The following is a 142,983-nucleotide window of genomic DNA, read 5'->3' as shown; positions in this document are numbered from 1 at the left end:
ATGAGAAACAGTTCTATGCAAAGTAATCTTAATGTCTATCTTCCAGAGAAGTTCTCTCTTCTTATGACTTTTTTTTTTTCCGAGCAGCTACAGGCTTCAGCTGCCTTTGAAAAAGTCTAACCTGGTTCCTGTCTGTGCCAAGTGAGGACACTTTTATAGGCTTGCAGCTCTATTATGTAATCCTTCCCTCTTCTGGGTAAATAATGTCAAAAACCTCACACATAATCTAACCACAAACACTGGGGGAAAGCCAGGGGGATTTTTGGCATTTTCTAAACTATTAAAATATCCCTGCACTGCCAGTTATCTTGATGACAATCCTATCCATTTAAGGGAGTTGATTAGTAGCAACTTTTATGAATCACACATCCTTTTCCACCCACCCTGCATGCCCAGGCTGCAGCCGAGCTTTCCTTTGGCACAGAGATCACATCTGGGTTTGGAGCCAAGTTTTCCCTGACCTCCCAGCAAGCCTAGTGCTAGCCACCAGGGATGTAAAGGCCCAGAGAATGGGTGTTGGTTTCCATGTTCTAATAACACCCTTCAGAGGAGATAAGAACAATCTCAGCCTTCTGGAATGTGCAATATTCCAGCAACTATGTATACTATTATCTATTATTTTAAATTTATATACACACAAACAGGGATATAAACAGCATTACATTGCAGCAATCCACTATATATATATATGTGTGTGTCTGTGTGTCTGTGTGTTTGTCCATACATGTATGCACATATATGATCAGTTCACCAGGCACACAAACAGGGATATAAACAGCATTACATTGCAGCAATCCACCATATATATATGTGTGTGTCTGTGTGTGTCTGTGTGTCTGTGTGTGTGTGTGTCCATACATGTATGCACACGTATGGATCAGTTCACCAGCCAATATCCACAAGTGAAGAAAAAGAAGGTGTGTGTCTGCTCAGCACGAGGTCCATATTGGACTGCTAAAGATTTGACCATAAACCACAGAAAAAATTCCTCCACAGAAATCCTTTAAATCCAGGAGCTTGCATTTAAAATAGATAATTTTTAAGTCCATACACTGCTTGAGAACTTGGAGAGGAGTTGAAATGCTGTCCTTACCATGCCCCTCTTGCAAGACAATTACAAACTGGGTTTAATTCTCTATTCCATTATTATAAAGATTAAATCAAAAACTTGAGGATTTTCATCAGCTGAGGACAGTTTCTATTAATCATCACAAGCTGTATTTATTCAAAACCATGCACTATGCAACAATGATTTTAGGGGTATGAATTTAAGGGGTGATTTTTCCACACATCATCTAGACTGTTTCAAGTATGTTAATTCATATTTCTGGGTTTAATGCCTGCAGTTTCTTCCAAAATTTTCTACATTTTTATGATAGTAAAATTCCACTAGTTTCCTTCTTGGAAACCACATAAATGTTAGGTTGTTCTGGCTCTTTTATCAGTGCTTCATTCCACAAGCATGTTATCACAAAGCCGTTTGATTCATTAGTAACAATAGGGAGGAGGAAATAAATACATTTCATTTGGAAAGAGAAACAGAAATTCCAGTGGTCACACATTTGATCTGCAGCCAGTAGGAAATACTGAGGTTGCAAAATACAGTGTTTTCCCAGCTTGTGAATAAAGTTAAACATTGAGAGGCTTTATACACGTTCTATTTTAACCTTAATTTTTAATTGGCTGAAGTTAAAACGTTTCATTTGGAATGTTATAGCTGCACAGTATATGAATACAAAATGGAGTAAGAGGGTCAGTAGTGAGAGAAGCATTCCAGGCATGCTGAAACCCTTCAGCAATATTTTCCCATGAAAATTCTAACACAATATGTTTATGTTTCACTTCATCAGCATTTTTCCAACAAGCCTGTCTCTAACAAAAACCATTTCCCTAGACTTCTCTCTGGAAGGAAATTAGATGTCAAAGTGCCAGTCCTGAAGGCAAGACTCTCTGCAGTACACAGATTTTGAACACACTTACAATTGCAGATCGTGCCCTAAACTGTGGCAGCATGATGTGTGGGAATTGCTGTGTTTTCCCAGAAAGCCTCTTTCATGGGAATACAATACAAGCCTGTGGAAAGCAGGGAGTGACAGCAGAGATGGACTGACATCCTGAGGCTAGGACCAACTCTTATTCCATGGACCACTTGATCCATCAATCAAGGGAATGTCAGGCACTCCCCAAGAAGAGAGTGCCCTCAGGGCACAGCCCACCAAGCACTGCAGCACCAACAGCCCACATGGCTGCTGTGTCCTGCCTTCCCTCCTCACAAACCAGGGCAAGCAGAGGCAGAGCCATGCCTCCAGCAGCAGGCAGCCAGGAGCCCCCTGTGAAGGGACAGCAGGACAGGGATGGTCAGTCTGACCAAGGTGCTGAGCCCAGCAGCAGCAGGAAATGATGCCCCAGCAATCCCTTGTCACCCCTCTGCAACCCTGCCCACCACAGTGGCTTTGGGTTGAAGGATGTTGTCTCCGAGGGGATGCACTCTTGCAGGAGGGGACATGGCACCAGGGAGCTGCCCAGAGGCCAGCAGCAGCCTGCTTTTCTGGGCCTGTGTGCCTTAACAGCACACACAGGGTGTGCAGGCCTCTCCCCTCTGTCTCCAATGCTGAGATTCTGCAGTTAAAACATGGGGATGATTTCAGTCTCTAGGAACATCATCCAGCACAGGGCTCCCATGGGTGCTGTTATGCCGAGACAGGCAAAGCTCACAGGGAAGCTACACCTTTACATAAAAGTGTTGATGTCAAACTAGAACAGAGGTTTTTCACAAAGAGTTTACATAATGCTGTTCAAAACCATTGGTTTGGGCAAAGGAGCTGGTGCACAGCCACGTTTTATCTGGTCCTTCCATGGGCTCCTGAGCTGCTCACCCAAGGGGAGCCATTCCAAGGAAAGAAGGGCAATAGGAAACCAGAAGGACACAGGACCAAAAACAAGGAGAGCTCAGCTTCTGAACAAACTCCTTTGTCAGGTGTACAAAATGACTTTCTTCTTCCTCCAAAGCCATTTCTTGGAAGGCAGCCCTCTCCTTCTTCCTGGTGTTTCAATGCCTCCATTTATCCACAGTGGGATTTTCCTAGCAGGGTCATTTTCCCTGCCATGACCCTCACTATGCTTACTGTGAAAGAGAAGCAATTTGTCTCCTAGGAACATCCCCAGCATTCAGGAGTTTCTCTCATTTCCTGGAGCTCCTAGAAAAGTCCACAGCCTCCCCACATCACTGAGACTCTGTCTTCCTATCTCAGAAAAACTGTAACTCCTTTGTCTTTGGGATTTTCCATTAAACAAGCGAATATCTTTGAGAAATTTTTATATTGTTTCCATGTTGACTTAACTCTTTATCTTGCTATTTCCTAATTCTTCTGCCTATATAGATAAAATCTCTTCATAACAAGTGGATTGTGTGCCTGGCTTGAACAATAGGTGTTTGGTCTTCATGCTAATGAAGTCAGACTATTAGCACTACAAATTAAATTACTTTGCAAGAGTCCAATTACATTAATATTCCAATTCCAGCGATGCAGTGATGCCCCTGCTTGCTTTGCAGGGATATTACATGAACAGAGTCAGGCACAGACAATGGAAACTTTGTGTTCAGCAGCATCTGTTATATGAAATAGTCTTGGTCCTAAGAGGCAGGCAGATTGCAGTATCTGGAGAGGATTTTCACCTCCCTCTTTTGTTTCCAGAACATGCTGGTACTTTCCACTGCTTTGAACCAAAGGCATGAAACATGGCAGACAGGAATATTAATTATGATGATGAAATGTTCGGAGTATGGCACAAAAAGATGTTGGACTCCTAGGATGTAAAACCACTCTGTGAAGCTATATTGCAGTCAGACAATGTGTTCTCCACTCACACACAGCACCTTTGATTTCATCAGCAATCAAAGAAGATTGATTCCTGCAGAATCAATAGAAGAAGCCTCTATTCCAAGCAAGGTAGGGTTTTTTGGAGAGATACAAAACAAACAAACCAACAAAGAAACAAAAGTACTTTCCCCTCACATTTGACACTGCAGCTGGTGCTGCCATCATGGTTGTATGCAAGAGGTGACTTTGCCCATTGTGCACAGTCAGATGTTTATCGTCCTGTGAGAAGCATACATTAATTCTTATTTCCTAAAGATAATTCCACTTCCTAATGAAATAAGACAACACAGCCAGAGGTTGCATGTATCTCTGTATTCATGTGAACCCCTGGCCTAATGCACAAGAGTGGATTTTAAGTCAGTTTTAAAGCCAGTTTTAACCAAAGTGAGAGAAGATGGCTCACACAAAATAGTACATCCTTACACACTTCATAAACATGCACATCTGAGGAGAGGATAGACCTTCAGTGCCCCAGCTAAGGAAGAGAACACAGCATGAACTCAGCCTTTATTTCATATCAGAGGCTCCACCCGGCAGCGCAGTCTGAAGGTACACAAACACGGTTTCCTTGCCTCTGGTGCTCACCAAATCCCCTGTACTCTCCAGATAATCTGTGTGCATGGGCAAATAAAGCAGCACAAATATTTAATACAGGCAGCCTCTCCTATAGCAACAGATGAAAGAGAGTTGCTTCCCTAGAATGATTCCCAGCCCCAGGCTGCAAACTCTCACTGCCTGAGATCTGTGCTACCCCGAACATGGCACCGATTTTGGAGCAAAAGGGAAAGAAGAAAGCTTCTTCCTTTCTCTTCCTGAGTGTGTTTGCTTGAGTAGCCTTTCTCTGCTCTGGCACTGATTTTTATCCCATTTTGGAAGAGTTAATCTGAAACTTCTGTCCTTCTCTGGATTTGTCTGAAACTGGAGGAATTTGGTTTACGAGGAGAGGACAGGCAGATGGATTGACAGAGACGCTGCATGGTCCCAGCACTCTCAGCAACCACACTAAAGCCCAAAGAATAAGTTCCCCAAAGAATTGGATACTGCTCCTTCCCTGCCCTGAACACTGAAACATAACATTCATTGGATGTGATATAAAAATTTTGCACTGCCTCTTTTTTTCCTCTTATTGTAAGAACCCCATTTCGAACTGACCTCAATTTTCACTTAATTAGTAACCTACTTTGCTGTTCCTTTAGAACATTTTTAGCTAATTCCTGGGGATTTTGCCTAATTATGTTTTTACTTTTCAGAATGAAACAAGCATTGCTTTGAGGAAGATGCTTCCTCTTTCGAAAAAATGGCAATAGCAGTAATAATAAATAAAACACAAAATCCCCAATATTGCGAAAATGAACTGTAGAGAGTCAGGCAATAGAATTGTTTGATGTGGCCCTAAAAATCCTTGCATTGAGAATACCTGAATCCACATAGCAAAAGAAGACTGAAACAATACTTTTCAGAGTAGCAACTTAGTGTTCAGCACAGTTTTCTGCCACATAAAACACCGCAGCACTGCAGGCTGCCAGTCTGGTCACCTCGAAGAGCTGTCACCCAACAGCTTGGCTTCTAATCTTATGAGTTATCTGAAGTTATCCAAGGAAAGCTCCAAGGGCAGCTTTGCCAGAGGAAATCTACAACTTAAATGCTTCTTTGTCTCCTAGGAATGGAAAAAGCTTTTTAAAAAAGTTAATCATGGATATTATTTGCTGGTGGGGTGAAGAATGCACTACCTCAACCACTACCATATCTCATTTCAAGATGATCCATGATTTTTTCCAGAGGGCTTTCTTGGGAAAGTTTGTATTATAAATATTCCATCTACATTTGGACAGACAAGCCTAAAATTTTGAATTTCTTCATTTGCCTTAGATCAATAAGATTCCTCTGTGCATTTTTACATCATTTCTTTGCAGCAGTAAAAACTTTACGTTCAACTTCAGAGGAAACTTCCTACACACATCTGTACCCACAGTCCTACACAGAACAGCATATGCAGAGATTTGGGACTGAAAATCCACATTACATTATTTACATGCTTCTTCTGCTGTCACAAGAGGCCAGTGATTGTGTAAATTCCAGTCTTCAGTGCTTCACCCCCAGTGCACTGACATGGCTCCACAGGCACATCTGCCAGACACCATCTGGAAGCTAAAAATCATATCTACAGATCAGCTGCCAGGACACCCCAAGACCTCTGACAGGAGCTAGGCACCTGTCAATATTGACAAAATATCAAAACTCAGCTGTTTCTCCCCTCAACATTCACTGCAAGTGTGTCTGGCTACAAACTAAGGCAGGAATTCCCCATGCACTTGCACTGACACAGGAGCTATTGTATGGGGCATATTGATATATTAATATATTTAAATAAATATGTATTTTTATTACTACATTGACATATAAATATGTAATGTAGTAATATATCAATATATTAATACATGTATTAGTATGGGGTGGGGTATTTTAACAACACTACTCAGGGCCCTCATCCTCATGGCTGAACAGGTTATTTAGAAGAGGAGTAAGAAGAAAAGAGATCAGCTCTTGTATAGACACTTAATCTTCAGAAATGTTCAACACAAAGTGTCTGCTGTTGTCACTTCTGGATAATCTGAGCAAACACTCCATTCCCACCCCATAGTGAGCAGCAACCTGGTTTAGCCACTAGCCCTGGTAAAGCTCAGCATATCCAAGATGCCAAACCACACTGTTAAAAGGTCTGTTTTGAAAGACTTTTACAATCTTAGCATGGGAGCTTGCTAGCTACAGTGAGGGATTTGCTGCAGCAAGAGGCACCCAAAAAGGTCCTAGGAGAGAGCCAATCATCCTCTGAAACTATTTCAGAAAAATACCCTGGGGAGGAACTCTTCATGAGCACAAAGAGAAGCGTTAATTTTTTATTAGCATCAGTTCAGGCTGAATAAAGCAGGCTTCCCAAATACATGGTGATAAAACATTTACGCTACATCACCGGGTTTTCTTCCAAAACCAGAAAAGCATTTAGAAGAGAAATGGCACTAGAAAATTCAGCACTGTTTCACGATGTGGAAGCTGCCTCAGGGTCTTCAACATTTTCAGACCCATTCCTGTCTTACAGAAATGAAAGAAATATCAAGAAAACAAGAGGTGGGCAAAACCTGGAAGCATCAGGAACAGGCAAGTTAAAGGAAAGGGAAGAGTATTTGTAATGTGTGCATCTGCTGTCAGTATCAGGATGTATCTCATCTTTCCAATGCCTCCCACATCTCAGCAGAGCAGAGGCAGTGCTATATAAAGATCCAGAGACACTCCCCAGCTCCCGAGAGCTGCACAGCACCAACTGCCAGCACTCTGGCACTGCTCCCCTGCCGCCTCCTTCACAGCCACTCTGCCGCCTTCATGGCTCACAGAAAGATTCTCCCTGCAGAGCAGGAAGATGTGGTCCTCGAGGAACCTAAATTAGGTGACTTGGAAGGATGTTTATAAATTATTGAACAAATTTGGCTCAAAAAAATGGCTATTTTTTTCCCATCATACTCGAGGAACCTAAATTAGGTGACTTGGAAGGATGTTTCTAAGTTATTGAGCAAATTTAAAAAGGAATGGCTCTTTTTTTCCCATCATGGACAAGCACGTTATCTGCGCTGTTAGGACCTTAGATCTCCTGCACCTGTTATTTACTGGTTGTCAAGAGCCATTCTTGAAAATGAATTTTTAAAAGAGCATTAAGGCCACATAGCAACAAAGAATTTAAGTAACTGACAAATTCCTTTTGTTTCAAATTCAGCCTCTTAGCTGTACACATCTGTTTAGTGAGCAGGAAGTAGTGGTGCAGCATGGTGTTTGTACACTCCATGACTACATGACAACAAATGCCTTGGAGTCAATAACCTTTGAAAATCACACAAACTGCAAACCAAGTTAACACAGCTGATCTTGACACAGCACAGAATCACTGGATTTTCAGGCAGCTGCCTTGGAGCTTCTCTGTTTGAATAAATGGGTCAATAATGGTATTTTCTGCACAAGGTTTTAATGTGGAGCTTCCAAGCCCAATAAAGGTTTATGTTCACTGAGGTCTCTTTGGCTGCTACTCCACTCTTCACAGTTCAGTATACCTTACACCTGTGGGCAAAACATGTAAAATGGCAGCAAAAATATAAGCTGTCATGCTCAAAACCTGTTTTGCATCAGGAAAAAGATGACTGCACTGATTTTGTTGATGAGGACAAGAAGATGAACTGGGCACTCCCTACCCCTGGTTCCTGTTAATCTGACCATGGGTAACAATTTAGTCTATACAAAAGCAAGGCCAAATAGCTGCTAAATATCTTCTGGATAAAAATATCTATGGATCAGACTTCATACTAATGGGACTTAAGTCTTTCATGTCTGCAACTGCCTTCCCTCACCTTCTGCATATGTAAATAAAATGGAGAAAAAGATATATTAACATTTTCTTTCCTCTTTCTTCCCAGTTTCAAGGAGCCATCACAGCCAGATAAATCAGGAACTCCTAGATGGACTGCAATTTTATGTAAAATATATAATATAACAGATCTTCTGCAACTAGTTTCAAGAAGAAGCAGATGCACCTTGTGATTATTAATTTATTCTAACATTTTTGAAAGGAAGAGATGGGGAGAGATATTGAGATATATGGCAGGTACTGACTAATATTTAAAACCTTTGGCATTACCATGTGTTCCTGGAAATAACTGCCAGTGCTATTAGTTGCTGTCATTGATGACAGCATGTAAATGACTTTCTAATCTGCATATACAATTAAATAATTAGATGCCATATGTAAGAGCAGTTATTTATAGGTGCAAAATCAGAGAAAAAGCTCAAACTCCATTTTTATTATATATGTTTTTATAAAACAGATCCTCTTGACCATAGATATAGATCTTCATTACTGAGGACCTTATCTTATGTAAAAAAAAAATAAAAATTGCAATTAATACCTCATAGTATTAATTTTCCCCTGTGATGCACTGATTCAGTAATGCTTGCATTGAGCCTGCTGGCAGGATGCTATAGCTGCTGTCCACAAAATGCCTGTCAACTTCTGGAGCTCACTATGAATAAAACAAGCCAGGGAAAAACCCATCCAACTGAAGGTCTGTCCACTGCATTCAGTGAAGGCTTGATCTATTCTTATGAGCAGCTGACCTAGATTCTCTGCTTGAATGAGAGCATTTCCCAGCACCAGGGCTGCTCAGAGTCAGAAATTCATGAATCACTTATCATGAGAAATGGGAAAAGTAAGGAAGAGGATATGATTTAAGGGACAGTGATGGCATCCATTTGCTATAAAAACTTTATCCATATCCCCACAGAGCACTCCCTGACACACTTCTGCTCTCATTTCAGAGTCTGGAAAGGGCTACAGCCCTCCTTGCAGCACACGAGACAGGCCAGGCAGCCAGGCTCGTGGAGAGGCTGCCATGTGCCAAGGCTGTGGAGGGCAGGAGCTCACACAGGGCAGCCAGCTTGCTGCTTCCGAGCCGCCTGCAGCTTCCAGCAGCTTGGAGCAGATCCTGCTGGTTCACCAGTGGGCCAGAGAGGCTGCTGAGCCTGCACTGCCAGGTGGTGCTGGGATGCAGCTGCAGGCTCAGCACATCCATCACACCTGGGATCATAGGGAGGCCTCAATAAGGCAATGCCGTGTCCTGCTGGTGAGCCATGCAGGACACTTGTCCTTCTGCCAGCTCTCCAACACAGGGGAAGCATGTCCTGTGGCACTCCATAATGTAAAGATAATGGTAGGCTCAAGGGGTCAGCCCTGGGGAAAGGCCCTTTTCATCCAGCCTTTGCTGCTGATCCACTTTGCCCTCATCTCCCTGAGATCCTATCAGGCCTCTGCACATGCTCATCTCAGTAATCTTGCATAATAACCAATAATACTCAAAAGACCAGTGACCTCCTAGGGTGATTTCCAGGAAATCCAAGGGTGTCCATCACTGTGAGGGATGTTACCTTAATACCAGCCCTTGATGGCAGCTGTCACTGTTGTCACTGATGCTGAGCTGCCCACAGAGAGCAGTTCCAGGTCCCAGCCAAGACTTGAACAATATCCACTCAGAAGGGACAAGAAGGAGCTGGCAGACAGGGGTGACTCTCTCATATGCCCCAGGGTACAGCTCCTGCCCTAGGACCATGCTGCAGTCCTGGCAACAGGGACAAGGACAGGGGCACAGACTGAGTCTGTGGGGTGGGCAGGAGCTGGGCAGTCAAGAGTCATTTCCTTCAGCACCAAAATGTTTCAATCTGTGCCACAGACAAAGACAGAAAGTTAAACTCACACACACAAATCAGGTCCACAGATCACAGAGATATCCTGCCCGTTCTCCAGACATGAACATCCCAGACTGAGGCTGCAGAAGAGGATTTCTGCTTGTGTGGACCCTCACTGACTGTACCACACGGGTGCAACTTACACATCCAGCCCACACAGAAGGCAAGTGACTGCTGTGGGCCATGCTGCCAGTGAGTGTTTCCTGAGCCCCTCTCCTCTGAAGCCTCCAGAGAGGCCACCAAGAATCACAGAATCATGGAATTTTGGAAGGGCCTCACAAGGGTCATACTCCAAGGAGTCCAGCTTCTGGCCCTGCACAGGAAATCCTCAAGAGTCACACCTTGTGCCCGAGAGTATTGCCCAAAGAAGAGACTACAAGAGCTGTTTGAACACCTCTTAATTCAAATCTGGTTCAGCAAATGCAAATACTCTGTCAGGCAACGGGTTTTCCTCACCAACTTTTTTTTTTTTTTTTGCACGTGGGCAACCTGCAAACTAGGTCAGTATTATTCCTACCAAAACACTTGCTAAGGGTGTTATTTTTAGAAAAGCATGTGATTGTCTGACTTTTATTTATGAGCACACAAAAAGATCCACTGTATATTTTCCTGTCTGTCTTGTTTGGGGTGGTTTGGGTTTTTTTTTTAGTTCTTTGGGTAGGTTGCTGAGATCTTGGGCCTCTTTTTTAAAGGCAAATTCAGACTTCTGAGAGACCTTGCAGGCTGCATGCCTTGGCGGCCAGTGAAACAAAGCACAGGCAGCAATGAGCAAATGAAAACAGACAAGAGCACAGACAGAATATGAAAAATCAAGATAGTGACACAGGCATGAGGATATGGAGCAGAAAAAATGCTGAGGGTTATGGGAGATGGGGAATCAGGCAGAGTTGGATGGATAATAGGAAATGTATGTCTTCATAACTCCTGAAAGGGTATACCCAGGATCTCAGCAAACAGACAAAAGTCAGCAGGAGAGCCCAGTTCACTGAAAAAAAACCTGTCTAGAGATTCAAGTTTATTTTCTGAGAGCTCTTCTTATCTCCTTGGCACAAACAAAACAAGTCAAAAGCAAAATCCTGCACCAGCTTTTCATTTAGCAGGTTAGTGGTCACAACCCTGACAGATATCCATCAGACAAACAAGCCAGGGGACAGGGCCCCTACAACCAGAGCTTTCTGTGTCCAGAACTCTACTTGCCTGGCTTTCACCTGGCTTGTCTGGGGAATCCAGAGTTTTTGCCCAGTGCTTAAGTCATCAGACTATTCAAGTTCTGAGGAGGTGAGTCCTTCCACTAACTGCACGACCAGTGTGAAGACGTGTACATCTCTGTGGATAATCCAAATTGCTTATATAAGCAGAAAAAGTACACAGGAATAGGTAGTGTCCTTCCTCTCAAATGAATGCAGATATCTAAAACAGGCCAGTCAAGCAGCACACCAGCACTGCCTCATTCTCTTCAGCAGCAGCAGAAGGAATTCAGAATGAGTAGCTCAGGCACTGACACGCATACGTCAGAACAGATGAACCACAGCCTGAATTTCCAGAAATTAACCACAACAAAGAATGTCAGGAACCCATCTCCAGGCCCAAGGGTCTTCTGACTTTCCACTCACATGAAAAAACTAGATGTATGTGATCTGTGAGGTATGGGGTCAGCTGTATGGCTGATGGCTCATGGCCATGATGGGTTGCAGATTGTGCAGTGGAACCAGCAAAGGTTGCTTGCTAGGGTGAGTCACCTCAGCAGGAAGAAAGTTCCACATAGAATCCTCATTGCCAACCTCCCCAGAACACCACCACCAGCCCAGAGCTTCTGCACAGCTGGGAAACACCTCTGCTTCTTGGTTTCAAAGCTGCACAAGGAACATCAGAATGTGCTGCTGAGAGGAAGAAAGCATGGGGACAATCTTCTCCTGCCACAGAAAAAGGGAAGAGGTTGAGCTGGCTGGGAGAGTCTGGTGTTTACTGACACCTTTTCTGTCTGTCTCTTCCCCAGACCTGCTACCCCAGAATAAAGGGGTCTCAAGTGCCTCTTTGGCAATCCACCAACATATTGAAGACACTAAAATTCATTACAGTTACTTTCATCTGTCCTTTGAAATTGATCTCAAGCCTGAAGCTCCCATCCCAAGCATCCTGCCTCCCTCAGGATAACAGCTGGTACCATCCAGGTACCTACAAAAGGAAACAACAACTTCAAAAGAATCAACATGGGCAAAGACAACTGGAACAAATCCAACTCACCTTCCAAACCCTAAATAACATTTATTTTTCCAGCAAGACCATGCTGCCACAGAGCATTAGGTACAGCCTTCAGATGGAGTTACACAAACTACATATTCCATGCATGGCAGATAACAGCAGGTTCTCCTGCAAACAGAAGCAGCACAAATGAACAGGGAAAGGACAGGCCCTGTTACACACGGCATAGCATGGGAACTCAACTCTGACTCTGAGACACAGAGAGGAATAATGACGCTCAGGGATGCTCAGGGGTGTTTTAAGAACATGGGGCATATTCTGAAAGCTGGAATGGCCTGGTTAATACAAGCTGGCTGGAGGCTTAGCCATGCTTCACTACCCCATCATCTAACATTGATATGCCACGTGTTTCTAATATTACTCCCAGGGAAACCACTGGTTTGGGACAAACATTATGAAGACAACTTCTTACACCCCAGATTTTCCAATTTTTTTTTTCCCATCCCTCATGTAACACTCACATACAGGTGACTTCAGCTACCCATAACCTGCAATAGCTCACATGAGAGGTTGCACTGAATTTTCTGTAAGTGTATTTGGGGGGGGATCAGTTAATTCTCATATACTTAATCAGTCACTGACACATGCATTCTCTATCTTATTATCTTGCCTTGAAAAAGAACTGAAAGCAGCAATTATTCACTGTACTCATTAGCAGCAAAAAGAGATTTCCAGCCATTTCAGTCACACTCCTGAAATTACGCAGTTGGTGGTTGGTGCCAAAGTCCCATTTAGCTCAAGAGCCCTTTGTAACAACAACAAACAATAGCTTCTTCTTCATTTATCTGGCTTCCCTTAAGAGGAAGAACTCATGTTACAAAGGAAGGGCTACATAATCATGTTTTACTAGCTCAAGGTACACAGCACTTTCACGAGTATCTTAGAAATTTCAGTATTCACAACACCCATGGAAGTTATGAGTAGCCCAAAGGAAAACAGTCTGTTCTTGGTAACAGAAGAAGTACTAATGTGTGCAGGACAATAGTCACAGGCCAACAAAAAGCAGAAGAAAAGGTGCAGTGGGAGCTGGGTTATGAGCTGTGCTGAAACAGGAGAGCTGGTGCAGGCCTGCTCTGTATCCCACCAGCACTGTGCATGATGTCTCTGAAGATCACATCCCAGATCATGTCTCTGAAGATCACAGAGCCATCCCAGAAGCTGAAGGTGTTGCAGAGGTGAGAAATGCAACTCCTCTATTCCTGCTAGACAGAAAACACCAGTTGTCTCCTCCTCTCACCAAAGTAATATTCCCCTCACTCTACCTTTCCTCATGGGAATGTTCATGTGTCATTCCAGTACAAAGCTGCTGGAAGAGCAAGTTCAAAATCACATCAGACTCATTCTTTAAATATCCCTTTTCCCTTCTGGTTTTTTTTTTTTTTTTTTACAAGCATGAAATGAAGATGTGTGTTCTTCAGAGAGAATAATTATTTATTAAGAATGGCCTGCCAGCACCATGAATTTTATATGACAGAAGCTCCATCCCACAACATATTTAAACCTCTTCTCATTAGTCATCAGAAGTCTGATCCTTCAGCCAGAAGATGTGGCACATCCCACCAGGAGTCCTGGCACGGGGTCTGACTAATGTTGTTCACAGGCCTGCTCCTTCTCCCTGCTGACCACCCCTGAAACACAGCCTGCCCTGAAGCATTGCCTTGGAGGAGACAGATCTGCTGCATCAGCTCCTGCCTGCAGTGTGTGCCACTGAAATGCCCCCCCAGGCAGGCTGTTTGGAATACACAGATGTGAGCAGAGATTTGGCAGGTCTGGCAGAGCATCCTATCTGCTGCAAGGCCTCTGGAGGTCACAGATAAGCAAACCCAGGCAGGAGTAATGCTGGGGGAATAGATATACCAGCAAAACAAGACAGGCAGCAGATCAGACATGTCTTCCCTTCATTCTGCAGTAGATGATTTTGCTTCTAGTGCAGAACTCAGCTGATGACTGTGGAGTTATACTTGGTAATGAGTGTCCAGAAAGCCCAGAATTTACAATAAAGGAAATGTATTCAATTCTCAATTAGGTATGGAAGATTAGCTGGGTTGGGGATTAACAAGACACTCCCTCCCCATAGCAACCACAGCTACAGCACCATGGCACCACACATGGAACACGAGCTCCTGGGCTGTGCCCCACTTTCACCCCAACAGGTTAAAGCTGTCCCCACTCAGGACAGAAACTGCCAGGTTTCCTACAATCCTTTCACCTGCAGAAGAGCTGAATAAGTTCTTATCTCCTAAATACCATACAGCCTGTAAGGCCAGGATCTGTTTTATCTAGGTTACCCCATCCCACATTTTCTTCAATGGCTGAAAGCTGATGACATTTACATGAACCAGCCAACATTAAAACAAGAACACACGACGTAGCCTGTAAAAGCTGTCCCAAGAATTAGGCAGCTGGTGTGCTGACACTGTTGCCTATGTGCTGAGTAATGGTATCTCACTATATCTTTGTGCTCCCTTACCCATCTCTTTCCATCTGTTTTTCCTTGGCATCCACTTGGATCATATGCTGCTCAAAGCAGGGCTTTCTATTAGCACCTAGGAGATAATCTGTGACAGGGCACTGCCAAAGTCAGTCTGATTGATTCATGTGAGTAATTAGAGAACTGGAGCTGGTGCTGTACAAGGACATGTGTATGAATGGGTTAAGCATGGTGTGTCTGGGTGGAAAACGTGACTCATAAGTGTTACTAACATTATTCTTTCTCGTGTCCATAAACCTAAGTAAGAAATGGAGGAAATGGAGTGGGTAGAAAAAGACAGCAGGCTGGCGGGCAAGTATCTCTGAAATACAACTGCACTGAGTTACGGGCACATAGATCAGATGCTGAGAAGAGCAGAGCATTTGCTACTCCTACACACAGCCCCATTTGTTCTCTCACAGCTATTAACTTCTCATGCTTCTCCGTTTTGTTTTGCTTCGTCTTTCATACACACAGCCCAGGACTTGGATCTTATCTTCACGTGTCCCAGTGACTTCCTGGCATGTCATGTGCATGCACAGCTACACCCACACATTGAGGCATCTCTTTCTCTGCCTTCTGTACATGATGATAGTGCAACTACACCGGTCACCAGGACAACAGTCACAGCCTGTCAAACTGATAAGAAGTTGGTTGGTTGGGTTCATGCTCTGAAAGAGAGCAAGACAGGAGCAATAAATGTAATACACAGCAGTGAACTGCAAATGACATTTAGTTTTCCCCTTAGGGAGCTGAAATGGGAATGAACACGAGAGTAACAAAGAAAGAAGCGAGTCTAAAGAGGCTTGGTGTTTAACTTACAAAGCTTCTCAGTTAATGGGAAATGGGAATTTTCCTATGTAAGACACAGGATTGGAGCTCACATGTAGGGTTTATCTCAACCTTCTCATGAAAGGTTTTGAGCCCACACAGTCCCAAATTTCCAAAAGTGACCAAATCTACTGTCATGCCAACAGGCTCAGAGGTTGTCACTACCAGACACAAAAGTAGGGTGCAACTAAAAGAAATAAGCATTTACTTTGCTAGAGTTGCCTTTCACTAACAGCAGCCAGGATTGCTATCTCACCCAACATGTCTCTTGGCTGGATCTGAACCCACTGCAGGAGTAGGAAGCTATTTGTTCCCACAAAACAGCCCCACCAAACAGTGTCAAGCAGCATACAGATATGGGATGTGCCATTCAAGAAAAGTATTTTACCAAACAGGCATTTGGTAGTTATGGAAGTCAAGATGGATTCAAACTTTTGAATGTTATCAAAGCTCAGGGAAGCACAGAACTGGTATCTCACATTCACTCTTACAACTTCAAGGTCTGACCATTTTGTCAGCACAGAAATAGATACAGTCTGAAAAGAAAACCAGTTGTAACTTGAAGTGAAGTCTATTTTATCTTGTTATCTATAGCCTATGGCAGGAGTAATTTATCAAAGTGATAAAACCTTGTCACAACAAAAAGGAACTGCACATATCCAGGTGAAGTACAAGAACTTTGGTAAGACAATCTCTCTACAACTGATAAGAAACACTCTCCTGTCAGTTTGAGAGATACTCATGGACACAGCAAAGCTGCAACCAAAGCAAGAGTTGTGTTAGCTGTGTTTAAAATAAGGTCTGAAAATCCTGGTCACACTGGTCAAACTGTAATCTAAATGGGAAGAGGGAAGCAATACAAATACTGGCAGACAACAGCTGGTGACAAGGGGGTAGGTGATGGTTAAAGGTCTCCTCCCCACCTTTGCTCCTCACTCTTTCCTAAACACAGATGAAGAACTTGAGTATCTGTATCCTGTCTCTCACCTGGTGGCCCAGCATTCAAACACCCTCTCCACCCCCTAGACTGTATATAAGGGAGAGAGGAACTTCAATCCAGCTGCACAAATATCTCTGTTTTGCCTGGGGATGAGATACACACATTCAAGGCCTTTCTAAGCACAACAAACCCATGCCAAGAAACAGAAGAATGTCATCAAGGCCATACAGTTTGGTTTCTTGCATTTGTTTTGCATCTCACTCAAAATGGGCAGGCTTAATGCAGGGAGACAAAGAGGCCTTTCTCAGCAAGCAGCGTGGTGTGCACTCCTGGGTCACCTCAGGCGGCTGTCTGTCTGCCGGGTGCCCTTTCCCCTGTTTAGATTGTAGCTGCATCCTTTTAGTATCAAGATGTGGATACTTAATGCATGCTCACCTTTGCCCCTAGCCACACACTGTTTCTGCTTAGCTAATGCTTTTCTTGGCAGGCTCAGCCAGGCAAGTCAGAGTTCAGCTTGCACCCCAATCAGCTGAAGCACAGATGACTGGCTCTGGGAAATGCTGCAGAGGCACGGCCAAAATGAACTGAAGTCGCTTACAAGGAGCTGCAAATTACTCTGTGTTGGTACTCAGCCAGTTTGATTCGGGCCCATGACTGGGCATCCAGCCACAGCCAAAGGACAAATCAAAATAAACAAACCAGAAATTTCTTCTAGGGACGTATTATGAAGAGATTTTCAAAGCAGGATTTAAGAACAGAATACTATCTGTCCATGCCTTAGCAGCATGGACAGCACAATGACAGACCCTCTAAAAAGATTTAAATGCAGAAGATGCCAGTGGGAAATGCACAAGATGAAAGACACAGAACACAAGTTAAGACATATACAGCTTTTCTCAGCTCTGGCACAGCTCTCCCATGCAAGCAATCCATGAGCTTTCAAAAGTGGTCAGAGCAAATGGCTGAAGCTTAACTAGTCCTGAGTAGAGGCTTAAGACTCTTTCTTTTATCTAATATTTTTATATACTTGTTGAGAAGCAGTCATCAGTTATCAGTTATGAAAGAGACCACCATGGGAAACCCATGACTACTAACTCTCCTTTGATGCACATGTTCTCATCAGCAGGTCTTTGGAAGAATATATTGCACAGCCTTTTGTGCAACAGCCCTGTGCAGAGTCCACAGATGTAGACAGACAGACCTCCCCAATACTCATAATGTCTCCCAAAGATCTCTCAGGAGGTATACTGAGAGAGGTTAGAATCAGTATGGCAAACACAGCAGTGTTTGCAGATCTGGAGCATGATAGGTAAACAGGCAAAAATCAGGTGAATTTGCCACAACCCAAAGTTAGATACAGAGCTGTCTTTAAGACCTTTGCTAGGGTAAAAGAAGTCCTGAGTGGCTCGCTCTTTAGCAGGTTTGTGCTGACTTTCAAGCAACCCGGCCAGCAGGCTGAGACTTGGCAGCCCACCACTACTTTTCCTGATTCCCTGCTGCTCCAGGATGTGAGGGAGCTGTGAGCAATCTGCCTGCACACATCCCAGCATATGCCTCCTGAGCACCAGAGTTAGCACAGAGCTGGACGAGGTGCAGGGGACAGGCTGTTCACCCTCCTGCCCACCCAAATGTTTTGCAGGGTGCAGAACTCACTAGCTCAGGGCTCTCTGCAAAGGAACTCAGTGGGACTCCATCACATCTGTGAGAGAAGAAATTTCAGGCTTCATCTGTATGACTCAGCTGTTTACTGCAAATCTTCGTGGGAGCAGCAGTGGCACTGAGATTCACAATTCATTATCTATAAAATAAAAAGAAGTTTTATCAACTGTGTACTAGTAAACATCCTTCAGAGCACATAGACCCACACCGAGACTGACGGTCACAGCAGATAGACTAAACTATCAAAACCCCTTGTACCAGAACTTCTTGTCTCAGTGCACCAGGGGAAAAAAAACACAAACAAGCAGGGAAAGTAAAGGATTTCTTTAGCCACATTAGGTTCAACCAATCAAAAGGACTGGATATCTGATTACAAAAATTAACCTTTTATAAGCAATATGTCTTTGAAGACAGAAGTATTATATCCATAGTCAGGGGTAAGTGCTCAAAGCACGTACCAGGAAAAAATGCCTCAGAAGTCTCTGAGTTAAACCAGCACATTATACACTGGTATAAAGTGCTGCATCCCCACAGACTTGAATGAGCTCACATGTATTTACACATGACCTTCAAAATCCCACCTGCACCCACCCACCCCTCCTAACTTCTAGAAGAGACTATTCATCCATCATCTGGTCATGCATTAATCTGTCAAACATCTCTGCTACTTTCACCTGGGGTAGAGTTAATTTTCTTCACAAGGGCTAGTACAAGGATATGTTTTGGCTGTACAAACAATCCAAAATGAGAGGAGCTGTGTATTTATTACACATTTGTGAATAAGTCATGCCAAATATCTAGGACAAACAATACATTAAGCCCTAAAGAACCCTTTGAAAGCTTTTTTCTGCTGGAGGCAACAATGAAAAAGTAACATGATAGAAAGGGAACAGTAAATCATTCATGAAAATGATTAAAAACTAACTGTGGGTGAGATGCAGCAAACAACACTGGAAACAGCCAGAGTATTTTTTGAGTATCTCATCTTCTAGAGGTTGGAGTGGTTGTGAGGAACTTTAGGAAGTCCTACTTTGTGTTCTTTATTGCAAAGAAGACATAGCAGAGACAAAACCTATGGAGAACTGTACAACTACAAGTTGCAGCTTATTCAGATGTTCATGGCTACATCAGGCACTGAAGCAAAAGTGCTACTGGACTTGAAATTACTTGTGCAAATAAGGCTTAAGAAAAAGGCATCTCAAAGATGCTGGAGAAATAAGTATAAATTAGGCTAAGTGTCAAATCACACTTTATACACATGATCTCACGTGCACACAATCATTTTGGAATCCTAAAATCAAGTTCTGAAAGAATTACAGTGCCAAAATGTTGACAGCTACCACATAATGTAATCCAGTTGTGTGTGCCACAGTTTCCCAAATGAGTGTGCTAGCCACAAATCATGTTATCATTAGCATTTATTTTGTATCCCTTCAACTCTATGAAAAGGCCTGTTTCAGGAAAGCTTGTATCCTAAGACTATCCAAGTAAAAAGCTCAAAAACAATCACTAAGATTGCTTAAGGTTTTTTTCTTCAAATAACACCCTTGAACTTCAAGGGAAAATTCACCCTACATTATGCCTTTGAGCCACTGGCCCAACTCTGCATCTTGACACTTTTGAAAAACAGATTTTGGAAACAACTGAATGCAGTAAAATTCTTGTAAAAATGTTTTCTCTTCAGTGTCCCCTGGGTCATTCTCAAAAACAGAAGTCTACATTAGGTCAATAAAATCATGCTAGACTTTACAGTCAGCACCATGTTTGACCCAGATTCATATTCAGGGATATTTTTAGCCTCATTTCTTAAACAACCAAGATTTATGGTGGTGAGCATGTTTGTGTGTGAGTATGCACCTACCTATGTCCTTAGCACCATTTTTCTGTTCCTGAACCCCCTGCATAATTCCAAACACAACAACATTCACAGGTAGAGACATTATTAGAGCTTCAAGTCAGAGCTTTTATTAGGTGTCAAAGAATCCCCACTGGCCAAAACCAGACTTAATTTATTACAGCACTCTTGGAAACCATGTGTGTTATTAGCTGTTTAAATATTGCTACTAGTCTGTGTAATACCCCAAGCATACGTAACACTTGGTATATGCAAACCATAGGACAAAGATTTTGCCTCTATTTTCCTATTTAAGTACCACTCCCCCTGCTTTGTTTTGTAGTTTGGCAAACAATTTATTTTAGTAATGTAAATATTTGAGCTGCAAACCACCAAAGCATTCAAAGCCTTTAGCACAGTATGGCAGTCATGTATTATTTGCTTCATTACTAAAGGTAATCCCTGTGTTTTTATTAAGAAGCTGGCACCAGCTGTAATCAAGCTGCTGGTTAAACATACCAAACAAGCAGCAAATTCTCAACCATGATGTACAAATTTAACATTATCCTCTAGGACCTGTAGTTTCCTGAAAAATACCTTCAACATTGCAAGAGAGTCAACTCTTGGGAATTTAAAGTCAGATTTAGGAGAAAAAATGTTTTCTGTGATGTGTCTGTCTGTTTCCAAATGCACAGAACCAGCCAGGCAACACCTTCAAAGGTTTTGTTTCGGAGAACACAAAATTTTCCTTTGCCTTCAAACCTGGCTTTTCCTTTCTATTCAGCCCAAGCATCTGGGATGCCTTATCCTCTTCCTAGAGCTGCCAGCAGAAGCACAAACTTAATTCCTACATGGGCCTCAGTACTGCCTCCAAAGCTCGGCTCTCCCAGCAATGCCCTTGTATTGTTCTACAGCAAAGAAACTGCTCCGAGCTCAGATGGACAGAAGAAATGAGCAAAACTTAGTGCACCCAGCAGTGCAGACCCCTAGAAACAGCAGCCACATTTTGGCTCACAAGAGGAGGGCTGTGAGAGCACTTGTCCAGGGTGTCCCCAGACTGGGAGGAGGTTTGGAGATAGGTTCTCAGTACCGGGGCTACCATACATTTCCCTTAGGAAAAGCAGAAAGTAAAAAGGTAACTCTAAGTAATCATTACCCTTTTTTACTACTTAGAATTAAACCTGCTGGAAAATCTATAGTGATAATGACAGTACTGGTTGCCAGGTCATCAGAAGCCAAAGAGAAAGGATGAAGGGAGATTAATCTGTGGAGGTGTTGGCAAAGCACAACAGCTGCAGAGGGCCTGAGCAATTCCTTTAAGGAAATAGAAGTGCAGGTTGCTAAAATGGTACTAGAAGAGAGATTTAACTTAACACACAGGCAGATCTTGATGTCTGAAGCTTGGCAATGACAAGAAGCAGGGAAATGTAAATGCAGTGGTTACTAATGGGCATTGTGAACAGGCAGGTAGCTTTGATAGCATGTTCTCAGCTGGAAGCTGTATTCCCAGAGACTCCTTATCTTCCACATCCACTTCTTTCAGCAACCATACAAATGTAGCAGGCAGATTTGCCCACCACAGGCATGCAACTGCAGGATAATGGTAGTGGTTGCCAGTTAGGCCCATAGCCAAAGCTGCTACCTGGACAAACTGAGAAAGCCTGGCTTCCCTGATTCCTATCACCAGCATTTCCACTTACTGCTGAGACACACAGAGAAAAGATAGCTTTTCAAGGCAGGGGCTTCACTGCTATCAAACACTAGTTTGTATTGTGCAGAGAAGCTGTTTGCCTCTCCTTGCTGTGGTGACTCCCTTGTACAGGCAGATATACACTGGAAGAGAAAGAGGGAGGGTACAGGGAACCTCACTGGGGACCAGACCAGATCTGAGGCAGAGCTCATGCTGTCAGCTGACACTGAGCCCTTTCAGAGCGCTCAGACCCAAACACTAGCTGGGAGATTTTAGCATTTCTGCATAGTAATAGAAACAACAAAAGTAACTGCCATAAATAATGGCTATATGTGTGTCTAACATCACACGCTTGCTCTCATGTTTTTCTCTGTTTACGAATTCCTGAGCTACTAAAAATAGCTAACAGGAATGATGGTGCTACAGAGCATGGAAAGAAAAGCATTTCACAAAGTGAACCTCCCCAAGATGACCAGTGAGGTGCCAGGCAGAAATGACTCTGAAGCTCCTGAACAGTAAAAAAACCAGAATTTACCTCTGCCCTTGTGACTGATCAATGTCTAGTGTCAATCCCGATGGATTTCGGACCCACACTTCCCTAAAGGTTACCTATTCCAACCTGACAGGTAAATAATTAAACTTTCTCTACACATTGCCAAGATAGGAGGAAGAAAGGCTATTGCTATTCCACGTAACTATAGATAAGCTTGGCCCTCCTTCCATCTCCTGAAATTACAGCCAAAGCCGTGAAGATGGCACGAGGAGGAATCCCTTACTCAGGTGCTAATGTTCCTGCCTGCACTGGAGGAAAGAGGAGCTCTGACCCAGCCACTGGGAGAAAACACAGCAGAGACAAAACATTCTTCAAGGCCAAGGTTACCAGGAGGGCGCTGAATTAGGGTTGTGTTTGCAGCCAGCCGCACCACTGAGGGAGGACAAACTCTCTGAATAAACCACGGAAGGACATCAAGTTGGCAATCAGGGATTAAAAGGACACATTGTAACTGTTCAGATTACAAACCTAATTCTGAAGATTTGAAATATGTTAAGAATTTCAACAGAGCTTTGATTTTGCTGCGTTGTCACAGTCATTGACTCTTGGTTATTTCTAATGAAAACCAGCTAAGGCAACATGGAACAAACTTGGTTTGTTCAAGGCTGAACTCAGCAATAATAATACATTTCTGTGATAAGGAATTGCACTCTAAATTCAACTGTGGAAAATTTTCTATTCTTAGACATTAAGCCATTTGCAAAACCTGACTTACTAATGTAGTTTAAAATGTCGGATCTACAAAATTATGTATAAAACCTGCACAGTTTCTGTCAATAAAATGCAAAGTACACAAGCAGTGTGTATTTTGAAGGTCGCACAAGCAATGTGAACTGTGAACTTCAGGATTCATGAAACTGTGACATTTTAAAGGGGGAGAAGAGAAAATATTTTTCTGTCTTGTCCATACCATGAAATATTAAAATGAACAAACTGTAAATATTCAGATTCAGTAAAAAATATTCAGAATCCAACATTTAATGTTTAGGAATTTTCTACTGAGGAAAAAAAATCAACAACTAGGCACCATGAAGTCAATAATCCACAATTTTCCTCTGATTTGCATAATCCAGGAGAATGTCGTGTGACTTCACCTGGATGAGACCTGCTTTTTGCAGAACAAACACCATCTTAAAAGGTACCTCTTTAGCTTTTGTCCATTTATAGACTATATTTAAAAACTATCTTTCTTTATGCTATTAATTGTAAGAGTTCAGATTTATTCATAATGTCAAACTACCAAAGCCAGGGTCTCTTTCCCAGCAGCTCACTAAGTAGTTGGCAACAGTATACTTTAACACTTGTAATTTATTAACCCCCTAGGTGTTGTAATCCCAAGCCAAAGCCACAGGCAGGAGGCATTTAGCAAGTTATATGTGCCACATAGTTTCACAGCAAAGGATTTTCTGCTGCGCTTTTCTTGCCTCACATTTTTTATGACTTTTTTCCCCTCATGGTAACTGCCAAGCCTCACATACTTTGGAGATGCTTCCTTATTTTGCCCTGACATACTCTCTCATTTCAGAAAGTGTTGCCGTGCATTTATCAAGGAGACATTTAACATATCCTGAAGAATTTTTACCTTTTTCAAATGCTGATAGTGAAGTCCAAGACAAACTTACATGATGGACCCTCCATCCCTGGGAGTGTCCAAGGCCAGGCTGGATGTGGCTGATCTGGTGGAAGGTGTCCCTGCCCATGGTGAGGGGTTAGAACTAGATGATCCTTAAGGTTCCTTCCAACCCAAACCATTCCATGATGTTTTACAGGACATTGTCCTGGCTGGAATGACCAGCTATTCCACATACTGCAAGGAGACATGTAGCAAGGGCAGCTGCCACAATGAGGGCTTTGATGGAAAGATGTGCACATTTTTCCCTGGTTGCTCCAGCTGAGGAAACAAGCTTTTTTATTGTCACTGTGTGCTGCTGGAGTGGCAGTAGTCCTGCTTCCCTGACTTCTAAGAAAACATCATTTATTAGCCACCTTCCTGTGTGCAGTTCTTCTGCATATCAGACCAAAAATGTTCAACATGTACTTCAAGGTTCAACAGGAGGGATGTCTCCTTTGACCACACCAATGTGCTATCAAAGCCAGGAAGAAAAACTACACATCAAAACTTACTTCAGGCAGGAAGAGATTTAGAGTATGTAACATCATTTAATGTCACTACTAGTTTTATTGTCGCTCACTCTCTTTTCCTCTGTACTCCCACGGAGCCTTCAAGAAGCTTTACAACATTACTCAGTAAGACAGTGACGAGCTGAGGAGCTTTGCTCTGCTGCAGAGTTTATAGGGGTAACAGAGCTGGGTGCCCACTCAATTCACAGAGTCAGGAAAAAATTCTTTGCCACTCGAATATTATTGACACTCTAAAATATCCAAAGCATATAACTCCTCTGATACTGGAGGAGTGCAGATGGAATATGGGAAAGAACAAGAAACAGGGAAGAAAGGAGGCAAGTTTCCTGCTTTTTACGTGAAAATAAATATAGACATGCATTTCATTCAGGGTCCCAATTCAGCTGCATAGGGCTGGCAACATTTTCCACTAAGAACAGAGTGCATGCATATGACACTTGTGTCATCCTTTGTAAGGCAGCCCGGGCACCCAGAGCCACCCAACGCCGAGCCTTTGTGACACCGGAGTTAAATAACAGGCTCTTCCCCACACCCCGAAAGCCGGCTGCGCAGGAAAAACATAACTTATTCAGCAACTTAATTGCTTTAAATTCTTTGTATTATTACTTGTAACATAGTTGCTGAGACGTCAAGCACTGGGTCACTGCCCTCCAGGGAGTAGCTCGCCCCCACCCCCGGGGCAGAGTCTGGGCACACCGGGCAGGACGGAGGGGCGGGGGGAAGCTGGGAGCCCCCTCAGCTCCCTCAGCCCCGGGAGCCCCCTCAGCCCCCTCAGCCCCGGCCCCGCCGCACACGGCCCGGCCTCGGCCCCCCCGCACGCGCTCTCTCGCGAGACTCGGTCGCTGTAGACGCGATGTCCTTTGGGGCACTGGCGAGGGGGAGGGCACGGGGGGAGGGAGGCAAAGCTTTGATTGATAGCAGCTCTGACCAATAGGCGAGGGGAGCGGCGAGGTTTTAGCCAATAGCTTCGCTGCGAGGCGAGCGGTGAGCCAATGGCGATGGTGGGGGGCGGGGCGCACCGCTGGCTGATTGATCCCAGCTCTGGCGTTGTTCAGTCGGAGCGAGAACATTCTAGAGGTGAGTACGGGGCAGCCATTGCCGGGTCCCGTCCGCCGGCCCCTCCTGAGCGCCTCTCGCCGCCTCTCCCTCCCCCCTTCCCTCTTCTTCCCCCCTCCTCTTCCCTCTCCCTCACAGGTGCCGCCGCTAACGATGCTCCTGATTGTGTCTTGCCCGCAGATAGCCCGGCACCGCTCTCCCTGGTGATACCGCCCGCCCCAGGACGCCGGGACCCGGAGGCTGCGGCGTCCGCCTCCGCCTCCCTCTCCGTCTGGATATAAGCGCCCCCTCGGCCCTGTTCTCCTCTCACAATCGGCTTCGTCGCAGCCCGGGGCGAGCAGCGTTGGGTTTATGTCTTTATTGGACGAAAACGGTGAGTGCTATTAGTGAGCTAGGGCGGGTGAGGGAGGTGGGGGGGACGGACGGGCGGGCGGTTTGTGCTGGGCCGGGGCCTCAGGCCGTCGGTGAACGGTGGATATTTGCAGAGGTTTTGTGTAACGAATCGTCCGGGACTTTGACGGGAGGGCGAAGAGAAGCAATGCGGGGCGGGGGAGGGGGCCGGGGGAACGAACAACGTAAAAACGCACTACAAAATTCAACTCTAAAAGCAGAAGACCTTCAGCTGTGGGGTTATTATTTGCTTTATTTTGGGGGGGTGAGGCTTTATCTTTTTTTAAATTATTTATTTATTTGCATTTCGCCGCCGCCATGCGAGGAGACAAGATGGCGGCGGCGGGGCCGCGCCTCCCGCGCTCCAGCGGAGCGGGCAGCGGCGCAGTTCCCCCCGGCCGCGGCGGGGGGCGCTCGGCCCCGCTCCCGAGGGGCGGCCCCGGGGGACCCTCGGGGGCCGGCCCGGGCTGGGGGGGGGCGGCGGAGCTCCCCCGTGCCGCGGCGCGGCGCATGCGCGGCCGGGGGTGACTCCCCCGTGGCTCCCGGCGCTGACTCAGTGCTTAATTGCTGCATTTATGACTCACCGCGAGCGGGGCGGGACGCGGCGCTGTGCGGCAGGGAGTCGGTGTGCCTTCCCGCTCTTTCCTCCGTGTGCGGCGTGTGGGGGGGGTGGTGCTTGGGATGAGGTGTCGTAGGGACCAGGAGAGGGAGCTTCAGCCCGCAGCAGACAAATGCTGCGCTCTGGAAGGAGGGAAAAACGGTACGCTCCTTCTGGGAACGAGGTCACCGAGGGAGCTGCTTCTTCAGCATTTGTTCGAACACGTGGTCAGGTTACGCGGTGGATCTTTTTAGACATCCTGGGGATGGAAATGGTGTGTTTTAAACGGAGTCCGCGGTGTGCTTTTTGCTGAGGAAGGGTAAAATTGTATCAGGGCTAATGTAGAACACAAGGCACGTAGAGATTTATGTTCTTATTGTGTAAAGAAGTTCTAAACCTGACCGGAGGGACTCGGATCGTGTTGCACCATAGGCACGCTCTTCCACATAAATGCTAAGAAGGCTTTTTTAATGTGTCAACGCTTCTGTCATTAACGATAACAACATGATGACGCGTCAGAATAGCCATGCTCTGTAGTCAGGGTTGCCTGTTTAGTCATCCAATTGTGGCTTAAGTACTCCTAGATCTGATTATAGGGGCACGTGTTAATTTAAATATATAAATACTGCTCAAGGCAACTTTAATAATAGGATTCATCCTCCTTCCCCTTCCTCCCCCTCCTCCCTTTCCCCCAAGAAAAAATCAACTGGAAAAGCTGCTGCACTGCTCTGTACCTCTGCATTGCTAGGCTTTCTACAGTGAAGCAACTTCTGTCAGACTTTATCAGGCTTATTGTTAAGTCAGAACTCAACAGAAGCTGCTATGAGAATCCATAAGTGAGAGGGAGAATTACGTAATTTTCAACTCTTTTTCCACTCCGATCCAAAAACTGGTAAGCCATGTAGAAACTGTGGTGGGCTACAGATTGCTGCTGCTTCATCTTGTATTTTGCAACATTTTGGCAGACTTCAGTTTGTGATAGGTTCATGCTATGATGTGGAATTTGAAATGGATTTCTAAATCTTTCTCCTGATTTCCTGTGCCCTTCAGCCTGAAACCATGCCACGTGACCCTTATGGTGCAAGTCACTGGTGTGCACAATAAATAGAGTGTGCCCTTCCTTAGTGATCCCAGAACTGCTGGAGTTAATTGTATAAAAAAAGTACTTGTAAGCTGTTCAGTGGTTTTAGGGTGGTAAGAGAGGGTGGAAAGCTTTGTGGTGCAGTTAAAGAAAAGTTCCTTAGCAGTACAAGTCAAGGATGGATTTTAGTTCCATAGGTTGAAGAAAGCCATAGCCTAACAAATGTACTTTTCCCTTTTTCTCACCCTAGATGTCATCCCTTATGTAGCCTTATAGCAAGAGTGGATTGATGTACGTTAAGCTAAATTTAATTTTTTTGTGTGTTAACACTTGCAGAGCTGTTGCGCAGCCACTGGTACCTGTATTGGGGAAACATAGCGTACAAGCAAGAACCTTACAGCCTCAGTGGCGAAAATTTTTTCATGTCAGAGACCGAGAACTCTTGCAGTCGTTTATGTCATCCCGTCTTCTCCAGACAGAAGATACCAAAAAACTGCAATCAAAGATCTCTTCATCTTATTGATAAAGCTACTAATAAGGCAAAATGTCTGTCAACGTCAACCGCAGTGTTTCAGATCAGTTCTATCGCTACAAAATGCCCCGTCTGATTGCCAAGGTAACTTCCTCAGCAGCAGCTGGAAGCAGGGAGTGTTCTCCCAGGAGGGGAGAGAGAGGTCATGGTAACTCTTGGCCACTCAGGGCAGGGAGGGGGTCTGCTCCTTCAGTCCACACTAAGTGCACATTAGGTCTTGGGAGGAGATGCACTTCAAAACAGAATTTTGGTGTAGTTAAATGGGAAATGCACACTGGGTTTCTCTGTTGCAAGCATTTAACCTTAAAATATTACTTGTCTTCTTTAGGTGGAGGGCAAAGGAAATGGAATCAAGACAGTTATAGTCAACATGGTTGACGTTGCAAAGGCGCTTAATCGGCCTCCAACGTGTAAGTAGCATTGTGGAATGACACAGCATTTTTTACTGCTTTTCTGTTTGAAGTGGTAGTGTAAATTAGCTAGTAAAGCATTAGTACTCTTAAAGATTTGTAAGAAAGAAATGTGATTATCTCAGGGTTAAATAATAGACAGAATCAGTAGCCTATTTATTTGCTGTTTAAGTATTGCAAAGATATGTATGTGGTAATGGCTATAATTCTTCCTTTACAGATCCTACCAAATTTTTTGGTTGTGAGCTGGGAGCACAGACCCAGTTTGATGTTAAGAATGACCGTTACATTGTCAATGGATCTCATGAGGCGAATAAGCTGCAAGACATGTTGGATGGATTCATTAAAAAATTTGTTCTCTGTCCTGAGTGTGAGAATCCTGAAACTGATCTGGTGAGTGCTCTGTCTGCATTAACAATGACAGGATGGAAACACTGTGTCAGACATTGGTGAAAGCAGTGCAGAGTTAACAGACTTCAGTATCTCTGAACAGAAAATCAAGTACACATTCTTGTGTGCTTCGGGAAGGTTTTACATCTCTAACAGTTGGTAACTTCTGGGATAAATTGCTACTTCTAAACTTTGTCTTTAGAGGCTGATACAAAGTATTTAAACCTCTGGCTTAAAACATAGACAATGGGCTTTAATGCAGTTGTTCTGTAAGTAGTAAATTAACTTGTGGTTGTTCTCTTTACAGCATGTCAATCCTAAGAAACAAACTATAGGTAACTCTTGCAAAGCCTGTGGCTATCGAGGCATGCTTGACACAAACCATAAACTCTGCACGTTCATTCTCAAAAACCCACCTGGTAAGTGCCTTTCCTTACTTCTTGGGATAAAGAGAACTTCTGTATTAGTGGTATTACGGAAGTAGAAAAATCAATAGCTCACATCTAATTGAAATGTAAAAAGGCACCAGCATACTCCTAGAGTGTGTTTGGGGATCAAGATGAAGGAGCTGTGCTGGTAATGTCTTTCCTCCTTAGAATGTGTCCTTCCCAAGTAGAGCTATTCTGTAAAAGCTGGATTTGCCTGTGCAGGACAAAACTTAACAAGGAAGGAAGGTAGATAGCAGTAGCTCATGGCAGTTATTCCTTTAGGTCAGCATGAAATGTCAGAGCAGGAAGTAAAAACTGTAGTAAACACAAACTGTAATCTGTGCAAGCAACACTCTGTAGTAAGCATTTAGTTGCCTGCTGCAATTTAAGCTTGCTAGAGTAGAAAAGTCTAACCTATTCCAGGGGTCTCTGCTTTGTGAGGTCACCTGTTATATAGACTTGGACAATCTTGGTGACAAACAGGACTTTGACTGCAGCTGGGGGCTTCCCCACCAAATGTACATCTTCCCTGAGTGTGTTTGGGGATGGGTACTACCCATAACTTGCAAGTAATGAAAGCATCCAAACCCACTTGGGGATTTGGTAGAGGTGCAGGGACTTTGTAGTTTGCTCTAGTTCATAGAACAAAACATTAAAATTCACTTGCAGAAAGTGGTGACACTGGTACAGGAAAGAAAGAAAAGGAGAAGAAGAACAGAAAAGGCAAGGACAAAGAGAATGGTTCTGTGTCCAGCAATGAGACACTTCCACCCCCACCACCAGAGGAGATTACTCCTCCACAGGTTGTGGTAAGTAGAAGGGAAAGTGGGGAGATAAGGGTGTGTGGTGTGTTGCTCAGATTTAAAACCTCTGAAGTCACTGGCCTTCCTTGCTGGTCAACATTTCACCTAGAAGTCTTACTGTATCCAGAACTTAGTGCTGAAATAGAAGGGTCCCTGATTTTCCTCTATAGCATCTTTATCAGCTCATCAGTACCAGCATTTGTGCTCCTTCTCAGTGAAAGCTGCCTATCCTTTATCACTCCTTTTCAGGCACCTGGATTGTCTCTGTGTACTAGGTAGAAGGTTGAACTGCAGAACTGCTATAGAATTAGGTTTAGCTTCCATTACTTTGTGTGTTTGCACTGTTTTGATGGTCTTTGACTTGCAAATTGCACTATAAACGTTTCTGTAGTTTTATAAAGATGCTGTCAAGTCTATCATTTCTATCCACATGTAATACTAAGCCTGCAGTAATATTGTGTGGATGTCTTGTTTTGGTTTTGTATTGTAGGAGGAGGAGGATGATGATGACTGGGGTGAGGACACAACAGAAGAAGCCCAGAGGCGTAGGATGGATGAAATCAGTGACCATGCGAAGAACCTCACACTTAGTGAAGACCTGGAAAGAACTATAGAAGAGAGAGTCAACTTACTATTTGATTTTGTAAAGGTAACTATCCTCTGGTTGTTGGCTTGATGTAATCACTCAGCTGTAATTGTACAGAATGTTTGTAAGGAAACTGAAAGCAACTTGCTTAAAGTACTTCTGCAAAGTACTGGCTCTGTCAGCAGTGGGAAGGGGCGATTGCAAGGAGTATTAATGCAGACCTTAAGTGGCATTAAAACGTTTCTCTGCCTGTTTCCCCTAGAAAAAGAAGGAAGAAGGTGTCATCGATACTTCTGACAAAGACATTGTAGCAGAAGCAGAGAGACTGGATGTAAAGGCTATGGGCCCGCTTGTGCTCACTGAAGTCCTTTTTGACGAAAAGATTCGTGAACAAATCAGGAAATACAGACGTCACTTCCTTCGTGTAAGCCATCTCTTCTGCTCTCATTGTGACAACTGTTAGGAGTTTTTTGTAGCAGTTGCTTAGTACTGTGGGGAAGGACTTTTTGTAGTGTTTTATTTTTAATCTTCTCCTTAGCTGGGGGGAGCTGCTGGAAGAGATAGTATGAATTACTGTAAACTTTGCCATCTTGTAGAGCTGCTTCTGCACTCTTATTCAGTCTGGAGAGAGGGTATAAAAGCTCATTCAATCATTTTTTCTTTTATCACAATTCTAGTTCTGCCACAACAACAAGAAAGCTCAGAGGTACCTTCTCCATGGCTTTGAGTGTGTGGTAGCTATGCATCAGTCTCAGCTTATTTCAAAAATACCACATATTTTGAAGGAAATGTATGATGCAGATCTTCTGGAAGAAGAAGTCATCCTTGGCTGGGCAGAAAAGGTAAAGGGCAGTATGTAATGTATTGTAGCAATTAAATACCTGAAGGTAGCCTGTTGCATCTGGCTTCTCCATACTGGTGTAGCTTGTGCAGCATGAAGCCTCCTTCACAAAAATGGGCTGTGGAAGGCAGTGGGTAAGATTAGAGCGCCAGTTAGGCAGTATTTGGGTACAATCTGGTGTAAACTCCTTCAGTGTTTACACAAAGTATCTGTCTTTCAGGCCTCAAAGAAATATGTTTCAAAGGAACTTGCCAAAGAAATCCGTGTCAAAGCAGAACCATTTATTAAATGGCTGAAGGAAGCTGAAGAAGAATCTTCCGGTAATGAAGAAGAGGATGAAGATGAAAACATAGAGGTAGGAAAGGCTCATTAATGTCAGCAGCTCCAAGGCTGCACTGTTCCTGCATGCTTAAATCTTGTAACCTTGTCCTGGTGCACTCTGAAATGGATTACGTGGGGTATTACTGTGCAGGAACAAGAGGAACACTCCATTTGCAATGCTTTGTTAAGTGTTGCTAATTGTTGTCAGATCTCTGCATGAGATCACTGTAATGCAACTGCACCTGGGTAGCCCGAGACTGTACCATTCTATAGTGACAGCACTGTAGCAGCTCATGCAGTGCAAGGTTGACAGGAGGTATCAAGCATCGTGTCTCATGTTGTAGATGAGTTAGTGGGGGGTGTGTTTGTCAGATAACCTGGTGGAAGACTAACTGACCATCTTCCTCACAGCTTAGGCCTCTGTAAGATCAGTTGGTTACACTCCAGCTGGCTTTGGTTGTGGGAGTGTTTTTACACAGGGAGTGGTTGGTTGTTCTCCCACCATTGTATTATTCTGCTCCTGAGTAGGAGATGCTGCTGCTTCCCATGGCCGTGGTCAGGAGGATGGTTGGGTGATTGGGTGTTGGAATTACTCCAGTGCTTAATGGTAGTGTGTGCTGTAACTAAAGGATGTGTTTTGTCTCCACAGGTGGTGTACTCCACAACTGCCAGTGTACCTAAAGTTGAAACTGTGAAGCCTGCAAACAATAAAGATGATGATATCGATATTGATGCCATTTAAAGTGATGCAACATAGCTTCCAGCGTAGTAATGCAAACTTCTCTGCGTTTTCTGCCAGAAGTGTGACTTGTATGTGCACAAGCTGAAATGGCTTAACATCCTGCTACTTTGTACTCTAAAATGTATCTTTTTACTGTGACTGGTCTTGTGTAACTAAGCCTAATACCAAGGAGTCAGCACGTCGGTGAACTGATCTAGTTTGCAACTGGCATGTTCTATTTTGTTTTTCTAACTTGTGTTGGACACATACTTGGAGCACATTTATACAGTTGTGGAAATAAAGGATTTGGTTTTGGTCAATCTTCATTTGTGATTCAACCCCCTTATTGCTTTTCCAAGTAAGTATTGACACAGCTCAATGAAATTTGCGAAGCTGATCACACAATGACAATCTCTTGAATGAGAGGAAAAAAAACCCACCTTAACCTAGATGCTGTTCCAACAGTGGAGATTTGAAACCTGGGCAAGAAGCAGGTGTTGTGTAATCAATAGTGTGCAGCTGCCAGCTTCTTAAAGCAGGACAGCTGTCTGTATACTGATCTTTGAAAGCTTGTTGTTTTTTTTTAAAAAAAGAAACTTCTGTTTTAATCATACATGAGTTGGGTTTTGGCTTGGATTTTTTCCTTTCCTGTGGTTTTTAACAGCTCCAACTCCAGGATTAAAGCAGCAGGAGCTAGTACTGCTGCAGTTGATGTGTGCTGGTCCTGAGGAGCTTGGCTATTACCATGGGTCCAGCTGTGCACAGGCCAAGCAGTGTCCAGCTCCAGCCTCATTTGGGGAGGGAGGGGCACCCTGAGCACAGAGGTCCCCAAAATTCACCTGCTTATTTCTGGAAGTGGCTGTCTTAAATACCAGTGTTGAAGAGTCTGATTCCTTTAGAAGCAGGATAAATTGAAACCTGGTCCATCAAAATCCGGAATCTGGTATGACATGGTGTGTGACAGGTTTTGGCCTTAACTCTGGCTGGAGTTAAGATTGGGGATTTTTTTGCCCTTCACAGCTGTCTGCCAGGAAAAGCGAGAGTGGGTTTGGGTTTTGGGTTTTTTTGTTGGATTCAGTATGAGAAGTTTTGAGAGATCAAGGCTGCTGTGCACAGTGAGCTGCTTTTTCCAGTCAGGTTGTTCTGGCAGAACTTTGAATTGGATAAAAGCAAAGACTGTGTTTGAGTGATTGCAGCAGGGGGGCCTTGAGCTGCAGTTCTGTTCTGCAGTGCCCTGTGTTGCATGTGGCCCTGGCAGTGAGTCACTGGGCACTAGCAGCTGTGGCAAACAGCACAAGCACAATGGGATAAAGCCATGGAGCATTTCAAAGTGCCCTTTTATGTGGATTTTTATTGCTGTAAGACAAACCTACAGTTTTAAATTTAGAGACAGGTTTATTCCTGGCTTATTTTGTCCAAAAGAAAATCTGTTCTCCATTGGGTTTAAACCAGGTTTGTATTTCCAAAATGCCCATTTACCTGGAAGATGGATTATTAATCCCTGTGTACCCTCTCAGGAAGACATCTGCTCCTCCTGGTGCAGGCATGTGCCTCCTTGTGTAACTGCTGTGAGCACACCCTGATACGTGTCACTCTGTTGACCAGAAGGTTTCTGCCTGAAGCAGGTTTTTGTGGTGTTGGCTGCTCTGACTGGTGACACCATGAAGTACCATTTCAGAGCAGACTTGGTGGCAGTTGCAGTCTGCCACCAAAATCTCTGGGTGTGTTTGGTTTTTCCCCAGGAGGTAAAGATTAGCAAGACATACCTGTTCCTTCCTGCAGGAAAACTAGGAAATAAATGACCCAAAAAAGTGTTTGATAGGGGCAGTGAAGTGATGGAATGTCATAGCAAAGCTATAGGATGGTAGAGTTGCTGTAAAACATGGTGGGAGTATGTAGAGAATTGAAGTGTTCTTGTCTGTAGTAGGCCACAGGTGGTTCAGAGTGAGTGTATCACAAAGTGGTACCCTAATTTCAGTCATGGTGGAGGCTTCTAGAAGAGGTGAGGCTGCCACTGTGAAATTCCTGGTGCTGACCAGGAATTTTGACCCTGTTTTCACATTCACGTTGCTGTTTCTGTCTCAGATTATTAACCGATGATTCTACCAGCTCATAAAAATTGAGTGTTGGTTGTGTGACTATTTCTTTAGGGAAGGAAGTCTGACTTTAAAGTTTCATGAGTCTTTGAATGTATTGCCTCTGCTATCTGATTAAAATAACAAGTACATCTTCAAAAGGCGACTTGAAGTTCAGATCAAACCTGCTCCAGGCTTCCAAGTTTGACTTCTGGCACCCGGGAAGGAAGCAGTGTTGGGTGATTCCCCTCACTTGGTGCTGTGTCTCTGCTAGAAAAGCTCAGTTTGAGCACTGCCCTTGGGCAGGTCCATCAGCCTCAGCTTTTCAAACCTCATCTCCTTGCAGGGGCCTGAGACTGAGAGCTTTGCTGCAGTTTGGCAGCCTCTGGCAGTGGTTTCTCTTCATCCAGCATGACAAGGAGCTGCTCAGCTGCCAGCTCTGCTTGGGGCTCAGCAGCTTCAAGCAGGGTTTGAAATTCTGACTGTTGTGCACATAAGAAATAAAATTGCCTGGTTTTACTTTTATCCATTAAAACTACAAGTTCTCATTAGAGGCCAGTGCCTCCTCAGTTGGATCTGGTTGGACATCTGTTAAATAAAAGTGTGCTCTTTGCTCCTGAGCGTGCACAGCTCAGGCTTGTAGTGAGGTGAGGAGTAAAGATGGGAAAAGTGATTTGAAGGGATTGCAGTAGGCAAAGAAATGTGTCCAATGCTTTTGTTTTACCTTGCTGTGGTAGTGGCTTCCCTCGCCAGTGTACCTGTGATGTGGTGCTCCCCCAGAGGTCACCTCGGCCAGGCCACTTGCCTGAGGCATTACCACAAGGCTGTCATTCCTCCCCCCTAAGATCTGCCCTGTTCCTTGGGGTAGGAGGCTTGTGGAAAGATCCTGATCTCCACCCTAGTCAAAAAGCTCGGTTGATTTATTGCTGTCCAGATGTACCACAGAGTTTAAAAAGTTGGTGATAAATAATGCTTAGCACATGGGTGTCTTCCAGTTGTGAAAGTTCTGAACCTTGTTGTTTGAAAAGGAGAGGCACCTCCGAAAAGTAGTTAATGTAGTGATATGTAATGAACTGTCCTTTAATCTAAGAGCTGCTACAAAGTTGTAATAAAGATCACAGGACCTCTGGGCTCCAGTAAAAGCAGGGACTGGCCATGGCAAAGAGAAATGGAACAAAAGTAGCTGACCCCAAATTAGTCTTTCCAAACTCTGGCAGCTATTTTCTTCCCAAGCTAATTAGTCCCACAGAGCCTCAGAGGCCTGTTACTGAGGATTGACGCCTTAGCATTCAGTAACACCACTGAACTGTGAAGTTCTGGAACAGAAAACCCAGAAATGGAGACAAAAAAAACCCCAAAACCCGAACTCCTTGAAAACAATGAAACTATGCTCTTTTAAGCCTTGTCTGTGAAACACTGCATGGTTAAATTCCAGCTTAAGGTTTATAAAGTTGTTGGAGCTGTTGGGCTTACTTACAAGCTTGGCAGGCTGCTGGCGTTTTCATTTTGTAAATGATCATCTTGCTGCCACAGAGGTGTCAGAATCTGTCTCTTGATCTGGAATTGCTGAGGAGATGTTCTGGAGCCACTGACAAGCAGCTTTCCCAGGATGTCCCTTCCTTCCCTAGTGCAGACCAGCAGCAGGGTATCTCCACAGCTCCCTTAGAGCTACTGCAGCTGACATCATCAAGGGCATGGTGATGCTGCTTTTATTCAGTAAAATTCTAAAACTCCTCAATGTTTTTCAGAGCAAAATCAAAAAGCATCTTGATAGTTTGGGTTGGGAACCTAAGAAACAGATTCACTCAAACAGAGGGAGCTCTTCTTCCTGTTGTAATTCGTGTCAGGGAAAACAAATAAGTGCTAAACCATCTTTTCTGCACATCAGTTTTTCTACTTGCATGTGCTTCCAAGTCATTGCTTACTCAATAGTTAGGGCTCTTTAAGGTAACTTGTTGTGGCTAAATTCAGTCCTGGGTGTCCTGTGGGTGAGATGGCATTAGTTTCCAGTGCTGGCTGAGGGATCAGCTGGGACAGGACAGGTTTGGAGTGAAGCCAGGCAGCCGGGTCAGTACGGTAAGGCTGGGACCAGCAAGGCACAGGCTGGGCACAGACCTGCCCACGGGGCTGCACAGGCTTCACAAGGACTCCTGCCCCCGTGCCCAGCTGCCTTGGCCCCAGATGTTTGCTCTCAGGACTTTGTCACACAGGTCCTGCCACGTCACCCAGCTCCAAGGTTACACAGCTGCACCACACTGGAGCTTGAACACAGGCAGTCCTGCACCTGCAAGGAGGGCAAAGGGGTTGCAGAACCTACTCCTGCTCCTAGATCCCTGATATTTTCTGAGTCTGGAGCTGTTTATTCTGTTGCTAATCTCACCCTATTACCGTGGTGTTAGAGGCATTTTCTGCACATTATTTTCTCAAGGGGAGAAGAGATGATTCAAAGGAGTGCTCCGGTCTCAGCACAGTCACAGGCACTACAGCCATACATTCCAAATGGGGGAAGTAGCAGCACCAGGAACAACTCAACTGGAGGTTTGTGTGGGTGTTTTATTATTCTGTGTGAATTTGTGCTTGATACTGTTTTTTATATTTATCTGATATTAATAAAACCCAAGTAAGTGCATTGACGTCAATGGAGTTTGGCTTTGATTCTGTGCAATTAAGGTAGAGATCTGACATCTTTAAAAGAAACATGAGGAAAGTATACTTCCCCAGGAGAATCCTATCCCTGTCTTGTCAGGGAGTTGTTAATAAATTATTTATTAATGAATTATCACTCTTATGGACAAAGTCACAGGTATACAAATTGTGAACAGAGTCGTTCACATGGGAAAAGACTAAACAAAGTAAAATACTAAATAAAGAAATAAAATACCAAATTAAAAGACTGAGGGTGGTCTCTGGGGTAGGGAAAACTGGATTTAAAAGCTACCATCTCCTGCCTCCTTTGTTCCTTCAGCCTGTGCTCACATTCTGTATCACAAGCCAGAGGAGCTGGTGGTTCCAGCTGGGTGTGTTGTGGAACTTGGGGTGGTTGTGGATGATGAGCAAACACATTCAGGCAAAATTGCAAACAGGAGCACAACTCCAATGAAATAAAAACACTGTTCTCTGTGGAAGTAATGGGATTTTAAATAATATCTTTTAGATTCTTATTTATCAGCTCACATTTAATAAAGGATTTTGCATTCTCCATACCTTCTCCATGAACAGAATTGTCTAGATTTAATTTTGATTTATTCTGCTGAAAGATGCCTATAAAAGGTCCAGAATGCAGAAAGGAAAATTTTAAGGAAAAAAAAAAGAAAAAAACCCAAAAACTTCACTATTGGTGGACTTCATCAAAATCCCAAGAAACAGTTTAGACAAGAGGAATGATGTGGTAGCTGCAGCCACCCAGGCTGCTGTCAGGAACACATCAAAGATCAAAATCCCTGCTTAGGTGGAGCAGTACAGAAACAGGGAGGGGAAAACCTCTCTGTGAGGAAAGCAGGTTGGAGCCTACCCAACAGAGGTCACTGAAGAACAACACCTTCACCTTGCAGTCAATGAAGGCGCCAAAGTTTTATCAAGTAGCACAGCTTGCTGAAGGTGAGTCCAGGGATGAAAAAACCCCAACATAAAAAGCAGACTTTTATAGAGAAAAATAATCAACAGTGCACTCCTCATGCTGACTAAAAATGAAGGAGATGGAGGGGTGATGAGTGCTAATCAGCTCCTAGTCAATCCTACCAAGAAGACAGGAGCAATACATTTGACTTGAGGAAAAAAAATGCCCTGGGAAGCAAGAGGTGTTCCTGGAGTCGCAGAGCTGAGCAGTGGGTAACCAGCCTCCGTGAACCTCCTCACTTGTGGGGAACTGGGGGTGCTCTTAGTTTTGCATGGCCAGGTTTGTGTGCCTGGGTGAAACATCTGCTCCAGACCTGCTCCTGGGAGAGGACAGGAACATGTGGGCTGCGAGAGAGACACAGGGAAGCCGGGCTCAGCAGCACAGGCATGGCTGGCTGCATCCTGGTCCGGGTCACTGAGAGGGAAGCCAGGAAGTGAAGGTGGCTGCGGTGTGTGGGTGGCGAGGATTGATTGTGGCCTCAGTGAGGCCTTCCTGTTTATAACACCAAAAGGCTTTTCCTGGGCAAGGGGGTGGTTTTATCTGAATCACTGAAGGGGAACTGAGTGTTCCTGGTGGGAGGAAAAGTGGGAGCGCAGGTACCTGTCTGTTGTGAGAGCCTTTCTGGGGGCGTTCAGGGATGTGCACTGAGGAGCTGCGGAGCTTCACTAATGCAAGGCACTGACTGCTGCAGTTTCTTCTTTTTATTTTTACAGTCTTTTATGTTTTTGTGTCTGCCTTTGTTCTTTTTATTTTTTTTTATTTTTTTTTACCTCAGCACTGTGGGGTGGGACTGGCAAACAGAAAGAAGCAGTGGTATCGCTAATACCAGAAAACCTGTTCTGCAGGAAAACCTGCAGATGTGTGCAGCATGGGGAAGGAGCGGGTGCACTCATGACCCAACCTGCCCTGCACACGGAAGGCCAGAGGTGATGGGGGATGACAGGCTCCTTCCTGTCTTTCCCCTTTCCCATGAACCCATTCTCAGCTCTGGGCAAAGAGGCCAGGTACTGTTCAGCGCCTGACCTGATAACATTCAAGGAGCAATGGGAAGGGAGGTCTCCTGCCTTTCCTGCTCCGTGGGGTTGCTCTGCTGTGGGGTCAAACAGCCTGTGCCCTGGTCTAGGGCTGGTCAGCAGTGGTGGATTTGGAGTTTATAAGGGAGATGCCCATAGCTGTCAGAGGGCTCATATCATGGGCCATGCCCTGAGGAGGCACTTAGGTGTCCCAGAAGCCACCAGTGCTGGGAATTTTCTGTGACCTACTTTTCCTCCCGAAATTCTGTTTCACGGCAGTGACAAAGACCCAGGAACGTCCTCAGGAATGTCCCCAGGCTGCAGGAGGGATCCCTGCCAGGACTGACCTTGCTCCCCCATCACCATAACACATGCACGGCCCCTCAGCGCCGTGCTGGGACACAGCCCAGGCGGGCAGGCAGCATGGGGAGGGCACAGGGGCACTTTTTGACCCGCCACAAGGCCGGGGTGCCACCTTTGACCCAGAGCAGGCGCCACTATCGCCGGGGCAGGGCTGAGCGGGGCACAGGGATCGTGGCCGAGATCGTGGCGGGGACTGCGGGATCGAGCTGGGGGAGCTGGGGCCGGGCACTGGCACGCCTGCGGGGAGTGGCGAGACAATGCGGGATCCCGGGAATGCGGAGTGTCGGGAGAGAGGCATCCCAGGAGAGCGGGGTCCCGGGGATGGGGGGTCCCGGGATGGGGGGTGCGGGGCTGCGGACACGGGCCAGGGACCCCCTCAGCCCCGGCCCCGCCCCGCGCCGCCCGAAGCGAAGTGTCCGCCAGGGGGCGCCCGCGCGCCGGCCCAGAGCGGCCCTGAGGCGGGGACGGACCGGGGGGATGAAAGGAGAGAAGAGAAATGAAAATATAAACCGAACCAAAAACAAACAAACAAAAACCCCAAAAATAAAAACAAGGGGGAAAAATAAAATAAAAACAGGAGAGAGAGAAAAAAAAAAAGGAAAACCACCGCAAAAATCCTCCTCCTTTCAAATTTCACCCTCCTGAATATTGTCTGGCTACAGATATACCAGGGTTGGACCTCTCCCTCCCAACACCACTGAGCTCACGTTGCCTGATGCACGCTTTTGGGCGATAAGTGCAAAATACTTGTGTTGGATGGAAAATGGATTCCCAGCCTCTCAGCTGCCCCTGCTGGGTCGCAGCTGCTGCAGGGCCCCAAGAGGGGTGCGGAGCCTTGGCACAGGGAGGTGGCACAGTGGCTGCCTTGTCACCCTCTGCCCTAGGGTAGCTCGGTCATTGCAGTCAGGGAGATATCTCCGGAAGGAAACAATGGGGAGCCGTGTGATGGGGAAGGGCATGAGGGTAGTGAAAATGATGCTTTATTGAAAGTACTGTCAAGAAAATATTTGTGAGAGAGAGAGAGAGGGAGAGACGGCTTCAGCTGTCTCTCCATCACACATATGGGTACATCCATGTCACAGTCAGAGAGAGCTTCTTTTTTATATTCTCCAACCTGTGTCATCAGGATACTCGTAAAATCTTGGTCCATGTAATCTCAATGCACATGCTTTGAGGGCAAAGTGATGCCTTTGGCATCACTGAAGGAAATATTCAGGCCACATGCAGCCTGCTGACTCTCAGCAGTACTTTTACCTGCAGGAACAAACCACCTCATGTTCACATCTGTGTGTTACCTGACTCATTCCCAGTAACATGTCTTGTGATGAGCCATTTTGCCAGCTGCACTCACCCAAATGTCGTGTGAGGAGATCCTGCACACACAGCCAGTTGCTGCTTTGCCTGCATGGATGCCTGCCCTGCCCTGCTGATGATCTTGGCTGTTCAGATTTCATCCTCCAGCATAGGATGTGTGCTGGGAAGGCGATGGTGCCCTCTCTCGCGAGCAGTGACTCACCATGCAGCACCGTGCAGCTCCGTGGCCTCCCCTTCATCTGCATTTCTGGTACCCAGGATGCTGTAATTAAACACCTCTGAAGAGCTGTGTTAGCATGGACACACCCAGAGCTGCAGGGAGCCACAGAGAAAATAAAACTGATGGCAACACCATCCAGCTCCTGCTCAGTGGTCCAATGGGGGGGAATCTGAGAATATGTTTCTTTTTCTTCATTTTGGTCTGATGTTATTTTTCTGTGATCATGTTGCTCACAGCAAAACTGAAATGAAAAGCACAACATCCAAGAGTATCAGCAGTGCAGGAAGAGAGAGCTCCCCACATGATCCTGCCTCAAGCTGGTCCTGGGAAGCAGGGTTGAGCATCTTGGCTTTGCTTGGGCAGTGAGGGAGGCGGTGCAGGGTGGTGGGATGGGTTAGTGGAGGCTGAGCTGTCCAAAATCTTGCTGTTGGCATCTGGCTGCATCCATGTAGCTCTGCCAGGCAGGGTGAAAGGACAAACAAAGCTACTCTCCAAAAATCATCTGCAAATCATCAGTGAGTGCACATCCACTTTTCCTGATACATAAAGACACCAGAGGAGTCTGTGTGTTTTTACAGAATTATTTTTCCCAGTCTTCCTAAATTCTTCAAAGACAAGCATAGGCTCCTTGTGGGAGAGCTTTAAGGTGACTGCCAGAAAAGTGAATTTATGACCTTGCAGGTGTCAGAGAAGCAAAAACCTGATTGCCTGGGTCAGACTGGAGCGATTTTAATGTGTTTGAGCTCCTCTTGCTTGACAATTGTAATGTCAGATAGTCACAGAAAGGCTGGGTGGCCACAAGGCTCTCCAAGGGACCAGCAGGACAAAAGCAGGAAAAAGGGGGGTGGGGTATGATCCTGGGCCTGGGTGATGGATGCTGCTTGCAGGGACAGGGTGAGGACAGGGACTAGTGTGACCCTCAGCAGCACAGGGTGGCTCAGGAGGGTCCCTGCAGCCCCTCCCCTCTGCTCCAGGGCTCTCCGTCACACTCCTGCCCCAGAAGGAAACAGCCAGATCCTGCAAATCTCAAGTGGTCCCCACATTTCTGAGAAGTAATTTTTATTTTTTTTCACCAAAGCAGGAATATGATGGAAGTTGTGTCTCTGCATCCCAATTGTCTTGTTTGGCTCTGAAACATTAAAGCCTGGTCAGGACCTTAAACCATCCTTTGTTTAGGCTTTCTCAGGCAGGTAATTTCTCTGTGCTGGGGTGCTGATGGGGATGGCAGGTTCCCCCTCCCTGCTTTTCCCCCACCTCCCCATTCTTTGATCACAGCAGCTCTGGAAACTAAGCTTTGAAAATACAGTCATTTCATGGATGTGTTGATTAGGAAATGAAATTCCAAGAAGCAAATGACAGCCCAGCTGCACTGCCTGACTCTGCAAGGTTGGAGCTCCCCACCAGGAAATGTATTCTCATATTTTTTTGACACATCCAGGGTGTTGCATCATTAATAAAAAATGAAGACAGAACTTCTTAAGAGAATTACTTCCAAAGAAACTACCTTTTTTTCTCCTAGTTTTTCCTGTGAACCTGTAGACTTCCTTGAACACAGCTCAGCTCTTTCTCTCTTTTGCAGAGCAAAATGAAGAGAGAAATTATTTATCCTGGAGCAGTGTCTTCTGGACATACAGTACGACCCCAGGGATTTGTCTCTCCTAGCAGGCTGCTAATCAAGGTTTCCAGCTTCATAGAAATTGGATTTTATTGGGGGACAGAGAGAAGATGTGGGCCTTCATGGCTAATTCTACAGAAAAAATAACCCTAGCCTTTCAGTCCTGTGAGGACTGGATTCTGTCTAGTCCATCCAGCTGGGATGGGGAGAGGTGTAACTGTGCCTGCCTCCACAGCAGCCATGATGCCATACACTGACTCCAAGTAGGTCTTTCTTATTCAAACAACCCCAAATCCATCTCTGAAAAACAATCCTTTCCTCTTCCCTTCTGTATTAATAGCACTGTGCTTTTTTCAGTGCTATTCTGAGCACAGCAGCCCAGGGTGGGAGGGTGTTTTGGGGCTGATTCACCTCAATTTTGTTGCTGAGAAAGCAGGATGTTCAACAACGGTGATGGCAGTGACTGGGCTGATTTGGTTTCAAAGTGGGTTCAAGGAGCTCCTGAGGCTACTCAAGACTCACAGAAGTGCTGCAGGAGGCGAAAACCTAAAAAAGGTCATGCCTGTGTGGGGCAGCCATGTATGGGGCTGAGGAGTGGTTCAGACCTGCTGGAGAGTCACAGCTGCAGCAGCAAGTGGGACTTTGCAGGTGTCTAGATTTGCTTAATGTTTAATGTAAGGTTGTTTAAGAAGGCCTGAAAAGAAGATGAGGTATTTGGAACAACCTTTTTGTGAGGAAGAAATACCTCTGCAGGAAGAAGATTGTTTGCTGGGACACAAAGGAGCACTCAGTCCCTGGCTGGCAGTTCAGGTTTATTGTGAAAATCTTATAAAGGGCCTTCCTGAAAAAGGCAGATCGCTTTTTCCTGAATGCAAGGAGGAAAGAAGAGCCAGGGAAGTGATTCAAAGTAACAAGCCAGGGAAAGCAGCTTTGCAGAAGTGCTTTGAAGGGCTGCACATGCTGTGACAGGGGATGTATCAGAGCCAGAGAGGCTAAAGCATGTAAGATGAGAGATGATGCTGGCCTAGACATGAAGGGTCTTCTCCTACTCTTCTCTAGTTTGTATATCCAGAAATAACCAAGCAGACAAGGTGTGACTTCCTAACACTGTGAGCCGAGGTAGACACCAACAGCCTTTATCCCTGCAGATGCAGACCTTCTTTTCCCCCAGCACAGAATGGTTAAAGCTATTTCTCTCTCAATGGGCTGCCTCCTTTCCCTGTGTGCTGTTAACACCAAAACAGGTCAGCCCTTACATCTGTAGCTCGTTCTGCACAACACACCCCATTGGGAAGGGAGTTTTACTGGTGATGACAGGAAATCCTTTTAGAGCCCCCCAGCACTTGTGCTGCAGCAGCCCCTTTCCTCCCACTGCTCCTGCTCACAGAGGCACTCCCACAGTGCCAGAGGCTCCCCTGCAGCAGTGGGGATACAGGCAGGAGTTGGGAGGGGTGGGAGAAGGCTGAGCAGCCCCAACCCTGACCACATTCCCCTGGGGTATGAGGCTGCTCTGCTTCCTCCAGCTGGTTGCTCTCACCCATCTCCATCCCCATCCTATCCCCATCCCTACAAAGAGCAGCTTGCAGGTGACATCTTTGACACCTCCAGCTGTCTTTCTGCACATTGCAGCTTTTCATCTCTGGCAGCTAATAGCAGAGTGCTGGGGGAAGGGAACATATGCCAAAGCAGCTCAACTAAGGTGCCTTCTCACTAATCCCATTACCTCCCCCCTAGCAAGAGAGAGGGTTTGATATATGGCCAGGGAGGTGCCAGATTATCTCTCTCCATGCTGTAGGGGATGCCTTTGCCTCTGTGTGGGTGGCAGGAGGCAGCTCCGTGACAGGACAGGGAATGGAGCACTTCTGTATGGAGGGATACCGCAAAAAGCAGAGGCTGGACGCAGCCAGGGGCACATGGTCCTGAGAGGAGTGCCTCCGGGAGTGTGCGGGGTAGGCAGCTGCTGTGCAGCACGACAGAGCTGAATAGATCTGCAGGAAAAGCCGCCCTCCATCGCTGCTGCCTGCAGGGAATTTGCTGAAAGGACAGCCTGGGGCAATTAGAGGGCATGAAGCTTAGGCTCAGCTCAAGGAATCCTGCTCAGCTGCAGGGAATCTCACTACCCCCCTTCCAAACACCTTTTGTAGCTCGACAAGCTCTTAGCGATGTATCCCGTTAATGGCTGATCCTACACAGTGAATGCAGGTGTCAGGAATGCGTGATTCAGGCAGCAGCAGCAGCAAGGTGATGGCTTTGCATTGTCAGAAAGGAGGACGTGTCCTGGTACCCTGGGGAGCCCAAGGGAGGGTGAGAATCTGACCTGCCAGGTGATGCTGTCACCATCTCCAGGTCCTGTGTGGTCCACACTGCTCCCTCCTGAGCTCAACTGCATCCATCTCAGCCATGGTTTGGAATGGAGCTGGTGCCCAGGGCCTGGCTGGGGGGATGTGGCAGTGACAAGCTATGGTGCCAGTGCGGGCTTGGGAGATCCTGCAGAGCCATGATGGGGCTACCTGTGGGTGCTGGCCCATGACTATCACAACAGTGCCAAAACCCTCTTCTTGCCTTTTGCTGACCAGCCTGACAGGAGCTGAGTAGCTGTGAAGGATGAACTGGTGGCCTTTTCCATCTCTCAGTGCACAAGAAAATATAAGTTCTGCATTTTTTCCTAAAATACATGGGAGTGCCAAATGTGCAGGTCTGCTTCTCCAGAGCTGGGGTTGTTTAACTGTTGGCTCTGCTGTGTGGCTGCTGGAAGGAGCTGGGAACCAGCCTGCACAGGAGAGAGACAGACTCTCCAGGTTTGCTTTCCAGCTGGAGGAATCCTGACCTGTTTCTGCTCTCTTCTGGTGGATAACTTGTCTGTAACTCCCACTTCTGTTTGGGACTCCTGAAACCCCTGCCAACAGTGTGTGCTCTCACCTTTGCATACCTGGAGCCCTTTGGTGTCTGTGTCTCACCAGAGGAGTTACTACAGAGTTTTCCAGGGACAGTCCCCTTCCCTGCTCTGCTCATCACTATCCAATTCATTGGCTGGAGAGGAAACACGGGCACGCACATGTTTCAGTATGTGTCTCTTTTTAATGCATTTATTTTTAGCTTGTTTTTGTGGCCCATAGAGGATTCCACAGGAAATCCTGCAGCCATGGGATCATGAAAAGCTCAGGTTCCCGATTGTGTTACATACGTTAACAGAGATGTGATCTATACAGGGTTTTTTAAAAAGCAGCTATAAATACTTCCTCCAGCTGCACCAATATCCCCTCGTCCCTCTTCTCTCCATGGCACCTGTTGACACTCGTGTACCCAGTTAAGATTAGCTGCTCCACAGGGAAGGGGAGCCCTGATTCTGGAGCCATCCCCCTTGCTCTGTAGCAGGAGCACCTGGCTGTCCTGTTTTGGGACACGCCTTGGGCTGTCAAAATTTGCAAAACCCCAAAGAGCAACTCCCCTGATGGGTTTGCTTGGCCTAGCAGCAGTGTGGGCACGAGCCACAGCAACCATCCCCATATGGTGTGGTGGCACTTTGCCATCTGAGCCCCAGACAGCCTCAGGCTCTGTCCAGGCAGCCCCATCACAGTGAGGAGGTTGTCAGCTCTCAGCCCTGTTCTTCCCAAGCCCAGGCTGGCCAGGGAAGCAGGGGTGCTCAGTGCTGGTGTGCACACTCACATTTCATTCTGCAGCCATGGGGTGTGCTGCCAAGTGCATAATTTCTCTCCAGCTGTGGGAGCTGATGGCTCTTTCACACAACCCCTCTGACCCCTCCAGGCTCACCAGAGTGAGTAATGCCTGCAGGGCTGGCCTGTGGTTGTGAAACAGGGAGATATGCAGGTACAGAACTTCAGTTCATGACATTCAAGTGTGTGGGAGACCTCTGGGTCCTTTTGACTGGAAGTAGATGGGCTTTTCACCTGTGAGAGGCAGCTCTCAGTCTCCTCACTGCCTTTGAGCATTGTGGGGGAAAGGTGCTGCACAGGGTGCCCCAGAATGAGCTGGGACATGTCTGGAAGAGGCATCTGCTGGGAATGTGTTCCATTCATTACATGACACATGCAGCCTCCAAGCTCAACCCTGAAACACTTTTCCATGGAGAGAAAACCCCAGCAAGGTAAGAGGGAGCTGTGCCAGGGGCCAGTCCCTGCTTCCCTGCAAAGATGCCAGCCCGTGCACAGGGGACACTGCTGTGCCAAGCTCCAAGCTGTGCCCGTTTTTTCCCAGTCCATGTGTCACCATTCCTGGCTGCTGGTGAGTCAGCCCCTGGCCCTGCTGGGTGCCTCCACAGCAGCCGTACTCTGCTGCTCTGCAGGAAACCTCAGCCATCAGGGGAGCCCATAATATAGAGGCTGCAGGCAGTGTTCCCCTTCCATGCTGGGAGGGAGCCAAGACTTTCTTAAAGGTTTGTTTATGTAGAAATTATTCAAATCATAACGAGAGATTCCTTCATTTGCCACTTTCTCCCTTACGCAAGAAGCTAATGCCATAACCCTTCACACTCCTCTAGTCCTGGATTTGCCTAAAGAGTCTATCCTGGGGCCAGAAGAGCTGTCAGATGAAACTTTAGTTGAACCCGAAACATGAAATATTGGCTGCACCGTGAGACTTGATGTGGGAACTGGAAGATGTATTCAGTTCACAGTTAAAGCAATCAGAAATTTATCCCATCACTTGGAAACTCTTCTGATCCCCGCCTACACTCTCCCAAACTACACCTCTGAGTGTGCCACACTCCCAGGCTGGAAGCTGGGTTGTGTTCCTCTTTGCCAGTGAGGAGCATGGATTGTGAGCAAAGTCCTTCTGCCCAGCAGACCCTGCTGAGATCCCAACGTGGGTCCTGTACAAGGGGCTTCAGTCATGTCTTTTTAGCCCTGCTATTGCTGTACTCCAGTAGACCCAGAGCTTGTACAGATGGGATGGCAGAAATCCAAGGAATGGCTCATGATACCAGCTCAGAGAAGAGCAGAAAGGGGAAAATGGGGTTGTGCAGGCTCAGCTGATAGAAAAGGCAAAGTGAGAATCAGAAGACAGAAGGTTTAGAGATAAATTCATTCTGTTTATGTAGATTTGGTGTTCATCAGTGGCTTGGTTGTCCAAAGCACCACGGTGAAGCCCATCCTGGGGAAGATGCTGTCACACACTGTGGGACACACCAGGACTGCCCTGGTCCTCTGACTGACCAAGGCCTCCTGGATCTGGAGAAGGTCCTGCCAGGAGGATCAAATATAAAGAGTGGAGGAAAAGGAACAGAAGTTTCAACTTTCTTCTGCCCTGCTCCTCCCAGGCTGTCACTTTAGTCAGGGCTCCTGACAACCCCTTCAGATGAAGTGTACTCCAAAAATGTACGCTGGGGTTATGTAAGACTCTGGTACCTTTGGTGACTCACACACCTTGTCCTAACACGCTGTTCCCCAGAGCTGTTGTGTAACCTCACTGGGAAAGCATGCAGCGGCCAGCCCCGGGGATGGGGAGCTGCTGTGGGGATGGGGAGCCATGGCCCTAGAGATCTTCCTTCCCAGGGAAAGGCAAACCCACTGAAGGACCATCCCATCCCTCTCACACATTGCGATGAAGGATTCTTGCTGCAGTGCTGGTCCTGCAACTGGAGGGATGGTCAGGGAGATGAAAAGTGTGAAATTTGAGAGACTAGAAAATCTGTGGTTGCCATCCAAACCTATGGTTTTCCCTATTGTGTGCTGTAGTGAAAGGTCTGCTAGTACTTGTAATGAAAGGGTTCACTGGTAGGAGAACAGGAATAGGGATGTCTTCTCCCTTGTCCAGGGAGCCTTCTTCCTACAGTGAAGGAACCTGAGCTTTCTCTTGTTTACGCATGGAAACATCAGGATAGACTTTGCAGCCAGCAGTGGAGATACTGACTGTCCCTCTGGCACAAAAGGAGGATCAGGCCCTTGAGCTCCTGGAACTTGTGGGCACAGCAAGAGGCAGTGAGTGGTGCAAGCACCCAGGGGCAGCTGCATTGGAAGTGGGGACAATATCCCCAGCAGTGGGGTGGGGACAGAACAGCCCAAGGCTGTCAGGATGGATAAGCCCGTTGTGGCAAATCACGTGTCTCTGTCTCAGTGTGAGAGGCTGTGAGGGAAAGGGACTGTGTCTGTGTACTGAGGAGCAGTCTGCCCAGGGCTCCTTGCACACAGGTCCAGTCTGCCACGTTTTGCCATCTCCTGGGACAGTATCCCCAGCAGCACAGAGCAGAGGGCCTCAGCTTCCCTCCTATCCAGGCTCTGCAGTTGCTGGAGTCTACACTTTCTGGGCACAGCTATCAACTGGACAGCTGCACCTTGGCATTTTGTGTGCCTGTTGTTTGGTTTGGATTTTCACCCTGCCCATATTCTGTGTTTGAATGCACATGCTGTGAATCCAGCTCAGCCCCTCAAGGCAGCAGAGGTAATGTGGGTATGTTTGAGGAAGGCTGAGAATTGGCAAGCCAGCAGCAACCTCTGCTTCTCTGAACTCACAGTGCTGAGAAAGTTCAGACTTCATCCTGCCTTGCACTCTTGTCTGTCAAAGAAATGAGAGGCAAAGAACAGCATGCTGCAGGTTTGGTGCTGCCTTGTGACTCCAGGGCCAGCTCATCAGCTGGGACAAGTGAGGGTAGCTGCCCTGAGGCAGTCCAGATGAGCAGGTATTTTCCTGACGTCTTGCCAGTCCTTGATTCGTGTCCAGGACTCCACACCTACCCCAGCTATCTTCTGGTGCAAAAGTGATAGGTTTGAATCATGCAATGGATTTACTGCCTGGCTCATAAACTGAACTGAAAAATAAAGTAAAGAAACTCTTCTTCTTTAACTAAGGATCTGTTTCCCAGTGTTTTGTAGCTCTGCAATGGAGTGATAACATATTAGGGCTGAGTCTTGGCTTCAGGACTCCACTTTTAGACTTGTATAAAATCACAGTAACACAGGCATCAGACTCATTATTTTTTTATACAGTTACAAATTATACAATTTTGCCCCCTCAGTCCATAGCTAGAAATCACCACTTCCCACATACAGCATATGCAATGCTTTATTTTTAAAAAATAACTTCCATCTTTCTAAAGAGTAAAGGCAGAGAGAAAAAAAAAAAAAAAAAAAAAAAAAAGAGAATAAATATGACCTCTCATTAAGTTATGGAATGCTCACAAGCCCACAAAATCATGCACGGACTCAGCTTCCTCAGGAAAGAGGGCAACTGCAAAGAATTTCGGAGCCAGCACCTTGCCTGATGGAAGGTAGAAGCCACTGACTTCAGCAGGAATGACTGTTCCTAACTGCAGAATTGGTTCCCAGAACCGGCTCACCACGAAGCCCAGAGCTGGAGGAGTTGAACGATATTCATGAGAAGCAAGCCAATTATTTTCCGCGATTAATAAGGCAGAATGATCCTCAAGCCGTGCTCCAATGGCTACAACCACCAGGAATCAAGCCTGCAGGAACACGCCCTGCCTCTGCCAGCCTCACAGGCTGCTCAGGCACAGGATGTCTCTGCTGACTGGCAGCACTGCCTGCTGTCACCATGGCACGGGGTTCTTTCTGCAAAACCTGTTTCAGACGTATTTTTTCAGGCTCTTACCACCCAGGCTGGCTCTAGATACGCCAGCAGGTTGCCACACCAGGAGATCCCAGTCAAGGTAGACTGGCAAGGGTGAGGCTGGGAGATGACATATTTTGTCTCTGACCTTTTGGGATAGCTCTGGGATGAAGAGGTTAAGAGAAGATATGTGGGCATCCTGGGAACAGAGGGGGACTGTCTGAGATGGGGTGGCAGAAATCCAAGGAAAGGCTCATGATACCAGCTCAGAGAAGAGCAGAAAGGGGAAAATGGGGTTGTGCAGGCTCAGCTGATAGAGAAGGCAAAGTCAGAATCAGAAGACAGAGGGTTTAGAGGTAAATTCATTCTGTTTATGTAGATCCGATGTTCATCGGTGGCTGAGAAGGGGCAAGTTGGGATAAAGAGTTAGGGGAAAGGAAGGAGTGGACCTCAGAGGACATGGGACAGCAGGAAAGAGAATTTCCTTCTCCCCATTAGGATGTGTCTTCAGCAGTCTGGGGAGAATCACATGTTCCCACCTGTGTTTCTCCTCCCTCATTAGCTGGAACCTTCTGGTCCCATGTCTGACATTGGTTGATGCTTTGTGGACGGCAGCCTTTCACTGGGACAAACACACTGCTGGATCCCATCACACTTCTCCGCAGTGGCCTCTGTACTCTGGCTGTGCTGCTGGCCCTGTCACCCCCCAGGTGGGTCTGCTGGGGACTGCCATGTGCTCTTCTGGAACCCAGGAGCAGCCTCACAGATGTGAGCATGTGTGCAAGTGACCTCCAGAGAGCTGAGGTCACACAGCCAGCCTCTCCAGGGGCATGAGAAACCGAGCAAAGCTGCCTCTGCAGGTTTCCCATTTCACTGTTTCCTCAAGGCTCCCCACCTAGGCTCATCATGGATGACTTCTACCTGCAGAACAACACCAGAGCCACAATCCTGCTCAGAGAGATACCTGAAGCAGCTCTGTGTGAACCCTAAAGCAGTGTCACTGCTGAGCATAGAGGAAATCAGCCTGTTCTGCTGTGCTAATATTGCATTTCTATTGCTCCTGGTAGAGGTACCCACTGTAACCCAGCTAACCCAGCAAAGGGAATTCCTCTCCCACACACAGCTCTGCTCCCAGTGCAGAGGCCTCTGGGAAGGCAGCATGAAGTCCTGTAATTAAAGCCTGGATCCTAATGTGCAAGAACTAACAGACCACATGCTGGCTGGTTTTCTTTGTAGCTTGAATAGTGTTCCTTTAATGTAGGTGGGTTGTTTTTTTGGTTGGAGGGTTTTTCGTGCGTGTGAGAAACATAAATAGGCCTTCATCTTTTATGCATTTCCCTGTGCCTTTCAGACCCAGAGCTCCTCTCCATCATTTGACATCATTTCTAGTTCTGAAAGACGCACTTACTAGAAAAAGATATAAGGGTGTTTTCATTGCAGTACATCAAATTCACATACATAAAATATTAAAAGCAATATAGATGAACCCAAAAACAATGCAGCACTTTAGAAAATAGTATTAATTTTTTCCCTAGGTGTTAGAGAATGAGATAAATCCTACCCTGTTAGACATTACAGTCTCCATGGCCTCCCAAGGGGAGTGTGTGTCACACTTAGAGATACCAGGAGGGTCTGTTACGAGGGGAGCAAAAGATTTCCTGCTATATGCATGCAGACACAGAGGAATATAAATGTGTGTGTGTGTTTGTATGGATGCTTACACAGCATTTGTCAGCACTGCCAAGGAGCATTGGTTGTGCCTGCCCCACACTGCTGTCTCTTGAGGACAGAGTGCATTTCCTGAGTCCTCTCTCAGTCTGTGCTGGGTCTCCCCAGAGAAGTCCAGAGGTCCTGAAATCTATGGCATAGTGCCATGGAGAGGCCTGCGGGACATGGCACTGAATGGCAAATGTAGCCCAGTGGAAAAAACACATTTTTCTCTAATGGTCTGTAGCCCCACTACAGGAGCCCTTCAGTGTCCTCCAAACATCCTTGCTCAACTCACTGCAGTCAGACTTTGGCCCCAGGTGTGCCCAGTCTCAGGTGCCTAAAGGTGATGCATCTGACCTTCAACAGTGTCCCCTGGAGACAAGTGCCCTCACAGGTCATCTCCCTCATATAAGAAGGAAAAATGGTTTTTCCTCTCTTAAAGGATGTCTTAAAGGCTCAGCCCCATAATAATAACCAACTGCGACACTCACTGAAGCCCAGGAGGGTGAAGAAACAAGAACTCAAACCATCCAGGATCACATCCAGCGTGGGACCCACTGTAACCTCTGAGTTCACTCTTTGTGAGAGGAGCAGGTTTACTCCCAGGGTTAGTGTCTGTATGTTTTTCCAGCTGCTAGCTCGCTCCCCATCCCTCAGATCCATGTGCCTTCCCAGTCTGTCAGTTCTTCATTCATGTCCACATGTGTGTTCCCTTCCTCCTCTCCCACTGGGAAGCCTCCCACAGCCCACCCAGCTCCTCCAATGCCATCCTCCACTTCCCCTCCTGGGGTAAGGCAGCAAGAACCAGCACTGCTCCCATGCTCCTGCTTACTGGGGTTAAAACCATCTCATCTGCTAACGCAGACACACAGAAATGTTTTCAGCAAAAGCTGTTTGGAAAACAGGGGCAAGCATTTACTGGACCTTAAAAACCTGCAAATTCCTCTCCATTCTGTTATCTTCCCTTTTTTTCAATCTTCCCTCTTTTAGTCCCCTTTTTTCTACAGAAAAGTCTTATATTAATAATTATCGGTGTGTCTTTTTCATGGGTATTTGATTCCATATTGCTGCTGAAAAAAAAGGGTAAATATAAAAGGTTCCTAAAGCATTCAGAGTTGTACACCCACATTTCTCTCCAATATTATCTTGCTTTTCAAAGTCACACTGAAAAATCTACAATTATTGTAAAATCTTTAAAACAAATTTAAAGGTCTGATTCCTGAAAGCTCAGGTGGTCCAGAATTCAGTAGCCACCAAAGAAAGTAAAACCAGAACCAACAGAAAATATGAAAATCCTTTTACAGGCAGAAAATGTTAATGGGAGAAACATTAAAGGTGTTAATAGTACCAATGCCATATTCAGCATCTCCTATAAATGGGGAAGGGAATGTTACTGTTGGCAACCCTAGGCAGTGACAGGAAGTATTTATTAGCTCAACGGGATCCTATATTTGCAAGGGTAAATCCAGCCAGCAAGAATTATCGCTCTGCTGACAGACTAGCTAAGGGGCCAAGGAGAAGGTAGGTGGCAAAGTGGGCATTCACTGAAGGCAAGGGAGGGGTGCAGAGCCCCAAAAAGCAGCAGTTCCCAGGGCTCCCCTCCTGCCCTGCTCAGAGAGGCTCACAGCTGTGGCTGCTCTGATGGTATTTTTATGAATGGTGAAAAGAGACTTTGGTCCAACAAGTCACAGAAGTACTGGGCTAAGAGAGAGAAGGGCAAAAGAGAATTAAAGCAATGAAAGGTGATTAATGCTAGATGTTTGCCTATAAATCACCTGACGGTGTGTAACATGAAAAGAAAATTGAAGCAAGTCATTCAAAGGGAAACTCCATGACACATGGAGAAAATTCTTCAGCTGTGCACCACAGGCTTGATTTTCTCTGCTCAGAATACCTGCAGCAGGCATGGACTTCACTGCCAACAGGGACTATTCATTTATTATGGTTATAGTGCCAGGCACTTGAAGCAAGTCCTACAAAGCTCTGTGATTCATACAGACCACAGACCTAATCCCAGAATGTTTATTGTCATCAGTGAAAAAAGGCTAAGCTGTGACAGGCACTCTTGGCTGGGAAGAAGCAGAGCTGGTGCCCTGACTATTTTGGGACAAAGACGTCCTGTTCCTCCAAGCCTGAGCTCGGAGTACATCTTTCCCACTGGGAAGCACCAGCCAGGCTGGCTGCAGGGCAGCCAGGGGGAACCTGGCCCTCTCCACCAACTTCAGATGCCTGTTCAGATAAATACAGATGCAGATGAATAAAGGACTTGAGTTTATTTTTTGTGTGTGTTTGAAATTATGATAGTCTTAATTCTTGCTTTCCATTTTGATAATAATAAAGCATTCCTTCTAATTCATCTTGCTCTTCTATGCATCTTGAAAACTGTCCCATGCTGAGATGATAAAACATCACCTTTCCCTCCAAAAGTGTTTTTATGTTGTTGTGTGATGTGAATTATAATCAGGATTGGGGCAACAGCATTAATGTGATATTTTTCCAATTCAGTTTGAAGTTATTGACCTTCTACGCTTTGTAGCCATAACACTATGTTGTGATATAGAAACTCAGGATAAACATGCAAATAAAATATTTCCTCTTTGGTTTTGCAAAGACTGTTTATGATTTTAGTTATTATACTATATTGTTCAACCCTCCCTTGTTTCAGTAGCACATATAATGTTCCTGACTTCGGGTGATTATCAAGGATGCCTTCAACACATAGTCACAGCAATACAGATGCCTGTGATATCCAGTAACTTTTTGGGCAGTGGGAAAGCTCCAAAGGAAAGCAGATGTTGGAAAAGGTTTTGGAAAAGGTAGAGAGAAGGATCTAAGTAATTATAGGCCTGTCTCCTGACACGAGTCCCAGCAGTATAATGGAATGACTCATAAAGATCCAGATTAACAAAGAATCAAAGGAGGAAAATATCATTAATGCCAATCAACAGGAGTTTATGGAAAGAGACCCTTTCAAACTGACTTGTTCTCTTTCACCAAAGAGATTGTAAGGTTGAGTGATAAACGTAACAAAGCTGATGTAAAACACTTGGATTTCTTTGAGGCCTTCAACTTGTTGCAGCAAGGCATGGTGATTAAGAAACCGGAACAATCCAAAGCCAAGGTGACACATACAAATTGGTTATCTAACTAATCATCCCTGAGACACCACCATGGGGTTCCTGGAAGGGTGCTGGGGGCAGTGTGAGCAGCAGGCACTGCTCCCTGGGTGCCACCCTGGGACCTTCAGCTCAGTGTCCCACTCCAACCATTTATTCAGTCCTTGGTCCTTGCACCCCTTCCCTTTGCTTGCTGGAAGACCTCACTTGTCAGCTGTGTTTTCTCAGAGCTGTTTATTTTTCCTTTCCCATCCTGGATGGCCTGCACATTGTGTGAATTTTCAAGATGGCAATTACTGATCGACAATTTTTTAACATCAGAAAAATGCAATAACCCTGCACAATTGGTTCTTCATCTTCACCAGCTGATATTTTATCAAGAACTGTGAAGAAACAAAAGGATTGCTGATAAGGTTTGTGAATGACACCAACAGAGGAAAAAAGTAAAAAATAAAGGATGTGTCACCAGTACAAGCACACCAGTTTAGAAAATTGTATTCAGATGAACAATACACATTTGAGTATGACGAAAGGTAAAAAAATCACACCTGCAATAATAATAATAATAATAATAATAATAATAATAATAATAATAATAAAGGGTAGTTTCAATATAGGAGATATCATATGGAAGGGAAGGGTCAGAGATACTGAAAAGGGCACATCAGACACAGATGAATGTGAGTTCCCAGAGTTCAGAGCCACAGTATCTGAGAGGGCTAAATGGGTTCTTTGGCATCAGCTAAATAACCTATGTCATGTCTGTATTTGGGTTTCACATTACTACAGATGAAAAACCATGTTCACATCTGATATCCACAGCACAAACCAATGGATAAGGCAGAAATGAATCAGAGGAAATATGCATGCTACTGCTTACAAATTTGAATAGGATGCCTTTTGATAACAGACCCCAAGACTTCAGTCTCTTTAGTCTCTTAAAGAGATGGATGTAGGCTGAGCTGGGTCCCAATTTGGAGTAAAAGTCTGATCATCCGTGACACAAAACCAGGAAAGCTCCTGTAGCTGGACAATGTCATTAGCAGGCATATCCAGAACAGACGCAAAGGTTTCTAAAAGCAAGGAGGGACAATCACATGGACAGTCTTCCTAAATGCTCACTGATTCCTTGCCTCTGGTAATATTTAAATAATAGATACAACCCAATTCAAACACCAGTTACTTCGGGGAAATACACAGAGGGACTTCAGGGCTTGGTTCTACCAAAACTTTGGAGACTGTATGAGCAACAACCTGGGTCTTCACCTAAACTGCCTTCAGAAAATACTGAAGCTCAGCCCATGTCTGAACCTTGACACACACTCTTGTATGAACAAGATGGATTTAACAAGTCTGGGCTATACCAATTTTTAGGATAACCTGTACTCAAAAGTCCTGGAATTTATCTTACTGCTACAAAACAATTACTTCCCACTATTGCTTGGGCACACCAATTCTTAACCAGCACTTGAGAACATGACGTGTTCAGAAGTCATCTATTCTTTTCCCATCATTGTGAATAGAGTCATTGATTCAGTATCAACCACACAGGAAATGGCACAGGAGGCACAGTAACACCCCTGACTTAGATGGCAAAGCATCTAGGATGTTGCTTTGGTGGGGTCATGTGCTAAGAATGGAAGAGGCTTGCTATAAAACACCTATTTTAGCTTCAAACATACAGAGTCAAATTCAGAGCTAGCATCACCACCAATGGGCTACTTGTTCTTTGCGTTGCCTTTTGTAACCCACGTGGCATCAGGGTCATGGAAAGCCAAGGAGGTATTTTCAATCCTCAATTTCAATTCTCTAAGCAGTGACCTTGTGCCAAGCCATGAGAGCAGTGCTCTTGCCAGCTCTCCACAGCACTGTGATTCTGTCCTGGAGCCATGATCCATGCAGGCATTTGTGTCAAATGGCACTGGAATCAGTGCAGTTCAGGCACTTGATAGCAATCCTGCCATGAAGGTTCATGTGCCATGCACCACACAGCTCTGCAGGAAAGCACAGCATGCCCGGCCCTACAGGAAGGGAATGAATTGAGGCGTGCAGCTCAGGAACCAGCACTGTTTGCTCCTGTTTGCCCATGGCTGCAGCCCAGCCCCTGAAGCTCTCCTCACCTGAGCAATGCAGAGCAGTCACAGTGCCACGGCCACTCTGCTGTCCCCAGGCACTTGGATGGACTAAAGGGAGAAGTTAACACACACAAAATCTTCTCCCATCTCTCAGATCTCAGTCTCTGCTTGATATGAAGCTGAGAAGGATGATATTTTCCCTTTCCAGTGTTTTCTCTGCTGCCAACACCACATTTTGCTCTGGCCTTGCAGCAGGTTGCACTTGGGCCTCATCATAACTGACTATTGATTCAGATTGCAGACAGTAATCTGTCCTTTTCTATCAATACCTTTGTCACTGACATTTTAAAAATCACTGTCAAGATTATGTATTGTCTGGAAGATTTTAAAACCAAATACAAATATTGATTTCAAATGCAAGGAATTACTTCATTTCTAAAGACAACACTAGTGACAAAACAGTCCTGGAAATCTTTCACTGCATGGAATTACCCTAGAATTTCTACAAAAAAAAGAAAAAAGGCATTGGAATAAGAATGAATAATATTAGCTATATCCCAGTGGATGTAACATATTTTAAAATGTGTTTTTCAAAGGCTTAAGGGAAAAAAACCAAAAAAATTTTGTAAGGGTTAATGACTATCAATCTAAAGTGGAATTTTTGTACAAACTAAATTATTTAATACCTGGGCAGGTTTCCAGCTGGTAAGCACTATCATAGCTGCAGAACACAACAGAGCACCTATAACAATTACATTAGCTGATTCTCTACTTGTCTCTACCAACTGATGTCTTTCAGTCCCCAGCCTTCAAAGAGTGGTGAGTAGAATACAAATTCCTCAGTCAGTTTTGCATTTGTAATCCTTCTTCCAGAATTAAGACCCAAAAACCTGTGCATATGAATACATTAAACTTAATCCTTATGCTTTGCCCAGCAATTGTAATGAAGCCCAACATTTTTTTGCTCTGACTGCAAATGCTGTTGGAGTCTACTCTGTGCAGTGCAGTGTTAAGAGGTTCTTAGTGTGGCTTTTAATGTCCTCCAGAAGAAAAAAATTCTTCACCGCAGTGATGTCATTCTGTATCTTATTGTTTTTTCTGTGTGGTGGCAGCCAAATGAGTGACATAAAAAAGTTACCTTAACTGGCATAATCTGCTTCCTGTATGTTTTTGAGTCATATTCTCCAGCTCTACTGCCAAAAGTTTTTATAGCTGCCAGCACTGTAGCCAGTACAGCTCAAAACACAAATTGCAGCCTATTCTGGTAAGATACAAACATTATCATCGAAGTCCCCCTTACAAAATCACTGCCACTATTACTAGTGATAGCATAAGAACCAAAAGCATGATAGGATTATCAGGCTGCTTTCTGAGTTTTCAAAACCTTTATGTAGGAAAAGAAATCACCTTCTGATTTGTGAATGTGGCTTAAACAGTACCTGATAATACACATAATATTTATAGACAACAAAGAAACACAAAATCAATACAATCAGCTTTTTCCTATGGCCCTATTTCTAAGAAGAACATTAATACATTTTGAAATTAACTTATCTGTTTAAATGGGAGAAGCAGAATATAGCAACAATGAAATGCAAAAGAAAGCACCTGCTATGCAGTTTGTCATTCCCTGTACAAGTTTTGCTACACAGTAAAACCAGCTCTAATCAATGTTGTCATTTAATGGCAATAAAATAGCAAAATCAGCTACTGTTATTTTTGTGGTCTTAAGCACTTCTTCAGAAGTTCTTACTTCAAAATCCCTTTGCCAATCAAAAACATGACTCTGAAAGACACAGCCATCCCCCACAGCTCCCCTGCTCCCTGTGCCCTTTCCCCAGCCCCTTTAAATGTGGACTGCAAGTATTAAATGTAGGTTTGTCAAGGGCAGCAGTGGAACTCCTACTGTACCAACAGGCCCAGGAATCCCATGTGACTATCCACCATCATACAGCTCAGATTTTATCAGAGTGACTACTGCTGCCACGGAGCAGAAATGCAAGTATGTAAAACACAAGGCTATGTTTAATGCCTCTTCATGCCCGTGCACAGAACTTGCACAGATCAGGACAGGCACACTCCTAGGTGCAAACAGCATTACGTGCACTTCCCACACTGTGCCAGTCGCTCCAACGTGGGCAGCTCAGCCTTCCCATGCTGGCTGGAGTGCCCACGAGTGCAGGGTGAGAGCTCTAGGCTGGGTAACAGCCCAAAGAAACCTCTGCCCAATTTTTGCCCTTTTTCTGACTCTGTCATAACTCAATTACAGTTTTTTACAAACACATTGTAAGGAACATATTCTGCTGGCAACCAAAAGGAAAAAGACGAAGCAGCAGCCCAGTGGCAAAAGCAGAGTCAGGAGATCTGGACACTTTTCCTGGCTTTGCTTTAGACTTCGTGACTGACCTTGACAAGTCAGATACAGACAAATCCCTCTCCCTGCTCTGTGCAAGGGGTCCTGCCTGCTTCCCAGGGAGAGTGGCTCTGCTATGAGCATGTATTGTCTGAGCAAAGACATACATGGATGTGCATGTACACACAGAAATACAAACATTTGCACAAGGGGTGAGTCCTGAAATCCAAAATTCCTGTCATTGACACAGAGCAAGACATCAGCTTAATGACAGAGTTCAAAAGAAAAATCTGCAGGTCAGATGTTGTGGAACATTTTGTAGTCCTGATGATGAAGTAACAGACATACAACTTTACTGGGTGGCATTCAAAGGCCATCTTTCCTTGCTTATGTCTCCAAAAGCAAGGGAAATATCACCTACATCGTAGGATGGATTTCAGAGCTGAGCTGGCAAATGTTTATGAGAGCCATAAAGTTTAGAAGTCTAGTTTAGTCTTTCCACTTTAGAAAGACAAAATGTTACTGCTAGGCTGCCAGATCCACAGATATGCCAAGTTTCTACAAATCCCACCAGACCCAACATTTTTTTTCTACAGAGGTTCATAATTTTTCTGTTAAAAAAACCAAAACAAAAAGAAATAGGTTTGGTTTTTAAACCACCTACATACTGAATATACAGAAGTTTGTTCTCTTTCTTATTTTTCATTCATTAGATCTACTCATGACTATACCAAGATCTTCTTCATAGACTTAAAAAGGATAATGCAGAGTAACTACTGGATACACAAAGAATGTTTTGATAGCCCAGGCTTCCACTCTCCTTCAACAAATGAGCCAAGCATCAAGCTGGTATGAAAAGGCAGTGCTGTAACACTGTATGGGTGTCTGATGGCACCAGGTGAGATCTGCCAACAGCAGCCTCAGACCCCTGCCAGGTGTGAGCTCCATTCTGTAACACACACCGTCCTCTGGGCTGGGAAAGCCCAAGAAAAGGAAGGACATGCTTTGGCAGATGGCCCAAGGACAGAACCCTGAACACGGATGACCATTCCTGGACTACGCTTGCCTGTGTCCCTTCCCCTGGCTGTCAGTGGGCAGTGGGGTCTGTCCCCTTCCCCAGCCAAGGGCTGGCCCTGTACGGAGATCTGCCATTTCTCCAGCCCCTCTGTGCACCATCTGCTCTGCCCCATGGTGCTCCCCAAAACCTGAGCTCCCCACCCCACATCTCCTCCTACACCAGGGGGATCACAGCTCCCTGAGGGCCTCTTTACAGAATCAGAGACTTTTAAGAGGTTGGAAGAACCCAGTGCCAACCCCCTGCCATGGGCAGGGACATCTCCCACCAGACCAGGTTGCTCAGAGCCCTATCCAGGCTGGGCTTCAACACTTGCAGGGATGGGGCATCCACAGTTCCTCTGAGTAACCTGTTCGGGTGCCTCACCACCTCATGGTAAAAATGTCTTGCTAATATCTAATCTAATTCCCCCCTTTTTCAATCTGTACCCATTGCTGTTTGTTCTGTCACTACAGCTCCTCATGGACCGTCCCTCTCTAGCTTCCCTGCAGACCCCCTCAGACACTGGAAGGTTGCCGAGTTCCCCACACCACCTCCTCTTCTCCAGGCTGAACAGCCCCAAATTTCTCCATCTTTGTAGGGGAAATGCTCCAGTTCTCTTATCAAGGTCCCCTCTGGACTTGCTCCAACAGTTCCATGCCCTCCTTATACTGGGGACACCAGAACTGTGCGCAGTGCCCCAGGGTGGGTCTCACAAAAGCGAGCCCTGCCCCAAGTCGTGCCGCCCCGGGGCTGCTCCGATCCCCCGGGGGACAGCGGGACCGGCACAGAGGGCAGGGGCCGATCCCCCGAGGACAGGGGCCGATTCCCCCGAGGCCAGCGGGCCGGCGCGGAGGGCAGGGACCGATCCCCCGAGGGCAGCGGGCCGGCGCGCAGGGCAGGGCCGGTCCCGGCCCCGAGGCCCCCGCACACGCCGGGCGGGGGGCGGGACCTTCCGGTTCATGTCGGCGCTGGGCTGGCGCGGAGGAGCAGCGCGGCCATCTTGCCTCGTCCGGGAGCGGCGGCGGGGCGGGCGGGGGGCAGGCAGGGAGAGAGAGGGAGCGGCAGGCGGGCACCCACCGAGCGTCCGCAGCCCGCGGGGCGCCGGCCTTCTCGGAGCCTGGGGCGGGCCGCGATGCGAGCGGCGGCGCGGTGAAGCGGGGCCGCGGCGGGGGAAGGAGAGGGCAGCCCCCCGGGCGGCGGGCCTGCGCTAGCCGTGCCCCGGCAGCAGCGGAGAGAAGCCGGGCTGCGCGGCGCCCCGCTGCCGCCTCCTCCCGCCCGCCCTGCGCTCACCCCCTCCCCTCCCAGAGCCGCTCCCTCGCCGCCTCCCTTTCCCTGGCTCCATCCCTTCCCTCGGCTCCATCCCTTCCCCGCTGGATGAGGCGGCCCCCTGCCCGCTGCTGACCCCTGCGGACCCCGGCTGTAGGATGAGCCCGAAGGACTCGGAGGGGGCGAGGCCGCTCCGCTCCCCGAGGAGGATCTAGTGGGGGGGCACCGACGCGACGCCGCCCCCCGCCAGGCACCTCGTCCTTCATGGTGGCTCCCTGCGACCACCATCTCGGAGCAGACGCGCAGCCCGGGGCCCGTGTGTGTGTCTGTGCGCGCCGCCGCCGCGGCCGCCCGAGTGAGGGAAAATGTCCACTCGGACTCCATTGCCCACGGTGAACGAGCGCGACACCGAGAATGTGAGTACCGCGGCCGCGGGGGACCCGCCGCGCCCGCCCGGCCCCGCCGCGCGGGCATCGCCCCGCGGGGCGCTGTCAGCGGCCGCCCGCCGCCCGTGCGCTGCCCAAATTGCTGATTTATTCTGAATTGATTATTTTTTTAACCCCTCCACAGCACGGTTCGCCGGCTCCGTGGCGTTTGCGGGCATCCCTCCCCCTCCCAAAGCCGGTGTCCCCTCTTTAATCCCCCCGGTACTGTGTGAGTGTCGCAGGGTGGAGAGGATCGGGGTGGTTATGTCGGGGACGGGGATCCGCGGTGGGGAGGGCAGCGCTGGGGGGCTGCTGCCTTCTCCTGATATGCAAACTTGCTGCTCAAGCACCCGAATAAACCCCTGGTAAACAGATGGGAATAATTCAGCTTGGCTAGGGGTGGGCTAGGTGACCTAGATAATAGGCCTCTTCCCTGCTTAATTTGCAGGGTTCTCGATGGTAATGACGCTGTTAGGCTAGTCACCTGTTCAGATGACATTAAAAGGGTTTCTTTATTGGAATTACCCTTTGCGCAAGGGAGCCTGTTCCCTTCACACCGAATACCCTCTCTCTCTCCTTTTTTTTTTTTTTTTTACCTTGACAAAGCCAAGGTTTAGGAATTGACACTTTATTTACAATATTAAGTCAGTCACAAAGGTCGTATGCTAAAGGAAGAAAGAACAAAAAAATAAACTGGTCCTACCACATGAGCATATAGCAACAAACGAAGCTCGGCAGGAGACTCCCTTTCTGCAGATAGAAACTGTGTTTCTCATAACTTAAAACTTATTTGATCCTGGTGTATCCTGTCTAACCATTTTTCTGCATAGGCTCTGACATGTCCCCAAATGATAAACAGAAGGGAGTTGTCACTCACTGTAGTCTAAAATGAGTTGATTGGTGAACTTCGTATTCAGCTTTTTGTAAAGGCTATCTGATATTCTTTACAAGATGCTAAGCTTGACATGGAGGAGGCTTTTTTTTTTTTTAAGGGCTTCTTATGTTTTAGACTGGCATAAAAGGTGGAAACTTTGGTTAAAGATCAGGAAAAACTGTTGGATTGTTCCAGACCATAAATAGTCTGAGAAAAGTGATGGTAGCCCATTGTTTAAAACAAGACCAGACAAAGCGTTAGAAAACATGCTGCATGGAACAATTACTGCATTACTAGGGATTTAGATTTTATTGATATAATAGGCACTTCTAACTTCTGTGATCTTTATTTGCTTTAGCACTACATGCAACCTGCAGGCTAAGGGCTGTATTGAGCAAAAAGCCAACTAAGCATATTTGGTTGTAAAATCTCAATGAGCTTCCTGTCTTGTGGAAGAAAATAATTAAAATATTATGCGGCCCTTCCTATGCCATGGGGAGTGTTGAAGTTGAAACATACTCTACAAAATACTGTGCAGAGTTTATTTGGATGATTGTTTTAGTCTATACCAAACCTGACTGGTTTCAAGCTTCATGTGAATGTATGGAGGCCACATTGTAAATAATTTTAGAAAGATCAGATTCCCCAATTAATTCAAACTCTACTGTGGATAACCAAACAGTGGAAATACTTAATGTGTGCTCAAAGAAACATAATTATTCACAAGCTGTGTGTTCTAGCACTTGAAGTTAGGTTTTTACATGTCTTCCACTTAAGGCACCTTGGTTCTCACTTCAAAATATTGGTCTAACACTTCTGTTTAGTTATCTTCATAATTTGATATACATGGATTGTCTTGCTTGCAGATAAATTGCCTTAGGTTTAGAATAAGGCATATTTTTAAACTGCTGTATTTTGTGCTGGTGTCCACAGAAATACCTGTAGGTAGTGATATTGGCAGGGAGTGATTAATCCAAGTACTTGCCAGATCCAGCCAGCCAAGCTCCCCCCAGTACAATACCATATTCCTCAGGAAGCTCTCTGATGTTTTGGCCATCAGCTATCTAGAAATTTACCAAACTCTATTTTGTTATGCCTTGCTTAAAAACTAAATTTAAATCTGACATTTAGTTTGTCTGAATTACCCCTGCAGCTGTGAACGCCAGGTCTCTTTTTTAATACCAAATGCAATAATTTTGATACTTCAGCTAACTGTTCTTTACCCCAAATCTGGGTATGTTATGTTGGCAGGTAAACTGAGCCTTGGTTCATTCTCTTTCACATAAGAGAAGTCTAATTAGTTAATATTCAGAGGGCTCTTTGAAGAGGCTTAGGAGGTGCCAAGGTATTCAGCTAGCCTTTGGGCCATGGTTGTGGACCCCATTAATGCCTTCTCTCTGCTTGGAAGGTTACCACTGCTGACAAAGGCTTGGCTGGTGTTGAATCTGGTTGGAGTGTGCTGATCATAGCTTATCCATGCCTATACTTGCAGTTTTGAAAATGAAGTTAGCCTCCAGAATGACAGTGAGTGTAAATTATCATTGTCTGTGCTTGCAGCTAACCACGTTCAGCAGTTGGCAGGTCCTGTTGAATCAAAAAGTGTAATTGCCAGTACTTGATTTTTATTTTTTTTTCCTAAGGCTTCTTATCAAGACATGCTGAAATGGAGATACTGTCACAGTGACTTTCCCCAAAAGCTACTCAGAGCTACCAAGCCTTTAGTGCCTTTCAGATTAAAGAATTTGGCTCCGAGTCACCTGGTTTTGAGAGGAAAGGCATCCCAGATGATCTGTGATCATAGGAACTTCACACTTGGACAGTTGGAAGCTGGCTGTTGGCCTGCAATGAGCTGGCTCCTCACCGCAGAGACAGAGCAGCTCCTCTCTGGCCATGTCTTGTGCAGCACTGGCTGCTTAGGGGACAGAAGTGCAGGACAGGATCAGATCTTCTCTGCCTTTTTCAAAAATATGTCCTGCATGTGAGAAAGAAAGCAACAGAGACAGCAGAGACCTCCTTCATGCAGATCTGGGAGGCAGGATAGACACAGAAGAAGGACTTTAGATGACAGAAGAATGAGTAAACCTGTTTTACTAGTGATGAGAAGGAAGGGAGAGAAGATGGAGGAGAATAGAGTGTGGAAACACAGTGGAAAAGGAAGATAAAAGGTGGAAAACAAAAGATGAGAGGAGTCACAGAGGAATGTGCATATGGCAGGATGAAGGACAACCAGTGACAAAGAAATAAGAGCAGAAGGAACAAGATTGAATATTTTTTTTAATGAATAGTTGTCCTACTCCTCAGAAAGAGTGGGAAGATGATAGCAAACTATAGATAGAAACAAGGAAATACAGGTGGTATGGAGGTTGGAAGATTACTTTTTTTAACAGCATGAAATAGAAAAGAAAAATCATGTATTAAAGAGTTTAATTAAAACCTCTGTGTTCTTTGCACAGCTGTGTTTTTTGGGGGGGAAAAAAGAGTAACTGTTTTGAATGTGTTGGTTCTGCAGGCCAATCTGAATTAAAAATTGAAGTAATTTGAGGAAAAGCAAGACTAAAATATACTCTTATCTCCATGACTGTGCCTAATGTGAAAAATTTGCTATAGAAAAATGCCAGCATGATGGCAACTGTGCTTGCACAAAAGGATTCTGTACAGCAGAAGTACCACCCCTTTTTGGCTTTTTTTTTAAATTTAAAAAGATTTAGCAAAGGCAGAGTTAGGTAAAAAATGTCTTTTAAGATACTGGGAAAGTTATTGCAGTATGTCTTGGTTTCTTACCAATTAACTATGAAATGCATTAGAGCATTTTCAGACAATATGCAAGCTTGCATTGTTCTATATATTATTTATCAGTCTTCTCCTATTACAGATAGATCTGTAATTTGAATGCTTTCTTCCGTAGCATGAAATCCTGTGGGTTTTTTTAAAGAAGGGACTGAGGAGGGAAGTGTTCCTGTGGCCAAGACCTCTGACAGATTTTCTTCTACAGGACCATCTACACTATTCCATATTTTTCACCAGTTGTAATAAATGTTCTGGTTTGAATTAAATTGGGAAAAGATGGCAAAATAACTAGAAATAAAAAATAATTTAGGAATTCACCTGACATGTATTTTTTACTGCCAAAATTCCCCAGAGCAAAAGAAAATGCTGATGCCTGATAGGCCTGGTACTGTGTCCTCAGAACATACCTGATGAGACTGCATGACATTGCAAGTCACCAGCTGCTAGTATTTTCACGTTTTTACAGTGAGACATTTAATTCTCAGCTGTGCTGAGCAGCCTGGGCTGTGGTGTTTAATCAGTTGCTTTCAGTCAGCTCGCACTGCTGGGGGCATCAGCCTCGGGTGCCCCTTCCCACCCGTGGTTTGTGCCAGCACTGATTATCACAGGGTGTGAGATGAGTCTGGTCAGCTCTGATCCCACTGCCATAAACCCTTAGGAAAGGTGGAGTTATCTCCGTTCTGTGGCTGTAAACAGAATGCCCAGTGCTGGTGGGGAAGGTTAGAAATGCTTTCTAGTGGTTTTGTTTTGGTTTGAATTAAGCCAGTCGTAGCTCAGCACCCTAGGGCTAGGGTAACTTGAGTTGTGTCCCAGCTACAAACAGATACATGTTTACCACACTGTAATTTGGAATGGTTTATTCCTGGAAATAAACTTTTTTTCCCCCTTTCTTACATTATTTCAATAACTCAGAAAAACTAGGTTGCAGAACCTTACTCCAGAAAATGTTACATAGTTAGACTTAATTTGTTAGCCTCACCAAATGTGGCTTATATTGCAGGCTTAGAAATAGCAGTCTGAAAAACAGAATACAGCTATAGGAATTGCTGAAAGTAAATAAATGAGAGTCAATACAGTATTTAGTACACTGAACTTCACAGTCTTCTTCCTAGCTTTTGTTACCACTCACCTGGTATCCTTACCTGCTTGATTCTCCATTTTAGTTGTAGCCAAAAGATATATTCATGCTGATGTAAGCGGACAGTTCCTGTTGACAACGTGTCTCAGGTGACTCAAGTCAAAGGAATTCAGAGAGTGGAGGCATTTGTCTCTCCCAATCTCCATTTCATATGATATATAAGTAGCATGTGTCTGCAACTTCCTCTTCTCCTCAGTCAAGTAATGCTGCCTCATGGGTGTCAGCCAGATCAAAAATGGAGGTCACTTTTTTTTTAGGCTCATGGCATATCAAGGTTGGCTCTGCTTAGCATGGAGATCATCTGCCACTAAAATTCTTTAGAACATAAGATAGATAGGTATGTACTGGTCTTAAAACATAAACCTGAAAGATACCGAGTACACCTGTGATGAGGAAGAAACCCTTGGGTTAGGAGGAATTCTTGCCCCATAAAGCAGCAAGTGGCTGAGCTCAATATGTGTGTATATACATATAAACAGAAATTGACTTTCAAATCAAATTTCTTCCTGCAGGGTTAAAGCCTAAGCAAAGCTCTCTATCTGCAAGCTCAATGTGGTTTTTGAAAACCAACTGTGAGGTGGTTGGGTTTTTTTCTTTTTTGTTTAGCATGTAATTACTGACAGTGATGATTCTGGAAACAACTTAGTTGGCAGTATTGTTGATGAAGAATAGAATATGGTTGGCTCTTTAGCTATTATTCCCCAGGCTGATGTCAATAAATATCCATTTTAATCAGCAGTAAAGGAACTTTGGCTGGAAAGATATGATGAATGTCAGATCTTGATAATGTGAAGCAACAAAAGAGCTTTTAAAAAGCTTTTCTAACCGACACCAGACTTATCTTTTTGATTATATAAGCAGGATTTCTTCACTGTTGTGTTGTTCAGTGCTAATCATGGAATTACAGATTCACTCTCTTTCATATGCTGTATAGAGCATGAACCAAATACTGCCAAACACATCTCAGAGGCTGTGGTGGTTTTGCATGGGAGGACTCCTGAGGCAGACCCTGTATGTGTGTGGGGGGAGCATCCTGCCTTTGCTGAGGACTGTTAGTGCTTTGCTGTCAGCACTTCCCCACTCTGGTCTTCAGGGCAGTGCTGCACTTGTCACTAGCAATTCCCACTGCAATTCCCACTGCTGGTCAGCAGCCAGAATTAGGAGTGTGCAAGTGTTGCTTGGGGTAGCAGTGTTCCCTCTGCCAGGTGAAAGTGTCCTGTGTCCCTACTGTCCCCCTCCATCAGGCTGTCCAGTGTAGGGTGTTCCATTGCTGTGCTCACTTTGAGCTGGATCTGCTGTGTCCTGAGCGTTACTCCTGGCTTTTTTCTTTTATTTTGCCTTCCCCACTGAGGTGTGGAGGAATTAGGAATGTGTGTCAGAGGTATAGCTTCCATGTGCTAAAGGCTGTTTACTCTCCAGGTTCCCCCTTTAATCCGATGGTTTGACAGATCTGACCTAATTAAAAGAGCCACTCGTTTTCATGAATGTCATACCAATTACATGAATGAACACTGTGACAGGCTGAGAACTGCACAGTGAAATCTTCCCCTTTTGACAATGGAAGCATCCCAATTAGTGTTTTCTCTCCCTTAACATCTGTATTATATTTCTAGATAGTCTGCTTGTCTCCCTTGATGAATTCTGACCCTTTCAGTTGTTCCACTCGATCACAACATCCCTAATGGTTGGGCTGTAGCCTACATCAGTGAATAAATCTGCCCTCATGGATTGATAACTTCAGTGCCACATTAGGTGGATAGCATTTTTCTTCTTAGGAGACCCTTTAAAATTTTGTGAGATGGAAGCCATGACTGTTTACCCTTAAGATTGATTATGGAGCAAGCTAGTCTAAAAATGGCCTTTTAATTATATGTGTTGGAAGCAAATAATTGGTTATGCAAACATCAACATATGCATGCTGGGTCTGACAAAACCCACCTCACTCCGTATCCTGATTTGTGCCTTGGTCACTGGTAGGAGGGGAGTAAAATCAAGACAAGTACAGGACATCTTCACCTGATGCGTTCCTGTTTTATAAACTAGGAAAATAATATAATATCTTGTAATACATAGTGATTTAGGGAATCCCAGAGCAATAACTGGTATGTAAACAATTGTGGTTGAGTGTTTGCTGTGACACCCTTTGGTGGCTGCCAGAAATGTAAGTGTGTGTTTTGACTTTCCAGCAGAATTCCTTGGTCAGCAGTTGCAGGATGCCTTGCTGTGCTGTTTCAGGGATATCTGTGCTCAGTAAGATGCTACTCTGTGCATATCCTTAGGGCTACCTTTTTGCTCTTACACTGAGTAGTACTCAGCAGTCTGTGTGTTCTTAAAGATGTTAATGAGAATAGGAAATAAAATACAACACGTTGTTGGGAAGGGCTGCAGTGAAATTTTGGCTTTGCATGTTCGATTTAAAATATTTTTGAGTTTTTTTAAAAAAACAGCCTATGGTATGTTTCCTGTTAAGATTTCTGTAAATGAGAGTGCTAGCGGGAAGTGCACAGCCAGAAATTGCTATTTATTTATATATTGTGTGCCCAGGTTAAGGTAATGAAGTAATTAATTGTCTCAAATATTCATGTCCTGGAATGCTTACATTATTAACATTAAAAGGTATAGGCTTTAGGTACAGGTTTTTCTTATTACAATTTAAAAAAGCTGAATGAAATGAGGCTGTCATGATTGTTACTTGTCTGACAGCTTTCCAAGAAATTCTGTAATATCACTTTGTAGTATTTCATGCAGAGGTGAGGTAACAGCTAAGGTAATAAACATTCCTGGAGACTTCAGTAAAATTAAATTTTATTAGTTCACTTTTGCTGATGATAAGCTAGTTCTCACTATTTAATTAAATAAATACTTCTAAAAAGTTGATGCCATTTGTCCCCCACATTTCAGAAAGAGTTTCCTATTTACTGTAATTAAACATGGATTTTTGCAGGTTTTGGACATTCTGATTTCTCACTGTTTTTCAGCTCTTTGAATGGATATCAGATTCTGTTTCTTTCAGGTTTTTCCTCAACTTTTGGCACCTTCTTAAGCAGTTCAAGAACTTTGATACTAGTCATCCCCTGCCCTGTGTGCTTCTAACTCTCTGAATGTTAAGATATCTGAAACCATACAGATACTGGATAAAACTAACATCTACCAAAAAGATTTCAGTTGTTGGCACCCTCATACTTCATTTGCTTTTTACTTTTTTTCCTTTTCTTTTTTCTTTCTCTTCATGCTAATCATTATCTGGCTATGAAAGGATGTCGGCTCATCATTGGGGGAAGGCTTTTGCGAAAAGGTGGGTTTTGTGTTGTGTCCCAAATGTAGTTGGTCTTGGGTTCAGTCCCTCCCTCGCAGTAAGGTCTCTCACAAATGGAGATGTTTTACTTCATTTCCTTCTGCATTGAGTAATAATAGGGTGGGGCTGAGGGGAGGAGGAGAATGTTTTGTTTTGGGGTTTTTTTAAATGACAAAGGTTGTCCTGTTAAATGGATGGTGCAAAAAAAGAACAAATGTTTAAAGTATTTAAAAGATTTTTAAATGTAATCTGATGCATGCCAAGATACGGAAGAAAGTGCTTTATTGTGATGAGTGGATTTCAGGAAAATTTTTTTTAAAAGAGGTGGTGACTGGCAAACCTGAAGTTGCACAAAGCACCCCATCTCCTTGCCTCAGTTTCCCTCTACAGTGTAATGATTTCGCTTCACACCTATATTTTGGGAATCACTCAGCCCTGGTGAGTTCATGAGTAAGTGTTATTCTTACACAGAAAACACCTCCAGGAAATACAACTCACCTATCACAATGTATGGAAACTTATTACAAATGAGCACATGCTGATTTTAAATTTTATGTTTTTAAGACAAAGCTTGTATCTTCTTGAAACCATATAAATGCGGACCTGGAAAAGAAGCCTGAAATTGAACAGTTTTGGGGGGTCAGTATAGTGAGGAAGGCAAAATCTGGAAATTTGAGGGGAAAAAACAAATGACATTCATCTCAGTTTGGAGAGCAGAGGATGCTATTGTCATTTCTCTGGGCTGAGATTGGCACTGTTAACCTGTTTGCTGAGGAAACTGCCCTGGGAGTTAGTTGAGCACAGCCAGATGCTGTACAAGCCAATGCATGATTTGAGCTTTTGTTGGACCACCTATATTTTGCTTTTTGCCTACACCATTTAGCTTTCCACCTGCCTATCACGGCTTCTTGAAAATGACTAGACTGGGAGAAACACTTTCGCTCAGTTTTGAGTTTATGCTTTTCATTTCCATATGCAAAAGAAAATCCATGTTGAAATGGACAATCTGTTTTCTGTGGTTTTTAGAAAGCTTGTTGTCTTTTCAGTGTAATAATGTAACTGACAGAGGAAGGACTTGCTGATAGATTTATTTATGTGAAGTGGAATATAGTCCAAATTAGATACGGTTTAAATGGCTGGATTTCTACAGAGGAAAACATGGCTTTGAGCAAATCAGTTGGAGAGAACTGAACTGCTTAGGAACACACAGCTTGATACTTAAAACCCATAGCTGAAAAAGGTCATATTCTTGAAAAGAAATAATCTGGGTTGGAGTGGAAATGCAAACCTCCATACAAGGAGATTGTGTTCAGTTTATCAACCCTAGTCCAAGTGAGTTCACAGTTTTTCATGCTCCCTTCAAATGTGAAGCTAGGAAGCATGAAAAAATTATAGGACACAATAAGTCATTTCTCAACAAGAGGACAGTGAAGCTCTCAAGACACAATTACTGGGTGGTTTACTATGTGGAATCGAGTTTGCTAGTATAACAGAATCTTTCTTTTTCCTGATAGCGCTTGTGTGAAGTAGGGTATGAGTTAGATCCATTTTGGCTAACCTGTTTTCTGGCTTACGTTGTGCCTGATGCCCACATCTCAGCTGCTTCTTAGGCTAGCTCAGGACTAAGAGTGTTTTAGCTCCAGCACAAGGCAGCACAACTACTGTGTTTTCAGAGTCAGCTGTGTGGCTCAAAAGCTGTTGAGTTCAAGTTGTTGAATGTGTCTGCTGGAGAGCCTAAGCTAACAAGCCCTGCTGAGAGGCAGTCTGGCTCCTGCGGAAGCCAGCTTGTGCTGAGTGCCCAGGTGTGGAAGGGCTGTAGTTAAATAGTTCTGATACACTTCTCTTTCTGAGGAAAGTTATCAACTCAGTGAAGTGCAGTGTAAGTAGTACAGTTGTATTCCTGGGATGCTGTACTTGAACTGAAATGAACCTTCCTCTAATATATCCAAGAAATATCCTCATGGCCCTGTACAGAACATCCTGGTCCCTGATCACCAGGGGTAGCAATGTAGGAGGGTGTTAGCACCTAGAATCAGCAGTTGCTGCTTTTTTCTAGCTGGTCTGAATAATTTGACACTGAAAGGTATGAAAGGAGCTGACAGAGAAGTTCTCTGCATTGTGTGTTGCAAGGTTTGGTAGAAGTCAAAGTTTAGGGAAATACAGAGGATTGGCATTGCTGTGCCAGTACCCACAGGGGTGGTTGAGATGGCCTGAACAATCAGCACCAGCCTGACATTAAGGACATGCAAAATACTGAAATTGTTAATATAGGGTTTCACTGGCTTTAGTAGGTCCTTCAGTTGTCGACTGCTCGTCCTTCCTCTCCTTGAGAATTAGTGATTGATAAGCCCCCAGTTGTTGCAGGTCTCAGGATATTATTGAGAACACTGAATTATTATCAAGCCTTGATTTTTACTGGATATTGTTACAGATGTGCTTCTTGTGCCAGTTATTAGTGGTTTGGAAAACACGTGTACTCTTGGTCCTGAAAACTGTGCTAAAATTGCTAGACTATAAAATAGGGCAGGATGGGCCACTCTTAAGAACACTTGATATTCTTCATGAAAATAAACTTTGCATTTCACTTCAGCCAAATGTGATCATGCATGTAAGGATCAAGAAATGAAAAGCAGTAAATCAGGGTTGGTGTTGGGTGGTCAGGTAGAGATGGTCTGCAAAGAGGGTTAGTTCTGTCCCTCTGGAATCAGTGGGGTGTTGAACAGAAGAGGCAGTCTCTGTGTTTAGTCCTGCCGCACCTACTCTTGGTATGGTGGGTCCATGTCTACCATGAACCCCCCAAAAAGATGTTGGAAGAACAGAGGAGGGTTCTCAACAGAAGTGCAGGAAATGTTTTCTTGTCTTTAATCATTTGTACAGCAGCCTGTTTAGGGAGCTCAATATACATATCACTTCCTGAAGTGGAAGGGTGTTGTGATCAGAGAAATGAAGTACCTCTATGGGAAGCGTAAATCTTGTGGCAATGCAGTAGCCAGGCAGTAAGGAGAAGCTAAAGCCAGATTGATACTAAAACACTGTGTGTTTTTTAAAATAGTAACTATTGAAACAGTTTTCCAGGAGTTGCCTTAGACTGCTATCAGTAGCATTTCTTAAATGAAAGTGTTTTTAACAATAATTTGATCACAACAGTTGCACTCAAATTAACAAATCAAGGAACCCAAGATGTGAGAGTGTATGGTCACAGGGTTACATCAGGCAAGTGGAACTTGCCAAGTGTCATGCAAGCACGTATTTGTTCATTTGTGCCTGTACCATGGTTGTTAGCTCTTGAGGTATGATCTCATCCTCACACAACAGTGATTTGCAGACTGAATGTTGTTCTATGCCAGTTTCTTGGTTGTCCCAAATGGGTTTCAGCAAGAGGAGTAGTAGTAGAAGAGCAAGATCTGGAGTTTCTGGGATGACTATGAATTTAACGTGTCATCTTTGGTGGAGCCAGATATTTGTTCCACATTTGGAGGCCCCTAAACATTTCTAACTAATACTTTAATGAGTGTGGTTGGTGTATGGACCTCAACCATGACTTAAGAATGTAAGAGGGCACCTGCCCTTTCGTAAACAGGCTATCAGGAAGTGAAAAAATACTTACATCTTAACCATGTAATCTAATGAGTAAAGACTGTTATAGATAATATATAACCATTCCTTTTTGTAATCAGTAGCTGTTCAGGGAAATGAGAGTGAAAGGAGCTTGAAAGATTGCGGACAGTGTCTCAGATCTCTGTAACTGGCTTTCAGCTTATCAATATTCAAGGTTTTTGTATATTAGGTAAGATTTATTTCCTTGTTCTCCAGGTCATCCTGGGTGTTTTCAGTCATGTGGATCTGTAGGACCACAGGAAAGAAAAAAAACCCTTTTTTTAAATTAGTATAAGTTGTCCAATAAGGGTTAACAATTTGTGATCTTGGAAAATCTGTATTCATGTTTCCTTTCCAAAGGCTTTCCTGCACTAGTTATGCAAAGTAGTGCAAATGGGAAATAATATTAAACACCTCTGTGTTTTGTACCTGATTTGGCAGTCCATGTAAGTTACTCAGGAATGCTCAGCTGTTGCTGCAGTGCAGGTGATGAGGTGAATACTGTGTCATGAACTGGGCACCACTTTACTGCCCCCATCAGAACAAAGTTCATGGTGAGCGTGAAGTTTCAGTTGGATCCTTTGAAGGTTTCTTCAGAGGCATTGCTGATGTTTTTGGATGTTGCATGCTTCTCACGACTGGTGTGTTTGGTGTGTACTCCTCAGCCTCACCGTGTGTGTTTGTGTTGCAGCACACGTCCCATGGAGACGGACGGCAGGAAGTTTCCTCTCGGACTGGGCGCTCTGGAGCTCGCTGCAGGAACTCCATAGCCTCCTGTGCTGATGAGCAGCCACATATTGGAAATTACAGACTCCTTAAAACGATTGGAAAGGGGAATTTTGCAAAAGTGAAGCTGGCAAGGCACATCCTGACTGGCAGAGAGGTAAAGTGGTATGGGTGTAAACAGCAGTGAGTTGCTGTAGATGTGAAGGTTCTTTTGGAATAGCATCATCTAAGTTGGTGAACATAGAGCACATTTTACTAGAGATATTTCCTCTGATATAGAAAAAAGCAGAAATTCAAAACTATTTTTTAGTAACGATTACAAAACAATTTCTCTTGGAAATAGTTTCTTAAACTTGTATTTTTGGCGAGTCTCTGTCCGGCTGAATTATGTTAAAAATTGCTTCTAATATTCTTGGATAAATCCTCCATTTTCAAAAACCAGATCAATATACAGCAATAAAATAAGCTTGTTGGAAGGACTGCCTTTTAGTGTCTCTTATACTGCAGGGATGTATTGGAGGAGAAGTCGGACATGAGAACTAAATGTTGTCTTAATTATGTTCCAAGTAGCCCAACTGCAGTATTTTCTTGCCAGAGCCATGTATCTCCCAGGAATCCTAGGGTGGATCATCCCTGCATGTCTGCAGTGCTGGGTGGCTCTGGGAGGATGCTTCAGTTTGTTCAGGGATAGTCTGTGTCAGTGACAGTTTGCTCAATGTGTGCAGAATAGACCAGCTTTCTCTTGCATCTCTTCTTGGAGTTGAACTCAGCTCTGTTTTCAGTTTCTGCATGCCATTGCAATGTAATTAATCACTTGCACTTAATGGTGGTTCTGATTTGGTGAGCTGTAGTCCTGTCTGCTTGTTACAAGTAGGTGTTTATTGGTGCTGTTTTATTAAAAGCAACTCAAGAAGTACTGAAAGAAGGAGAAGCACCTTGCTGACCTTTTCTTGCCAAACCTGTCTGATGAAGTAAATGTTTGCTGATACCAGCAAGGACTTTTACAGAAGCTGTGTTGCTGACTGCAGAGCTTTAAGGGAATCTCTCTTTTCTGAGCTAATACAGGGTTCAGTAGCAGGAACGGAGGGAAGAAGAGAGGGGACATCATTTTGCAAGAACTGTTGAGATAGATTTTTTTTTTTGGCTGACAGTTCCTATTGTCTTCTGATGTTAAAGTTAGTTCTCATTTGTAGAGAAAATTTTTTATTAATTCCTTTCCACTTAAGTTCCATCCTCTTTTTACTGATACTTAAGATGGGATATGCAAGTACTTGGTTAGTATTTCTTTGCTCTTATTATAGGTATAGAACTTGGAGATAAATATGTGTCACACTTTGCAAAAAGTGAAGTACATTTTCCTCTACTTACAGATAACTGAGTTGACCTCTGGTTCATTATTTTTGTTTGAAATTTCAACAAATAAAAGGGACAGTGTAAAATTTTTGGCTAAATTTGGAAAGGTTTGAGTACTAAGTTTCTTCCACTCTCAGGGAATTGATGTAGTTTGATCAATTCAGACCATAAATACTTTCTGGGTTGTGACCATTGGAATGAGTGTCATTTCTTAGAAGGGAACAATTAAGCTAATTTTATAGGAATATCTTCAATATATTTAAAACTGGGTTTTTTTCTTAAGAGGGAGATGAGTAAAATTTCTCTACTTGCTGTATAAACTGTACAATGTTGATAGTTTCAGATGCCTGTGACCAGACTTGTTTCCAATATTCTGGATAGCAATTTCCCAATGTCGTTACTTCACCCTTGCCCTTACAGAAGTATTTATCTGATCAGTCTTCAGATTGTGCTAGCCTTTCTCATGACTGTTAAATTGATGTGTTTTGCTTGTGATCAGCAACAGCACCAACCTTGTATGTTGAATCTCAGTTTCATTGCTAACTCATCTCCAAGGCTGTTTAAATCAGTTTTCCATTGTGTTTGATGGTGCTTCTTAACTCCTTCAACAGATTTAATCATTATGCTTTGACATCCTCTGCCAAGGCCACTGATACAGATATTAAACAAGATTGGCCCCAAAATCTTGTCCTTGAAAAACTTACTCATTTATTTCCAACTTAATATCTCTTTAGCCTCTTTCTTTAGGAAAAAACTAAAAACAATTCTATAAGCACTTTTCAGCTTATCTAGTTGAATAATTTCCATGCAGCCTCTTTGATGAGACTTTTCATTAGTCCAGGTAGTCGTTTTGTGTGTTTCCATAGGGTACAGTTAACTGTAGGAAAATATGTTGCCTTTAACCTTCTCTTTCCTTGGTTTTTCCCTGCCAGTTTTGAGTTCAGGAATTTTATGATGAATTGGAAAAAAAAATGTCTGCTCATTTCTAAACCCTGCTCTGCTGTTCTGTTCCTGGTGGAAGCTAGGAACCTGTGCTGCAAGAATGCTTTTTTTTCCTTTCTGCTTTGAAAATCTGCTTCTTGTAAGAATTCCAGGGTCATTTTCTCAGCCTGGCTCAGCCAGATGGCACTTAGCTTTCTGAATTTGTGATTTCCTGCTTTACACTCTTTCTCCTGCAGCCTGTCCTTTGTTTCTGTTCTTTTTTCCATCTTATGTACCAAAACCTAAACTAAATGCTTCGTTTTGGGAGTTACACTTAAATGAGTTTTCATCTCTGCTATGTTCTTGCTGTATTTGAACCCCACTTATCTTTTCCTTGTTATCTGTGTCTCTGTTCTGAATGTCCTTTTAAGTGACCATGTCAGGTTCACTTTTTGGCAATTCCTTCTTTATATCTCTGTGCTGAGGAGCTTCCAAATCCTGAAGCAGATCAGCACTTTCCTGTCACTTCCTGGGAGGAGGATGTGTTTGTTTAAGCATTCTTTTAGGGTAGTTGTTCATCTCCTTGCATCTGGAGTCTTTCCCTGGGAATTTTCCTGCTGCTTGAGTTGAAGATTTCGTGTTTCCAACTGGAGTAAGTTCTAGGACTCCTTTTCATTTCCATTTTTAGTGTGTCTGCAGGATGCATGATGAGTGCCCATCTTCAGTTTACTGAAAGGAAGAAATGTTTAGGCCTTCAGGGGATGATCAGAACATCGGCCGAATTTAAAGGGGTTGAATTGTCTTGCAAGGAGTGTGTGGCCAGAGATCAGCTTCACTGCATTAGAGCTGGTGCTTGGACACACCATCCTTCTTGGTCCTCTGCCTAGGAGAGTGTTATTTGTAGGCTGTCTGCCCTTTTGAAGCCACAAGTCTTCATTGTCAATCTGCTTTTCTTAATTCTTTTGTTGCAATCCATGTATCTCCTGTTGTAGTTTTATCAAAGGGTGTTTCCTCTAACAAGTTTTCTGTACTTGCCAAAATGAATCTAAAAGATAAAACTACCTTCTGCTATTACTGAGGTGGCCAAAATTATTATGGACCCTTCTGTTCTTTAAAGATGTGTTCAGTTAATAGCCAGGGAGCAGAAGTTTCCCAGTGAGGCTGAATTCTTTCAGAACCCAAGTCTGACTCCAAGGAATCTATTGTCATCTTCTTTCAGTTCTTCTCTTGGAAAAAGTGAAATTTAAGAGGGAGAAAACATTCTGAATAGTAGCAGTTTCGCCAATTTGCTCAGTGTCCCAACTTCTGATTTCTTTAACTCCCTTATTCAAATCATGCAGGAGGAATGTTTTAAGTCATATTATTGTGAATGGTGGAAGCAAACTCAGTTTATTAACAATTTCACACAGAATATCATGGCAGTGGTGTAGTAGTGTAGGTGGACTTGCATTTTTCCAGCACTGACCCTAGCTCACAGTACATTAAACCATTCCAAATGCACTTTATGTAAAGAGAGCAAAGTTTCTGCTCTGTTTCTGTTTAAAAGGCAATTTAATGTTTTATTAACTGTACTTAGAAAATTCTCCATTTAACTTTCTCAGCCTTGTCAAAACTACTCTTGAGGGCAGGCTGCCTTTGCATGTGATTTGGAGACCTTATCAAGGCACCTGAGGTTGTTCCCTGTTCTGATGATGGGTTCAAGCTCTCACAGCCCATGTTAACACATTGTACTCTCAGTGTTCATGTGGATAGGAATTCTCTAAATGCATCCTGCCTTTAAGGCTATAATTAGTGCACTGAAGAAGCCTGAGAGTCTGTGTTCTGGAAAACTGAGGTCTGTACCTTCCCTGTATCTCCAGGGCTGAATTTGTTTGACAGTGTCAGAGACCTTTCTGGTGACCCGGCACCAAGTGCACGCTGAAGTGAGCTGGTTTTGCAGTAACATGGCACCTTAAGGCTTGATAGGTTGAAAAAAGTTTACATCTTTTAAAGATTCACCAGAATGGTACAGCCCAGAACGAAAATGCAAACTTTTCTGAGCGGAATGTGCTTACTAAGTGAACAGCTCTGGGTAGTCTTGGGGCACCAGGTCACTTTCAAATAACTTTATCTGCTGTTGACAAAGGCAGTGCTCACTATAATCCAGCATTATAAGAGTCCAGCATCATAATGCAGAATTACAAGAAATTGCAGGAAGCGAGTAACTTTGAACTATTGTGACAAAGTTAACAACAGGCATAAAGCTGGAGATAAAAATCTTTCTTGGTTTCGTACACAGCTGCTAATATAAAAATACCTATTGCTTAATGTCTTTCTCTCTTGTTTGTATTTTTGAAGTGATTTCTCAAGGTTTTGCAATGGAATTTTGCCTCGGGAAATAGTGATCTATAATTTCAGTAGCTTGCCTTAGAAGAAAACACTCCCCAGAGTAAAAGCATTCTTAGATGGCTTCTCAGTCATGTCTCATCGTATCTTGCAGCTAGAAGAGCTCAAAATAAGTCTTGAATATCAGTTGCAGAAAACACCATATCCATTATATAATTCTGTGATGCACCCAAGCGTTGAACACTTTCCCCTCTTACCCTCTCCATCGTGACAATCCATCCCTGTGTTTTTGCACTTGGATGTAGGGATATAAATTGGCTTTGATGTAAGATATTCTTTATTCCATATGTCACCAACCCCAAGCTAATGAGGTGACAAAGATAGCTCAGAGTGATGCAGGGAAATGGGAGCTGTGGCATGGGAAGGAGCAGCATCTACTGTTTGAGCCAAAAATTGAAGTGGAGTTGAAAACCTTTGCTTTGCACCAGTAAGATATTATAATCAGCTGAGTTGCAGCATCTTGCCTCTTTGAGAGGCACCATCTCCTTCTGTAGAGCTTCTTCTGGTATGTTTGGTCTCTAATTTAGAAAGGAAAAATACCAATTGGTGTGTAATTCTAGAAAGATTCTCATTTCTTTTTCTACCTTGTCCAGTATCCAAACTGCATTGCACTGAAGTTTCTGTTGCCTATTCATTGCTTCAAATCTTCAGGTTCTGACTAATTAGCATGGTATGGAATTTCTCTTTTGCTTATTGTGTGAAAATTTTATTTTGTTCTTTAATATTTCTGTGCAGCATTTACTGAAAAGAGGAGAACAAGTAAAGGAATGTAGAAAGTACCCTAAGTGTTGTACTATGGCCAACGTGTTTTTGTTGATTTCCAAGTGATACTTTTTTTAATACCCATCAGGGAGCAAATTGATGCAAATATTTAGTAAATTTCCAAAGATGAACTTACTTCTTGCCAAATTTGTGTGGAAATGCTTTCAATATGCTCTGAAATCTCTGCTTTTAGAAACTGCCAATGCCCAGTCACTACTGTGTAATCTGTTGTGTAATTATACTGTGTAAATATTATCTATAGGCACACTGCTCTCTATCAGGGCACTGTCTGCTGTGGAGCTTCCACTGTCATGACTGTGATGGTCTTAATGTCAAGTCAAAGACTCAGCAAGCTTCTCATCTTAATATCCTTAAAATACCAGGGTTTTTCCATTCTTGCTTCTAGTTTAAATACAAGTACATAATTTGCAGAAGGAACTTAAGCATTTTTTGTGTAATTTTCATGTTTTCCGTGTCTGTTACTGGATTTGAGCATGTTGTAATAACATGGTATTGTTCCTATGGAAAATACTGATCATGAACTCTTCCTTTAGGTTGCCATAAAAATAATTGACAAAACACAGCTGAACCCAACTAGTCTACAAAAGGTATGTTTTTACATTTAATCTTTCAACTGTATTATAACTTGTTCTCTTCCCCACCTCCTTCCATTAACCCTGAATGCCTGTGCTGGAGAATCTGAAGCATTGCATACCTTTGCACACATCTGACTACTGTATTTAATAACTGGTTTTGCAACAGATATTTCTGACAACCCTGCAGTTGTTCAAGCTGAAGTCTTGCAGAGCTGTAAACTGAGAAAAGAGAGGTATTTGCCACTTCCTTTGTGCTCCAAGCAGAGCTGACTCTGTAGAGAGGACGTCTGTGGTTTGGTGTCATGCCCCCATGTCTCCTTTGTGCCGGTTGCTTTGTTAAACTTAGAAATGCAAAACTTATGTTCTGTCCTCTTAAACTGGCCTTGAAAATACTGCCAGTGGACTGAAGGCCAGGCAGTATCTGTGCCTTTCATGGAGTTTGCAGCAGGAGAGGTGATGCAGTTGTATGAAACAAATTGGGCCATGTCTATTCTAGTTTCTTCCCTCTAGCTCTGAATGTTTAATGAGCTGTTACAGTTGTATCACCTTATCTTTTTAGTACAGAGTGATAAACCCTGCTCTTTCATTAAGCTACCCAGTCTGTTTGGGAGTCCGTGCAGGAAGTACATTTAAATGTTGTTTTTACTTGGGACTTCTCTAACTCTGTCCTTTTAAGTTCTGCAGTCAAAGGCTTTTTGTTTACTTTTGAGTACTTTGATAAAAACCCCCTTGAAATATTTCTGTTTGAACAAGAGAATATGCAGAATTTACCTGCAAACAAAATGAAAGAGAGTAACTAGAGTAAACTGGAGAATATACACATTTGTATTTTATGCAAATACTAAAAAGATCACTTGATTAGACTTTTTATCAAGATTAATGGTGCAAAAGTAAATTGGAAAAACACACAAGTTCTTACATTTTATGGTTTCATTGGGAGGAAAAGAATAACCTGTAGAAGAAAGGCTCTGTCATCTGAGCAGGTGGCAGCTTTGTATGACTGTGTGGACAGGGTAAAAGTAGATAATCTGGTTCCATTTTTCTCAGAATTTTTCTCAGTTTAGTCCCTGAGGTTATTGGTGGTTTCTGGGTAAGCAGGGTGAAAATAAAGTGCAAATTAGGTAATATGATGGATTAGATAAAGTTGATTTCTGTGGCAGATTGCAACTTGGAATGCCTAAATAAAAATGGTTCAATGCTTGAAGTACTTGAAAGTGAAACAAAAGCTGTGTGATAAAAATGGGAAATATCAGGGCATGGGAAGAACGATCAGAGAGAAGTAAAGAGGCCATGTTTTCAGTTAAAAATGTAAAATCATAGTCCTTCTAATGGTGTTACTTGAGACTGGGCTCCAATGCCAGTTTGAGCTCATATGGGGGTACAGTACAAACCTTTTACAAGTCACAGGTGTTCAGTTGGAAGAGCTACAAGCTGGAAGTGTGCATGATGAGCCTTTGATTACTGGGTTTCAGCTGGCTCAGTGTCCACTCACAGCAGTGTCTGCTCCATCTCTGTTGTAATTTAATTTTTATTTACAGTTTATAAAATTAGATTATGAAGTGTGATTTGTAGTGTCATCTTGGGTACCACTGGATTTCTTAACTGGGAGTCTGGAAGAATAGTACCAAATAGCAGGGCAGATATCAGATCCAATTTGTGGAGTGAAATAGCTAATGTGCTCTCCTCTCTAAGCTCATTTGTTACACGAGCACAAAAAGAATTTAGTAAGGTGTCTCAGTTTTCAATTCAAAAACTGAAAGCAGTTTTATCAAAATTAAATTCCTGCTTGTCATAGGAAGCAGAGGGAATGCACAGCACACAGCTTGCCAGCTTTGCCTGACCCAGGCTTTTTATGTTGCAAGCCTTTGCCCCTTTCCCCAGCACTGCCGGCAGTGCCTCAGCCTCGGTGCCTTTGGAGCCAACTGCACACACGACCTGAGGATGCAGGGGGAGCTAAGATGGAAGTGCTTCTGATCTTGCACTTCTGGAGAGAGAGAGAAAATATTTGAGGTATGGTGAGGAGGGAAGGGCTGTGCCCAGAAGAGGGTGTGGTGTGCAGCATCTCAGCTGCGGTGTAGCTGCATGCCCGAGTCATCCTTAGGTGGGGAAACAAATGGTGATTAAAGGCTGCCAGTTCTGATTTCTTTGTGTTCTATCTTCCACATCGATACTTCAGCTGCCAGGAAGAAGTTAACCTTGTTAAGGACTTGCTTTGCTTTCCGGAGCAGTAATTCCTGGTATGCCCTCACTGCAGCCCTGACAGCTCCATACTGACACTCAGCTCTGAAGGGTCGGGTTTCTTGTCTGCTGCTGAGGAAGTTCTGTGGCAGCCACATGCAGCTACTCTTTGCTGTTGTTTTAGGACCTAATTACTGCTGTGCTGCTCTTGCTTAGTGAAGAGGAAGCTGTAACTGGTACTTCCCTGCTTTGAAAGAAAAGGGAATTCTTAGAGGTTTTTTCCCATGCTGGCGGTGTTAGTCATAATCACTGTTCTCCACAAATGGACTTGTGTGTGCAATTCCAGTGGATATTGGTCTCACTGCAAACAAGTGCTGATGCTACAGAGTTCACTTCCTCCTAGACAAAAAATAAAATAGTTTGGGTTTTTTTTTTCTTTTGATTTACCAATGCCATTATATGCAAGGGTTTTCTTTATCAAGCTTGTGTAATAGCACTAAATCACTTCTCATTTTCCTGTTTTAGAACTTGGCTCCTCAGCCAAATATTTTTGTTCATTATGTGCAGATGTTTTGCCACTTACTTGGGCAATACTTATTGTTAAAGCATTTAAGTTTTCTTAAACATCAATTTTAACATGGATCATGTACTTTTTGACCATGAGTCAATCAGTGTTTTAAGAACTGCAAGAAAAGGATGAGAATTTTAAATGCTCCTGCTCTTCTGTTTGTAATGAGTATCCCTTTCTGTTTCCAAGTGTGCTTAGTTTGAGGCAAACTTGCATTGTGTAAAGGCTTTTTGCCTGAGACTCTTTATTAGATGTAGGGCATATTTCAGTGAGCAGTTACCAGGAGAAGCCTAATACACAGGTCAGGCTTGAGCTGGCTTGGGACAACATCCTGTGAAAAGGGACAAGGAGACCAGGAGAGGGTGGTGCTCTGCAGCTGGCACTGACTCACTTTTTAGCAAACTTTTTCAGTATTTTTAAAATAATTTGTTACTGTCTTGTGATAGCTACTGTGGGAGCACTTCTAGTCTGCCTTTAGCTGTGTTCAAAGAGAATTAGCCTAAAAGAACCAGCTTCCATTGCTGGTTCGTTGGGGTTTTTTTTATTCAGCTTTTTGGCTCACAGCATTAATTAAATGGCATTCTTTTCCTGTATCTGACATGGCTTACACTCAAAGGACCAGACCACAACAAAGCTGAAAGCCATTTGTTTGGCAGACTAAGGATGTTTGTCTTTGCCTGGAAACGTTTGTAGAGCTCCTGTTGACGGAAAATGAGCTGTTCAACAGGCTGGGAGTAGTTTTGAATCTCAGTATTAGAAATTAAACTGATGAGAACTGTTTTCAGTTGTTTGTCTGCCTTTAGAGCTTCATTATGACAAGTGATTTCCTAATACTAAGAAAATAATTTTCTATATTGAGAACTTTCATGTAACATTTTCTGATGTTATACCTTATTCTGTGTTCCTGTGGGCAGGGAACCTCAGAGATGTGAGGTTTTATCAAACCTGCTGTTTGCAATAAATTTTATTGTGTGATGATAGTTACTACGTCATTTCCTAGAAGCTGATGCACATAATGAAATCTGTAAAACCTTTATCCAGCATACTTTGGGAAAGTTGTATGATGTTGTACATTTTATTCCTCTTTTTATTCCTCTGTCAGAAATAGATTATAATACATATTACAATGTCAGACATTTATAAATAAATATTTCCCCAGATATCCCCATCTGTGTCAAAAAGATATAACAGGTAAACTGACTAAGGGTGCACAATCTAAAGTGCATTTATCTAACTAAAATTACAGTTTGGTGGTGGTTGTATCCTATTCTCAAGTATTTTTATTTTTAATTTCCTCTGAGGCAGAAATAGTCTGTTTTTTAACAGAGCTTCTTCCTAGTCACCCACTTGAACAAATGGCTCATGAAGCAGAAGCTGCTTTTTGACATGCTTCATTTGGGTTAGTAAAGCAGAGAAGTCATTTTGTGGACCAGTGTTTTGGTGAGGGTCTGACCCAGTAGGCTCTATCTGGGTATTGGGGGTGGAAGATGTCAGATACCAATTGAGAGTGAATTAAGTGAACTGTCTTTGAAATTGTAAAAACTGATAAGAGCCTTTCAGTTATATAAGCTGTGATTAAAAGTATTAATGGAGTATTCAGAATATATTATACACCAGTTTAGCTGAAATGAATGAAAAGCAAGAAAAAAACAGCTATAGATTCAACTGCTTTTAAATTCCTCATGATCAAGAGAGAGATGATGTAGTCTACCCTGTCTGATTACATATGAGAAAGCTCCAGAAATAACACAGTTTAAAAAAGAAAAGAAGGCAATTTTGCCTCTCTAGAGGATAAAGAAAACGTGTGCACAGAGGTTTTGAAACTATTTTGCATAGCAAATAATTTACTTGATCAATCAATCGTGATTTCTTTTAAGCAGCTTGTCATCTAGCAAAGTGTCAGGCACAGACCTAGATAACAAGATAATTAAAAGCATTTGGAAAACTGTTTGTTTTTTCTCTGTTCAGGTAGTGTGCCAATCCCAGCTGGTGCTGTAGCAGAGAGAAGGTCTCCTGGGCAGTGCAGTGAGGATTGCTCCCCAGATGTTGGCATTTGCAGAAATTCTATGATTCTGAAATATCAGAAAGCAGAGTATGGTTAGAACAGCTGGTCTCCAAATTGTGAATTTGTCCTATTGATTTATTTAAAACCCACACCTTGCATTTTCTTTTATTAAAAATCACAAATGCACAAGGATTTTGTTTTATTGACTCTTTTGTTGTTTTCTGTTTGTTTCTAATGTTTCACCTTTTATTTTATTATTACAAAGTTTCACCTTTTCTTTGCTTTTACTGAGTAAATACACCTACAAGTTTTTGAGTTGTTACTAATATGTGTAGACATACCAAATTTCTTCACTTTATCTGGAATCTGACCTGAGCCAAATCTTCCAGCAGTGTTTTTTCTTTCCTTAGTGTGATTAACAATGCTGTTATCCCTATCCTATATTTACAAAACTCTTGGGTTTTTTCCTATGTCTGCATTCACTTGGAGCTGTGAATTTCTATTCTTCTTCAGTCTCTTTAGATGAAGTTCAATATGGTGTTAGGTTGCTGATATTCCTGTAGAAATTTGTGTTAGGTTTCTAATAAAACCTCTTGATTACTCCCACTTTTTGAAGCATGCTGTTAGAAAATAATTGATCATGAAGAACATGAACTCTCTGGAGTCTTGGGCTGGCATTGGTGAGCTGCAGAGGGAGAACAGCTATACACTTGACTGCCATATAGTGTAGTGCATAAAAAGAGAATTCTTTGGTTTTCTGAGTACAAGAGTATTTGTGCTTCATTTTTTTTGTAATAATATTTTATCTTGGAACTGCTTTTAATTAATCTGCTATTTACCAGCTTTGTTCAAAGCAATGTTTCATATTGCAGTAACACCACCTGTGGCACTTTTACTATTACAGTTATGTATTTATGTGTGTCTTACAATAGTCTTTTGCAGAAGTGTTTTGAGAGGTGAAAATAATTAACAACTGTTCAGTCATGACTTTGCTTTCATTTCTAGTTTGTTAAATGTCACTCCATATTTGCATTAAGTTGCAGAAGGACAGAGTTTGCTCTGTGTGACATGCAAAGTTGAAATTTTCAGAAATAATTACTGAAAGCCCTCTTCACATGAGTATTGGCAGTATTGGGGAGGGACAAATGGGACATGAAGCATGACAATATCCTTCCAATCAGTACTCTGTCTCTGGATTTAGGGCAGAGGATATAATGTCATCCTGCAGCTTGAAGCAGGCAGTTGTCCCTCACCACCATCCTGCTGGGGCAGGCTAGAGATGGAGAGCTTTTATATGGGGAATTTGTGTGTTTTGTGAGATATATCTGTTAAATAATTCCTGTACCTTGCGTGTCAGTCAGGGTTAACACCAGTGCTTGCAGAAAGGGAAGCAGCACGAGGGGGTCAGGAAAACACCATTTGTGTTCTGCCCTGTTAATTTTGGCGAGCACTTTCAGCGTGCTGCGGTGTCTGGGCAGGCTTCAGGCTGTGTCTGGGAGTGATCAGGGAGCTGTGCTGGCAGACCCAGGGCTGCTGTGCCTCACTTGCCTTGCAGCAATGCTTCTGAAAGGCTGAGGGCTGGCCTTGTCTTCCCTTCCTCTCCTTAGGACTTGCTCCTTGCTGGTGTGGTTGGATAACATGGTTTTTGCACAGTGTAAACAGCTGATGTTTCACCTGTGAGCTGCTGTTGTAGCACAGTAATTCTTGGGCTTTAACAAAGTCCTGAAGAATGTTGAATTCATACCAGTAACATACTGCAGTGGTCTTCTAAAGCAGGTGGGGATTCACAAAAGCTTGGAGCTGTACTTTTTGTGAAGGGAGTGAAAGATGTGTGAGATGTGCTGGTCAGCAGGAAGCTGCATGGGCTCACAGTGCTCTTCTGACCCCAAAAGTCTGCAAACCACAGGGCTAAGGTCACTTCTTTCCTGAGCTGTCTGAGTTCTTCCTGGGTGCTTTCAGGTTTTTGAGGGTTGATTTGTTGGGCAGGGGTTGATTTGTTAACTCTTGCCCTCCAAAAGTGCTTATTTCATGAACTTCACTGATAATGTTTAATAATGTTTGCCCTTTGTGTTTAAATGACTATATTGAAGTTTTCAGTCTTTAAGGAGAATGGCTGTTTATTAGTGATTTCATTAACTTATTTCATGTCTTATGTTTGTTTCAGCTCTTTAGAGAAGTAAGAATAATGAAGATCTTAAATCATCCAAATATAGGTATCTTGTTTCTTTCACATAATTTCCATCTCTGGAGAAGTTTTAGCTTTTCACTGTTAAGATTGTTGTGTTTAAGATTAAGTTTAAAAGATTATTTTGCACTGGAGTGTGAATTTACTTTAAGATAGCAATAATAACTGGTATTTCAGAACTGTGTGTTTAAAAAAATAAAATAAACATTGTGGTCTCTTTGCACAGAACTGTTATTTGCATAGCTAACTGATAAATTTGCTTCTTTTGAGTATAGTATTGATTTTTGACTGAATTTAGGTTCTCATTAAAAATTAGCATATACACCAAAACCAAGAAGTGGTCAAGAATTTTTTCGAGTTTGTACATTTAAATGCTGTGGTATGGTGCTCCTATGGGACTGTGAGCAGGCTGGTAACTGATTTGTCACCACGTGTTCCAGTTCAGTGCACATATGTGGCTGTTGCTGATGCTCAAATCTGTGCATGTTCTGCTTAGCTTAGTTATGTTCCCATGCAAAAGAAGCAAAGTATTGTTTCCTGAGAATATGTTGTTCTATATGAGTTGACCAAGTGGGTTACAGTATTTTCTGCTTAGGAACATTAGACAGAAAGTTTCTTTAGAGTAAATAGTCTAAAGTGGCAGGCAAACAGTTTGGGTATTTTTGTCTCACAGAATTCTGTGGGGTATTAACATAATGCTTCTGCAATTAGTTAACTGATGACTAAATGTCTTTCTTTTCTAGTGAAGCTATTTGAAGTCATTGAAACTGAAAAAACTCTCTATTTAATAATGGAATATGCAAGTGGGGGTAAGTACCTTTTTGCTGCAGTGACACAGTAAGCAAATTGCCAAGTGAGAGAAAACACTTGTTTTCTTGAAAGTTTTGCTTTCTCTTTCAGCAAATATTTATGTCAAGGTAGTGTAAAATATTAAGCAAAATCTTTAGTATTCACTGGGACTTGTTTGGTCAACATAAATAATAAATGTAACTTGTAAAACCAGCTTCTAAACTTACTACAACTTAGTAACATTTGCTTTTTTTTCACAGTTCAAATTAATTGGGAGTCTTTTCTCAGCCACTTTTCCTGCCCATAACAAATACTAATGTTCTCAATTTACTCTATTCAGCTCCCTACCCCTGGTGTCCTATTTTGTATAAGATATTTGGTAAAATCATGTTCAGATGAAACTTTTCTGTGTTTCTTTAATTGTTGCTCTCAAAAGCATGAGCACTGCAACTTCTGTTTTTAGATGTTGATGACATCTTACATATCTTAATCACAGGCCTTCTACTGTCAAGAATTGTTAGGCCTAGCCTTATGCCATTTTAGAAAGAGCTTAAATGCTCTTTCTGATTCTAGAGGGGATGGAAAAATGCACATCATGCAGTGTCAGATATTTTCACCAGAGCCAGAATTAAGGTATTCAGGCTTAAGTTACTCCTTGCTGGCTAGAACTTAATATCACTCAGCTTGTCAGTGTGACCCTTGAGCACCAGCATCTGGGAATCTCAAACAGTTGAGGCTTTTAGGAAGGAGATAGACCTTTTTCAGAGAAAATCAGTGTTAAATTCAGACTCTTACATTAGATTATATGAAGTTTAATCAATTGCTACAAATAAAGAAAGATTCTCTACCCACCTGTCTTTTCTTCCAGCAGCTTCCCAAATGCTCAGCCAAGGTTTGCTTAAACAGGAACAGAGTGGGTGTTATACCATTAAAATATTGACCAGTTCAGGTGATTAGGGAGACATCTCTGTGTTGTTTGATAGTACCAGACTTAAAAGTGAAGTCTTATTGCCATCTAGTGATTGGCTTCTAGGAGGTAGAAAGGCCAGTGGTTCTCTGAAGGAGTGAGGACCTTTCCTAGGGTGATGAGGGAGAGGTGAGTACTGTACTGGTCCAAAAGGCCAGGAGCAGTACCTTCTCACGTGCCATGCTGTGCAAGACAGGAATGGCTGGCAATCACAGTGGCAGGCATCAGTTTCCCTGTTTTCTCTTTATCAAGGTCAGGTCATCATGATGCACATGAACTCTGGCTGCAGGATGAAAGACATTATTGCTACAGCTGCAACACTTCACATAAAGTGGGGATAATTCTTTCCCTGGTGTCTTTTTCCCTGAAATGTGAAGAAGTGTTTGGGGTTTGCTGCTTCAAGGTTTTTAAAGAAACAGCTGTGAAATACAGCTGGGAGAGTTACCTGAGTTGAGTATTACAGAATACACTGCAGAGGGAAGACCATTTTATGGGGAGTCCTGACATTCCCTCAGATGGCTCAGTGGTTGCTTTTCCTGCAGTGTGACTCCTTTTTTTATTGCAATCTGGTGGAGTTGTGTCTTTTAAAAAAATAAATATGATATTACTCAGCTCTTCCCTTATGAAGTGGCTGTCTGCAAAACCATGTTTCCTTGCTCAGTAGGGAATGTTTAAATATTTGAACCACTTCTGAAGTTTTTATGGTTTTTGCATACTAGTGAGGACTTTTTAAAACTGTGTTATTATTTTGTGTTTGTAGTTCTTACATACACGACTGTTGGTTTTTAGTAAAGGAAATCTCCCATGCTTTCACAAACATGTCAGTGTTTCATGGGCCAGTGGCCTGCACCTAAAGCTCAAACATTGTAGTCTGTATTGATGTGCTCTAAAATGACTGCATTGATTAGAGAGGGGAGAAACTGAAACACAGTAGATCTTCAGTAATCTTTGGTCATTCACAGCTGTACAACAGTGGCCTTGTTCTGTGTATTTTACAGGTATAGTGGTTGTGTGAGGGATTATGTCAGTGTGTCCTGCTGTGCTCATTCTTGTGACCCTCCTTGTGGGTACCTCTTCCAAGCCTAGGTTAAAGCTAAGGTTTTTGATTTTGTTTAGAACCATTTTATACACATGCACAAATTAAAATTCTAGTGTCGGTATGATGGCATTTACAAATATCATCAATTGTTCTCATATATGAAACTTTTTTTTTTTCTGAAGCAAAAGAAACTCTTGTGAGAAAGTCTGTGAAAGGGTAGATGTCATCTTTGTTTACAAAACAGAAGTATGCTGCTCAGTTTCTATCCTAAGTAATTGGGAGGAAATGGTTTCCTTTGTGTATATCCACTCCCTCATTATTTTCTTGTAAAGGAGATGATGGTGTAGTAAATTGCACAGCAGTTGTGCCTTGTTCTCTTGAGCTGTCCTGTAATCATAAACTTGAAGTACAGTAATTCCAGTGAAGCTGCTGTGGGCAACTGCTGGAGAAGAATCTCTACATTCTGAAATTGGCATTAATGTATCTTGTTTTTGAATTGTAGGGGAGGTGTTTGACTATCTGGTTGCACATGGAAGAATGAAGGAAAAGGAGGCAAGAGCTAAATTTAGACAGGTATGTATAACATTCCTATATGTCAGCTTTCCCCTCACCCCTGTTTTTAATGCTGAAATGAGTAAAACAGCTGTCCTTTGCATTTGACTTACAGCAGTGTTCAGCATGTTGTGGGCTTGTAGCTCTGAGTAAGAAAAAACTTATGCCACAGCAGTACTTTGAAGGAGTCAGAGTCTGTTCAGGGGTGCTGGTTTCCTTAGTGCTGAGTGCCAGCGTGTCCAAGAGTGCCAGAACACAGGGAGTGCTTGGTTTGGAAGTGTATTCCATTCCAAAATGCATTTCCTCTGGGCTGATTTCATATGTCCTTAGCTCAGCAGGTCTGTAACATTTTGGAAGTTGTTCAAATGTAACAGGCTACAAACAGACCAGTTTCAAAATGCAGACAGTGCATGTAGTAGAGATCCATTCACATTCATCTGCTTACATGAAAAGATACTGTTTAATACTTGTTCTAAAAAGTCACAGAAAAGTAATGTCTAGACTTGTTAGTTTAGCTTTCTTTATGATGAATAAGCTAGCCCTGCCAAGGTGTTGGAATTTCATTGATCTGCAAAAAGCATTTCCATTCTACAGTCAAGCAGTACTGAACATAACCAGTCAAATACTGAACATAACCAGATATTTTTGCATAACTAATTTAAATCCAAATGTCTGCTCTTGTGCTGAAATTTGTAAATGCCTATTCCCTTTGGTCACTTGGATAGCCTCAGTAATGTTGTGACAAATAATAAATGTCAAAATTATGCTCCAGCTTAATGACACTTGAAAATAATGAGTAGGGACATATTAGGTTCTGTTTTGTCGGGCCAGGGTTTTATGAGCCCTTAAAAGGGAACCTAATACACCCAAGGATAACTTAGCTATTACCTTTGGAGGCGAAGAATGAGCAGGATGGCTTCTGCTGCAGTGTTAGAAACAAAAAGGTTTAATAAAAGGCAAAACAATAAACAGAAAATCCGAACCAGGTACAGAGGTCTGTTCCTTCTACAAAACACATTCACAAAAGCCTCATGGTTCCTTTGTCCTCTCTTTTTCTACCTTATGGCCCAGGCGGGACCTTTTGGCTTCTATCCAATTAGGTGACCCCAAGGTTTTAGTGAAGTCTCTGGGGTCCTATAAGGTGGCTTTTCACCTGATCGTTGGGAGAAACTTCTGGGCTTCCTTCCTTTTTTGGGGGACAAAGGCTAGTTTGCCCCTCTCTCATTGCGGGGCATTCTCCTACACTCCTTTAGGGACAAGAGTGGTTTTTTGAATGGTGTGTAGGGGTTTTAAACTGCTGGATCATGGCAGTGATGTGTCAGTCAGTTGCTCTGTTGGAAGGGGAGGCTCTGATGGTTTCACTTCTCAAGCATAGCCATACATAATAAAAATATGTTGTAAGATATGAGACTTGCAGGAACTAAATTAATGATTTTGCTTTGTTTTCTCTCATCTAATTAAATCTTGTATTTACCCTTTTTAATTTTTGGGGGGGAAAAACCCACACCAAAACCACCACCACCACCAAACAATCAAAACAACCCAAAAGCAGGTGTAGACTTCATCTCCCCAGAAATCATTTGTGATTACTGGAGTTATACAGCTTGACAGTAAGGAAAACTTTTCCCACTCTTCAACAAAGTCTTACATGTATTTTTAAAGCTGCTGCCTTCACTTTCATATTCTGGTAGGTAAAGAGTTTTCCTTTGTGATTGAAGGTTTCTGGTTTATTCTCCTGTGCTGTGTTGGCAGTAGAAGTGGTGGGATGTGAAACGGTCATTCCCACTTCAGCCATCTCTTCTAAATCCCTGGCTGTTGCCTTTGTAATGTCGCTTGAAGAGCTTCAGAGTAACTTGAGAGCATTGACTGTTCTCTCTCAGATGTGAATATTGGAAACTTCTGCTGATAACTCTTTGCTTTCAGTCCTCAATTTCATTCATCAGGAGCTATGTGGAAAAAGATCTTGCAGTAATTACATTAAAATAACATGTTTCTTCAATAAATACCTGTTTTTTTCTAACAATTTTACCTCCCTTTAAGTAAAAACATACAGAAACAGGTCAAACATGTTTTACAGGTACACTTAGTGCTTAATTTTATGGGATAATGTGGGTAGTACAGGATGTAGCTTCATTTTTGAAAAGAATTTAAAAGGGAGTTACCTGCTGAGCTGAGTGTTTGACCCATCAAAAATTGGGTTTATGTACTCTCAACCTGATGCTATGTTGAGTTGGTTTGTTGGGTTTTTTTTGTTTGTTTTTTTTTTTTTTTTATTTCAGTAGAATAAATGCTGTTATAAAGATATATAGATGGCCTCGCTTGTATGCACTGGAATACACTTTTTGTTTTTCATGCAAGTCTCCTGGTGCAGACAGCTGTGCTCTGTCCTCCCCCAACAGCTGATTTCCTGGCTGCTGAGCTCAACCAGTTTTAGAGGACCTTGATCTCAAAGAAGGGAGGTTCTTGAAAGCTTCAGAAGCTTCAGTTCCTGGGAGAAAAGAGAGAAGCCTGGAAATAAGCAGAGGAGAGAAACTGTAGCACAAGCTGATTGGGCTAAGCTAGAGAGAAAATCATTCTTGCTGGATGGAAGTCAGGTGACTTTGATCAGAGCAATTTTATTAGATGCTAAAGCTCAGGCTGAGGGACAGTGTCAAAGGAAACAAGGAAACTAGATCTTGCTGGGCTCACAGGTCATGAAACTATTCATTTCAACCTACTGTAGTCCTGGAATAGCTGTGTATCACTTTTGGTCATTGTTAGAGGAAGAATGCTCTCTGCAGACCTTTTATCTGATGCAGTGCAGCTGTTCTCTGTTAGACAGAGACTTATGACATAATAGCCTTCTTTTTTTTTTAATTTGTTAACTGTTTTAGCAGACAGTGGCTCTTTCTAAACTGAAGAAACAGTTGTGCCATGGTATTGAGATTAGTTCTTACAATAGGTTGTATTATATCTTGTTTTCAGATCGTGTTTCTTCTTTCAGTAGATGTGATTTCTGGATCAAACACTTGTGTTTTGTCTCAGGAGACACTTCCTCTCTAGCAGGCAAAGAGCAGGATTTGGTAATTCTCCCTTTTGCTTGTTAGAGATAAAAAGGAACTATTTTTTAGTCTATTTTGTTAAACATATGTAAGGTTTTTAGCAGGAAAATAGAATGTAAGTACAGTAATCATTATTTCAGTTGCACTTGACAAGGAACAAAGGAGAAGGCACAAAGTCTAAGAATACAACTGTGCTGTACAGCTCTCCATTTCAAACTCCTTTGTGTAGCCATGTGTGAGAAATTCAAATTGAGAATGTTTTGCATTCTTAATGTCACCTTATTCTTCTTCCCCATTATAGACTTCCAGGCAGTTCTGGTTCAGTTTCATCCTTTTTCCACAAAAAAATCTGTACTGAGCAGCAAGTCTCCTTAAATTTGTGTGTATTAGTTCCCTCTCTTTCCTGAAAGCAATAAAATCTGGCCTTCTTCAGTATTCTCACTGTTTCCCTGCTGAAGCAGTTTAGAATTCTTAATGCTGGTAGATGTTAGGACAGATCTTAGAAAATTATAAAATCCACAAAATACATCCTATTGGTGTGTTCCAGTAAAGCAACAGAATGCTCTTAGCAGTGTGGAAGGGGCCCTGAGAGGTCATTCATCCTTTTGTCATTTAATCCTTTTGAGAATGGTTCTGCCTAGAGAGAACTTCTTCAAAACCTATATTTATACAGATTTTTGAAATCACTCTTTAGAAAAGTTTTTCAATGTTCCAGTTGTTACTTCTAGCAAAAAGCTCACATGCTTTTTCTCCCCTTCTCTTCACCTGCCAAGTGTCAGAAAATTCCTCACACGAGAAGGTTAGGAAGTGTCAGTGGAAACAGTGATGGAAGCTGGAAGACAAGGGTTTCAGTCTGGAGCAGCCATGCTTTGTGCTATTTTTCATTCAGTTATGTTCTTCAATTATTAATGTCCTACACATTTCATTATTTCACTTCACATGGATTGGGCTCACTTCTGCAGTCTCTGTGCCATCCTGTTGCAGTGCAGAGGAGTTCAAAAGCATCTCCAGAGGAAGCCACTGATTGATCATCTGCTCAGCCTTCTGCTCTTAGGCAGTCACAATAAAGCAGTTCAGGAGTGAGTGGTGGTAGTGCTGTGTCTCTGCAATCCTGAATAAAGCCTGAGGTGTTTGTTGTGCTGTCAGCACTGGAAGCCCCTGCAGAGTGAGCTTGTGACTGGGGCTGGGGTAATGGTAGCAGAGAGAAAAGGAAGGGAACCAAAAGGAGGGGACAAGTGGTGGTATGGGGGCACTTTGGCAGTTTCAGTAACTGCAAAAAGCTGAACTTGGGAGTCAGAAAGAGGGAACCAGTACATAAAGGAAAAAGCAAAACCAGAATGAAGGTGTAGGGAATGGAAATAGTACTTCAGCTTTCCACCATCTGCTTGGTTTCTAAGGTGACATTTTGCATGTGAGTGATTCAATATTACAGGGCACAAAGATCACTTTGGTGCTTAAGTTTCAAATACAAAACTTACTGGTGTATCAGTTATTTGACCTACCAGGAACCTACCAACACCTTTCATGTGCTCTAAATGCTGAGGGAGAGAACCTTTGCTCCTTTAACAGTACAGGGGATCCTTACACTAAACTGGTGATCTGATCAAGAGTTATTTTCTTATAACAGTAATGTTACCTCACCTTTCTGCTGGGGAAGTATTCTTACTCTTGAATGGAGACTGAAAATACATTTATTTAAATGTAGTTACTATTTTTATGTGCAGTTCCACTTATTTTAACAAGTCATAACATCTGCCTCAATTCTGACCATGCACGCATGACAAAATGCATTTGACTGCATTTATGGTCGTGTAAGAATGATACTTCATCTACCTTTTCCATACATGTGAAGTTCTGCAGCAGTGACTCTGAGAAGCAATGTACTATGACACTGCACTGTGTAAATAGCTTATATGGTTTGCTGTATAAAGCAGAAAAATCTTTATGATATTTGGAAATTATCATGGAAGAAATTATTCCATTATGCTTCAGAGACATAAGAGAGTTTTTGAGCTCTCATTGAGCTTGCTATGCTATACAAAATGCACTAAACCATATGCACTTAGACAGCAGATCTCTGTCAGATGCCTAGATGCTTCTCATTGGATAAATTTTGACAAACAAGCTGTTTCCCAATAGTTTCTCAAGCAACCAAAGCCCATTTCTTACCCTTTTCTCTCTGGCATGGCATGAAAAATCACCTTTGGAGAGGGCCTGGAAAACCTCAGTCTAGGGGGAAAGCTTTTATAGCTGTGTACAGTATTGGAATGGAAATACTTCAGTAACCTTTCTGAAAGTCATTGCTTCTGCTGGTCTATAATTAGCCCCACAGGAAAAACAAAATCCTCGTTCAAGTACAGGAGAAAGCAAATAGATCAAATAACATTAAAGTTATTCAGCAGCTTTTTCCCAAATATACTGGTCACTGTAGGAGTTGGTTATGTAGCTCTGACTGGATAAATTCATGTCAACTTCAATAATAAATGTTGAAATCTTTGATTAAAGCTCCTGCTTCTTTGAGATGTCACTTACATAATTTGGTTTGTTTTCTGTTCAGATAGTATCTGCAGTGCAGTATTGCCATCAAAAGCATATTGTTCATAGAGATCTCAAGGTGAGTAGGAAAAAGTGTGTGCAGTGTATGTGTGTCAGCTTCTGTACCTGTGGGTGTGACCTTTATTGTTTATAAAATGCAGTTTATACTAAGCTTTCTGATTTATTTATTTATTTAGATATGTTATAGCGAGTCTTGTGAAATATTTGCAGCTTAGAACCATTTTAAATAAAAGGAAGAGGATTTATAAGGCTTTTAAATGCAAACATTTAATGGTTGCTGAAAGATAACCTCTCTCCCAGCGGTCACATTCAGATCTGATGCAGGTCAGTGTTAGCTGAGAAATCTTTTTTTTTTTTTAAGTGGTAGTTTGATAGAGATATGAGAAGAATTGATGTTGAACAGAATGAATTACCAATAGTGATAATGAAACTGAAGTATGGCTTCTTTGTAGCTTGCCATGAAACAGCATATCTCTTCTTTAAACTGTGCCTTTTATATTAATAGTACTGCTACATAATTTGTTCAATTTGTCATAGCTTTGTAACTTAAAAAAGGCAAAAAACAATACCACCACTAAAAAAAAGAACTTTAAAAGTTATGTTTATTACCTAACTACTGTAAGAATACCACATGCTGTCAAGTATGGATCGTGATACTGTATCTCATTTTCATCTGAATAGATCAAAATGTAAGATACATTTCCGTGGAGAAAAACAGATGGTAACAAGTTTTCAGGCAGTGAAACAGCTCCCATAGTCTGAAGCCATTGTACGGAGATTTTTAAAACAGGATATGCTAATGATTGACTAAAGCAAACCTAAAGACCTTGCAAGGAAGGGAATGTTAATGGGTATTTCAGTTTCTTGCCTTTTAAGAATGAGTAAAAGCAACCAACAGCATTCTAAATCAAGTATTTTATTCATCTACAAACCATTCTTTCTCTTTCAGGCTGAAAATCTATTGCTAGATGCAGATATGAACATTAAAATAGCTGACTTTGGTTTTAGCAATGAGTTTACAGTTGGAAATAAACTGGACACCTTTTGTGGCAGCCCACCATATGCTGCTCCAGAGCTCTTTCAAGGGAAGAAATATGATGGACCTGAAGTAGATGTTTGGAGTTTAGGTGTTATTCTTTATACTCTCGTGAGTGGATCTCTTCCTTTCGATGGACAGAACTTAAAGGTAACTTTTTGTAGACTATGTTGGCCATGTTTATCTAATATTTTATCTAATATTTTAAGTGACTTGCTGCTTACAACTTACTGGCTGTTCTTGTTCTGTTACCAAGGAACTTAGAGAAAGAGTGCTAAGGGGAAAATACAGGATTCCTTTCTACATGTCCACAGACTGTGAAAACCTCCTCAAACGTTTCCTGGTGCTAAACCCAACAAAAAGAGGCACTCTAGAGGTAATTGCACAAATGAGGTGCATCCGATTTTGCAAACTGCATTTTTGAGCTGTAATTTATTGTTTCTGTACTGTTCCTATGCATATTTGGGGTGGGCTTTGGAGGTGGGATTGTTGATGAAAGCACATGACTCTTCAAAGATATTGTTTACTGGGGCTGTAATACACCTGACTCCAGTTCAAAATCAATGTGTCACAACACTTTCTATGTCATATAACTTTTCTTGGTGGTTATCTTGTGGATTCCTGCATTAATGGATGATCCTCCTCGTCGTTTTCCACATTTTCAGTTGTGAGCTGGAGGTATTGGCTGTTGTAGTTGCCTTTTGTACCCTCATGGAGGAGTAAAGACCAGAACAGGGTTTCCATGGAATTCTGATGGTGGAGCTTGGAATTCCAAGCTATGTCAAGTTGTCACACTGCTCCTGGTCTGCATTGCAGGCCTTTGGCTCTCAGCTGTGAGCTGGAATACAGCTGACAGGGGAGAAGCTTGGCGTGATGTGTGTAGTTGGTTCTCCTCACTGGAGCAAAACAGTAGGTGCTGGAAGTGTTCTGGAAAAGAAAAACTAGGAAAGACCTTAGTGTTTGTTGCAATAAGAAGTTGTTCTTCCCAGAGGTTGTTTTCTTTGCTGCTAATTGTACTGTACTAATAAAACTTTTTTTTTCATAGCAAATTATGAAGGACAGGTGGATCAATGCAGGGCATGAGGAGGATGAACTTAAACCTTTTGTTGAACCAGAACTAGACATCTCGGACCAGAAAAGAATAGGTAATTGCTTGCTTTCCAGGACCACAGTACTGTTTGCATGATGTGGGAGGGTTGGTTGTTTTTTTTTTCCTCCATCACCATTCTGTATTTGTTAGACATTTGGAAAAAGTAACTCATCTTTTAAAACTGATACTTGATCAGGTTGATGTTCTCAAAATTAATAATTCTGTTTTAATTCTTTAAATGTTCCATTCTTTCTCTTGAACACTCAGCCAGCCTGAACATCAGAATTTCAGTTACTTACAGAATGTCTGCTTGGTTTTAGATATTATGGTAGGAATGGGATATTCTCAAGAAGAAATTCAAGAATCCCTTAGTAAAATGAAGTATGATGAAATCACAGCTACATACTTACTGCTAGGAAGGAAGTCATCAGAGGTAAGTACCATTCTTAAAATTGCAAAGAAGCAAATCAGAAAGTGTCCTTAGCAGAGTTAGAGGCAAAAATTAAGTCAATTACTGTAGGCATTGCATCCCTCCACAAAAATCCATTGCACTTAAAGTCATGTTGTTCTACTCATCAGCAGTCCAAATGAAGCAGATTTGTTCTCACCTGATTTTGAGCCAGTAAACTCTTGTCTTTAGGCTCTCCAGAGCTGCCCTGTTTGCTCAGCAGTTACTGTCCTGGCTAGTCCAGCAGCTCAGCTGTGAATGTGTCCAGCAGTAATTATTTTAAGAGAACCAAGGAGCAGGACTGACCAACCTGAAAATGTTCTTGCATTGTACATTACCTTTCCATACAGTGCTGAGAGGGCTCAGCATCAGTAAGCTGCTCTTGGTTCCTCTGCTGGAGGAGTTGGTGTGGTGGCCTCTACAAAGTTATCCTCTCTTCCTGTTAAAATCCTGGAGAACTCTGAGGGGAAGAGTTCTGAAAGGACAGATGGATTTTCTTTACTGATTATCCTTTGAGGAGCTGCAAATTCCACTGAGTTTTACTTAAGACAGTTGTACAACAACCTTAAAGAAGGTGGGACCTCTAAGCAGCTGCCCATGCCATCAGTAATTTCCCATGTAGCAGAACCATCTTCCACCTCCCTGTTCCTGCTCCCAGAATGCAGTGGATGTTTTAATTTGATTTGTCTGAACTTCTTGTTCTCATACTCTCGTTTGTATTGCAGTTGGATGCAAGTGATTCAAGCTCCAGCAGCAATCTTTCACTTGCCAAAGTTAGGCCAAGTAGTGATCTTAATAATAGCACTGGACAATCTCCTCATCACAAAGTTCAGAGAAGCATATCTTCTAGCCAGAAGCAGCGGCGGTACAGTGATCACGGTGAGCCTTTCTCATTTTCAGTCTTGCAGAGTACACTGGCTTCCAGTTCTGCTCAGTTCCTGGATTTGTCTCCATCTCCCAAGTGTAAGGAGGATGACAACAGCATAGTTCACAGCATGGTGGTTAAATATTTTAGTGAATAACTGATTTTTAAAATTGGTTTTGTTATAAAGCCTTCAAAAGAGCTTTTAGAGGAACACTGAATACACCAACTTAATTCTTGTTCTGCCTTATGTTGTCCCATAAATTCCTGACTGTGCTGGCAAAGTCTTGTTACACAAATTGAAGAGAATGTTGCTACCCCCTTTTTCATGAAAAGCACAGCACTCCTCCCCCATGCTCTTGTATGTCTGTTCAGCTTTTGTTTTCTTTTGACACTAGTAGGTCAGCTTGTGTCTAAAACTTGACGAAATGTCAGTTTGCCAATATTTCTGGTTTCCTGTTTCCTAAGGCTAGTGTCACTTGGTTGTCCCCCAGGAATTCAATTTCTGAAGAACAATGACTCTGACAAACTTAAAACTTTTCTGCTTAATGAGAGTGTAGTGTAGTACATGAGGATTTTCTAAATGTCTTAAACATCCTCCTGCTCAGACACTAAACTCATGAAAGGAATCCCAGTTCAGGCCTACATTCTCTGCATTCAGAGGTTGCTTTCCTTGGGGAGTCTTCTGGGATGCCAGTTACTGGGGGTTTTGATACTTGTAAAACATGCTTTAGTTACATAATATATATTTATATGTTTATACATTTATCTGTATTCTTTATGTCTGTATATATACATACATACACTTTTTGATTAATTCTTATTTAAACAGTTAAAAAGGAAGTTGATGTAACTTGATGTTATCCTCTTCAGAGGTGTGAGATGTCAGAGAACACAATCCTGACACACCCCACAGACTTTACCCAGTCCCAAGAAGGCTGTTAAAGCAAGAGGGAGCTTGGCACTGTTGAAGTGCCTTCCTCATTCTCAGGTGTGGGAGCAGTTGTGTGTTCCTGGCACACGTGGGGAGGCTGGTGGTGAGCCACTGCCACTTCTGCAGGAGCACAGACCAGCAGCCATCAGTGCTGCTGGTGCCCCAGGGTTGTCACCACCTGCCTGGCTCAGGAAATTGGCTTGAACAGCACATGGCAGCACTGTGCTAATGAGGGATGCTCTGCTTTGAATGAGTCAGTTACTTGTTAAGTGTCTTTAAGATGTCTCTAAAGCGTTTTTCTAGCAAGCCAAATGAGAAACCTTAACTAAATTCTTGGAACTTTCATGGAAATCAAGTTGTACCTTCACCTTACAAGGTTTTTGTTTTTCACAATATTCTACTGTTGCCTGAAATACATTTATTTCAATAATTTAATTATCTTTTTGCAACTCTGGTTCCCAGTGTTAACTGTGTTGGTTCTCTTGTGTGAATAGTTTCCATTGTGATAAAAAATAGTCACTGAACTTCCGAGAAGAAAAACCCGTTTCCTGTTTCTTTTGTTTGCTTTTTAAGCTGGACCATCCATCCCCTCAGTAGTGGCATATCCTAAAAGAAGCCAGACTAGTACTACAGACAGTGACCTCAAAGAGGAAGGAATTCAGTCAAGAAAATCCAGCAGTAGTGCTGTTGCAGGAAGAGGAATTGCACCAGCTAGCCCAATGCTTGGAAATGCCAGCAATCCCAATAAGGCTGATATTCCTGAACGTAAGAAAAGTTCAGCTGTCCCTAGTGTAAGTAGAAATGTTTATTTATCAAAAACTTTAATTTTTTTGAGTCCTAAAGAAGTGTTAAACTTGTGATTTATCGGTGGTGCTGATTTTACTTTTCATTTAACAAGAGTAAATGTAGGTCTTTTTTCCCTTGCAATGTCACTTCTTTAAGTTACTTCTTAATAGTCTTGAAGTAGTCAGTATTCATAATTACCATTAGTAGCTCTTGGTAAACACATGATTTGGGAATTTAAAAAAAGTAAGGTGAAAAAAAAATAGTTATGTTACTCCTGATATCACCAATCACTCCTTTGTGGCTTCTGTACCGAAGAATTAAATCTCTATTTTTGTTACCCTGTTTTATAGTTTCACATTTACAAGGAGCCACCTAATCTTTGTCCTCAAACATTACTATTTTAAGTCATAGTTATGTTGTTAAGATTATCAAAGAAATGTAGTTCTAAAAACCCTTCAAAGATATATTTCAGCATGTATTCAAAAGGAGTGTGCCTGACTTTTGTCCTTGTGGGCTTCCCCCACCTGCCTCTAAACCACAACAACAACAACAACAAAAAAAAACATACAAAGGAGCAAAAGTAGTGAATGTTCATGGTTTAGCAACAGGAAGTGTGCCAAAAGAAAGAAAATCCTTTGTTCATTTTGGCTTTAACTTGTGTTCTCTGTGGTTTCACCCTCAAAGGCAAAGTTGGAAATCTATTTTCACATAATGCTTCAGTCATGTGACATTTAATTTCTAAAACTTCAGGATTTTGTATTGAAAAACTTCCTCCTTTTCAGAAGAAAAAAATTCTCAGTCCTTTGTTCAACTTGGAATATAACTTTTTTTTTTCTTTTTTAAACTCATCCCACAAAGCTGTCATAGTTCTTTGGTCGTAATAATTAGCACCGTTACTTACAGCAAATGAGAACATAATTTCCTGAGCTGCAGGACAGTCTGAAGCAAAATAAGTGAAATGAAACTTGTTTTACTTTGTTGGCTCAGTGGCTAGTAGTGACTTGGCTCAAGGATATCAGCCCAAGAGTTTCCTTGGAGAACACATCTTCTACTGTAGCAGCTGTTATTCATAAATGTGAACAAGAATTCAGGATTTTAGGAGACCCTTTTTTGTTTTTGCGGTCCTCCACAGTTTCTCTTTGTTCTTGATCAGTCCAGAAACCATTCAGATTTGGTTTTCTCTTAGAAGACAGTTCTTAGCTATTGAATCTCAAAATGGTAGGATAATCAAATCAGTTTTTGTCCTACTTTGGACTTTACTTGGTATTGTATAGTGCCTTATTTAAAAGATTTGTGTCACAGTTACAACATACTTTACATTCAATATCTTTTCATCTGCTATTCTGTGCTGCTCACAAATATTGGGGATCTATTCCAGTAGGCTTATTTCAAATTTCTTACTACTGTACCTGACATAAAATTTCAGCTTGTAACCATATGATGCTTCCCTGACTCAGTGTGCAACTGGTCCAGCAGATATTTTACTAGCAGTGATACCAGGTGGTGAACAGGAAACCAGACTTCTGTTGTCACTCAATAATTAGTGTTTAAAATTGTCTCTTTGCTCATTTCCTGCAGCTGAGAAGGGAATTCTGTTTCTGACAGTGCTGGCAGGCATCTAGAAGGAAAAAAAATATAAGAGTTACCATATTGGCCTGAGGTTGAAAAAAGTTTGAGGTGAAGAGAGTTTCTGTTTTACTGAACACTGAAGTCCTGAAATCTGTAATATGATGGAAAAGCACTGAAGAGATGTAAAAATATCCTATAAAAACAATTAATATTTTCACAGAACAGCAAAAGCAGTGGAACCAGTCCTTGTTCAGACCCTTTGTCAGTTGTGTGCTACTGAGTACCCAAGCATAAAAGCCTGCACTTAAGGATAAGAGTTGTGCTTGGAGAGCAGATAGCTGAGTCTGGGACTGGAGTGAGGGGCTCCAAGCTGTACTTCTGAAGTTGACAGAGTGTTTACACTCTTGTAAACAAAATTGTTCTGCAAGCTGAACAAGTACACCTCAAAAATCTTCAAGTTATTTAGGCAAATGCCAAATTAATAATGAAAACCTGCTACAGACATTGGATAGTTAGCAGAAACTGATATATCCGTGTCTTAATAATTCCTTGTTTGTTTTTTATAGCTTTGGATTTTTTTTCCTCAATGTTGTAATAAAGCTGTCCCAGAACCCTTAGAATAGCTTTGAGAAAACTGGAGGAGGAGAATAGGCGGTACATTTGAAAAGTCATCCAGGACCAAATACCATACTAGTGCTCTTAACTAAATAGATTGGCTCAGTGTTGTACATCAGAAGCTTTTTTTGAAAGTTTTTCATCAGTCCTTCCCCTGGTGTCTCTTAATGGGAAATAGCCTGCCTGAGCAGTGCACACAAGGCTCTCTCTAGGAAAAGAGGACTCAGTGCCACAAATTCATCCTTTGTGCTGTGATTGGACCTTGTGCATATGCTCACAAGTCTCAACATGTGCTGTGCTGTGTCAGCTCCTCCTGCAAAGAAGGCAGACAGTGCCATGAAGATGAACTTAGGCAGTTAACCCTGACCCTGGGAGCTGTCATTCCATCAGGGAATGGGGTGCTGCTCACACCAATTTCCAGGGCTGTGCACCTGTGCTATTTAGTCATGTCCAGAGATTAACAGTCTGTAGATTGGCTGAACAAAAAGTCACAGCTGAAGAACTTCCTTGATGAATCATGAAAGGTCATACACTAGAAAGTGTAAAGGCCCCAATACCAAGACTATTCTTGCCAAAACTGAAATTTGAAACCTTGAAGTGCTTAAATCTCTTCCTCTGACCTCTGAAATCTGAGTCAAACAGGAAAAAATGTATGCTGATGCTTCCATCTTTGCATTTCACAATGAGCTGGGCGAGCGCGCCCTTGCAGTACTCTCATTTCAGATATGAATACCAAAACTTGTCTACTCCCAAACCTGAAAATGAATAGTCTTAAAAGTCTGGTCCAGCACAGAGATTGCAGTCTTGTCTTTCCAGATGTGCAACATGACAATACATTGTAATGTTTTGTGGTGTTTTCTCAAGGGAAACCAACATTTCATGTTCAAAGGGAGCAGGTGGAAAGAAGGAAGCCACTGATTGTTGTGCTCATTTCCTACCAGAACACCAGTGTTGGATATTTTAGGTGCTTCATCCTCTAGTATGTTCAGAACACTGAACAAAATGATCTGCAAATACTAATAAGCAATATTTCACTGTACCATTGGTTTGTGAGGCCTCCAAGAAGTGTCCTGCACAGTGTGACCTCCCAAGAGCAGATAAACAAAACCTCACCTTATGTGCTCAGCTTTCATTGCTGGCATGCTTAGTAAAGAGAGAGGAGTTTATACAGTGAGAAATATCAAAGTGGAAGAATTGGTGGTGGGGTTTTTTGAAATAAATAAACGTATATGAAGACAAAGGATGTATAAGGAATAAAGTGCAAGGAAAGGGCCAGGAAGGCTTCTGCTGATGCTTGGCACATGCTTATCCCTAAGGAATATCTAGTGAAGAATACTTGAGAACCCTTTAGACAGCTGCATGCATCTAACATGTTAATTAATAGTTCTGCAAGTCTAAAATATCCTTTGTCTTTGTACTTTTTAACACCAGGATGTTGTGCACTTCACTGTTGCATTTTAATTTGTACATTTGTGTAAAAAGATGTGTAACAAACAAGTCAGCAGTCTCTTAGACAAGATGGCTTCAAGGTTAAATAGCTCAGGGAATGTGTTGCTTGAGACTCTCTAGACAGCAGATATTTTGCCTTAAGGCACTTCTGGTATTTATTGAGAATACTCCACTTTAACAGTTTTATTTCAGGTTCGGAAACAAAAAAAAGGTTTGGCTACTCTGCTTTTGTGCTTGAACTAGTTTTTCCTTTCTTTTTTTTAATCCTTCTTGCCATGATTCTCTCCTGTGACCATTTATGAGAAACCTTTTCTTAATGCTATTTTAAAAATCTGCTGAGTTTCCCTTGTCCATCATAGCATAATTCTTCAAAGAGCTCCAAAAGGTTGGTTGAGCATGAAGTCCCCTGCCTGATTCTTAGTGGCCCTCCTTACTCAACATGTGCTTATCCAGGTGCTGACCAGTCATTCCCTTAAGCTGACCTCCTCCAAGACTTTCCCCAGCAGTGATGTTTGAAGTTTATAGCCTTTTTTGCTTCCTGCTTTGCCCCGTGATCCTTTTCTTTAAAGAAAACTTTTAAAGGTTTTTTTCTACTTTTTCAACCATTTGCAGTTTCCTGTGTTTTGTTCTTGGGGTGGGGAGAAAAAAAATACAAAGGCTTGCCAGCTTTTACTTCCTCTACGACCTGGGGGTGCATGTGTGTCTGGACCACCCTGCTTTTCCTACAGTAATTGCATCTAACATTTTATAATTCTGTTATCTGTGAATTACCTATAGCTTCTCAGTCGTTCCTGGAAAATTGACCGCCAACTTGGGCATATCTCCACCCTCTTTCTCTGTAAAGACAGAGGCAAAGTAATTCTATTTCTTTTCTCCCCTCTAAAGTAAGGTCTGTAGTTTAAGTTCCCCTGGTTCTCTTGTCCTCAGTGTATTATGCTTGTATTGAAATGTGTATTTTAAAAAATGTCTTACTAAAATTCTCTGCAATTTGTCTCTTATTCTTCCCCGTTTTTAAAACTTGTCTAGTGTTTCATACTATCTTAATATTTAAAAGTCCATGTTTACCTTCCCACTGAATTTTACCACATTTGTTTGTTAAGTCTTTACTTTTCCTATCTTGTTTAAGGGGTATGATTTTTACTTAAAGGAAAATTCTACAAGCTACAAGTGGTAAAGTATTTCAAAAATAGGCTATAAAGACACAGCTATGCAGATGTAGAAGAATGCTGTATATACTCAGAATTTGTAATTCAGAACATTTGTAATTAAAAACTTTAAGGAATATTAATTTTGAACCATCAATATGAAGTACAACAACTTGTTAGAATTATTTTTTCTGACTGCAATATTCCTTACAAATACTAGATGGAGTTTGTATATTAAGTTATTTAATTATTGTAAGTTTTAGAGCTGCATAGAACTAGCATTAAGTAAAAAGCCTTCAATTATATGCAGAGTAACCTCAGAAAAGCCTTCTGTGGGGAATAACAAACCTATGTTTTTTAATTGTAGAATAATACTACCCCTGGAGCAATGACACGGCGCAACACATATGTTTGTAGTGAAAGAACCACTGCTGATAGGCACTCAGTGATACAAAATGGCAAGGAGAACAGGTATATGAAATGTCTTCCTATGGTGTATGTCGCTTGTCTTCACCTTTCCAAAAAAATTCTAATGCCTAATTTAAAAATAAGTGATATTCTAATGTAATTCGTAATAAAAGGTGAGTACAGACAGATCTTTGGTTATGGAGCACCTGTAAGTATGTTGGGGCTTGGGTTTTTTTCCTGTATTTAATTTTATAATCTTTATAGTTAGAATGTAAAAGGAAGTTTCTAATATCTGGTTAAATACATGAAATATTTGTAGCAGCCTTCATCTTAAATCTGTTGTGAACTCCTGTGGCCAAACAGCACATGCTTGCAGAAGAGCCTTGTTCAGTGTCAGACTACAATCTTTAGCCATTCTCTTTTTGTATTTCTTTCTAAACTCTGCTTCACTAAAATTATTTGAAATACCATTTTTGCTGCAAAGTCTCAGGGAGAAGGTAATTTTATCTAAGCAAAGATGAAATGGTGATTCACCATTGTCTTGGACTACCAGTGTTCCTTGCTGATACTGTGGCAGTCTAATTGTTTCCCAGGATTTACAGAACTCTGCTGCTTCCCTCCTCAGGGTATCTCCATATTCTGTGTGAAAACAGAGAAATAACAAATTTCTTTTTAATTTACTGAATGAAAGCCTGAGGAGAGCATGCAGTGGAACTGGAGCTAACCACTCTGTGTGTTGGCACCGTGGTCACATCTACTGCCATCCTGTGAAGACTGAGAAGAGCTGTCAGAAATAATACTTTAGTGAACACAGATATCAGGTATAGAGTAGCAGTTGGGAGGAACACCACCAAATTTCCTGGCTGGCTGAGGTGTTTTAATTTTCAGCCCTTCTTGTCAGAATTTTACTGCTGTCAAAAGATGGTAACAATTAAATAATTAACCCTTGCCAGGAGAGCACTCAGCTGGTACTTAAAAGAATGTGTACCCCCTACTATGCTTCCCAATTTTCTCCAGCCCTTCCTAATATTATGATCTTTTGTTAAGGGTGGGAAGAAAATACCTATTTTCTAACTTGTATTTTTGCACAAATTTTTTTCCTTCCTTTTGGCAGTTGATGAGAATTGTGATGTTGCCTATTCCCTGTTTGATTCCTGGAGCCTAGGGATAAAGAACATGATTTTGACCCTGTCTCTTCCTCCTAGCTTTCTGCACAGGGGAGGAGTCAGGTATAAGCTTGAAGACTGCCAGAAGTGTGGTTGGCCAGCTGGGCCAGCAGTCCCCTGTCTGTGAGGTACAGCACAGCTCTTTGGTGCTGTCCCTTACTGCGTCTGTCTCAGCCTGCACTGGTTACTCCTTGTGCATGTTACCAAGTTGTTTAGGGTAAAGCTCACCATCCTTTCTCTGATTTGATATATTAATAGCTTTTTTCTTTCCAAACACTCTTTGAAAAAATGAATCTTTCTGTCCATAATAGTTTTGATAATTTTTTATTACTTGATTACTTGGTTTAGTACGATTTCTGTGCATCCTGAAACTAATATCTTGCCTACAGTTTCTTTATTGCATTTAAAAAAGCTACTAGATATTGTTTACTAGGAATGCTTGAGATTTAGATGTTCCCTTAATTTGGGAGTAAGTTCATACTCATAAAGAGCTATCTTATGAAGTAATTTTATTTCCCCAGCTTTCACTTTCTCAGGAAACTGATGTTTTCTGCTTTCTTGTATATAGTCCTTGAACTCAAAGTTAAGATTGAGTAGCACTTGACAACTATATTAGTTGTGGTTTACATTCATAATTGGTTATCCTTGTGTAATTTATCTTTTATTGTCAATATGATATTTAAACATCATTAGCTTTTTCTATAAACTAGCCTTATTTGGGTCATTTGAAATGTCTGAGAATTTATATTTGGTAGTTAAAAAATATCTTTATAGCTTTTATCATGCATTTTTTGGTTATTACATTCATTACTTTTTATAGAGGGTTAAAAACAGAAAAGGTAATGAGAATGCATTGCTAATTTATTACAGTTGGAGCCCTTTCATTGTCTGAAATACTTCAATACTAAACTGCATGTTCATTTTGGCACAGTTTCAGAATTACTGTGATTTGGCACAGAGTTCAGAATTTACATCTGAATGTATTTTGTTGCTGTAACTGGATAAAGCATTGACTGGTCACATAAAGCACAGGGACCTTTAATGCAGGAGAAAACAGCAGGGTGACTGATGGGACTGGCTCTTCAGAATTAATCTTTAATGTTACTGTACTCTCAGCTTGGCAGAAAGTAACTCTAGAAACTTGTTCTTTTTTCTTCTCTAAAGTAAGATCTGAAGTTGAACCTGGCCTTTGTACATATCCAATGTTTAGTTAAAAATTACTTCTATGCTTTTGAAGTGTCTGTTGGTGGCAAGTGTTACAGGCTAGAGTAATTGCTGCAATTGGTTTATTACAGATTAGATTTTAGATTTTCCGTAGCTACTCAGATACTGACTGTGACTCAGGGAAAACTTGGGAGACTTCCCATAAAAGGCAAGATGCACACATTTAAAATCTATTTTTTTTCAGTAGAGGAAGTGTCAAAACATTGCTTATTGTGCTTTTATCTTGCACATTGAATTCTGAGAAGGCACTGTTTCTGAAAGTACGAAAACTTTAAAGAATCAATAGTCAGTAGATCTGATCCTGGAGAAAGTAATCTTGAAGACCCATGCCAGGCTGGTAGAAGCCAAGAGTTCTGAGTCTCCCATCTCTGCTTTAACACATTGTGTGGCTGACACAGGCCTTCTGCTGGAGACAACTCTGTTGGCTCTCCTCCAAAGCCTGAGCATTAATTAACGCGCTTGGGAACTCATGAAACGCTCTTCATAATGATAGGCAATTGCTTTAAATCATTTGTAACACAAATGATTTACAACAGCTTCAGATTTTTAATAAGCCTTGGCACTAATTGGTGATTGTTAGTTCACTGTTCCTGTGTTCCCAGGCTAGTAATCCAAAGAAGCTGATTTCTAGCAAAGCATCAGAGGAGGAGAAGGTCCTTTACTGATACCTTTAGATGTCACAGCTTTGGAGGCAGGTGACTAAAAACTTGAGTCTTGTGTTGCAAAACTAGATTCTTTATCTTTTGCAGTAAATATAGAGGAAATGAGCTGGAAGAGCTTGAGAGACTAGTGACCAATTGCGTGACTTCAGGGTATTAGTTTTGAGGTGATTGTTCATTTTCTGAAAATTCCTTAAAACCCTGGGATAATGTAAATGCTGGGCCTGTACTGAAGGCTTCATTGTAAGTAGTGCTTGTAGTTGTCATCCTGATGGATTCAGCATTGTTGAGATGCATGCATGACTGAGATGAAGTTTTTCAGATCCTGAAAAGTTAAAAACAAGCCAAAACCAAGTATGTTTTGCTAAGGATTTTAGCTAGCAGTTCACATGTCTGAGCTGTGTGGTGCTTTGCACTGGTGCTTTGGGAGCCAAGCCTGAGAAGTGGGGGAGCTGACACTTGTAGCTGCACTAGCATTTCTCTCTCCAGAGTCTGATGTACCAAAATTTGGTAACAGGACTTGAGATTTTGTGTGTAACTAAGAAGTAATTTGGAAGTGAACATGCAGTGTCATGAAACTGTCACTGAGAATTATTGATTTCTTAACCTCAAGCAAAATTTCTAAATTACAGCTGTCTTACTTTTAAAGCAAACTTCAGATGATTGAGGTGGTGGTGCAGTCTGAAAGGCCCAAAACCTCTTGTTGCTTCTCACTTTTCTCCTATCCTTATCATTACTAGATAATGTGAAGGCTGCAAAGACTATTTTGGCCTAAATAAATAAATAAATTTAATGCTCCTATTTGAACATACCATGCAGCTGGCAGCTTACTGGCCATTCTGCTAAGACAGTGCTCTATACTTTCCTTCAGAGCCTGAATGGTGATTTGGAGAATTTATTGTTCATGGTCAAAGCAATACAAGATGCTCTTCAACAGTCATTCTTTCTTCAGAGAGCAGCAAGCATGTTCAGTGCCTACTACACATACTGGTTCATTATTAGCAGCTTTTTTCTTTTGGCCTCTCTGGAGCTGTTAAAGATCATGGTATTTTTGGTTTTGATTGTACCTATGAAGTCTCTCAGTTATCTGATGTAGATTTGACAGCTTGCCCAGCTTTCACTAATTTCTTTTAACATGGATATGTTCTGAAAAGAAAGGATTTTGCTGTAGTAATGGAGCTATCATGAGTCTTTTGGAAGGTGTATTTGTGGGGGTTTTAATGCATTGTTTACTGTTAAGAGCAATACAAGTTACATCAGTGCTTTATCGTAGAGCTTTGGCATAGAATTCTGATATTCAGGTTCTATACATCAAGGAGGGTATCACTGCAAACTAATGCTAATGGTAAGAGCATGGGCACTTACAGATGTCCAGTGCCATGTAAGGATGCTTTTTAAGGGGAGTGTAGGGCAGTTACTGCTGTTACATAGAAGAGGAGGGCTGTGAGAGTTCGTGTTCTTTGATAAACCAGTTAATAGAAGGAAAAGTTTGCTTTTTTTTTTCTATGCAGTAGTTTGTTGTTGGTCCATCATGCTCTTCTTTCTGCCTCTGCCTGAACCCAAACCCCCTCGCAGCCTGACAGAAATGTTCGCTTACGCAGCTAGCCCTGCTTCAGTTTGTACCACATCCTTCTCCAGTGTTCGGCTGCGACATCAGAAGTCGATGTCCATGTCAGCCTCTGTGCACACGAAGATGATGTTGCCTCCAATAGACAATGGCGCAGATAACTTCAGGCCTATGTAAGAACCAGAAATCGTTGTGACACTAACTTATACCCACTGCTTCTTAACTTTGTGCTGTGGAATTTTAGTCCTAGATTGTTCTAGTATATTTTGCCCACAAGATGTGTGTTTCCTCATTTTTTTAGTCTCGTTTACATTTGTCTTGTGGTGTGTCAGGCTGTCTGTGACATAATCCTGCAATAGTGAACCTTAATTTTTTCCTATTGTTAGGAGTATTGGACATTCCCTATTGTCAAAGTCTGTGGGAGACTTTAACTGTGTATCCTGAAGGACTTCACTACTTGGAGCGGTTCGCTTGTAGAGAATTTTGTGTAGGATACTTTCAAATTAGCAAGACTTTCAAAGATGTATGTACAGAATGTGGAGGGAGAGACATTAAAGTTACCTATTCTCTTTCCTGGGAGGAAACTTTACTGGTCTATTCTTTTATCAGTCTTCTCAGCAAAACGCTGTAGGCCTGGTTTATCTGGTCTTTTCCAGGATACTCCTGTTGCACTTTTCTGCCTATGTAGGTTTCTGTTTCGGCAGCCTCTTAATCCTAACTTCTTACGAGTTTTGATTCCATACAGTGCTGTAATAATGTTGGTATTTCCAACCTTGGCCTATATAAAAGTGTCTGCTTATGCTTTACTGTAGAACGTAGTGTTGTGTGTTTCCTGCTGAGCCGCAGTGCCCGTGCGAAGGCGTTCTAGCATTGGTTGTTTTTCTTTTGTTCTGTTTTCTGCCCTAGCACCATTCCCGATCAGAGAACTCCCGTTGCTTCAACCCACAGCATTAGCAGTGCGACCACCCCTGACCGTATTCGTTTCCCCAGAGGAACGGCCAGCCGGAGCACGTTCCACGGGCAGCTGCGCGAGCGCCGCACCGCCACCTACAACGGCCCGCCCGCCTCGCCCAGCCTGTCCCACGAGGCCGCGCCGCTCTCGCAGACCCGCGCCCGCGGCTCCACCAACCTCTTCAGCAAGCTCACTTCCAAGCTAACCAGGAGGTAAGCCTCTTGAAACGCTGCTGCAGCATGTCTGCCTTTTCTTTCCTTTTTGTAGTAGAAATGCCTCCTTGCTTAGGTGATTTTTGTCCACGTTCGCTGATTGATGGCTGAAGTTCTGCGACTTTAAAATGCAGTTGGCTGTGATTTTTTTCTTAGGTCTGTTTTGGTTACAGAAGCCATTTGTTTTTGGGAGTTGAGTCAAATGGGATTAAATGTGAGGCAGTTTGGTCTGTGCTGTGTCGTCTGTGCTCTTCAGCCTCATGTCTGAGGTACGAATGCTGCGGAGATGAAACATTTCAGCTCAGCTGAAAAGCTGCTCAGTGGCTGCATAGTCCATCAGTAGATGGCATAAACTAGGAGCCCAGTCTAGGTATTTGATGTAGCATTAGCAGCTCAGGTTGTGTTTCCCAGTCACTTAGTCCATCAGTGTTTCCAGCATAACCTTGCTGGCAACACAGAAATAGAAATACCACAGGTGAAAGGGTAGGGGCAGGAGACAAAAGCTTCTGTTGGCAGTAGTGCTGTCACAGGCCATCTTAAAATAATGGCAATATTAGTGTTTCAATCTAGGCAGGAGTCTGATCAAACCCTAAAAAATTTATTCCTACTTTGGCCTTTAATTCATGTGCAGATTCTGTGTTAGGTGTGAAGGTGTGGTGGTCCAGCCAAAGCCAAGCTTCAGCAGGTCTTGCTCCTGCACTGACAATTTTTATTCTAACTGAACTTCTAGTTTCAGATCTACATATTATTTAGATTAGTTACTGCAAACCTTAAAATTGAATATTGTGGTTTTTTCTTCTCTGTTTAAAACCTGTCAGTTCCCATACCACATACTTCAGACCATTGATCTCCACAACTTGCATTTGCAGAATTGAGGGCTTGTTTGTCTTTGCTTTCAGATAATCATCAAGCTTTTGTACACTCCTTATCAGGTGAAGTTTTTTGGACAAGTTCATTCTGATCTTGGCCTGCTAGCTTTTGTTTTAAGCTTATACCACGTCAGCAGCAAGCCATTTCCTTCCTATGGATGCTTCCCTCTCAGTATCACCTTTGCAGTCTCCCATTCCTACAAAATAAAGCTAAGCCATGCTCCAGTTTTTCACAAATGGCTGATTTCAGCTTAGAGAGTGAATTTCTTAAAAAATGTAGAAGTTGCTTCTTTGCAAAACAAGAACATGAGAGTCTAGCCTGTGATAAATGTTTTAATTTGCTCAGTTTTCTGCCAGGTAACACTTATCTGGGAAACACTGTGCTGTAGGAAATTTGGTTGGGTTTTTCCCCTTCTTTTTATGTTGAGAGAGAGAGAAGTTTAATTTGAATATTTTTAAGTGTTAAGCCATCTGCTTTATGTCAAGTGAAGTCTTAATCAGCCACATCCTTTTGGCACATCTTTCTTTCTGTACTTTTGTTTGTAATATCCTTACTTAATTTTCCATTTGACGTTCCAAATGTGAACGCTCAAACTGTGAACATGCAAACTTTTCACTCAGTTGTTTAGGCAGCATTCAGACTTCTATCATTACTTCAGGGTTTCAACTTCTGCAGTGCAGTGTGGTTTTCTTGAAGAAGTCTTTCCCCACGACTTTTGACAGTAGTTTAAATTCCATCTGGACTTGATTAAATGACATGCAGTTGTAACACAATGGCACAGTTACAGATGATTAGTTTGCTCTTGGAGGATCTCTTGCAGCTGGGGCTCTGTTATATTCAGTGCTGTACAAACTACTGAGGAGGTGGATAGTGCCACTGAAGGACATGATTATGTTTCTTCCTGTTAAATTTTTTTTAACCTTATTAGTCATTAATTTATTGTAGCATTCTCTATGGGGAATCAGAATTCTTTTGGTTGTGAACTACTTATGTTCTGGTGTAGCCAATTGTTACAGCTTCTGCCACTAAAATGGCTAAATAATTAAGGCAATTTTTAGCATAACATAGCTGACCTAATGTTATGAAGAAAGGAAGAAACCTAACTCTGAAGATACTCAGGATATAATTACGGTAGTGTTACTGATTTTTGCTTTCCATGGTAAATATATGAAGAAAATCCAAACATATTTTTACCTGACCTTGCAGATTTTGAGTTTTAAAGTGTTTTGACACCAGTACATATTTTACTGAAATTATTTACAGAAATACTGGTTACATATTTCCCAGAAAATGTTGAAAGTAACAGTGCCAGGAGTTTGATTCTTCAGCCCCTAAAAATCATCTGCCTGATCTGAGAATGTATTTAATTGTGTAATTTATTTGTGCATTTAAAATGAGATTTTTTTGCATGTTTCACTCTAAATGACTTTTTCAGTTTATTTTGTACAAATTTTTTTGTTAATTATTATTTTGGCTTAATTTCTTTTAGAAACATGTCATTCAGGTTTATCAAAAGGTAGGATTTATTTATATTTAAAAAAAAGTGGCTCCTGCAATTAACAAAAGATTTGGCTTTTCTAGCCTTGGTTTTCTGAAAACTAAATTTCCTGCTGAGAACTAAATACTTTCTTTCTTCAGAGGAAAGCATAGAATAAATCCATTAACTCATGATGATACCTAAGAATCTGTGGCACCATCTGTGTTGTATAACAAGATGCTAAGCATGCCTTGTGAATTCTTCTTTCTTTGATAGAGTTGGTAGTGCCAAAGTAATTCTGTTCTCTGTACTAATACACTTAGCATGCTTATGTTTGAAGAATGAGGTGTTTGATAACAATGATGAAAGTATAAACAAAACATAAGGTTGCAAGCAAATAAAGGTAAGTGTTGTTAAATTTATGTTATCTCTCTGTTTTATGATATTGAAGAGAAAAAAAAGGATTGAAGCATTGCCTGCAGCTGAGCACAGCTGTGAGTTGAACAGTTTTGTGTGGAAGATGGAATGAAGATTCAATAGCTGTATATTTATTTTAAAATGGGGTGCATTTGTTGAAGTGAGTTGCAGCTGAAATGCAAATAGAGCTCTTCAGTTCTAAACAAAAAGTACAACATTTATGCAAATGTATCAACAAAAGGGAAAAGCTCAGAAGTCTAATTCACATTTCAGGCCAAAGGATTGAATTTAGTTTTGCAATTTGGAAACGAATCAAGCTGCTATATTTCTGATTAATCCATTATAATACATTAAAATTGCTTATACAATTTTGATGTGCAGGTAAATTTTCCAGTAGCGTTTTGTAATAGCCTGTTTAGTTGTACCACATCTTGGAACTTCTTAGAGGGTGGTACTTCCAGTTTCCTACTGCTGATCAAAAGCAGGGAGATGGGGCCAGAAACCAGGATCTGTTTTAACCTTCAGAATGCAAGGCTCTGCTTGTGACTGTAATTTGGAGTTAGACCATTTCAAGGAAATGCTTAGATTAGGGAGTCCTGACATATGTAAATTGCTGCCTGAATGTGGATTTATTATGTACAGTGCAGGGCTAAAAGTACCCTACCTGATGAACTGAGTAAATGCCATGCCATGGTGATAATAATCAGTGCTCTTCCAAACATGTCCATGTTTGGAACTGGTGTTGGTTGGCTTGGCTGGCATTGTCACAGCTGACTTGAGAAAATGCAACAGCTTAGTTAAGGAAAGAAACCATGCCACTCAGCATAGAGCTGGAACTGAGCAGTGACAGTGGCTTTAACCCAGTGTGCATCATCAGCTGTGGGGTGCAGGCCATTTCTACAACAAAGGACTGTGACCTGTGCAAACCCCCACAGCTGGATGCATTCAGTTTGTTCAGAAGATGAGAAATGCTAATATGAGTACAGTTTTCAACTAGAAGGGTACTGTTTAAATTTGAGACTTTGGGTAATTTTTAAGTAATTTTTTTTAAATTACCTTTGACTTGAGGCCAGGAGTCTTAGACCATGGTGGAAATATCTGCTACAGCTTCCATGAATGTGTCTTTTTGAATAAGAAATTTGTTAAGTGTTACACGACTTGCACAGGAGCAGTGTGCTTTTTAAATTCTGTTTTAAGAATGTGTGGTGCCCCTCCATACCTGATCTGTATGTAGGTACAAAAACTGAAAATGCTGGGGCTTTTGGCAGTTTCTCCTGGCTATATTTGCTATGAATCCTCCCTGAGCTCACTGTCCTTGTTGTTCTGAAAGAACTACAGTAGCCCAGCACGTATAGCTAGTGCCACAACATCAGTTCTAGGGAGCTGAATGAAAGTAGATGATCAGTCACTCCTTGTTAAACTGCTGAGTTTTAATATTGTGCTCAGTACACAGAGGTATCAAATATATATATATGTGTGAGTGTATATATATATATAAATCTTGTACTATGCACTGTCTTTGCCAGTCTGCATATTGTGGAAGTCTTAACTTTTTTTTTTCTCTGACAGCAAAAATGACTCAATGTTCTGGATTTTATTGCAGCATCATTTCTCCATTTCCATAAATTGATCTTATTTTATCATCTTGCACTTTTTGTTGATTTTCAGTATCTTTTTGGACAGTTTTCTTTGTGTTTACTTGGATATTTAAAACAGCATACAAAGATGTAAAGAACAGGAAGCACAGCATAATCTGGGACAGATGTGTGGAAACAATCAGATTTGTGAAAGCCCTTCTTAAACCATAAGGTAGATAATGTATAGGCATGGCATGACAAATGAGAACAGAATTTGTCTATGCATTTGTTCCATTCTCAAGACCAAGAAGCATCTTGGTCCATAAAATCAGTTAATGTAAAACAAAAGCAAAAGCAGAAAATTTAGAGCATAAACTAGCACAGAAGTGAAGATTGTATTAGCAAATGAGGAGGCCTCAGGGCTGCATCTGACTCACAAACCCCAACCAGAGCAATCCTGGCAGTACAGAAAATGCCTGTTCCCAGTGCTGGGCTGTAGAGCTGGACCATAACCATGTCTGCCATGAAGGAAGGAGCACCTTGAGAGACTGGCACAGCTCTCCTAAGCTTGGCATGATGGCTCACATCTGAGGTTCTGTGTCACTTTATGCAGCTCCTCCTGCTCAATGAATGGAGTATTGATGCATGGAAAAACTGAGCAAAGTGAGGGTTTTCTGAGAGGCTTCCATGAAAATGTTTATTCTTTCAAAGTGGCAGGTATATTCTAAATAATGACCTTTCTTAGATTTAGAGTACAGTGGTTTCCAAACGGAACACTTTGGCTTAATTTCAAACCGAAAAGTGTGTTAGAACATCACTAGGGATTTTTCCTTACAGACTTTTCTGGACAGATTCCAGCAACAGTAAGGCTGTTCATTGTTGGGGAAACTGGTTGTGCTCCCATTTTCTGCAAACTTTGGCAAGCTTCAAAACAAAACACCAAAAACCCAACAAAAATCTGTAAATGTTTGCAGCTCTTAAAGCTGCCATCTTCCACTTCCTAGGAACACAGAAGGTTCTCTGAAGTTTAAGTACTCTTAATTCTTCGGTTGAGGAGTGTTTTCTAACTTGATGGTTGCTTTAGTAAAATAATCATCTGGAAGGGGAGGATCTGTTCAGTTGGTACATGGGGTGGTTCCATCTACCCCTTTTTTGGTCCTGCAGAGCTCTCAGAGGGGATGACTTCATGCTCTTGGTATATATAGGCATGAAAAATCTTTTTCCACCTTCTCTTATATCCACCATGGATTAGCAGCACGAGATCTCATGAAAATAAATTCAATAACTGCCCACTTTGCACTGAGACTTCCAATTGCCTTCTTCTAATTTTTTCTGCATCTTTTTTGCTTACAGCTGTTCATTTGCCAGCGACATTGTCCCTGTTGTACCACGAGCTGTGTGGTACCTCAGAGAGCAGGGTCCTGCTCGGATGCTGCCATGACCAGCAGCTCTCAGCTGAGCAATTTTGCACCCTGTAAAGTGCAGTTGCTTTGCAGTAGCCCCTGAGTTGAATTTGCGCTGGTTCTGTGGCACATGCAGCCAGTGCTGCCACCCTGCTCCTGCTCCCCTGTGACACAGAGTGCCAGAGTCACCTTGCAAGGCTGATCCCTCACCAGAGCTCTCAAAAGGAAGGAAAGGAGGAAATCACACCTTGTAACACCCCACACACCCTGATATAAATATCACTCTGCATCAGAAAATAAGGGTACTGTCTTACATTCCTGTCCCTAGACACCTGCCACCCAAACTGCAGTGCTTGTGTTGCTCAGGGAAGCCATGCACTGCCTTAGTCTGGGTGAAAGCAGGTACAGGCAGCATCCCCCTGAGCAGAGTTAGTGCTGATATGTTGAACCATCCTACTCAACAATGGGAAGGTAGAGAAAGATAATTTCCCCTTAATTCTTCTTGACCCTGGGCTTTCAATAGATGGTAGTGACCAGCAGTGGAGCCTTAAGCACTGCAAGAAGACAGAAAGCTTAAGCTTGTTCTTGGGTGGGGAAGATGCACCAGTGTGGAATTACTAGCATGGAGATACCACAGCTTGAGAAATCTTGGATTTGCCTCTTCAAGCTCTGTTAAAATGTATGTGCATCTTCTTCTTTTGCATTAAGGTATTTTGGTATTGTTGGAACACACAGATCTGATGAGCATGCAAATACACAAGGTTATCAGACTTGCCTCTAAATAGTTATGGGGATTTTTTCAAATATATACTTTATTCCACATAAAACTTTTAAATAACATTAGCCAAGTAAAAATACTTGGGAGTTATTTCTCTTTTAAGAGGTATTTAGCAAATAATACAGTCACTTCAATATGCTTTGTAACTTTAACATTTTCTGCTTTTATAACTTCAGATTTATTCCATGAGTTCTACAGATTTAATGCATAAACATATACTAAACATATATTGTTAAAATTAGTTATGGTCAGTTTAAAAACTATAGTTTATAGGCTTCCATTTGGTTTGACAATATGTTACTTTCTGAGTTTGTCCTAACCTACCAAGTTCTTTACATCTTTGTTGTTTTGTATTTTAACACACCTTTGGTATGATTGCAGTATCTTTTAGCAACTACTCAGATATTATATATTGTAGTGTAAGATTTGTCTTCTCTTTCCCACTTCCTTTTGCTTCTGCATTCTTTTCATTGAGGCTCCCGACTGAATATGAGAGGAACGGGAGATTTGAGGGCTCAAGGTGAGGGTAAAATTTTTGTTTAAAACATTGCTTAGGTGAGTTTGAACCTTTCTTCCCTTGATTATGTGGCATAGTGGCTTCAGGCAGCAGCTTTTTTTTTTCATGTAAGTCATTGGAACTAAACAAAGAAGCATTTCTGTCTGCAAAACAGCTATTAAAGCACTGACTGACTTGGTTCTAAACTTTCATCTTTCCTGTTGCCTTTTTCCTTGTGTGGTTTTTCTTTTTTTTTTTTTTTGCATTTTAGTCATTGTAATTTGCTGTTGTCGTGTAGATGTGTAGATGAGTGGTCTCTAGTGAGGCTGCAAATATGTGGAATAACCACTGAAAGGTGATAAGATATTTCTCACCTCCAAAATCACAGGCAGTTAAATATTTTTCATCTTATACTCTTCTTGCAAAATCAGCATATCAAAAAAAAAATCAGAAATTATCAAACTGCTGGGTTTGCCAACTGTTTTCAAGTAGAAAAAGCTTCCAAAAATAAAATGAGCATTGAATAAAAGTTGGGGTTTTCCCTGGCCCTTTACAGCCTTATTAAATTAAAACCTTAAAACAGAATACTCTTTAATTTGTGTGATGAGTTTTGTAACATCTGGCATATCACATTGCTTAGTCTTATGACTCTCACAGTCACAAGAAATCTTTTAATAGAAGAATTATGAAATAGGTTATATTTGAGAAATATATTTCTTTAGTTGCGGCCTTGCTATCACTTTTTGTTTAACTTTTTCACATTTGCCTGCTTAATGGTAGTAGAAATAAAATGTGGTGTAACCATTGCTATCTATTTCAAAGAGCAGCTTGGCTTAATATGGAGGCTCAACATGAGACCTAAACTGCACGGTTGGGGGAGAGTTAGGTTACCTAATAATTAAGTATGACAGTCAATATATTTAATTAAATTTGAAGAGGTGACTGGCAGTATACAAATATTCACAAAGCAAATCTGTGCTTTGTCCCTGGAGGTCCAAATGTAGTTCCTTATTCTTTAGCTGCATGACTACTGATTTTAATTTAAGTAGAAGAGTGATTGCAAACTAGAAATTTCTGGAACATTTCACAGAATCACAGAATAATGAGGTTGGAAGAGACCTCTAAGATCATCGAGTCCAACCTATGTCCTAACACCTCAACTCAGAATCTAGACTACAGCACCAAGTGCCACGTCCAGCCATTTTTTAAACACATGCAGAGATGGTGATTCTACCACCTCTCTGGGAAGAGCATTCCACTACTTTATTATTCTTTTGGTGAAAAATGTTTTCCTAATATCCACCCTATACCTGCCCTGACGTAGCTTTCTTTCCTTCATCCTGTTTAACTTCACTTACCCATACCAAAAGAAAAGCTTTTTTATTAAAAAAAAAAAAGAAAAAAGTTAGAGATTTGGGAAACACACCCTCAATATTTTGTTCTTCATCTCTGAAAAGTGTGACAGTAATGGTACCCTCTCACCATCTTTACCAGCTGTGTTGAGGAGGTGTCTAACAGTGACTTCCATCTCTCTTTATGCACATCCCCCTCAGAGGCACTTAACTGCAGAGCTTGTAGCTGCAGAAGATTTCATCGCTGCCTCAGTCAGTGGTTGGTATTTAATGAGTTACTGACCAACTCAGGAGGAAGCATCTCCTCTCTGAGGCAGCCCCCAGGGTTGCAGCATGGTGTGTCCCTAGGGATCATCCCAAACATGCCCCAGCAGGAAGGCCAGAGTGTAACTGAGCCAGCCCAGCTCTGGGGGCTCAGGTTGACCCTGGGCAGCAGGTGGGTGACCCTGTTCCTGCTGTCCTTCCTTCTGCTTGCAGCCAGCTGCTCTGGGGCTCCAGGAGCTCCCAGGGCTCTGTCTCCTGGCTGCTGCCCTGGAGGAGCTGCAGAGGAACTCCCAGCACCTTTGTGCATGGGCTCACCCCATTCTGTGTAAGTGGGCACCTCCCAGGGCCTGGGCTGGCCACCTCCTGCCACAGGGAGCTGTTATTTCAATGTTCCAGAAACTTCTAGCACAGAGCTGGTGTTTCAGCTGCCCACGTGGCCCGAGAGTAGAGTTTTGAGCAGAACCTGCCTTAAAATCAAGTTGTAGGTGCTGCACGTAGTTCTGCCTCCAGAAGGTCGTTGCCCCCGTGCTCCTGAATCCAGTGAGTGCCAGTTGTGTCCCACCTCGTGCCATTCCTTCCTTCCAGCCCCAGCAGCTACAGCTTTCCCCTGTGTGTGTGTTCAGCAGCTGGGGCAGCGGGGCTTGGCCACAGCTGGAGCCTCCAGGGCTGCTCTAACCCAGGTGGTGTGTGTTCAGTGGTGGCTTCACTAAGGTGGCCCCTGGGGAGGGCGGCTGGCCCTGCTCACTCCGGAATTCCTGTCTTTCAGCCGCAATGTAGCTGTGGATCAGAAGGACGAGAACAAGGAAGCCAAGCCTCGGTCGCTGCGTTTTACCTGGAGCATGAAAACCACCAGCTCCATGGATCCCAATGACATGATGAGGGAAATCCGAAAGGTCCTGGATGCCAATAATTGTGACTATGAACAGAGAGAGCGTTTCTTGCTTTTCTGTGTCCATGGAGATGGGCACGCAGAAAACCTTGTACAGTGGGAGATGGAGGTGTGTAAACTGCCAAGACTGTCCCTGAACGGAGTTCGCTTTAAGCGGATATCGGGAACATCCATAGCTTTCAAAAACATTGCTTCCAAAATTGCCAATGAGTTAAAGCTGTAACAAGAAAAAAATAGTTAAGTTGTAAATTAGTTAGCAATTTAAAGTGTTTTTGAGAATTCCGATGGAAATGTATAGAATAACATTTAGGCAATAACTTCTGCATCCTTCTGAATAGTGATATTAAAAAAAAAGCTGCTGAGCTGGGAGGGAGAGTTGGACTTTTTTATAAGTGCACTACAGCATTAAAGTTGCCTACTATGTAAAATATTACCCCTTCTGCTTTATTTCCATTGCTCCTAAGTCTTTGACAACAAATTGAAACACAGAATATATTCATTTAAATATGCCTCCTGTTTGTGTGGATGTGTGAATGTACAGTATGTGTGTATAATATATAAAGTATTATATGTAAACAATTCATTTACAACATCGAGCTGTACCAGTACCTCTTTTTGGGCTAATTTTGGTGCTAAAAATTGAAATGGCCAAGGAGGAAACACTTGAGTTAATATTTAAAATGACTGAAGCATTAACCAGTAAACGCAGGTTTACAGTTCACTGCTGTGTTAAGAAAAAAGTGTGTGAAGGGTTTGGATTTATGGTTGTTAACATTATTAGTCCTGTTTTCTAAGTAGATCTCATGAGATAATTAAAAATTCACTTCTACTGAGTAAGTCTTGCATTATATTTTGCCCACCTATTTATTATTTAAGTCTGAATCAAATTTTAATAATGTAGTTAATTTGTGCATTAATATTTGGGTAAACGCTTCCATTCTTCTGCTTCTGCTAAACTACTAAAACTGTACCTTTGTCCTTTTGGCTTATGAGTATTGATTGCAGCTGAGAACATTTTCCTGTTGTCCCTCTAGGGAATGAGGCAGTGCAAAAGGAGGTGCTAATTGCTGAGTAGAGGTTTTCTTTCAGAGTTAGACTAGGTGAGGCTGATACAAAGCACAAAGGGACTCCCAAATCATGGCCATTCCCTGCCAGCTCCCAGGCCTTGCTGCACACCGGGCAGTGCTGCCCCTCGCCTTGGGCACCTCAGCGTGGAAACCCAAAAGTGGGAATCACATTGGCTCCTGATCTCCTCTGCCCAAGGTCCAGCTTGCTAAACTACAGCCGTGGGCAGGAGCAGTTGAGGCTGTTCTTGCAGCTCTCCCCCAGCGTGCTTCCCTTGGCTCCGGCTGTGCTGCTGTGGATGGCTCTGTGCCAGCTCTGTGTGTCTGGCCGTGCTGCCGAGGGAGTCCCTGTCCCTGTCCCCTGCAGTGTGGAACCTGCCCCGATGAGCTCTGATGGCCAGCTGGCTTTCGGTAGGATGTGAAGCTGCTCTGGGCAGCCCCCACTTTTTAACCATCACAGCGGCGGAACAGATTTGATTTTGCAAACTAGCATGAGGAGATTTCTTCACGCGTTGTTTCCTACCGACCCTCAGTTTATTTCATCGAGGACTTGTGTAGATAATACCCTGCATTATCTACTTGACTTTTTGTATTAATGTTTTGTGGTTATATTTCAGTGAAGCACTTACGCATGTACTTAACATGTGCTTTAAACTCGAGCCTAAATTTGCATTTTAAATTTGCAGTGAGCTAATAGTTACTTATAGTACACAGTTCAGATTTGACCCGAGGTGAAAATGCAAAGTCCTTAATATTTGCAAGTTAGCTCTTGTGATCTGTAGTCTGTGAAGGCAGCAGACTTCCCCTCTCTTTCCCCCCTAAGCATTGATATTGATTATGCTAGTTTAAAGGGTAATCATAGTTGTTAAATGTAGTAAATATTCCTGAATTTGCATTTTATTCTCTGTATATTCTGTATCATGCCATGGCTTGAGAACTCCAGGTGCTACTGGAGTTCAGTTGGCTTTCAGTGCTCTGCCCATGCCTGTGCTGCTCAGTATGGGTTTTTTCCACGAAAGCTCCATTTTGTAATAGCAATAAGACATTCAGGGCAGTCATTGTACTTTCTCAGGTGAATGGTCACCTATCCTTTCACTCCCTACATTTTAAGCACTCCTCCAAATGTATTTTTTTCACCTGGCAGTGCACTTTGTTGTCTGAACTGAAAAAGTGTTCTGATAAATTATGTAAATCTGTATTCGATGGAAGTTCCAAAAGGTTTCATATTAAATGTTTTCTGAAATACTCTCTTCCTACTTCACCTGTTAAGTATGTAAGTGTTTCTAAAAAGTGCACCAGTATCATACTTTGGATATTTAAAGTTTGTACTTTGGTATTTTTCTTAAAGTGTTCTCAAAAGGTTCTTTCAGTAAATCTTTATTTGAGGTATTAAAAAAAAATCACTTATTATAATCAGAAAAATATTTTTAACCATTTCCTTCCCAAATGCCTTGTAAAATTACCATGTTGTGAGAATATTTAGCACTCTGCACGCTTGGTGTTCAAGCCTCTGGGAGCTGCCTGGGAAGGAAAATTCTTTCTTCAGCTCTCCAAACCAAAGATAAACTGCTTCCCCAGCACAGGCTTTTTACCTGTTCATATTTCTTGGGAATCTCTGTAGGTTTGCAGGCACCGCTGCTGATGGGACTCTGCAGAACCACACCTGGTTTTTCTCACCTTAAGGGACAAGTTTTAAAAATAACCAGAGGTCAGTGTGTGGTGAGGAGGCAGCAGCAGGTCTCGGTGTTTTGAGACACGTGAACAGCAACCAAGAAGTGTTTTTATTTCGTGGCATGCCTGTGTCCTGGAACGTGTGGTCCAAGTGCTGTGTTAGGGGTTGATTGTAATGGGCTCATGGCTGAAGGTTTGTGTCACTGGCACCTCTGTCAGCCAGCACTGACAACGTCTTCTGATTGTTGGATCTGGCAGAGAAAAATGTATTAAGAGTTTGGGTTGTGGGGTTTTACTTTATTAAATAAAAGCATTTAAAGATACATAGGTAAGACAAAACAATGAACACTGAGCAGGAACAAATTCAGATACACTTTTTCTTATGCAAACCTTCCCTGTACTTAGGATTTCTGAAACACTTCAGTTTATTTGACCTCTTTACAGGACCTGAGGCCCTTGACCATATTGAGAAGTAGAGAGAGGTAGGCTGGAGGAACAGCTAGTCCTGCTGGGCTAAGTGTTTTGCACACTACTTCTGTTCAAGCTACAGCATCTGGTCCAGTCTTTGGGGATTTAAAGATGCATAGTACAGATCTGGGCAAGGTTTAGCTTTTTCTCTTACATTACACTGAGGCTTCAAAATCAAATATAGCAAGATACTGTATCCTATTTTTTTTAATTACAGAAATTTGAGACAAGATAAATGAGATTATTTATGAAAATATGGAATTAATATCCACACGTTTATTTTGCAGAAATGAAGTGCAGGGTTCAGTAGTCCTCCCAGTCATATGGAAAGATTGTGGCATATCTGGAATTTAAATAAGAGCTGTCTCCAATTCAGTTAAAAGCTCAGCTATACATGGGCCCATTGGGATAATGTGTAGATGCTTTTAATCAGTATTTCCCACAGCTGCTGTGTCACAGCCCGTGTTGTGGTTTGCAATTTAATTAGGCCTGCAGCCAGCCCAGAGAGCTTTCTCCCTGTGCAGCTCTGGAGCAGCAGTGTGTGCCCGGCCCCCTGGGCTGGAACCTGCTCACTCACACTGGTCACTGTCCCCAGAGGGCTCAGGTACCCCTGGGTGAGGGCAGAGCCCCTTGAGCCAGTGTCTGTATTTCAGGGAGGGGCTGGTTGGGTGTTTCTTGCTGTGCTATCCAAGACCACATCTTTTCTTAGTAACCTAAAGTGTTAAATATTTAGAGAATTTCAGTAGTTGATGGTATTTCTGCCATCTGGGGTGGGGGTGGGGGGGTCATACTAATGTAACATTTTGGTTTCTGATTTACACTGCAGATGTTTAGGAATAAATACCATTTTGGAAAGCTGGTACCACTGTGGATTAACATTTAATTTTAAATATGTAGGCTTGTAACTGTCCATACTATCTCATTCCTGTAAGTTTTCATAGAAAAGTCCTGGAGCTTTCTAGTAAAAACAGGTTCATGTTATTACAGATCACTGGTGCTGCCAGTTAAACCCCTGATTTGACATTCTGATGAAGTGGAGTTTTGAAAATTTCACCTTTGACTGGAGTTTTTCCCCTCCAGTAGCAGTGAATTATTTCACTGATTTCACCACTGACAATTAATTCTATCACTTCAGAGAATAAACTGTTATCCAGCAGGAAGGGACATGAGCTTTAGATAAAGCTCAACCTAGACAAATTAATAATTTGTTAGAAGTTCAACTTTTTCATACCCAAGACCAATCAGAGTCCTGAATTGCAACAGCAGTAAATGCTTAAAGAAAACCAAGAACAATGCGGATATTGGAAATGCTGTCTCTGTGCGTGCTCCTTACTTCTGGCAAACTGAAGAGCAAGAAAAGGTTTACTTTTTAAAATTCTAAAAATTTTTGCCTTTAAGAAAAACGCAAACCAGTAAACTTTGATAATTTGATGGTTTCACGTTCCTGTTTCTGCCAGTCTCTTTGAAGTGCACTACCAGGTACTGCCTACAAGCAAAGGGGCTGGATAAAATGAGCAAAACCATGGAGGAGCAGTCTCTTGATCACTCAGTGCTTCTGAAGTTGAAACAGTTTGGTATTCAAAACAAAGGAATTTGAAAGACCCTTAACTGTTCTCTTTTAGCCTTCTAAGAATGCTTTAACCTTTGGTACAAACAGCAGGCTCTTGTTCCAGCACTAAGAGAAAACAGAAGGGTGTCAATACCAACGCTATGAACCCTGCCAGTATCTCTGCATGGAAGCCACATTCAGGGCATTGATTGTCAGCTGTTGGGAGTTCACCTTCACCTAGGAGTGCCATGAACACCTTGTAGTGGTGGTGACTTAGCAGGTAAGATGTTCATGGCAGGGGGAGAAAAAACTTTTGCTTGGTTTTTGCTTATGTGCGTTGAGCACTTGGAACAGCGTCAGACTCTGATGTAAAATCCATAAGACGTGGCCATGGTTATGGTTGCTGTGGGAACCACAGCATGGAGTTTCAAGGCATAGATATGTTGCAGTTCTCGTTCCATTTATACCCTTATGTTATCATTTAACATCCTTAAAAAAAATCAGGGCATAAAACTAAAATATTTGTATAGTTCATGTTTCCTTGTAGTTGCTGATCACATTGAATGTATTAGGTGAATAAAATCAGATAACAAAATAGCTCACCACGAAAATAATTCTGTTAAAACATATGGGGATGCAAAATCAGAAAGTGAAATTCTACTGGCATTTCAATCACATGGTTTTCAATCATTTGCCTGTCTCAAGGTAAAATCCTGTTTGCTTGGAGGTGCCTCTTACCAAGACCTCAGCGCGAGCACCGCAAACAGCAAAATCTCTGAGCATGGAATAATTTCCTCTGCTGGCTCACACAGTCAAAAGGCATGAAATGAAGTGTTTCCACACGTGTTTCCACATGGATGGGAAAAACACACTGGTAGGACCTTGGAGGCATTGTCACAATGGTCCTGTGTCTGTGGTGCCCAAAGGAGCAGGGGCTGGTGGGGGGGTGCCTGCTGAAATGTCAGGGATGGATGGATGGATGGATGGATGGATGGATGGATGGATGGATGGATGGATGGATGGATGGATGGATGGATGGATGGACGGATGGTCGGTCCCTTCTGCACGGCAAGACGAGCTGCAGAGGGACGGTGCAGTGTCTGCGGCGGCCACAGGATGTCTCCCAAACGCAGAAACAGCTCTGGTTGGGGTTCTCCGGAAATTTTTTTAGTAAAGAACTCCATGGATCTCTCCCTCCCTGCGATTTCGCATCGGTTATCGGTGTTACCATCTGCTCGGACAACTTTCACTTGATTGCAGAGGAAAACTGACCACAAGATATTGATGGAAACTATTTTTCGACTTGAAATACACCCTAGTGCTACGTTTATTTTTCCATTAAGTTATATTGCTTTCTGAGCTGAAGTGTAGTTCCAATGGGCTTTACCTTTCCCATGGAAAACCTATAGGGCTACAAAGCCCTTTTTCATTTCTTTGTTAAGCCTTATTCAGTCTCCTTTCCTAGGAAATGACCATGTCAGGCAGCATGCTCTTCTGCTGAGAAGGGCAAAAGTCATACTGAATATTTAAATTCATTTACAGCTCATTTTACGAGTGAGAACCTTTGGTTTCCTCTTCGGAAATTTAATTACTGAAGTTATTTTGCTGTTCATCCTTTAGTAATCAGCCTAATCAAGGCTGTAAATTGCAGCCAGCCTTTCTAAAATAATCTGGGATCGCTTGCCATTTATATTCCACAGTATTAGTAACTCTAAAGCTTTATGCCTGGCATTTTCCATGCCTGCAGTCTATTTTGTTCTTCAAACAAATCATGTCACATGTGCTTCAAGTAGGCAAGAAGTGAAACTTCCATATTTGCTCAGAAGCTTTTTTCAAATTGCATATTTTGCTCCAGCTTTCGCTTGTATTGTAATCCAAGTTTTGCTGTTGTGGGATTAATAGTGACTGGTACTAATATTTATCACCGGGGTGTTTGGATTTGGCAAGTGGGAATGGAGAAGCTGTTTACTTCAGGCTCCTTGGTACTTGTTCTGTGAAGGAGTCCTGTGTCTCATCCCCTCCTTCCTGCAGTCCCAGAGCCACGGGCTGCTGCTGAGCCCTTTTCTGAGCCTCCCAAGGCAATTCCTGGAGTGTTAGTTGTGGTGAGAGGCATGCACAGAGTTCACCCCACTGTGTGTGGCTGCAGTGGGAGCAGCAAAAGCAGAGTTCCGCTGTTGGGAAGTCCTGTTCCTCATCACTGATCTGGGAGCAGCCACCAGAGTAACTTTGTTAGGTCAAATATATTTTAGTAGTTTTATCTAACTGACCCCTCGATGAACCTCTTTATCCTTGGCTTTCAAAACTTGTTGCTTACTCCTTATCTCCAGAGACAAGCCTTGGCTGAACCCTTCTGCTAAGTCTTGCTTGAAGGGACAGTCCCTTTTTAAGGTCTCCTGTGATGTCAAAGCTCCATGAGTCTCTACAGACCAGATCTGTGAGTGCTTTTCTGGCTGGAGAAAGAGTACAAGTGCTCTGGGGTCCCTGAAGCATTCCGTGCTGGTCTGTGCTACAGAGCATGGCAAGAGCAACAGGATCTCCTCAGTGTTCACTTGCTGAAGTGAATCCAGACCTGCAGGATGGCTTAGCTCAATTGAAGTCAAGGCTGTAATGAATCTAGAATTTAGAGCAGTCCCTAGGTTAGGGGGAAAGAGAGTCATCAGGATGGTTTCAGTTCCTGGCTGTTTTCCAGGCCTCTCATTAGGGAATCAACCACCTCAGAACGCTCTTTATTGGTGTATTCTGTAATGCATGGGGACAGAGATGGACAAGGAGCACATCACCAGAACAAGGCTGGGCCTTAAGCTCAGCCTCTCCACCATGACTCCTCATTCCATGGAAATTCCCACCAGGGCTCCTCATTCCATGGAAATTCCCACCTCAGCTCCTCATTCCCTCAAAACTGGGAGAGCTCAGTGAGGGGCTGGGAGGTTCTGGGTTCTCTTGGACAGGGCAGGGCTGTCCTGCTGTTGGGGCTGTCAGGGAGCAGCCTGCTGTAGCTGCAAGGCTGCCACAAGCAGGAGGAAAAGCTTGTTGCTGTGGGAAACCACATCCATTTTTCTTCCTGGTTGCCCTTTAGCTCCACTCAGGCATGGAAATGAATACTGCTTGGTGAAAAGGGAGATGTGGTGGAAGCTTACCAGTGGCAGAAGAGGAGCTCAGTGAGCACCACTTCAAAGGGCCCCTTGCTTGTGTGGATTTAAGTCTGGAGCTCAGTGCACTGTTTCCCATATTGTCTCACAGTCTGTTGGAACAAACAGCCCTTGGAGTGAAGCTGCAGCCCACAGGAGCTGCGTGGAGGGGCTCATTCCTGCTCTGAGCTCTGCTCAGGGCACAAGCAGGGAGGTTTCTCTCTGACCCTTCTGCCTTGCTCACTTGCAGGTGCCACAGCTCCAGGGGGCACAGACTGAGCGTACACGAGCCCAAGCTCTCACACACAGTGTGTGGCTGCATGAGGCTTGTTTCTCTGGGAAACCAGCCCAAAAACTGTGACAGTTCACAGCAGGGACCAGAGCTGCTGGCCAAGAGGCATCTCATCTTTAAAGGTCACTTTTTAGGTCAGAGCTGCACTCGGGGTGAATCCTGATGGAAAGGGAGAATTCTGCTGGGTGCAAAGGAGAGCTGAGCTCTAGTTTGTGCATCAAATAACTTGGGTAGTTTGAAATATCAAAGATACTTCTCCAATTTTCTGTCTACTGCTGACATTATGAGCTGGGTCTGCCAGGGTGGGCGTTGCATGATGAGAAATAGTCAGGAAAAAAAATGGTCTTATGTCTGGCTAATTCTGCTGAAGAAATGGGGAATTGTGGAGCCACCTTTGCAAAGCAGTAGAAGTAAAGGCAGTGACAAAAGCATTCATCAAGGATAAAAATAAAGCAGAGGGATGAGAGCCAAGGTTTATAGGGACAGACACATGCTGTTTATTTAACCAGCATCCAGCACTTCTCATTAACTTACTATTACCTCTACCTTACCCTCCCCTTCTCTCCTCCAAGAACATGTAAGAATAAAGAATGTTTCATCCTTGCATTTTTTTTTTTTTTTTGTCACTCAGATGATGCCTTTTCCCAGTTTTCTGTCTTGGGAGCAGTAGCATTCCACATTTCATTGCAAAGCTGTTTCATTGATCTAGCAGCAGAGTTCAGGGAAGGCAGGGGATGAAAACAAGTCCTAAATTGGGACTGAACCAAAGATAGATATGCTGCTAAAGGAAAAACCAAAAGCCTGGAAGTAAAGCTCTGGATCAGCACGGTGCTGCATTGAAATTTGTGGCTATGCTGATTGCACCTGTTACACTGGCTATGCTGGAGGATTTTCTGGATGCCTCACAGCCAGGATGGAGGTGTGGAAGTGCAATGCAGAAGAGGAGGCACCCCCAGTCCTGCTGGTGACTAACCAAGGCTGGCACCACTTTCAAGCTGAGAACTGAGCCTCAGTCTCTCCTCAAAGGGGGCTGAACACCCACCTGGCTGCAGAGCACCCTCCAGCCTGGCTTCTGGTGCAAGAGGCATAAAAAAAGGTTGTCCATGGAAAAGGTTGCCATCTCCAGTTGTGAATGCCCTGTCTCTGCAACAGGACAAGGCCAGCTTGGACAAGGCTTTGAGCAGCCTGGTCTAATGGGGGGTGTCTCTGCCCATGGCAGGGGAGGTGGAACCAGGTGGTCTTTAAGGTCCAACCCAAACCATTCTGTGACTCTATGAGCAGCTTATTTAGCTCATAGACCAAATTTGTGCAGCTTGGGAGGACCCAATGAGCTGCTTGTGCTCGTTTAGAAATCAGTGTACATGCAAAGAGTCTGCAGCCACCAGCAAACCTGGGCTCCCAGACCAGTTCTTCAGCCCACAGCTGCTGGTGCCTGTGCGGTGCTGTACAACTTGCTGTTGAGCCTGAGGGGCACAGAGCCTCCTTTCCTCGTGTTTCTGGGGCAGACAGCAAAGGAAATGAGGTGTTAAACCCAGTAGGAGCTAGAACACAGCCCTGCTCAGCCTTGATGCCACCGGAGACAAAAAGGGCTGCCAGCAATCCCACTCACCAGCTGCCGTGTGGAAAATCCTAGAGTGTGCTGAGATTTAGGGAAAGGTACTAAAATCTGTCTTTGTGGGTGATGGGGGTCCCTAAATAGGCCATGTCCTGAGCAGAAATGGAGGCAAATATAGAGGAGGAAAGGCTGGGGTGATCTCATCTTGGCTTCTATTTTCAAGCAGGTGGAATAGATCTATGGATTTGAAAAGGGAGTAGCAGCAGCTCCTTCCCTTGGCACACTTCTCCCAGGCATTGCTGGAGGACTGGGTCGGTTTTTGGGACAGTCACTTGTTCCTCCTCCCAGCGCCTGTGACAGGGACCCACTACCAGTGTGTGGTCACAGTGGTCACCCCCTGCAGCGAGGGTCCAGCCTGGCAGCCCTGGGAGCACCACAAGAAACAAGAGCCCCACTGGCACATCCCTCTCTCCATGTGATTTTCCACAGAAGAGAACCCTGGTCTGCTGCTGTGTGACCTTGTGTCCCAGAGCTCTGGCTGGCAGGGGTGGTAGCTGCCCTAGACAGGGACAGGCTGGAGGGTGAAGGACGAAATTTGATGATAGCAAAAAGCCTCTTCCTGTTTCAGGTTTCATTTCTCTGTTCTGGTCTGAATATACATTGGGTTGGGGCCAGGACACTTCTGAGCCCTGGTTTCTTGTCTATTTGCTAAACCAACTTCTTCTTTGGCTGGCTGGATGTTTTTCTGCTGCCCTTCCACATGGCCAAGACTGGTGCCTGTGTGAAAGAGGAAGGGAAGGTCCTCTCTCACACAGAGGGAGTGGTGCAGCTTGTACAAGTGTCTGTCACAAGGCAGGAAGAGTAGGAGTCAGACTTTCCCAGGGCTCAAGTTAGATCTTTGTCTGGCTGCCGTGTAGGACAACAAAAGCACTCTGTTGGTAGATGTAAGTGGAGTAGTTTGAGAAGGTCCCAAATTTTCTTCTCAGTAAAGTGAGATGATACATTTTCACAGTGCTGTGAGAACCTTCCTGAAATTTTCTCTCCTGGAGAAGGGATTCACAGTATGCAAGAAGGACCTTCAGGTTTGTTTTATAGTCATAAGACTCAGCAAAGAACTAGGAGGAAGCACAATACCACAGCCCTGTGGTTACTGCTGTCCTTCCTGGAGAACATAAATATTCAGCCCAATGGTCAACCAGTGATGTCTCTGGAGAGCCAGAAAGTCCCTGGGATCTTCACTGTACAGAGCTGGTGTCTGTTTGGAGCTGCTGAAAAGGACTGTGCATCTCTTTGCCAGCCCTGGCGATGGCTGAAGCATGGCCACCTGCATCAGCTGGACCTGGGGTATCCTGTGCATGTCCCAGGGAGGGAGCTGGGGATCCGTGCTGAAGTCTCCATGGATGGGTAACTGTGACTGCCTCACTTCCACTGCTGAAGAAAGCAGCAAGCTGTTTTGTGAACCTCTTAGCCTGCAGTGATCCATAAAAATCTCAAGCACAGGCACCTGCTCAGCCTGTCTTGTGCTTGAATTCAAGAGAAGCTTTCTCCTTTGGCAAAGAAGTGAAGCCACCTCTGTTTTGGTGCTAGCCAGGAACATCACTTCTTCCCCTCCTGCCCCATCCCAAGCTGTCCCTGAGCTGGCTGCCAGAACTCTGTGCCTCCTGCCATGGGTCTCTTGGGCAGCTCCTCCCTACCTGTGACATGCTGCAGACATTGTCCCCGGAGAATACAAAGGAAGGAGCATGTGTCATCAGGAAGGACAGGTCTTTCAGACATCTTTTGAAGCCTCACAGCCCTGGGAGTGGGCAGGGCTGAAGTAATTTGTTCCTGGAGCCAGAAGTCTGAAGGAAAAACAGTTAAGGAAATAATAACAACAGTGACAATCAGAATACGTGGGATCGTGCTCAACACAAAGACAATGTGTTGGCTGAAGCAGGCATCTGTTTCTGTGGAAAAAGTCATCTGCTCCTGTGATGAGCCTGCACCCCTCCCTGGCTTTGGGGAGCTGGGAGGAGGAGGAGACAGGAGGGATGGAGCTGGCTCAGTGCACACAGACCTGGCTGTGCCTGAGCTGAAGGTAAAGTTTGATGCCTTGGTGTGTGAGTAGGAAAAGGCAAGGGAGCTTTGCCCCTTTCACTGCTCCTGGACAACATCAGCTATGGCTTTTGTGAACCTCTGAGCCAAACCCCACCTCAGTGAGGTGAAAATATCTGCAGAAACCCTAATGCTTTGCAGGACACATCGTGTCAGGTTTGGCCCCACTCAGCTTGGTGGACTCTGTGGTGACAGTAGGGACCGTTTGTGGTTTTAAACAGGTCAGTCACAAATTGCAGTAACTCATAGTGGCCTCAGGTGTGTGGCCTGCAGGTGAATGTCTGGAAACAGAGCTTCAAGGGCAAGTGGAATCCTGTCCACAACCTGCTGCTGTGGGGTCAACCTGGGCTGAAAGCAGCGAAATTGGATGTCACGAAACCCTGGTCAGTGAAGGACTGTGCCCTTCCTGCTGGGCACTGTTTGATCACAGCTCGTGGAGGAGGCAGCCTTCACCTGCCCAGCCCAGCCTGAGCCCAGCCCAAACCCAGCCAGGTGCTGGGGCTCCTGGTGAACCTGCGTGCTGTGACCCCTCAGTGTACACCGTGTCTGGTGGGTGCTCACCCGACCTGTCACCCCCATGGTGGAGCTTGTCCTGCTGGACCTGAGGGTGCCATGTCCCCCTATCCTGACATGTGGCCTTGTCACCTGCGGAGGGATGTCCGGGCTGACAGAGCATCCCTCAGAGCTGCAGGTCTCACAACCCCACAGCAGTGTGGGTCCGTCCCAGGGCAGGGCAGGGGGAGCTGCCCCACACAGGCAGTGGGGTAGGGGCTCAGCACGCCAAAACAGACCTGACATCCTAATGACACTTGCCAAGGATTTCTCCTGGGCTGCAGCTTCCAGGCTGCGTGAGCATCAGCCGGCTGGAGATTAAACAATATCCTTTAATAGCAAGAGGCAGCCCCGTTTGCAGCAGCACGCTCCGCAGCGAGGCCCGCTCGCAGGCCGCGCCAGGGCCGCGGCGGCTGGGATGCCCTGATTTGGAAGTCTCTTGCTCGACCCAGCCGCTCGAAATGCGGCTGTTTCCTATGAAGAGGCCAAGGGAGGCTTTTATTTAGAGGATGCTTGGCCTGCTCAGTGTAGAGGGGAAGTGGAAAGGCACCCGCTCTGCTCCTGGGCTCCGCCGGCTGTGACTTTGACCGGGAGCAGACCCAGGGGCCGTCCCCGCCCTGCCAGAGCCTCCCGGCCGGCGGGGCTGCTGCTGCCATTTATGGGGCTCCCCCGCCGAAGAGATTAGATAATGCTCTCCCTCATGGGCCCCGGCACTGCCCTGCTCCTCCCTGGGAAGGGGCTGCTCTGCGTACCCAGGAGGTGCTTTTAAAAATAACCAAGCGGGAGGGCAGCGCTCCCGTTTCCATGAGAACACGGGGAGCGCAGCCTGCCACGGCAGCCCAGATCTGGCCTTGGCTTTCTGACCCCGCAATGTTTCATCCTTGCATTCCCCTGCTTTTAGCTTTCCCCTGCTTTTACTCCCTTTCCTTCTTGGGGCTCCTTTGGGTGCGCCCTTGCTGTGGCCCCTGCTCTCTGCAACTTCCCCAGCGCTGTGAGCCCACCTGGGGCAGCAAAGCCCCGTCCTGCCACCAGCAGCACCCCAAGGGACGCAGCACAGAGGGTCCCACGCCCAAAATGGGCACAGCTCGGAGGATGAAGCCCACTGCACAAAATGGCGAGGCTGGGGGCTGCAGACAAGGGATCAGCCACATCTCTAGGAGGCCATTATTGCTGCAGCAGCTGGGCTGGCACAGGGATCTGTCCTGAGCTGGCTGCAGGACAGGACGCCTTTGATGGTCTCTTCATGCTGGTGGCAGGTGACCCGTGGGAGGGACCAAGGTGCCAGCTGCGAGTGGACCACAAGGCTTTTCACCTTTGACAGCATGCTTTTTGCATTTTCCATTCCCAAGAGAAATTCTGCAGGAATTTTCTATTTCTGCAGGAATTTTCTATTTCTGCAGGAAAGGCAGCAGGGAGAGGAAAGGTTGATCTCTCACGAGACCTTTGTACTTTATTTTTACTTTTGTTGTTGTTTTTATTTTAATCTTGAGGAAGGAACAGACTAAAAGGGGCATAAATAAAATCCAGCTAGCTGGGACAAAAATACTTGGTTGAAATCTTTGCCCAGCACCATGGGTGAGTTTGTATGTGAGAGAGACACAGCTAAAGGAGGGTTCTGTATCTCAAACCAGGATTTTTTTATCTTTATTTATTTTTTATGTTCCATCTGGAGAAGCAAGAGAGTGACCAGGTGAACCTTCACCTCTGAGCAGCACAGCAGAGGATCATGTCCAAGAGCCACCTTTGTCACCCTGTCCCCAGCCTCAGCAAAGCAGCTTCTCCCTGCTGTGGGATGGGGCTACGATACTCTCCAAGGGCTGGTTAAAAGCCTGAATGATGCTTTGCTAAATGCAACATTACAGAAGCACAGAGTACTGTTAGCACTAAGCCTGGCATAAGCTGAAGGAGCAATCTTGTTTTCTTTTCCAAGACAGAATTTGGGATTTCCTTCACTTGGGTCAGCTCCTGGGGGTTGTGTAAGGAGGCTTTTTTGGAAAGGAGAGAAAATGCTGTCAAGCTTTCATCTGCATCTAAAACATGTTTTAGCCTCATGCTTCATGCAGAGTATAGTGCCAGTGCTTAAAACAAACATATAAATCTCTAATTTCCTTGTGTTACTGTCCAAAGACCCCAGCCTTAGTGTGGTTTGTCAATAGTCTCTCACCACAGGTTGCCCTTTCTGAGAGGTTCATTTCCAAGTCCCAAAATGTCTCCCACAACAGTTCATTTGGCAACTGCAGCCCCTTGGCCATGGCCACTGTGCCCTGGGTGCCAGTGTGAGCCTGGACTGGCCACCTCTGCCAGCACTCCAGGGCCTTCTCAGTGGGGTGGCAGGACAGGACAGGACATGTTGAGAAATAACGAGGAGAGAATTATGCCAGATTCAAAGATTAGTGGCTGGCTTATTAGGTTTTCCCCAAAGCTCAGTATTAAGCAATTCTAAATGACCCACACAGAAGTCAGAAGGGAGGATTAGTAAAGTTTAATGGTGGAGGTTTGAGTTTGGAAGTGTCATGGGACTAAAAGTGCTGGCAAACAACAAAATGTTTCCCCCCTTGCTGGTAGATATTTCTTAGTATCTTAAATATAATTTTACCTCACTTGTTAGTTTTCGGAGTCTTTTTAACAAGTGTTCCCCAGCCCATTCAGCCTCAAATAGCTCTTGGGTTTATAAATGTATTTCATTGTTTCCCTGTATCTTTTTGATGCACTCATTCCAAATCCCTTTTAGGTAATCTAATCTCTGGTTGTGGTGGTCCCTGCTTAGGGCTGGCTTTAACTGGAAGTGAATAAATGGAGCTGAGAGGCAAATCAGGTAAGCACTTAAATAACTCCTATAGAAGATGATGGCTCTCCAGGGAAGTTGTACTTGGTGGAGGTTTCACTCTTGAACTAAGTAGTACAAAAAAAATCTCCATGTGGCTATGGCAGTGGAAATTATCTTAAAAGAGAAGAAGGTTGTACAGATACCCCAGGAAAGTCCAGGCTGATGGAGAACATACACCAACCACAAAAACATGTCATTGCTGGTTTTGACACTGATTTATATAAAAGTATTTGGAAAAGATACACTGGCTATCTGCCTCTTCAGCTGACCCACTGCTTTCATAAATACTGTTACAGGGACAATCTTCTGGGGTGCCACGCCCAAGCAGCAGGGCCACCTGAGCCCAAGGCATTTCCAGGGAGCAGGAGGGGGCTGCAGGGAGGAGTGCTCTGCCCCTGGAAACATCCTGGTACCCCCAGGAGGGGAGAGGGACACTGTCTCTTTCTGACAGTGGGTAGCAGCTGAGGGCTGCATCCCAAAACATGCAGTCCAGATGCTTGTGTGAGGACACAAGTGACCACTAGCACGAAATGCTGCCAAGCATCTGTGACTGCCAGCAGGAAGAGAGGCTGGATGCTCCACAGGTGCAGCCAGACTGACGATTCCCAATGGGACTAGGGCCTGGTTCTGTCCAAAATTTAGGTCACTGCCAAGAAGTGATGCACATGAGCCAGGGCACAGCCCCATGCTGCCACAGGGACCCTTCCCCACTGACACACTCAGGATCCAGCCACCTGTGCCAGAGGTGTTGCCCTGCTGCAAGGGGCTGCTGCCTGCAATCTGAGGCAGACAGCTCCCCCCATGCCAAGCTGCAAGGTCTCTGTCCTGCTGACAAGTCTCTGCAAAGCACAGGATTAAAAAAAAAAAGAAGGCCAAACCACCAAGTAACAGAAAACACACAACCTGGGGCACTGGGCTGGCCAGTCCCTGCTTGCTGGCTCAGCCTGGTGCCCAGGTGAGCCCTGCCCCACTTCACAGCACCCCAGGGAATGAGCTGGAGCAAGCACAGCAGTAAATGGGCAGTGGGCACCAGGTGGATGCTGCTCAGGTGCAAGGTGTGATCCCCAGCAGCTGCTGCATTAGGTGCCTCTCACACAGCCCTGCCCAGGGCTGGCTGGAGCAGCCCTGCTGATCATCATCCACCTGGCTCTCTTCCACTTAATGTAGTTAGGAGGTGCCTTGCAGTGAGAAGCAGTCTGTACAGTCACCACTGGCCAGGGACTCTGGCCAGGACGTCTGGGGCTGTGGGGAGGTGCATCCATCCCCAGCACTTACCTCCTGCTGCTGGGAGAGGGCTTCAAAAAGAGTTGGGAGGTGGGAAGCATGGACACTGTGGGATTCTGTGGGCTGGGGCTCAGCCTCTGGAGAGCCCCAGGCAGATTTGGGAGGTGCCCAAGCACCTGCTGGGCACAAGAGCTGAGCACTGGGGCAGCTGGGCACACTGCAGGCCCTGCACATGTGGCCATGCACGCCTGACCTTGCATTCCCTCCTCAGCTCTCCTTGGCCTCCAGGACAGCTGTAAGGAACACTCAAGCCTCTCCTGAAGCTCTCAGCAGTAGGAAAGAGCTGAGCTGTTTGATTTCTCTTGGCCCTTCCCATCCCTTAGGCAAGTGCAAAGTTTGGGGGCCCCACTAGCCATCCCTTGGCAGGCTCAGAGAGCACCCTGTGCCTCCATCCAGAGGCACTGACAGGGGCAAAGGGGGGACATGCCAGAGTCAGAGGGAAGGAGGTAGGTACCCATTCCAACCACGAGCAAAGAGCATCCTCAAGATGCTCAATGCCATTTTCCCTTAAAATAATAGCTTATTAAAAAAAAATAAACAAAAAAAAGAAACAAAAAAAGCCAGCCATGACTCTCCCATGGAGAGGAGCTGAAACTCTGGGGCCATCCATTGCAATCCCCTTGTCATGCATATTCCCACAAGTATTTCTAGAGCCATCTCGCCCCAGACAAGTTCCAGCTTGGAGGCTGTTACAGCAACAATCCAAGACTATTCTCAATGTCCTCTGCTGAGCACAGTCCACTCTCTCATGGAGTAGAGGGGTCCCTCCTGTGTCCATTCCCCCTGGAGACCTCTCCTGTCCTGCCCACTGGGCACATGCAGTCACTGGCTCCAACAGGGGCTCTGGATGGGCAGTGCCAGCACGGGATGGCAGTGCCAGCTCCCGGTAATGGCAGACACCCTGCTCCTGGCAGCCTGGGAATGCTGGCAGCCCCAGCAGGGATTAGTGATGATTCAGGGGATTTCACCACAGCCTGCAGGCAGACCGGCCAGTTTCTGTGGGCAAACCACAAGGCCTCTCTGAAACACCAGGCTCCCTGCCCAAAATGGCTTCACCAGCCGTGCCCCAAAGTCACCTCGTTTGCATCTCACTGCCTCCAGCCTGTCCCTGGCAGCTGGGACAGCGCAGCAGAAGTCACCTCTGTGCCAAAGACAGTGCCCAGCCTCCATCAGCTCCCACGGGCAGAGCTGGCATCAGAGCAGAGCCCTCCGGCTTCGCTGCAGTTTGGATGTGCAGCACATTTGAGCTGCAAACAGACACTATTCACACCCCTGCAAACCTGCCCTTGGTGAATGTGCTCACTGCTCTGCTGGACCAGGCATGGGCTTCCAGGTGAGTTAATGCAGTAATTTTCCAGTCTCACTCTTTCCCGTGTAATCCAGGAAAGCTTTGCTGTGCTTGAGTGCTACCATCAAACACCATCACAATAAGGCACTGCAAATACATAAGCTGACACTTCCAAGGTCTTCCAGGTTATTCTCAGTTTCACTCCCTGGTCATCAATAATGGATGTGGAAAAAACAACCAGACTGCAGCTGTCAGCCAAACCTCACACCCACCTCCACAAAACACAGGGAAAGGCTGAGGTCCTTGCAAAGATCTGGAGCTTGCATGTATATGGTAAATTAAACTTTTAGTTTTATTCTGAAATTGCATTGAAGAAAGCTCAGGGTTGCCCATTCTTGTGTATTTTTAGCTGAACTTTTCACATTCATTAAAAACTTCAACGTTAACATTTTTCTACCCATTTTCCTGGGTGTTGAGCATGAGGCATTCTGCCCTTTTAAAAGTTTAATTCATATATACATATATATATATGTATGTGCATATATATATAAAATGGTATCTCAGAGTCTTACTCACTGGCTGAAGGAGAAAAACAAAAATCTTTGGTAGGTTTGGATGCATCTGAGTTTATTTTTACCCTGTCTGATACTGCAGAATTTCCCTGCTAATTGTCAATCCCAAGCTGAGCTCACGCTGCCAATTTGATCACTAGACTCACACTGTGGGCGTAGCAGGTCCTGCTTCTCACCTGGCACACTCAGCCTGGCTCTGTGCAGCATTTGGACAAAAAACCCCACCCAGATGGTGTTTCAAAAGGTGGGGGAAGCCCAGTGGTTCAGTACTGACACCTTGGGCAGCCCTTGCCTCTGGCCAGTGAGGTGCTCGGGCACTGGGAGGCCAGGGCAAGTGGCCCATATGGGCCTTGAACAGCAGCTAGTCTGGGGCTCGTGTGATTTCTGTGTAAGAAAATAAATCTAACATGTTATAGCCAGGGGAAGAGGGTCAAGCAATGCAAGACGCCCAGTTGTGATTAGTTTCTTATCTTGTGCTGAGGGGTGTTCTTCATCGCTGGGCTGGGCTCCCCACCACTGCAGACAAATAAAGCCCAACAAAGCCCCATGATGGTGGGGAAGTTCCCTGTCCCAGTCAGGGAGAGCTGGAGAAAATGTCACCCAGGCTATTTCCAGCTTTGTAACTATGTTTTTTTAGGAGGAGGAAAGGCAGACTAGCCAGAGGAATGTGGAGCAGCCAAAGGAGCCTGCTGGCCTGCTGCTTCCCCAGGGGAAAAGCAAAGCAAACAGGAGATGAAAAGCCAGTGATGCCATCTCCATCCTCAGAAGAGTGCCTTGCCTACCACACTACCACATTTTTTGTGTGTGGGTGGGTGGGTGGAGAAAAGAACAAAGATCACTCAAAGTCTTCTGCTCAAGTTATTCCATGTTGCATAAAAATATGGTAATGATCATCTGAGGACAGGCTGGAGCCTAATCCCTCCCAGGTGAGTGCTGCAGACATTAGGCAATAGCACCTTCCTTTTCCTTCTTGGCCTAACAATGGATGCTGAGCAAAATGGAAAGCTGGAAGAAAGCATTGCCCTGCCCTAGGCTGTGGTTGGAGCTGAGCAAGAATCCTCTGTGGAGAGCCGGACTGGAGCAGGAGCCTCCTGTGCCCCAGGCAGAGCACTCACCAGGCATCCAGCAGGTAAAACCACCTGGCTCCATCCCTTATTATGGTGAGACAGGAGGCACACGGCTTGGCCACTTTGTCCTGGGAAGCAGGGGCCTCCCTGGAGCAGCTGGAGCTGCTCGGGAAGCAGCCATCCTGTCCCGTGGCCTGGCTGGAGGCACAGGGGAGTGTGCGGGGAGCTCGACCACTTCTCTGAGGGCTGGGAGCCTCCCCTGCCAGGGCCAGCGCTGTGTGCTGAGTCCACAAGAGGGTGAGACACCATGAATCATTTTCCAGTAGATAGCACAGAAGTGGGATAAGGAGCATTTAAGCTGCCAGTGAGTGTAACATGAGAGGCAAATGGTTTCCCAAACAGATTCATTTCTTGAGCAAGGACCCTGGGGTGCCAGCAGGCAGCGCGCTGCCTGTGCCACACGTGTCCAGAGGCAAGGCTTGGCACCACACCAGCCAGGGCTGGGCAGCTGCTCCCTGAGGGAAGCAGAAACAGGAGGAAAATGTAATTACAAACAGAAATTTCTCTTTAGAACATTGTAAAAGTGGTGTATGTCTTGCAGCCCCCAAGGGACAATGTGCCAGCCTGGAGGAGCAGGGGCAGTGAAACAGGACAACACAAGGGGCTGCCTTGCAGCAGCAGGATGGCAGCAACCATCCCTGCTCCTGAGTCTATAGGGGAGAAAAGCTCAGCTGAAATGTCACAGGAAAGCCCAAAGACGTCCCAAAGGGCTCCTGGCCCCCCTCCTCCCCCAGCCCATACCGCCAGCACTGCTGGGACCAACAGAGCAGTCCCTGCTCCAGGTCTGGTGAGGACACTGCCATCACTGTGGGGCGTGGTGAGAGCAGGAGCCACACGGCTCCTTTCCAAAAGCTACAGGACACAGGTGGTTAATGCAGCTTGCCTGGATAAAGCACAGCACTGGCTGATAACCTTCCTGTCCTCTCCTGCCCCATGGCAGCCTGCCAGCACCTGGCACCATTTTGAGTGCCCAGAGCACAAGCAAGTGGTTGCTCCATACAATCCATGATGGGCACCCAGGGCACAAAGGTGAGTAATGCCAGAGACCAATCCAAACCTTTTAAGGTGAGGGGGCAGGAGCTTTAATCCCTCTTGATGAGAGGTTTTTAGAAAGTC

General features: G+C 43.6%; 3 protein-coding genes and 1 non-coding gene across 20 annotated transcripts in view; 3 read left to right on the top strand and 1 right to left on the bottom strand.

Annotated features, from left to right (window-relative positions):
* Positions 1-72, bottom strand: part of LOC120503788 (exocyst complex component 3-like) — a 23,891-nt gene extending 23,819 nt beyond the window's left edge. For both annotated transcript variants that reach the window (XM_039712709.1, XM_039712710.1), the window contains exon 1: positions 1-72. This exon is cut by the window's left edge and continues 342 nt beyond it. The gene's annotated coding sequence lies outside the window, so the exon portion shown is untranslated.
* Positions 73-25,497: 25,425 nt separating this feature from the next.
* EIF5 (eukaryotic translation initiation factor 5) lies at positions 25,498-33,024 on the top strand. 3 transcript variants are annotated; one of them, XM_039712485.1, is made up of 13 exons: positions 25,498-25,618; positions 25,778-25,970; positions 27,282-27,477; positions 28,003-28,282; positions 28,527-28,608; positions 28,829-29,001; positions 29,306-29,417; positions 30,096-30,235; positions 30,720-30,878; positions 31,078-31,239; positions 31,493-31,657; positions 31,877-32,011; positions 32,627-33,024. In XM_039712485.1, the coding sequence occupies exons 4-13, from the start codon at positions 28,211-28,213 to the stop codon at positions 32,717-32,719; spliced, it is 1,293 nt and encodes a 430-aa protein (XP_039568419.1). In that variant the 5' UTR covers positions 25,498-25,618; positions 25,778-25,970; positions 27,282-27,477; positions 28,003-28,210; the 3' UTR covers positions 32,720-33,024. The 3 variants fall into 3 exon arrangements, with proteins under 3 accessions (XP_039568419.1, XP_039568418.1, XP_039568417.1); XM_039712484.1 differs by lacking the exon at positions 27,282-27,477; XM_039712483.1 differs by lacking the exons at positions 25,498-25,618; positions 27,282-27,477 and having other exon boundaries at positions 25,675-25,970.
* Positions 29,771-29,894, top strand: LOC120503918. Its single transcript, XR_005627892.1, has one exon. It is a non-coding gene; the product is annotated as a small nucleolar RNA SNORA28 (small nucleolar RNA).
* A 28,663-nt stretch (positions 33,025-61,687) lies between the features above and the next one.
* Positions 61,688-123,229, top strand: MARK3 (microtubule affinity regulating kinase 3). Of its 14 annotated transcripts, none has more exons than XM_039712807.1 (20): positions 61,688-62,428; positions 70,493-70,531; positions 74,820-75,011; positions 80,830-80,883; positions 87,787-87,835; positions 88,551-88,616; positions 91,105-91,175; positions 96,753-96,809; positions 97,701-97,937; positions 98,044-98,163; positions 98,833-98,932; positions 99,198-99,310; positions 100,051-100,204; positions 101,695-101,912; positions 107,053-107,156; positions 111,781-111,882; positions 112,700-112,873; positions 115,233-115,259; positions 119,871-119,915; positions 122,274-123,229. In XM_039712807.1, exons 1-20 carry the CDS (start codon positions 62,378-62,380, stop codon positions 122,617-122,619), a joined length of 2,319 nt encoding a protein of 772 aa, XP_039568741.1. In that variant the 5' UTR covers positions 61,688-62,377; the 3' UTR covers positions 122,620-123,229. The 14 variants fall into 14 exon arrangements, with proteins under 14 accessions (XP_039568741.1, XP_039568737.1, XP_039568739.1 ...); XM_039712803.1 differs by having other exon boundaries at positions 112,616-112,873; XM_039712805.1 differs by having other exon boundaries at positions 111,718-111,882.
* The last annotated feature ends 19,754 nt before the right edge of the window (positions 123,230-142,983 follow it).

This window comes from Passer montanus, unplaced genomic scaffold, assembly GCF_014805655.1.
Source record: "Passer montanus isolate IOZ18808 unplaced genomic scaffold, ASM1480565v1 scaffold27, whole genome shotgun sequence".
NCBI lineage: Eukaryota > Metazoa > Chordata > Aves > Passeriformes > Passeridae > Passer > Passer montanus.
Note: the sequence above shows the minus strand (reverse complement) of the source record. Positions and strands in the feature narration are given on the sequence as shown.

Bases quoted from the DNA above. Each gene is read 5' to 3' on its own strand.
- MARK3 (XM_039712799.1), top strand. From the start codon at position 62,378: ATGTCCACTCGGACTCCATTGCCCACGGTGAACGAGCGCGACACCGAG. The intron at 62,429-70,492 runs GTGAGTACCGCG...TGGCTATGAAAG, and splicing joins ACGAGCGCGACACCGAGAAT to GATGTCGGCTCATCATTGGG. The intron at 99,311-100,050 runs GTAAGTACCATT...TTTGTATTGCAG, and splicing joins TAGGAAGGAAGTCATCAGAG to TTGGATGCAAGTGATTCAAG.
- EIF5 (XM_039712484.1), top strand. From the start codon at position 28,211: ATGTCTGTCAACGTCAACCGCAGTGTTTCAGATCAGTTCTATCGCTAC. The intron at 29,002-29,305 runs GTGAGTGCTCTG...TTCTCTTTACAG, and splicing joins AGAATCCTGAAACTGATCTG to CATGTCAATCCTAAGAAACA. The intron at 30,879-31,077 runs GTAACTATCCTC...TGTTTCCCCTAG, and splicing joins TACTATTTGATTTTGTAAAG to AAAAAGAAGGAAGAAGGTGT.